This window comes from Pseudophryne corroboree, chromosome 7, assembly GCF_028390025.1.
Source record: "Pseudophryne corroboree isolate aPseCor3 chromosome 7, aPseCor3.hap2, whole genome shotgun sequence".
NCBI lineage: Eukaryota > Metazoa > Chordata > Amphibia > Anura > Myobatrachidae > Pseudophryne > Pseudophryne corroboree.
The window spans coordinates 442071542-442215720 of NC_086450.1; the positions used below are offsets into that span (position 1 = coordinate 442071542).

Below are 144179 nucleotides of genomic sequence, written 5' to 3' on the forward strand. Positions count from 1 at the left end.
CACAAACCTCAGAAAGACATACCAACCCTAGAGGTTCATATATCGAGGGAAGGGAAGGAAAACAGAGATATGAGGTCCCAGAAAGACAAAATAGGGAAAGGAAAAGGGAAGAAGGGGCTAAGCAGAGGAACAGAAGAGATGTTTCCCCCATAAATGGGAATTGGAGATTTAATAGGTGGGAATGCACACCCCCGAAATTACAGGGAACTTATGAGGAGAGAAGAGAACAGGTGAACACTTCTATTGAAAATAGACTCCCACAAATAGGAGAAAGGAGAAGGTCCCCACATTTTTTAGAACAGGCCAGAAAACTACGTTACCCCAAATAAACAAACGAGGATGTAGAGGGGGGCGGACTAAAAAGAGAAAGAGAAAAAACAGAAAGAGAAAAAAGAAACATCTCTTATCGAAAGATGAGACCACTCAGGATGATCAAGGGGGACGAGGAAAAGTAAAAATTTTCAACTTAAGTAGTCACCTACTGGGGGAACATGAAATATCAGTTCTAGAGAAAGGGCTTAATTATGCCCCTTCCATTCCCCTCAATCAATTCTCTATATTTATAGATTTAAATAAGTACATCAGGAAATTGACATTAAAACGTTTCTTTGAAAGCAAGGAGACAGTTATGGGTGAACAAGGGATGACAACAACTCCAAATACGCCCTTTAAGCCCAAATCACTGTTTAACCCAGTCCATATGAAAGGAAATCATTTAGATACCTTTTATGAAATGGTTTATGAGGATATTAAGAAACTACCATCAAAAAATACCAAAAATAATCTGACGTTCAAGGAGAGGAAAGCCTTAAAAACATTGCAGGAGAATGCCGAGTTGATTGTAAAACCGGCGGATAAAGGCGGAGGTATCGTCCTGATGGACAAATCATCCTATGAAGCCGAGATTTATAGACAACTGGAGGATGAAGTAACTTATACTAAACTTAAAACAGACCCAACGAACAAAATTGTAGAAAAATTAAAGGTTATGCTGGAACCACATAAAGGGATAAACACTATAGATGAGAGAGAATATAAATTTCTGATGAATGAAGAACCAGTCGTCCCGGTGGTCTATGTATTACCAAAAATCCACAAAGATCCACTGAGGCCACCGGGAAGACCAATTGTATCAGGAGTGAACTCAGTGACTGCAAACCTTTCTGAGTACATTGATTATTTTTTGCAGCCCCTGGTACTCAAAAACCGTTCCCACTTAAAAGATACGCTCGATTTTTTGAATAAAATTAACGAAGTACAGTGGGAAAATACTTGGATTATGGTGACAGCAGATGTAAAATCGCTGTACACAGTGATTAAACATGAAATTGGTATAAAGGCTGTTGAAGGAGTACTCCAGCTTAGTGACATAAAGGAGACTACACAAACACTAATATTGGAGGGTGTAGAGTTTATACTTTCTAACAATTATTTTGCTTTTAAAGACAGTTTTTATATTCAAAACGTCGGCACGGCCATGGGCACCAGGTTCGCTCCTAGCTATGCCAACCTTTTTATGGGGGCATGGGAAAATGAGTATATATGGGAAAATAACCCATTTGGAGCGAACCTGGTGTCCTGGTCGAGATATATAGACGACGTGTTTTTTATTTGGAGGGGAGGTCAGGAGCTTTTAGAGGAATTTTTTATCTATTTAAATTTGAATAGTGTTAACATCAATTTTTCATTTGAGAGCAATACTCAAACCATCAACTTTTTGGATGTGACCATCTATATAGAGGAAAATAAGATTTTAACAAAGGGTTACTCTAAAACCACTGACTCTCATGCCTATCTAAGGAATGAAAGTTGTCATCATCCCGATTGGCTCAGGAATATTCCTGGGGGACAACTGAGACGTCTGAGAAGAAATTGTACAGATGAGGGAATATATGAGAAACAAGCAACAGAAATGAGGGATAATTTTGTTGCATCCGGTTATCAAAAGGATGCAATTGATAAAGATTTGAAAAAAGTGAAAGATATTCCCCGAGACACTCTCTTAAGAAAGAATAGAAAAGAGACAAGTAACAATTTCGAATGGTCTTTCATTACAGATTTTAATTCCAACTATAAAAAGGTAGAGAGAATTTTACAAAGGCATTGGAAGATTTTATTAAATGATCCTATTGTGGGGAATTTATTACCAGCAAGGCCAAAATGTATATACAGAAAGGCCCCCAACATAAAGAACAGACTGGTGAGAAGTGCTTTGCCACCCACCAAATCAATTTCAACGATTAAGTCGAAAGGCTTTTTTCGGTGTGGGACCTGCATAGGGTGCCGTAACATTCAGGGGGATGGGAGAAATAAAACCACAGAGGTAACAATCAATAATTATAAATATGAGATTAGGGATTTCGTGACATGCAATACGAAGAATGTTATTTACGCCATAGAGTGTGGGTGTGGACTATTTTATATTGGCCGAACGTCCAGACCCCTAAAAATCCGAATAGGAGAACATCTTAGAAACATTCGGGGGGGTCTGGACACCCATGCACTGTCAGATCATTTTAAAAAAATTCATAATAAATGTACAACACAGATCAAAAGATTTGTAGGACTCCGGGCAGTAAAAGGTCACTGGAGAAGGAAGGATTTAGCAACTCAATTAGCACAGGCTGAGATGAGAGCTATTTTTGACCTAAAAACTCTACAACCTGGAGGCCTGAATATTGATTTCGAGTTAAAATGGTTTCTTTGATTGCATTTGGAATTATTATAATTGTTGTCACCCTCTAACTCTATGCTTTGCACTTTAAATTCCGGGTTTTATATGTCTGCACCAGTCACTTTCATATACGCAATGTGCACTTTATGTGGAAAATTGGTATCTAAGATTGTTTTAAATGTCCGTTTAAAATTACATTGAAACTAAGTGGAATCAATACTAATATCATATCCTCTTCCTTCCGGAGGTATTAAATGTTTGGACTGATTTACGTTAAGGAGTACCTGATGTATATAATGAACTGAAGAAGCCGTACGGAGGTTACCATGGTTACCAAACAGGAAATGACGTATCGGCACATGGAACAAACAGGAAACCGGCCGGACGGGCGCCGCAATGATTCATGGGACTTGTAGTTTGATTGATGTATAGGAATCAGCTGCGCCCGCCGGCCGGCGATTGGACAGGTTTAGTTTAAAATCAGGCTCCGGGACAGACGGACTTATCCTTTTCTGGACACACACCTTGAAAAAGACCCGATTGAGCGGGTAGAAACGCGTTGGTGGACGTGGGGTGACGGAGGCAGCTGACTGAACCAAGACCAGACGGGAGAACCATCTGCACATATGGTCTAAAGGAACCCGGGCTATCCAACAGACTTTTATGCTGTCAAGATTATTCTATGCGAATGACCTTGCATCCTGCCGGTAATTGTTCATTTTGCAGCCTCCAGAGGATTCCCCATTATTGCTGTTATTGCACTATTGCACTTGCACTTTCTGTGAATGATTGATGCTGGAAATTGAGTTTTTAAATGTATTTTTATTAAACTGTACTTCACCATATGGCATATCTTTTTTTAATTTCCTTACATGCACATGAGGAACAAATCCATTTACATTAACGTGGAGGAGGAAAGATATTGGTGAATGTATCCAGTTTTATTCATTTTACACCGTGTGTAGCGCATTGTGATTTTATTTTCTGTCACTTCTGTTGTATCAACCATAGGAGTTAAATCCTGGCTTTCGGCGACAGGCGTATCCGTTGGTGCATGTGAAGATGTGATCCCGACCACTTGTCCAGGAGATCCAGCTGGAAGAATCATGCATGGAATCTTCCATACTGTAGAGCCTCGTAGGAGGCCACCATCTTTCCCAGAAGGCGAAATGCATTGAGGAACCGATATCCGGGCTGGTTTCAGGACATGGTGAGGTGGACAGATCGTAATGTGAAGGTACGCATCCTCTATATCCAGGGATACCAGGAATTCCACCTCTTCCAGACCTGAGATCACCGCTCTCAGAGACTCCATCTTGAATTGGAACACCCTTAAGTAGGGGTTCAGTGACTTCAGGTTCAATATAGGCCTCACCGAACCGTCCGGTTTCGGTACCACAAACAGGTTTGAGTAATAACCCTTGTTTTTTAGGTGCGGTTTAACTGGAACAATGACATTTGTTTGTACCAACTTTTGAATGGCTTCCTGTAGGATAGCACTTTCTATCAGCGAAACTGGTAAGCCTGATTCGAAGAATCTGTGAGGTGGGAGTTCCTGAAACTCCAGTCTGTACCCCTGGGCAATAATATCTGTCACTCAGGGGTCCAGTCACGATGATGCCCAGACGTGACTGAAATCTTTTAGTCTCGCTCCCACCTGCCCGATCTTCAGGCTGGGAGGTCCACCATCATGCTGAAGATTTGGAGAAAGCAGAGCTTGGCTTCTGTTCCTGGGAATCTGTTGGTGTAAGTTTTCTGGATTTTTCCCGACCTCCTCTAAAGAAGGTGGGGGGGATTTGGATTATTAAAATTTTGAGGTCCGAAAGACTGCAGCGTAGGCGTAGGATAGGATTTCCTAACCGGTGCTGGTGGGGAGGGAAGAAATGTCGACTTACCCGCAGTCGCCGTGGAAATCCACGCATCTAGTGCGTCCCCAAATAGTGCCTGACCTGTGAAGTGCAGGTTCTCCACACTTTTCTTGGATTCTGCATCCGCAGTCCATTGGCATAGAGTCCTCTGCGCGCCGACACTGCCATGGAAGTTGCCCTTGCATTAAGCAGGCCAATATCCTTCATGGCCTCCACCATGAAACCTGCAGAATCCTTTATGTGACGTAAAAACAAGTCAATGTCACTCCTAGCCATAGTACCTAATTCCTCAAGTAATGTACATGACCACTTTACTATGGCTTTAGAAATCCACGCACAAGCAATAGTGGACCTTAAAGCCACGCCTGTAGCAGTGTATAGTGATTTGAGCATAGTCTCAATCTTGTGTCAGCCGGCTCCTTTAAGGCGGTTAAACCAGGGACAAGTAAAACCACCTTTTTTAGACAACCTAGATACGGAAGCGTCTACTATAGGTGGCTTTTCCCACTTTTTTCTGTCCTCTTCAGGGAAAGCAATGAGAATTCTTTTAGGGATCTGGAATTTTTTCTCTGAGTTTTCCCAGGATTTTTCAAACAAGGAGTTTAACTCCATAGAAACAGGGAAGGTAAGCGAGGAATTCTTATTTACTGTAAAATAAGATTACTCTTCTTGTCCAGGTACCTTCTCAGAAATATGCAAAACATCCCTAATTGCTTCAGTCATTAGCGAGGGATACAATCCCCCCACCCCCCTGCATATCCCCATCACCGTCCCCTGCATCAGAGTCAGTATCGGCATCAGCTTGCATTATCTGGGCAAGCGCAAGTTTTTGCGGGTATAGAGGTGGGTTTTTAGACGAAGTAGTGGGTGCTGAATACGTCAAGCCCTCCACAGACTCTCAAAAATTGCGTCTCCCTTTCCGTATGCGTCATCCTAGTTGAAATCTGGGATATCATTTCCCTTAAAGAATCCACCCATGGGGGTTCGGATTCAGAAGGCTGAGAAAGTATATTGCAGTCCTGAGTACATGGAATAGACTCCTCAGGAGAAGATAAACACTCTGCAGAACAGGACACAGAGTCCTTAGACATGGTAACGTGGGACTGCACACTTACACACACAGGAAAATGTCAGACACAGTTTCCCCCAGAGTACCTTCAGAGAGTCACAGAGTATAAGGAGCCAGCCATACAGCGCCCCTGTAGGGAATTATTAAGATAAAAGCCCGGCGCTGACTAACCTTAATAGAATAGTTAGTATTATTATCACACTCCCCCCCCCCCCCCCCCCTGTCTATAACACCCTGGTACCGCAGAGGTATAGCTGGAGTTATGTGGAGGGCAGCGCTCCCTGTCAGCATCTTGTTCCTTTGATCTGCAGGGAGAAAATGGCGCTGGTGAATGCTGGATCCGCTCTGAGAGGAAGCCCCCCCCCCTGTAATGGCGCGCGGCTTCCCGCACTTATGTTTATACTGGCCTGAGGATTTGTGTGTGTTAACAGTGGGATTAGCCCCTGTTAACTATGTGACCAGTTTAGGGTGTAATGCACTGGCTCAGGCACCCCTCAAGCGCTGCCTTCACGGAGCGCAGCCTTGTCAGCGCTGCACTCCAACCCTTGTGCCGCCATACCCGCCGGCGACCCGCTAACCGGGACGCCGGCGCTGTACTCACCACTCTTCTTTCTTCTGGCTCTGTTAGGGGGTGGCGGCCGTGCTGCGGGAGTGAGCGGTCACCTTGTGGTCTTGCGATCAGCACCCTCAGGAGCTGTCCTGTCAGCGGAGTAGAAAACCATTAACTCTTCAGAAAGTTGGTTCCTACTTCCCCCCTAAGTCCCACGAAGCAGGGATGCTGTTGCAACCTCCCTGTAAAACAACAAACTCTAAATTTTAATAAAAAATAAAACTAAGAAAACTCCTAGGAGCTCCCCTAGCTGTGACCGGCTCCTCCGGGCACATTTTCTAAACTGAGTCTGGTAGGAGGGGCATAGAGGGAGGGGCCAGCCCACACTATTAAACTCTTAAAGTGCCAGTGGCTCCTAATGGACCCACCTATACCTAATGGTACTAAATTGGACCCCAGCATCCTCTAGGACGTAAGAGAAAATGGGTTGAGAATGATATTTCGATATTCAATATGTTGACACCATACTGTAGACATTTTCAGAATGTAGGGCCTGTGAATGTCGCCAGTCAGAATGTGCACAAAACTGACACTAATGGCAGACTAGCCGTACCCCTAATAGCATGTGTCACCACTGTTGACTTTCTGAATGTCGACATGTTGGCTAGAACCCAATAAATATGCCTTTGCAACTAAGTGATTAAAGTGGATCAGACTTTCCCGAAAAAACTCAACAGTATTTATAAAATACCAAAGAAGCAATCTTGTGACTCCTGACTCTACTTCTACTGTTACATTTCTAAAGCTGCGATGCAAGATCCATCACCACCTGGTAGTGGTTAGCATAACCTAGATAAACAGCCACACCCGTCACGTTTAAGCAGTGCCGATGATTGAATGTTCTTGCACCGCGTTCCGTTAGGGACCTCTGCGCTCTTCAGGAAATACACTAGGAAGTACAATGAAAATAACCTACATACCACATTGCTATGCTTCCTAGTGAGAAAGGAGTAAAACCTGAAATACTAGGAGTTTCCATTGTGAGTAAACCTGAGCTTTGATTGAAGGAGCTAGAAGCCTGTCCTCCTGGTACAAGATAAATAGAAGCCATCACTGACTTCCCTCAGCACATAACACAACGGACACCTGCAACATGCCTCATCGTGCAAGGAGTGGACGCTATCCATTGGAAGCCAAAGCTGTTGGTGTTCTGCAACATGGGAAACTAAAGGTAATGTCATATAGAACCGTATAAACCATTACTCAACTTATTGTGGAATAACTTTACTAAAAAAATGATGTTGCTTATTTAGAATGACCGCTATATGCTGGCTATCCTGAAAAACAACTGTTGAAAACTCCAAAACTCACTGTAGCTTCTATTGGACATTTAATATATCAAGAACCGACCTTACTTAGCAATATTTGTATCCATAGACTGTACTGATTGTTTCCACAGTTCTAGATTTTGCTAAAATTAGTCTTTTTTTTCAAATGGCAGCAGCTGTCTGTTTGAGAGTCGTCAGCAGGCAATTTCAGGCAAAAGTAAAATTGCAGTACTTAACATAAAGATTTTAAATAGACAAAATAATGAGATAACCTCTAAGAATTATTATATATGCTATTTGGTATAAATATAGTATTACTTTTGCCAATGAAATATGTTACTGAGGAACACAAGTAGGCTGAATTTAAGCTACAGTATAAACCAAGACTTCTAGTGGCCAGTTATAAGACATGGAAAATCTGGCATGGGTGGGAGTATTTGTTGCATTGTTAGGAAGAGATTGTCAGTGTATTGGGCAAATTGTCAACATTTTTACATTTTTTTTTTCATTCTTTATTTTGACAGATTAACATTTTTTCCATACTGTGGTCCGATCACAATGAAATACTGATTTACCGGAAGTTTGAAGAATTCAAGAAGTTGGATGTGAGTGCGCAAGCTCAGAAATATAATAAGAGAAAATAAGTCTACAGTTTTATCATATAGATATCCGGACAGCTTTGTTGTGCGTAATTTAAAATTTGCATATTAAATACTGCCATATGTATTGTGAAAGTCTGTCACACACTAGTTACTGCCTTTTTAGCATCACTGAATGCAACAGTGATGTTTAGAATATTTCAGCTATCACAGAACTTTCTTTGCTAAAAGGCTACAGTATGTATATAGCACATAGCACTACCCTCATTCAAAGAGAACCACTTTGCAAAAGCTGATCATTCTTAAGTGAATGCTATGTATTAAATAAAAATGACTAATTCTGTCCAGGTGTACTACGATATCCCGGCGCCGGAATCCCGACAGTGGGGCGAGTGCAAAAGAGCCCTTGCGGGCTCGCTGCAGCCACGGTGGCGCGTTACGCTATTTATTCTCCCTCCAGGGGTGTCGTGGACACCCCAAGAGGGAGAATAGTTGTCGGTATCCCGGCGCCGGTATGCTGAGAGCCAGGTTCCCGACAACCGGGATATCGAATGCTTCCCATTCTGTTCAATGCTATACATATTAAGTGAATGCTGTATATGAAATAAAAATGACTAATTCTGTCCCGTGTTTATATCGCCTCGCAGAGAGAGCTGAGACGGAAGTTCCCTCTAGAGTCTGGGCTGTTCCGGAAATCAGACAATATGATCCCCAAACTGAGAGGTAAGGACCCCTCACTGCCAAATGGGAAAGTGTTATGCCTGAGGTAGGTAACCTGAGACACTCCGGCTGTTGTGGAACTACAAGTTCCAGCATGATAACTTAAATATCAACAATTTTTGAGAGCAACAGATTGCACATCACGGTGTCACACTATAAAAAAAAAGTCTTACCACCCTACATTAAGCAGTTTCATAATAGAACTAATGCATGTCTGAAAATTAGGGGATCTAAAAGATTCCGGGAGCAATTTGTGTGTCCCTACCGACAGGTTGCACACCCCAGGTCTGTAGGTTAGTTAGCCTGAGTCAGGATACGGATAGTAATGAATGATACCAGATATATCACAGAGCCTGACCTAACTGCTGGAATATATTATGGGGGAGTTTTATCAAACATTGGAGAGAGATAAAGTACCAACCAATCAGCTCCTAACTGTTATGTTACAGGCTGTGTTTGAAAAATGACAAGAGCTGCTTGGTTGGTAGTTTCTCTCTCTCTACCTCATCTCTCTCCATGCTTTGATAAAACTCCCCCTGTATGTGCCTGCTCACCCAGCAATTCCCAGTACATATTCTATCTAATCTATATATATATATATATATATATATATATATATATATATATATATATATATATATTACACCCACTAGCTTTATTTATACTATTTACAGGGCATTAATCTGTATTTATAATCGTAAAAATATAAATGTGACCATGTTAAAAATCATTAAATATATTTGTGCAGTAGGAAATATTATAACCACCTCAGCAGTCGGTTCTGCAGCCCTGTAATTACCAGACAGAGGATTTTGCCTCAAATGCCCATTTTTTTTTCTTCCTTTCATTAAGCAGAAAATGCCGGCTGTTGAGGTATTTAATTATGCACAGATAAAAAGTGTCATATTCTCTTCACGAATCATCTGAAACAGATTTTATTTCTACACAAACCACATTTTCCGTCAAAATCCTCAGTCTAGTAATTAGATGTTATAGAGATGATACTGGCAGGCCTGTGAGTTGGGGAAATGGAAGGGCACAGCTCTCCATCCTGCAATAATGGCACAGCGTTAGGAGCTGATCTAAGGAGAGTGTTAAGGGCCCTACACACTTAGCGATTACGATGGTCGATATGAACGATATCGCTCAAAAATGAACAATAAAATCGTTCATATCTTCCAGTGTGTATGCATGAACGATGCGCATTCCCGCAGTCGTTCTTCGCTGATCTATCCTCCTTTATACATGCAAGTCAATTTGGACAATATACTGTGGATGCATGTACTGTCATATCCTCCAAATTGGCCATCGATATCGTCTAGTGTGTAGGCAAACATCAGTGATGAAAATGGGAGATGTATCGAGCAAAGAGTGGAGAAGTGGATCAATAGTGAAATTGCCCTTTTCAACCAATCAGCTTTGAGGTAGCATTGAGCAAGTATGTTATAAACTGATATGTATACGCTGATTGCTCGCTGTGGGTAACTTTGCTTTTTTCACTGCTTGATACATCACCCCCACAGCATGTATTTGTGATTTTCTATATTATGTAAGGTCACTTATATTGTAGGTTTACAGGTGGGAAATGTTACCCTACCTATTGTCAGATATTTTAGATTATGTAAGGTCACTTATATTGTAGGTTTACAGGTGAGAAATGTTACCCTACCTATTGTCAGATATTTTAGCAATAGTTGTAATAGTCTGTGTTTTCTATGTAACATATCTATCATACTGACAAGTGGGTAACGTCATATTTCCAAATATTCTCCTTTCTAGTCACTTCCTCCATAGATGCAAAACCAGTTCCCCTGCTGCAATTACGGTCAGGGATATTATTCCCTGTACGGCCACACCTATAACTCATGTGACTCTCTTCCTCCTTGCAGACGTGCCGCTCTTCAGAATTAACCGCAATACCACCCGCTTCATGGAGAGACTGCGTCTACTGGAGAATTACTCCCAGGAGCTGCTGAACGCCGACGGCAAAATATCCCAATCGGACACGGTGACCCTATTCTTCACACCCATAAGCAGCGACCTCAATCCAAGCTTTCCCCAAAACAGGTCGGTCTTCAGTCGTACCCCTGAAAACCTCACTATGTAGGGGGACCTTCTAATTTAGCCTTCCCACTCCAGTTCTTAAGTACTACCAGCAGGTCATGTTTTCAGGATTTCACTAATCATACAAAGGTGATATCATACAAAGGTATATTATTTATATACCTAGCATTGGCTCTATTATAACTTGTGTAATATGCGGATTTACACGCTACTTCTTTGATGCCCATATGTCTTATTTATTACTTAACTGTTATGGTTACGCTTTCTTAAACTACCAAAAAAAATAATTTAGGTGAAATTCAGTTTAGTTTCACCTCTATTCACATGGGGTGTGGTATAGAAATTAGGCAGTCATTAGGTCGACAGTCAAAAGGTCAACACAAAAAAAATAATTGTGTTTTTTTTGTGTATAAACAAATTTGTTGAAATGCGTCCCCTTGCGGGCTTGCTCTGCTTGCCACAAGGTTACTAAAGGTAATAGTTTGTGATATGCATAGTAAAAGTTGTAAAAGCATGAAAAAACCCACCCAAAAAAATCTCAACCTTTTGAATGACCCCCAATGCCCCTAACGGTCCATGTTTTCAAGATATCCATGCCACAGCTAGTTAATTCAAATTGACTGAGGTACTAATTAAGTAATCTGTGGCAAACACAGATATACTTAAAACATGGACCATTAGGGCGACTTGAGGACCCACGTTTGGGAACTTCTGCCCTAGTGGGCAAATTGAAATAAAATTCTGTTTGCAGAAATTAAAAATAATGCTTTTATACACATAAAGATGATTATTGAGATTTTTTTTCTATATATATCTATATTTTTTATATATTTTTTTTATAAAGTGGAAAATGCGTTATGCTGCGTTCTAGTAACTGATCAAACTCTGGTTACAGCCTAATGATTATGCCATCGTACGTCAGGGAACAACAGAAGAGAGAAAAGCTAAGACAACTGCCCAAGGCACCAGCCACCGAACCTATAGTGTCTCAGATCTACGCGTGCATCGAGGACTACGAGACTAAAGACACCAAGAACCGCCCCTTCAAAATAAAACGCAACGAGCATCTGGGAGTGTTGATTAAGGAAAATTCAGGTGAGGAACTGTCTAACATTTCCACCCAATTACTGTAGCTTGTATACTATATGAAATGAGGTTACTCAGAACTTCTATTAATGCCCACAATTCCATTTCAGGTTGGTGGTTGGTGGAGAACGAAGAGAAACATGTAGCCTGGTTCCCAGCTCCTTTCCTCCGGGCTCTAGAGAGGAGTGATGACACAGACTCTGGAACGGACTCCGATGACGAGGGTAAGTATCAACCAATATACCTCGTATAGATGTGGGAGAGCTGCACCGCTCCCATCATGCATTGAGACGTACACAGCCAGTAAACAAGAAGCTCAGTCACAGTTTCCATGCGTATAATGACCTATCACCTCTTTCCCAGGTATCCGTTACTACACGGTAATGGCTTACGAAGCGCTGAGTTCGGATGAAGTCTCCATCACTAAAGGAGTCCTGATTGAGGTCATTGAGAAATCAAACAATGGATGGTGGCTGATCAGGTAAGAATGTTTAAGGAGAACATTAAAGTGGAACAAAACTTTAAAAAAAAAATGTAAAGGATTCTGTAGATTCTCTATGACAATAATATATAGTGTTAGTGAGAACAGTAGGGAAATGGGCAAATAAAAATGACATGTTTTGACACATTCCATTTCCTACTAGGTATAACGGAAAAACTGGATTTGTCCCAGCTATGTATTTAAAGCCATACCGGAACGTTCACCAACTTCAGCTTCTGCTGAATCCAGTAACGATATCTAATGCATCAAATCTATTTAAATCATCCAGCACAATGGATTTGAGAAGTTCAACAGGGGCATGGAGAGACGAAGAGGACCGATGTGCTCACAAAACTGGTGATAATGACAAGATTAATAATAATAATAAACTGAACAGAAAGAAGTCCAAGTCAATTTGTGGCTTGCCATCAACAAACCAATATGGCTTCCACACCGCTCTTCTTGAACTAAAGCCAAGGGAGGTTGTGGACAGCTCTGCAACAGAGTGGAAACCAAAGCTTCAAAAGAAAGAAGCCACTCTATCACCAGCTTTCACCTCTGATGTTCTACCACCCACGCAAAACCTGCCTATAGCACTTCCACGGAAGCAGTCAATAGATGGCTTAGACATGGATGAAAGTATTTCTGGCAGAACTCAGACACCCACTATATGCCCAAATCTCCATCTTACTTCAAACACCCCTCAGATTCCTAAACGGCCCAAGCAACATGAAATACTAAACAAGTGCACTACAGTGACCAGGAAAGCCCTGCAGAAGAAAGAGGAATCTGCTGTGCCAGTCTAGAACAGTAGAGCTCATTTTTTGTCAGCTGGACCTCCATGTGTTGGTGTTTCACTATTCTGAGACCCCAAAGAGACTATTCTCAATCACATGTATTGAGCGTCAGGATACCTCAAAATCAGATTCTGGAATCAGTGTCCCACCCCACAAGCAGTGAACTTCTGGGAGAGAGGACCACTGAGAAACTTACAATGAATTCATGTCCAATTTGTGATTTCTTTTTTTTACTATTTATCATATTGTATTATTTCATGAGCTGTATTTACCAAATGGTATTATTACATATGTGTTTGCCTCCTATATGATAGAAGATCAGAAGTAGGTAGGTCAGACTGGAAACTGTCCTACATTTTAATGTACAAAGACTGAGACGGCTGTTTTATACTGTGAAGTTTCAAAGCCGAAATGATTAAACATATAAAATATACACAAGTCCACTTATTGCAAGACATTAAACCGGTGGGTGCAGGATGCTAGCGAACTAAGCGTCCACCGTTGCGACGATTTTATGAGTGGTCTAAATAGCCGCTAGGGATAATGTGCCTCACTTCTCTGTAACGTGACTGGTTCCAAACTCATGGATACAGGGTTCAGCCTCTATTGTGAATGGGCTATAGCTACACTAATCTTTAAGATGTATTGCTCTGCCAGCTTCCATCTAGTACCAAATTTTAGGACCTTGTCATTCACTTATTTTCCTGAAAGGCCGTCCGTATAGTAATCTGGATACATGTTTATATTACATGGTGTCATTGAGAACTTTTTAAATGATTGCCACTTTAAAAATTGGGCAGACACACCGCTGACTGCCTCTCACAGAGTATTACATTTACCGCTATGGGTTATATACTACACCTAAGAGGGGTAGACTACAGGAACCTATACTTTCCTTAAGTCCATGAAGGAGACAGGCAATAGGAGTGAGGAATGATAACTCAGCGGAACGCAGGTGAGCTGCGGAATAGCGGAGAACCTACCGCCGATGCACAATTAGACTTGTTCAATGGAGGTTAATTCTTTAAGTTTTCATGTTAGCCATGGGACATTCAGACGCCCGATATTTATGGTTAATAACCTGATTCTGGTCAGCAGCATTTGGATCGATGTAGTAATGCAGAACTGTGTTCCTGAGAACAACAATATTTCTATTGTAATGTGATCATGTATTTTTGTCTTTTATGAAATGTTTATTTATTGCATGTAATTTTTACTGTAATTTCTGAAACTTTTTTTGAATGTTCTTGTGCAAACAGTATTTTGAATTATGATGTTACATCCGGATGAAATTTCCTGCTGCAATTTGATTGGATACTTTACATTTAAATAGCACAACAGTTCAGTGTCCACATGTCTTGATAATGGCTCCTATTTAGCCAGAACCGGTCGACCTACACCCGTGGCACTGTGAAGTTCCAATTTAATGGCAATGTTACACACTTCTTTTTTTTTTTCTCTTGCTAAGAAGTCGGACTTTGCTTACCTGATTTTAATACACTGGTTTTTAACTGAAACCTTATCAAATGGTTTTTTTTTGTTATGCGTGTTTGTTTTCATCCCAACTATGGATGTTTGTTGTACAATAAAAAATTTTGGGTACTTTGGACTATATCCATTTTTTAAGGTTTCACTGCATGGTTAATGATCCATGGATGTGGGAGAATACATGAACACAGTTGAAATATAAAAGATACCCAGATGCGTCTGCATTTACATTGAATACCGTGAATTCTTTCTTAAAGTGCCCATGTCTCCTGCGGAGCCCGTCTATTTCTCATGGTCCTTACGGAGTCCCCAGCATCCACTAGGACGTTAGAGAAAAAAGAAATTTGTTGACATAATAATTGTTTCAGCGTAAGGGGAAAGTTGGATTCCCCCCCCCCCACTAAACAATCCCGATATCAGAGGTAGGCAGACAATGACCACCTATTTCTTCACTTAAAGATCCCCCCCCCCTCATATTTGGATAACCAGCTCTGTTTTGGCAGTCTGGGCTGGTGGAACCATAAAGGGGTCCCTGCAACATGTGTGTACCTAGCACAGGATTGCATTCAGTCCCAGGCCAGTAGGCGCAGGGGCTGGCTTTCCCAGGGGCGTGGGGCCCGGCCACTCTTCCAGAGTATAACGTCCCTTAGTGCTAACAGCACCAGGACTCTTGTTCGTATATCCTGGGCTTTGAGTGCAGAGGTAACAATAGGTAAATAATAGGGGGAAGGGGCATTACCTTTGGCTAATTACAAGCCCCAGCAAATCCCGGGTGCCAAACATGGCTGACGGGGCAAGCTGGCACATGGAGAACTACAAGAAGGCAGCTGGAAGCGGCAGTTCAGCCAAGAAAAATGTAAACACATTGTTTCATTAACTTCATGTTAAATTGGAGCCCTCCTTGCATGGTAAAGGCAGCTTAGTAATATAACCAGTGAGAGACACCATGCCGTAATAATCCAGTGCCACCCGGAATGTATTTTACAAAGACCTCCCAAAGCTTCTCAGACCTAAACACACCAGAGATAATATCAGAAGCTCACAGATTGTACACCAAATCTTTGGCTACAGAGCACCAGTCCTGGGAACAAACTCTACGCCACATGGGCCACACATCTGACTGCACCCCAGCAGAGCAGGGTGCAGTATAGAAGATCTACAGTGTAGACAGGTAGACAGTCATTAGGTCAACCCCATATAGTCAACATGCATTAGGTTGACAGGGAAAAGGTAGACAGCAGGTAAGGTCAACAGGTACAAAAAGGTCAACAGGGTCAAAACAGAAATGGTCGACAAGTTTTTTTGTTTGTTTCATCATGTGTGGAAATCAGTGGAAATGGATACCCTTGCGGTTACTAATCTCATTCATGGTCCACGTGTAGAGGAAATCAAGCAAAACGTGTATAAAAACAAACAAAAAAACAAACTTGTATCGACCATTTGTGGCAAACATTGTCATGTCGGCCTTTGTACCTGTCGACCATATGGTGTTGACCTATCATTCGGATACCAGAGGAACAGTGAGGTTAAACTACAGTATATGGGCTATTAAGTCTTCAAACATGACAAGGGCCACACGCAACCTCCGTACAACCCAAGACAGCACATAATATTATTAAAACTAGTAATCCGCCAGTTTCTCTGTGAATCACTTACCGTGAGCTGCCATTGAGGATCAGGTATCTAGCTTTGGTGTCTCGGAAGGCTGCAGACATCTGGGACATAGGGCATCTTCTGCTTTATGCCGTGCCATCATAGCACTGGGAGCCATGCTAGGCAGTGGGGCTCGGCGAGTAGTGTAAAGATGATCCGACTCCTACTGCACATGATGGAGACGGGACAGCATTCAGGATTACAATTAAAACTGCTCTCCCATGGGTTCCAACGCATAAAACACACACACGTACGTGCGCGCGCACACACACACACACACACACACACAGAAGAAATGTTCTAAGATGTAAAAACATTAATTTATTACAGAGCTTTTGTACAACTGGAGTTCTTGGCTTTCAGGTGACCAGCGGCGCTGACTCTACGCAGTAATAATGAACTGATGAGATGCAGCAGTCAGTAAGAGCAGATAATTCATCCTATTAATGACCACCACCTGTATGAGGTGTAGAAGAGGAGATACACAAAGCTGTCATAGAACTAGGCAGGGCAGACACCCTCCTATGTTCTGTAACCCACTAACGTCTGGCACAAACAGTTTTTATCTGTTACAAAACCGCGATGTCCGTCTTTCTGCAAATGTCTGATAAGAAATGAAACAAGAGTTCCTGCGTAGAGTGTCAGGATTAATGGTCCACTACAGGGCCAGGCAGGTAAATAAGGACACCCCAAGTCCTGACGTTCCTCTGGGCACACAGTAAGCCACAAACGACTCGTCCTGAATGATACTCCCATGCGCAGTATGAAATGCAGGAGGAGGACAATGGGAAAGACCACTGGTGCCCAAAGACACCTCTGGGTAAACTGTGAGGGATGTCCTCATGCTTTGGTGTCTCCTTGGATGGTCAGATCAAGACTGAGAAAAGGGTCGGCCACCTTGTCCTTCTCCTCAGGTAAATCGGTTATTCTCATGTGCTGCCACATGAAGTCCACAAACATGGAGGCCTGTAGCAACCTCCCCATCCTCTGCATGTGTCGTTCTGGAAGGGAAATAAGAGGTGACATAAGGACCATGGCTGCAACATGGCCTATGCGCGTTTCGCAATCTGCCACTGGATCCTGCTAATCTCACCTGTGTAGGGTAGGAGTGCCTCCACGGTGCCTCGGATGCCGGCGTATTGGAGCAGGGTATCTGGAGGCTCACGTGTGAGGAGGATATTTAGCACACACTGAGCTTCATGGCAGTTGCGCGAGTTTGTGTTCCAGACGCTGCAGTATCTCAAGATGGACTCTGACGGCAACAAGGAACCGATCACTCAAAGGGTATTAAGCACTTACACAAAATATATCTAGATTGGCATTATCCAGCCAGAACGCTCTAGTAAGAATACAATAATAATGATCAGTATCTTATATTATGATAGACATTGTGACAGGATGTGGACACGTAACAGGCTTTGGCCCATTTGGTCAGCAGGCCTCAATAAAGCCCCATGCGCCATATAGCGTGTACAACTGTTCATTTACCTTTCTGGTCCTGGCGTAATCTCAGGATGTTTTTTTCCAGATCCTCTTTTCCTTGCGGCTCATGCAAGATGGCTGGAACATAGCAGAGTGTTAGCAGTGTGGTTTACCGGAGGATCCGCCACCACAAATCGTAATAGGAGTGTTCTTATAAATGTTTTATGTGAAGCATTTACAAGAAAATAAATTACAAAAATTAGGAAATATTTTTTCTGTAATTTCCAGTTTATCCCAGGTCCCAACGGCAAAAGGTCAAAGCTTCCTGATGAGCAGTGACGTGAACTGGGGAAATGTTATGTTGCTGCTAATTCAGAGGGATATATTTAGCTCTCAGCAGGTTTAAATGAAAGCAGCACTAATATTAAGTACAAAAAAACATGACGGACATGGGAGCAGTATGATTTTCCTGCGCATGGGATCCCGGAGCTTGTAATACAGACGCCGGGATCCAGTTTTATAAGAGGCCGACAGGGGTAAGGGGTGTTCCCCACTCTACAAAGCCCCCTAACTCTCTGTCCCTGCAGCCTAACCCCAACCTCCCCCTTGGGGGTATATTTACTAAGATGGGAGTTCTATTTAAGATGGGATGTTGCCTATAGCAACCAATCAGATTCCAGGTATTATCTTCTAGAAGGTGCTAGATAAATGAGAAGTACAATCTGATTGGTTGCTATGGGTAACATCCCATCTTAAATAGAACTCCCATCTTAGTAAATTTACCCCTTGGTGCCTAACCCCCAACCCCCCTCCGTTGGTGCCTAAACCTAAACCTAACCCCCCCCCCTCACTGCTGCCTAATCCTCCCCCCTGCAGCGTAACCCTAACCCTCCGATGCGGGGTGCCTAACCCTAACCTTCCCACAGCCTAATCCTCCCACTGCGGCCTAAACCTAACCTCCTTCCCCCCTGAGGCTAACCTGACTTGTGAGCCAGTCTCTCCTCTTTTGGGATCCCGGCTGTCGGTATTCTGGCGCCGGGATGCCGGTGTCGGCATTCAGAATAGGGTCGGTATTCCAGCGTCGGTATTCTGACTGCTTCCACCGGACAAAAAGGGGTTTAGAGCAGGGGCAGGGGTGGATACATTAGGAGAGGAGCAGGGGTGGATACATTAGGAGAGGAGCAGAGGTGGATTAAGGAGGAGAGGAACAAAAGGATAAAAGAAGAGAGGTGTGGAGGAGATAAAAAAGAAGAGGGATGCAAGCAGGGGGTAAGAGAAAGGGGGAGGCACATAGCAGAAGCACCCCAAAGATTCTTAGAAATTGGCTCTTCTGAGATGGAATGTGTGTTCTGGTTGGATTTCGGGAGTGTTGTGATGGAGGCAACACATGTGACCCTTTGTTTCCAGACAGGCCAAGCCTCCATTCCTGGCACTGATATTAAGAATGTGAGGTTAGGTTCCACTCTATTACTACAGAGTAGAGGCGATAAGAGTGCAATCTTAACTCATTAAGTAAATCTAGGCTGTTAATCATTTGGGGGACTCTGTATACAAATAAGAGAATAAAATGAAAGAAAACACAGATCTGAGACGACAGGTGCTGTATTCACTGAAACATGTCACATTACGCCACAAAGCTTGGTCACCTTTTATAACCGTGAGCACGGTATGAGGTTGGTCTAAGGCAATAGCCAGGCCCAGCGCCTTCAGGAACCTCTTCTCGTGCAGGAGGTTGGACAGCTCTTGTTGTCTAATGGATGAAACGCGTTAACAGAGTTGCGGTCAGGATTCCATGCATTGCAATCTGTAAAGCTGTACACATGGGAAAGCCGACACGTGGCACTACTCACTTCAAGATTTCATCCTCCTGCTTCGCCTGCGCCTCCGCCAACTCCGTCTCTGTGACGTCCTGTGAACAAACCAAACATCAGTTACAGAAGGAGGCTCAGTACACAAACCTCTGACATCGCAGTACTCAACCGTTCAAAGGTTTCTGAACAGTAAAACTGCAGATTTATACTATTTTATGATGTAACACGTGCCCGCCACGCAGTGCTGATAGAAATCTAAACAGTACAGCTTAAGGAAAAGCCTAATTGCAACATACAAGAATTGCACCATGAATGAAACTGGAGAAAAACTTTGCATCAGGAACAAACATTAACAACACGCGCTTTATCAGTTGTGATTCATCACTATGGTTACGCAAGCGTCAAGCACGTGTGCCAATTACTTCCTAGTGATGACAGAGAGGGAAGACAAGCGGACTGTGATGACGGGTACGCGTTTCACCACTATTGTCACAGTTCTTTGTGTATATGTACGCTGCCTTGTACGTGGAGGAAGGGGACAGATCCTAAGTGGTCAGGTAAACATGTGTATGCTAGGTGCACTGCTTTCTTCTGCGGTCTTAGAGAGCATGTAGTGCATTTCATTTATACACTGCAAGTAGATATATAGGGGCAGATGTATGAACCTGGGGAAGGCATAAGGAAGTGATAAACCAGTGATATGTGCAAGGTGATACACGCACCAGCCAATCAGCTCCTAACTGTTAATTTACATATTGGAGCTGATTGGCTGGTGCGTGTATCACCTTGCACATGTCACTGGTTTATCACTTCCTTATGCCTTCTCCAGGTTTTAAACATCTGCCCCACAGAGCTATATAGAATACGTCTGTCAGTAACCTACAGAATGAACATATGCAAGGCAGACATCACCCAGCAACGATGCACTCTCCAGCCAGGTATGAGATGCCCAGACAGCGTCACAGATCTCTCTACAGAAACTCTCACCTTCCATAGAACGATGCTGGAGTCTGCAGATCCTGTAACCAGGGCAGTGTCCAGCTGGTTGCTGTGCAGGCCCCACACTTTGTCCTCGTGGACGTCCAGTGTCTTGACGCACTCATTCGTTTTTATGGTCCAAAGCTTCAGCAGGCCATCGGAGCCACTAAGGACAGAACAGGTAAAATCTGTTTAATAACAGGCAGGTCAGGCCAGCGGGTGAACGTATGAGACAAGAGCGGTCTGTAGTCACCTCGTCAGCAGCTGCGTTCCTCGGCTCACGAATATGACCTTCAGAACCGAGGCATCATGTCCCTCAAATGTCTGTAGAGAGGAAAGGCAGACACTAAATAACTCCTGACGCGTTACTGTAGTGATGTTATTTTGTTGCCGTTTCTACTATACTTTTTCATTTTTGGGCATTCTAGCGTTCTGATTGGTTACGATACTTTACCAGACTGGAGTGAGAGAGTGTACCGAAGGCACCTGACGGAATGGGAGGAGCAGTAGCGGATCTTGCCACGGGCAAGCAGGACTTTTGCCCGGGGCGCCGCCTTCCGGAGGGCGCTGGCGCCATCCGGAGGGCGCCGCACCATGGCAAGATCCGCCACTGCTGTGCCCTCCGCTGCCCGCTGTGTCCCCCGGCTCTGCGGCTGTGGTCCCCTGTGAAGGGAACTAGACGCGTAGCGTCTAGTTTCCCTTCGCGGAGAGGACCTTTGTGAGCGGTGCGCGATGACGTCATCGCGAACCGCACACCAAAGGTTCTCTCCACGAAGGGAACTAGACGCTACGCGTCTAGTTTCCCTTCGTGGAGAGGACCTTTTGCTGTGCGGTGCGCGATGACGTCATCGCGCACCGCTCAGCATTTAAGTGGCGCTTCTACTGTACAGGGGGCGTAACTGACCACGCCCCCTGTATTAAGCCACGCCCAATTCCCTGCCCGGGGCGCCGAGGGCCCTCGAACCGGCCCTGGGGAGGAGCAACCAGACAACCCGGTTTCACGTTCACTACACGCCTCCATTCCCAACACTGTGTATTGCAGGTCATTCTCATTGTGACCCTGGTTCATCATTGTTGTATGACCATATCATGCAGCCCACCAAGAACCTTTGCAATCTGGTGGACAACTATGCAACAGATAGCACCTATCCTCCTGTATCAATGCCTATTTCCATGCCATAGATTGTAAGCTTGTGAGCAGGGCCCTCCTACCTCTATGACTGTTTGTTTTTACCCAGTAATTGTGTCCAGTTGTAAAGCGCAACGGAATTTGCTGCGCTATATAAGAAACTGTTAATAAATAAATAAAACTGTTCCGTATCACGGCATTCACTATTATTAAATCAGACCAGTTTTAACTGAAGGACTGAGGTTTCTTTTCTTTTTTAAATCACCTTGAGGCAGCTGAAGTCCTGTAGGCTCCACAGTTTGACGGACCCATCAGCAGACGACGTGGCTACAACTTGGTCCACCGGTGAAAACTGCACACACCATACGCCCCTCTTGTGACCCCTAAAGATGCCAATCAGGGAGAGATCGGAGGATGACCAAAGCTTGGCTGTTTTATCCTGAGACCCTGAGGCGATCAGCTTGTCATTAGGAGACACTGCAATGCTGTTGATATCCTGTGTAAAGAACAGAGGAGAATAGCGCCCCGCACAGGTCAGGCATGCAAAATACCATCTACAGCATAATAATCTGCAATATAACGTTATAAGAAACTTACTAAATAAACAAATATAAAATATTAAGGGACCCAATATAACATTAGGTGGCTTCTATACTGCTCTGTAGCTCAAAATGTAGGACGTGTTTGTACGTTTTCAGATCCAGCCTACAGGATAAGAGTCTGAGGGATAAATGTACTAAGGTGGGAGTTTTTTTATTTTTATAGAACTGGTGAGGTTGCCCATAGCAACCAGATTCTATCTATTATCTTCTAGAAGCAGCTAGATAAATGTTAAGTAGAATCTGATTGGTTGCTATGAGCAACATCATCAGTTCTAAAAAAAAACTACCCCCGACAGCTGGAAATGTCACATGTCAGATCTCTGCTATGAGTAGGAACAGTCATTAAGGGGAACATTTACTAATCAGTGATAAGTGCGGAGAAGTGAGCCAGTGGAGAAGTTGTCCATGGCAACCAATCAGCACTGAAGTAACATCTATAATTTGCATACTATAAAATAGGGATTTTTGTTTACTTACCGTAAAATCTCTTTCTCTGATTCCATCTGGGGGACGCTGCGCACTTACTAATGGGGTTAGAGTGTGTGGGATGGGAGTTTGGCACAGAACCTATAAAAAACTAACTCCTCCCCCCTCTAACCCCTCCCATCTCCTTCCTGCTCAGCAGATTACCTCAGTTAACGTTTAGCAAAGCCGGAAGAGACAGAACATAATATATATATATATAAATATACGGGAGGGATCGCAGCGTCCCCCAGATGGAATCAGAGAAAGAGATTTTACGGTAAGTAAACAAAAATCCCTATTTCTCTTTCATCCATCTGGGGGACGCTGCGCACTTACTAATGGGATTTCCCAAAGCAAGCTAATTAGAGGAGGGAGACACAGACGACATAGCCGTCTGCAAAATTTGATGCCCAACAAAGGCAGTCTCCAAACCAAAAGTTTGAAAAACGGAATAACTTCGTGAAGGTATGTACGGACGACCAGGTCGCCGCTCTACACAGCTGCTCGACGAATACACCACTGCGAACCGCCCAAGAGGCTCCAACAGGTCGAGTCGGATGAGCCCCTAAGGAATCAGGAACAGGCAACGCCTAAGAACCTAAGCCTGCTGAATAGCAGAATTAACCCAGCACATTACCGTGTTCTTATTGGCCAGTCAGCCACGCTTGGGCGCAGCAAACAAACCCAACAAGGTAAGATTTAAGGTTTAAACGCCAACCAATAAGGCCAAGTATCGACCCGCCCCGGACGAGCCCGGGACGACACAAGAAGCACAATGTGCTGAAGAAGAGGAAAAACCGATATAACTTGTGGTTTGTAAGTAAAACCACCCTAACTGTATAAACAAAAACACTGTAAGAGAAAAGAAACCGCAACTCAACCAGAGGCCGGAAAGGAGAAACAGGAGCCATTCTGGAAAGTAAATTCTAGAGCAGAACCCAGTCTGCTAAGATAAGAAGACAAAGTAGTTCTGACAACTGTGTTATAGAAAAGCTAAGAGGCGGAAAGTACTAAGAACTCCAGCTGAGTGACCGTTAAATACACATAAACGATGACAAACGTTCTGGCACTGTGATTGGTTAGAGAGCCAGAAACGTAGTAGGGCTTGATGACGTTGTTCTCCACAATCACGCCGTCACAGTCAGAATAGACAAAATCCCGGTGATGACGCAAAGGTTGAGAGTGGAGAGCTGGCCGGAAAGGCACCCTGTAAGGAGCCCTGGTCACCCTGGCCTATAGCACTGCAGAACAGAGGCAACAGGCAAATCCGAAGCGGATTACCGAAAGAGCCACTGGTCAAATGTGTTGAAGTACTCACTAGATTTTGCAAGAGGCAGAATAACTATGCTAGATGAAAGTGACAAGGAGCTGACACGGCGTCCACGAATTCCACAAGAGGATTTCCGGAGCGATCACAGTACAAATGAAGTCCTGAGGTCTATGTCAGCTAGTCATAGACACGCCAAAGCCAGAAATCCCGGATGATTTCACATACTTTAAGGAAGAACAGCCTGACGATCCAGGAAGTCCGCTTCCCAGTTGCCCATTCTGGAACTGGAGATGATAGATATTGCCGGAATCCAAAATTCCGCCCTCTGCATATGTTAGATACTGCTCCGATGGCTCTCCAGCTACAAGTGCCACAAAACAATTGATATAGGCCACAGTGGAAAGACCTTGTAGAAGACATTGAGCTGGAGTCAAGGCGTTGTGGATCGCCCGTATCGGAAGTGACATTTCCACTTCGGACATCAGTTTCATTGAAAACTCCAGAGTTGAAACCAAAAACCGTAATGTCTGAAACTTTTGACTGTGGTTATGACCCTCCATGTCGAGACAGAATGAAGTCCTATGAGTCAGATCTGGATTGTGTAGCCCAACGAAAAGATCGACCAATGAAAATATTTTCGTATTTTAATAGAGAAACTAAACTGCTGTTTATGTAAACTCAATCCTGCCTGAGATTAATAACATTGAATCTGAGATTGAAGAAACTAGGCAGAAGACCGGGGGGATGGAGCCACCTATAAAATCACCACTGTCCTGCAGAGTAAGTGTATGCTTGACCCCTGAGTCTATTCTGGTCAGTAAATCCTGCACTCCGCCAAGGTTTGAGATATCAGGTATCGAAAAGAATACCCATGAATAACATCATCTGCGAAGGAAGAAATCCAGAACCAAGGTCCGCTGTAGAAACAAACAGTGCACGAGAGAGGATTTTTTTTTTTTTTTTTTTTTTTTTTGCAACAACTGACCCAAAATTGTAGCGATGCCCAGATGACGGGCAAAGGATTGGACTGAATACTCCTGTGGCGGATAGCGAACAGACTGCAATGATTAGAGCCCGTCTAAGATGGGCACTAAAGATTCTTGCTTGGTACGTGTTCCCCAAGATTCAGAATATATGTTCGTGCTACAAATTCAGTACATCCAACGGACCAGTGGACTCTGAGAAAGTTGGTGCCCTCCCCCTTGGGAATCAGACTGTCCGACTCCGTGGTCCCTGCAGAGGGCACATCGGAAGTCCGTGTTCTAGGTCGACAAATGCCTCCCAAAAGAGTACACATTTTCCTGACATAGGTAATAAAAACAAAAACAAAAACCATTTCTCAGCTATTATACTCAGGATGAGAACCCACGACCTGTTATACCGCAGGCATACACCTTACTGATAGAGTTATTTGCTCCTGCTTTAATTTGGAAGCAGAATTTCATGATTCGCAACCAAAATGGATAGAAGGGTGTCATAGCCTGGGAAAAAATGCAACATTGAGTAGATAGGGAATAGAGCTTGAGAGACCAAACCCGTCAATGGATAATTTGAAAAGGATCAGCTGCCACAAGAATGAACAACTTGCATTATGCAACCGGTTTAAAGATTCATGGATAAGCCAGGAGAGGGCGTAGGAATATTCCTGTCAGAATGAATACCAATATAATAACGGTCTCACCGTTGTCAATCTGTGGTGACTGTCAAGGTCACATACTGTACTTTAGTAAAGACAGTCGCCCTAGGCTCTCCCATGATGGATGCGTCCACTAATAATTATTGGAACCTTCATTAGATCAGTGTCTTCATCAGCGAAAGGATAAAGAAATACTGTCTCTAATAATGAGACACCGAAACTGAACTGAAAACAGTATGTACGAGAGACAGACACATTTCCCTGGAAATATAAACTTTTGCATCAGGTGTGTAGTCAGACTTCCATCAACATTCTCTCACGGGAAGGAAGAGGTGGAAAACAAGAAATTCAGTAGATTATTTCTTATTTCTATCCTGAAGGATCCTCACTGACAGGATTTATCCTCAAAACGCCTCTGAAGTAAAGGAGCTATATTGTCTGTCAAAGACCAGGCTCGCTGCCCAGTATGAACTGATTAAGAAGCTTTGTCCAGCCATTTGGCAATTCATAAGTACATAGAGTACAAGAAATAGAAATAGTCTGTCCTGTTTTGAAAGGCGCACCGGTCCCGGAGGTACTGCAATACCGGATCAATGCGTGGAGTGGACAGAGCAATCCATTTTAAATATATTTAATACATGGGCCCCCAGATAGGGGGCGTATCAGATATTAAACTGATAAGAACAGATACTACACTTGATCTTAGCCAAAAGGCCAAGAAGTGATCTTTTTACCAAGACTAGCGCTAAGTAGTAAACAGAGTACCAGACCCATTACATTGACATAGTGTAAGGAAAAGTAGACTCAAAGAATACCGGTATTTGTGGACCGGTCCTGGAACCCCAATCCCTGCAAGTGCAGGGAATATATATATATAACTTCACACAGTTAGGGGCATACACTGAACTGGAGGGAGGCCGGTTCAGGGGCAATTTAAGGAAAATATTTCTTCACAGAAGGGGTAGTGGATAAGTGGAATAGCCTCCCATGAGAGGTGGTAGAGACTAAGACTGTAGAGCAATTTAAACCTGCTCGGTATATACATATACTTCTATGTAAACAAGCTCATGGACTCAGTGCTGTCAGGCAGCAATGCTAACCACTACTCCATCTGTATTATTTTGGATTGAGGTGTGCTTGGCCCACAGAGGCATAAACTGATCCCTGGAACCTCCCGGCTGCTCCGCAACTGGTGTCCTGGAGCATGGGGTACCTGTGTCCGTGCTACCTTTAGGAAGTCTGGAGCCACATTTGGAACATGTAATTTAATGTATATGGGAATCAAACCTGTCTACTCTATCTTACTAATACACAGCATTAGCCCACAAAGCTATCGGAGCTCCTGTGTAGTAAACTACTGAACTTGTCGTTCCTTTAGGAGATTTTCTGGTTTACAGACCATGGAATATACAATGCCACAACCAAAGCACATAATAATGTTCCTCATAACTCTGTGTGCTGTAGTCCAGCTCTACCGACTGAGCTATAACCGCTCCTTTTTATAACATGATGTTTGTAAACAGGTAAACCACTGTTGTCTATGTCAGAATAGCACAACACTAGTTAAGAAATGATTCCCGCCTGTGTAATAAACAGGGTGAGGTAAAAATAACTTTTTTACAGTGAGACTACCGAAATATAGGCAGACAAGAAATAAAATTGGGTGATGCAGATTTCTGATTTAACCCAATAACACCTGTATTTTCTGATCCCCGCCTGTATAATAACAGGGTGAGTCAGGTTTCTGTCAGATAATCTCCTCCTCTGTTGTGCAGTCCCTTTCAGACAGCGTTGATACAGAGGGAGTGGGTAGTAAAATGGCGCCCGCTGGTTGAGTCCGCCCCCACAGACAGTGATGGGCGGAACAGTAAAGACTAGCAATGCGGGAAGAGCTCGGCGGGAAGCCTCTACGCTCCAAAATCCCCTTTAGGAGAACAGACTGTAGCAGCCGTAAAACTTCAGTTAAAGCACAGACGCGACTACCGCTCCCCTTCCGCTGCAGTCCCGCCGCCGCCTGCCCTGAAGCGGCAATGGCAGGATCCGAAGTAGCGGGGAGCGACAACCAACCTCCTGTCAGCGGCGTGATCCTAGCCGCTCTCAGTATCCTGCTGCGCGCCACTGCAGTCTAAATGTAAATCGTAATAATGGGACACTGTTCAACACTGCCAGAGCAAGTTGCCTGTCCTACCTGATATAGTGCCTCCTCGGTGCTGTGTCCGGTAACAGAAAGCCCCAGAGACCTCTGGCATGGTGACTTTCTAGAGGCTGGGTGAGTGAGAAATAAGGCACACAGCCGCCTTCTATTAACTTAACCCCACTCACAATATGCTTGTCGCCTGTATACAGGGACTAAACATAAAATCAAAACAGATAGGAAACAAAAACCTATTAAAATCTAAGAGCAAAGGAAAACTGTGCCTGTCCTCCAAGGCACAAAACTAAAACTGAGGTAATCTGCTGAGCAGGAAGGAGATGGGAGGGGTTAGAGGGGGGAGGAGTTAGTTTTTTATAGGTTCTGTGCCAAACTCCCATCCCACACACTCTAACCCCATTAGTAAGTGCGCAGCGTCCCCCAGATGGATGAAAGAGAAATGATACAGAGCTACGGATTGGTTGATGGGGCAACTTCTCCACTGGCTCACCTCTCTCGCTCTTATCACTGCTTAGTAAATGTCCCCCTAAGAGAAATGAGAATAAACTGATCTGTGTACTGGGAGCTGCAGGATCTCTCTCACCTTATCATGACCCTTTTCTGTACAACCAGCAAACAGACTCTCTAGCCCAGAGGCCTGGCCTTTGGCTGGCTTGGAAACGGACTCAGGAAGCCTCCACAACTTCAATGTGAAATCTTGGCTGCCGCTCACTAAAAAGGACACCTTCAATCTGAGGAAACAGAGGATAGCAGATGAAAAATCCAATACAGACCTTTATCTGAAGACACCAGATGACTCCGTTAATCCGGGACACCTTATAAAGCCAATTGCAACTTGTCTGGCTAAGCAGCGATGCAGCGTACCCAGTGATTGCGCTGAGCCCCCCAAAAAGCGGGTCCCAGGGACCCCTCACTTTTAAAAATTGGTGTCCTACCGGTCCTTTTCTGGGTCCCATCGGAATGAAGGCTCTTATTAATCTTAGAGAAAAACGAATTCAGGCGCTAATAACTATTATATCGTAAGCCTAATCAACTGATTTTCACTATATTCTAAGCTGCAAACCCAGTCCAGCTGTGTCTGTGTTCACACAGCTAATCAATGGTGAAGCAAGTGTTCTCGTCCATATATGCACCTTGTAACACTGTAACGTAAACAGTCATCTTCTTTGTTTCTTATTAATCTTATTTGGACACTACAAAAGTGTTGCAAGGCAGGGGGGGATGGGGTGACAGTGCTGCTGGGCTGTGTAGCATGCAGGACACTGCACCAGAGCTGTAACTAGACATTTTGGTGTCCTTTGGCAGAAAGTGAATTGGTGTTCCACCTCCCAGATTAGAAAGAATAGGCAGTGCGCGCCGAAGGCGCGTCACAAAAATTTTGGGACATGGCTTCATGGGGAAGGGGCGTGACCACATAATAGTCACAATTCACATTACACCACACAGTAGTGCCGCTTATACACATTGCACCAGGTGGAGCACGTTATACACACTGCGCCAGGGAGAGCACGTTATACACACTGCGCCAGGCAGAGCACGTTATACACACTGCGCCAGGCAGAGCACGTTATACACACTGCGCCAGGCAGAGCACGTTATACACACTGCGCCAGGCAGAGCACGTTATACACACTGCGCCAGGCAGAGCACGTTATACACACTGCGCCAGGTAGAACACGTTATACACATTGCACCAGGTAGAGCACGTTATACACATTGCACCAGGTAGAGCATGTTATACATATTGCACCAGGTAGAGCATGTAATACACATTGCACCAGGTAGAGCATGTTATACACATTGCACCAGGTAGAGCACGTTATACATATTGCACCAGGTAGAGCACGTTATACACATTGCGCCAGGTAGAGCACGTTATACACATTGCGCCAGGTAGAGCACGTTATACACATTGCGCCAGGTAGAGCACGTTATACACATTGCGCCAGGTAGAGCATGTTATACACATTGCACCAGGTAGAGCACGTTATACATATTGCACCAGGTAGAGCATGTTATATACATTGCACCAGGTAGAGCACGTTATACATATTGCACCAGGTAGAGCATGTTATACACATTGCACCAGGTAGAGCACGTTATACATATTGCACCAGGTAGAGCATGTTATACACATTGCACCAGGTAGAGCATGTTATATACATTGCACCAGGTAGAGCACGTTATACATATTGCACCAGGTAGAGCATGTTATACACATTGCACCAGGTAGAGCACGTTATACATATTGCACCAGGTAGAGCATGTTATACACATTGCACCAGGTAGAGCACGTTATACATATTGCACCAGGTAGAGCACGTTATACACATTGCACCAGGTAGAGCACGTTATACACATTGCGCCAGGTAGAGCACGTTATACACATTGCACCAGGTAGAGCACGTTATACACATTGCACCAGGTAGAGCACGTTATACATATTGCACCAGGTAGAGCACGTTATACATATTGCACCAGGTAGAGCATGTTATACACATTGCACCAGGTAGAGCACGTTATACACATTGCACCAGGCAGAGCATGTTATACATATTGCACCAGGTAGAGCACGTTATACATATTGCACCAGGTAGAGCACGTAATACATATTGCACCAGGTAGAGCACGTTATACATATTGCACCAGGTAGAGCACGTTATACACAATGCGCCAGGTAGAGCACGTTATACACATTGCACCAGGTAGAGCACGTTATACACATTGCACCAGGTAGAGCACGTTATACACAATGCGCCAGGTAGAGTACTTATACACGTCATATTGAGAGGCATGCTGCTATGATGCCAAATCAGAGACCGTATAGTATAACCCACTACGACAAAGTGTCTCCCTTTGCAGATACAGCTCCAATCACCAGCCCCCCCTATCCCCCTGCGGGACCCCACAGCAGTGTTCAAAGGCTATAAGCCAGAATCCCAAGCAAGCCCATCTAATCACCCGCAGCGGATACAGGCAGGCAGCCACCGCATAGCTAGCCCCCCTCCCGCCAGGGATGCCAGATCGGCGTCCGTGATCGAGCAGGTAAAGCTGGGCTTAGTGAGAAGGGCTTCCCGCTGTGCCATCTGAGGCAGTGGCCACGCTGAAGCGCTTGCTTCGAAGGGTTCTAGCAAGCGGGGTGGCGTGGCCACCACCTCAGACGACACCGCGGAAGCCCCTCTCACTAAGCGCAGTTTTACCTGCTCGATCACGGACGCAGATCCCTGTACTCTGCCACATTGCGAGCACCCCCCAGACGCTGTGGCAACTTAGCCCAGCCACCACCCGCACACGCTTCACTCACCCGCCGCGAGCAGCAGCATGTACAAGAGAGGCACCATAGAGGAGGAGAAAGGCACCACCTCCTCTTTCTATCATTCAGCTGGGGTCAGCATCAATCAATCATGCAAATCCCCTTAGGGACTGGATGATGAGGAGCGCGTCCCTGGGGACCTACCCACTTTAGAAACTGGTCTACAAAATCGGGTAAAAGACACGCCATGGCGCGTTTTTGTGATCACTGGTACCCGCATTTTGCGTTTGTCCCTGGTTACTCAGCTGCCATTACTTGGCACAGATCACAGAGACAGGCGCACTTCCACACAGATACATAAGCAATGGGAAAGTCACGCCTGCATACAATCACACAGGGCCAGGCGCAGTATAGTACAAGCAATAAAAGACTTATAGGAGAACGTTTGGAAAGTTTGGGGATTACAGAAAAGATCATCCATTTTGTCCGGTATCCGGTCTCTAGGCCGACCACACTTAGGTTGACAGTAAGTAGGTCGAAACGGTTTCTAGGTCGACAGGGACTCTATGTCGACATATTCTAGGTCTACATGAGTTTTTTTACTATTTTTTTTGGGGGGGGGGGGGGACTTTTTCATACTTTACGATCCACGTGGACTACAATTGGGAATAGTAACCTGTGCAGAGCTCAGCATCTTGCCCGAACCATGCAAGGGGACACAGTGTACTAATTGGGGATGCCGGTCACTGTACGGAGGAAACAACACCAAAAAAAAGGGCAAAAACTCATGTTGACCTAGTACATATCGACCTAGAGTCCCTGTCGACCTAGAAACCATGTTGACCTACTTACTGTCGACCTAAGTGTGGTCGACCTTGCATACCACACCCATTTTGTCCCCCTGCACGTAACATGGGAATACATATGTAATACCAAGCGGGCGACTATTGCTTGTGGCCTCTACTAATGTACAGACAAACAATTTACAAGCTGCTTAGTCTACATTTAATTTATCACCGTAGATTATCTGCAGATTTCAAAGAGAAACGAGGAGGAGAACTTGCCTGGAACAGGAGATTGCCCCGACACCATTCGTGTGACCACCGCCCATGGCTACGCATTTCACCATGCCGGTGGATTTATTCATCCTCCACACTCTAACGGTTCGGTCCTATAAGAAGAGATACAGAGGTTTATATATGGATCTTGCTGGATCCCAAGAGGAGGTGCTGCAGGAAAAAGGTAAATAGCGACCAAAAATAGATGAATATCATTTGTGTGTCCCTCAGAAAACATGGCCAGCCTATGGCAGGAGAATATGATCCGTGAGTCTCTGCCATCAGAAAACATGGCCAGCCCATGGAAGGAGAATATCATATATGTGTCTCTGTCATCAGAAAACATGGCCAGCCCATGGCAGGAGAATATCATCTATGTGTCTCTGCCATCAGAAAACATGGCCAGCCCATGGCAGGAGAATATCATCTATGTGTCTCTGCCATCAGAAAACATGGCACAAACACATAAGGAGATTTTTTTCCTGCAAAATAGAAAAAGCAGCTTCCTATCTACCAAGATACAGGAAAGCATCTAACACCCTGGTGAGCAGATTGGACAGCTTGGAAAGACGTCCCAAGGAGCAAGTTGCAGTTACCATTTAATACAAGTAGAAGCAGGTACTGTAGCGGTCTTATAGTTTCCTTCAAACTCTTGGCCTCAGCTGTAGTCTATGTACAGTAATGGAAATGTGAGGCCAATAACAGCTGGGTGGCACTGACTTATATGCAGTTTAGAACTGTTGTGCTTAATAACATGACAGCAGCTGAGGTCCTTATAGTAAAGGTTGGCTTGTATATGTAGCTTGTAGAGTTGTAGGCATACCTTAGCACAGCTGACGAAGAGGAGGCCTTTCTTAAACACGTCCAGGGCCAGAACCGTCTCTAGAATGTGAGGAATAAGAGATTTTCATGGCAGGTCTATGTAAAGTTTTGTAGATCCCACATTGCAGAATGCTGCGATCACATAAAAAGGTATAGTGAAAGACAAACTGCACCCCCAGGTGGATCATTCCGGTACTGCACTAAAGCAATGTTTAGAACCAAAATCCAGTGTTGATTTGTACAGAAGAAGGGTTCATACTCCAGCTCTAAGGAGTCCCAAATAAATACATTGTTATATGGATAAATGGCTGACTCACAAAGCATTATTGATGAGGTGATCCCGTACCAACCAATCAGATTCTAGAAGTCATTTCTATAGTGTAGCTTAGACCATGAAAGCAATCATATGATTGGTTGCTATGAACTCCAGCTTTCCTCTGCACTGCACCTAAATGCCTTCCCAGTGTTTCCTGTAGCTTATATATAAGCGTTCCTTTCAGCTTTATTTATATATTTCAGTTGAGCTTAAACATCTGCTGTATTTAGCTCACAGAGGGAAGACGTCACATAGGTCAGACCTACCTGTATGTCCATATAAGATCTGGCAGTTGGATGTCGCCAACTCAAACACTTTCAGTTGTGGGCTGTTTGTGGCCACGACAACATGAGAATCACAGGGGCCCACGAATTTCACTTCCAAAACCTCGTCATTATACCCTGCAAACTGAGAGATGAGCCAATCAGTGACTGCCTTCTGAGCTGTATAACCGGCAGCCGTGCCTCTACTGGTCACAGACATCACTATCTGCATTCATGTACAAGTTTTGACAGGAATTATATTTTTATAATTGACTTAAATCTTTCTTGATAAGGGTACTTTAGAGTAAACCCTTCAACTACACACTGGAAACAGACATTTCATTGGCCAGAACAAAATTTCAAATGCATCCTCTACGTTCAGTGACATCACTGAGAGCGAAGACTATCAGTTCACTAGGAACCAATAATATCACTAAGGCTGCCACCAATCCATTCACAAGGGACCAGTGACATCACTGCGCGAGCAAGCCTATAAGACCACTAAAAACCAGAGACATCACAGAGAATGCAGCCTATCCTTTCAGCAGGAACCAGTGATCTCACTGAGCAGCCATCTATAAGCTCACTAGGAACCAGTGATCTCACTGAGCGGGCATTCTATAAGCTCACTAGGAACCAGTGACCTTACTGAGTAGGCAGTCTACAAGCTCACTAGGAAAACCAGAGTCCTCACTGATCGGTAAGTCTATAAGCTCACTAGGAACCAGTGACCTCACTGAGCGGGCATTCTATAAGCTCACTAGGAACCAGTGACCTTACTGAGCAGGCAGTCTACAAGCTCACTAGGAACCAGAGTCCTCACTGATCGGGAAGTCTATAAGCTCACTAGGAACCAGTTACCTCACTAAATGGGCTGTATTTAAGCTTACTAGGAACCAGTGACCTCACTTATCGGGAAGTCTATAAATTCACGAGGAACCAGTGACCTCACTAATTGGGAGGTCTATAAGCTCACTAGGAACCAGTGAGCTCACTAAGTGGGCCGTCTATAAGCTCACTAGGAACCAGTGACCTCACTGAGCGGGCATTCTATAAGCTCACTAGGAACCAGTGACCTCACAAGCTCACTAGGAACCAGTGAACTCAATAAGCGGGCCGTCTACAAGCTCACTAGGAACCAGTGACCTCACTGAGCGGGCAGTCTACAAGCTCACTAGGAAGCAGTGACCTCACTGAGCGGGCAGTCTACAAGCTCACTAGGAACCATTGACATCTCTGAGAAGACAGCCTATAAAAACTCACCAGGAACATCTCAAAAGCACTAAATACCCATGAATACTGGCCTGGCCTACTAAACGGTTGTCTCACATGTCCATTTCATTTAAATGTAGAAATCCTTAGCCTCATGCGTGGTGGAGCTACCTGCTTTTTCAGCTGTAGCTTGTGGAGATCATACATGACAATGTTGTGTTCCGCTGTCACTGTGACTATCTCCTGCAGATTAGGGAGAAGCAGGCAGTGTATCAGGCTGTGCTCGTCGCTCTCTTCCTCTGAGACCTTCTTACTGGTGTGAGGCAAGGTCTGGCTGAACACGCACTTTGAGGTGGCCGCGTCCCACACCTGTACTATGCCTGTGGACGAATAATGCACTTCACTCATTACCACGATTTTATATAATATACTGTTACTGCAACATTAGTGAAGAATAACATGTAATCACACATCTCAGGATATAAAATTTACAAAAAGCATAAATGCAGGAATAGCAGAAACGAAGCATAATACCATGTACAAGATGAAATGGAGGGGTACATAACATGCAAAGGCCATCATAAAAGGCAAGCAGACCAGGTGGGAACTCACGAGAGGTTCCTATCAAATGGGATCAATCTACATTAAAGGTCCCTGACCAGAAGAGCTTGCAATCCATTTATAGACTCATGCCTGAATAGCAATTACGACAGAAGTAAAATGGCAGCTTCCGGGGAAGAACCTCACCTTTACTACCAGCTGTGATGAAGAGAAGAGAGTTTGGGTTCTGCTCTCTGCCGATTAGATCAGGGTCCTCTGGGAGAAGGAGCACATCTTCCACACTCTGCCAGGAGAGAGCAGTAGAGGCTAAGCATTACATATACAGGAACTGTATATACATTGGCCTACCATACTATCCCTTTAAACCAGGACACTCATGAATTATACAGGTTCTTTGGCTGGCTGACTTTAAGCCTACATTTCACCTGGTTTCAATCAGCTACAGAACCTGGGTAATTCATGAGTGTCCCGGTTTAAAGGGATAGTATGGCACGCCTATATATACAGGACAGGAGAGTCTCTTACCTCGTACACCGGAACGGTTCTCTTAGAGGTCCTGGTCACCAGATCCCACACGGTGCAGATTTTGTCCCGTCCTGAGCTGAAAACCAGGGAAAATAGTGACTGCTCTGTCTGTAGCCTCATTTTCAGAGATCTCTAAGGAGCTACCTGGGACATCTGGACAGTGCTGCTAAATGCAACTGGTTTCTCTAGGACAGTTATTGGTGGCTTGTGTTCTGTTGGGACTTCTATCTCTGCAGCTGGTTGCCACCTGTTGCAAATCTCTCCATAGAACATCAGCATATTCATACATAGCCCATGTTGTACGGGTAGATAGTAAGTATTGACCCTGAGACTGTCAACTTTCTGTAAGCACTGATTTCACTAGCGATACTGCCTAATATGAAGTCATGTCAAGTGAAGTCGGGGAACCTGGGTACAGTTTCAGTGATTTAGGTGTACAGTGAGAACTCTACAACAAGTGAAAAGTTATAGTAGCTTCAGATAAGGTCCCACAGCATGGTATCCGTTCACATGGTCGACCATGTTATGGTCGACAGTCATTAGGTCGACCACTATTGGTCGACATTTACATGGTCGACATGGACACATGGTCGACGCGTGAAATGGTCGACACATGAAAGGTCGACATGGGTTTTTTTACTTTTTTTTCTTTTGGGGAACTTTTCCATACTTTACGATCCACATGGACTACGATTGGAACGGTAATCTGTGCCGAGCGAAGCGGTAGCGGAGCGAAGGCACCATGCCCGAAGCATGGCGAGCGAAGCGAGCCATGCGAGGGGACGTGGTGCACTAATTGGGGTTCCCAGTCACTTTACGCAAAAAACGACACCAAAAAAAGTTAAAAAAACTCACGTCGACCTTTTCATGTGTCGACCATTTTCATGTGTCGACCATGTGTGCATGTCGACCATGTCAATGTCGACCAATAGTGGTCGACCTAATGACTGTCGACCATAACATGGTCGACCATTCATACCGGAACCCCACAGCATACTGTAGGTCTTAAATTCTATCAAAGGATGGAAGCTTGGACATACTGCTGAATGTTTAACGATGTTTTTCATGATCGCTGAAGTTGTATTTTTGATCCTACTAACCCTTTAGTATAAATTTAGATGGGTCGTGTAAGAGCAATCATTAAAAAAAACAAAAAAAAACAAAAAAGGTACTCATTTAGGACGTAGGTTGACCTGAAAGCGGCACAACATAAGGACCGTATTCAATGCACCACAATGTCTGGCTGGGCTCCATGGTGGTAGAATACAGTAGCAAGCATCGTCAGTTTTCCTGCGCTCCTCCTATGGGCACAGCCTGGAGACTCCTTACCTGATCATAGTGTCTCCATCAGGGGAGAAACAGAGGGAGGTGACCGCGCTGTAGTGAGACTCCAGAATACACAGGCACTGGCTGGACTTCAAATCCCACATACGTATCTTATAATCCATGGAGGAGGAGAACAGCTGCAGACGGGACATGTCAGGATGGAAGTCAACCAAACTACAGGGAGAAGAGACAACCAGAAGCCCAAATGTCAGAACAGACTTTCCCTAAACAGCAAGTTATATATTTTCCATGTCATAGAATGGCAACCCCCGGCAGAGAATACGTACTGGACCACTCCGGACGACCCCTTCAGGTTATGGGTGCAGTACTGCTTGACGACATCCCAGATCTTTATGGTGCTATCACATCCTCCTACACAGACAAATGCAAATGTCTGAAATAACAGCATAGCTAAGATGCTCAGTTTTTGTTTTTCCCTTGTAATACACCACAAGAGAATTAGGAGAATGGTACAGTAACTTGAGCACTGGTCACATGATAATCGGGTGACTGAGGCTTCTTTTTGTCAGTACAGTGTTGATCCCAGTCTGCTGTGTCTCTCCCTCCCAGCACACATTCTCCAAGTTGCTGTTCCTTCCTGCTCCCAGCCAGTGGTGCAAGTAGAAATTTTTTCTTAGTGGTACAGATAGTAAAAATGCCCGTGGACACGTGTCATGAGGGGGCATGGTCACACAAAACTAGGGGAGTGGCTACATGACAATAGGGGCATGGCCACATTATGCCACACATCGTAATGCCCCATACACATTACGCCAAACAGCGTAATGCCCATTACACATTATGCCACACACCGTAATGCTTATTACGCATTATGCAACACACCGTAATCAGATCCCTCATTATACTAGAGGACACAGTACTCCAATATATAGTAGTCCTGATGGCAGCAACAAAATATTTCTCTAAAGGGCAAAACCATGTGCACTTCAGGTGGGGCAGATGTAACATGTGCAGAGAGTTAGATTTGGGTGGGGTGTGTTCAAACTGAAATCTAAATTGCAGTGTAAAAACAAAGCAGCCACTATTTACCCTGAACAGAAACAAAAATAACCCACCCAAATCAAACTCTCTCTGCACATATTACATCTGCCCCCCCCTGCAGTGCACATTGTTTTGCCCATTAGAGAATAATTTTGCTGCTGCGATCAGTTCTGAATTAGGCCCCAAATCAATGCAGTTTTCAGACTCACCGTTTCAGATTGTGATGAAATTCTGCCATGGGTGTAAAGAAAACCCCAAATCTTAGGCTGATATATTTAACGCTTTTGACGTTATATGCCTTTAAAGCTGCACTTTTTCACGAAAAATGTGCTGTTATCGTGTTTTTTATTTAATTACACTTGCAGGTCTCCTAATTGTGCTAGAGAGTTGGGCAAGGTCTCATTTTAAACCTATTTAAATGGGCTTTCATATGATATATAACACAGCAGTAGGTTTTGTCAAAGTCAGAAAAATATCTCTATGCACACTGCCATATTTGCACCTCATTCTGGTCCGCGCTGCGCATGCGTACGCTCTCCCGTACGTGCGCATACTCACAGTCGCGGGCACCCGCAGGCGCATGGTATGCGTATTTACGGTAGAGTTTATGTGATCGTAGCGTGCGACTCAATCGTTACATATTTTCAGTAATAATGTATTTTGTAGATCATGGTCCCTTTGATAGATTCTGAAAGTTTAGTTAACATAGCATGTTCCTGAACAGAGAGATCCCTCTTTGTATTGTACGAAGGGTCTAACAGGGGTCATACAGTGGTGTTTGGTACCCATCGGAAGAGTAATTAAATAGCAATATTCCGGTGTTGGTTTGGAGCAGATTAATCGCTCGTGCGAATAGTTATGGACATAAGAAGTTTATGTCCATTTACTATTATTTGTTCTTATTTAGTCATGCGGCGGGAAACTCAGTATCCCACCCACCTGAACAGTTGGAAACAGTCACAACCCACCTGTATGAATCAACCTATGACCTTTTGTTATAATGCGAAGTCGAATTCCTGTGTCCAATGAACAATAAGATTGTAGGGACCATTGAATTGCATTGTGTGTGGGGCATAAATAGGCAGGCCGACCATATCCAGGTCACTCTCTTCAACGGTTCTCATTGCTGATAATCGGGAGCTGGATATCGAGGCGCATGCGATCGTTTCCCCTTGTGCGTAAGTGTTTCTCCGCAGCTATATTGATCTTCTTGTTATTGTGGGCCAATCTCTCTCACTCTCTCTCTCTCTCTCTCCTTCCCTTTCTCTCTCATTTTCCTTTAAATTGAATTGTATTGTATTTCCTGTGTAGTTATCTGGTTAGGTAGTCTATGTTATATTGTAGTGTATGACTTGTATTGTGTTTAACTCTTTTGCAAGTATAGCATTCATAATATATATTTTAGGCGTTGGACCCTGAGTACGGTATCTGTGTGTTTCTTATAGTATTAAGTATTCTCAGAGCGTCGGTGACGCTCAAACAGCTTTTAAGGTAATAAGGTTATACTGTGTTGCATTTACTCTCTAACATTACACTAAGGTTTTACTGCACAATACACTGTTTATGGTTTAGATACAAAGGTTTAATATAGTGAGCGTCAGCTCCGCTGGTGATCTCCTCGTGGTCCCGAGCGTTCACTACGCTATAGCGAATCATTACTTTAGTTAACAGCCAATAACGTGCCTGCCTGTGATCTCTTGGCCGTGAGTGAACGTGACGCTTGAGCGTCTCGATCACGGCAAAGCGATTGTTACGCAACTAGCGTACCCTTACGGTACTTCATACATAAATAGCGTACAGTGTTCTTAGACCTCATAAAGGGTATTATATACGATAAATATTTAGCTTTATCAGTTTCAATTAAAAAAAATTTAAAGAAAAAGTTTCAAAGACAAAATTTAGATTTTCTCAAAAAGCCAATATTTTTTTTTTTTTTTTAAATCTCAAAAATTGTTCATACTGCTCTCATAAAGATGGTTTTGGTATAGAAGCAGAACGCCTTTTTTTACAGCAATTGCTTATGGCAACAGGCCTTACGATAGTGTAGGTGGCACAGTGAAGAGGTTTAGCATCCTGAGCAAGCCTGCAACGTCCATATGATAATCAGATTCTCACTCCACAAAAACATTTTGACTGGGCGGTGGAAAACATAAGGAATGCATTTTACTTTTTTCTTTGTTCTGAATTTGTGCGGCTGACCCATTGAAGAAGTAGAAAATCTTTTTTTGTGATTTTTCAAATGTATTCTTCATGAAGTTTGAGTTTCCTCTGGACGCAGTAGGCTGCCACTGTGTCGTGTTCCAGACAGTCTGAAATAACAGCATAGCTAAGATGCTCAGTTTTTGTTTTTCCCTTGTAATACACCGCAAGAGAATTAGGAGAATGGTACAGTAACTTGAGCACTGGTCACATGATAATCGGGTGACTGAGGCTTCTTTTTGTCAGTACAGTGTTGATCCCAGTCTGCTGTGTCTCTCCCTCCCAGCACACATTCTCCAAGTTGCTGTTCCTTCCTGCTCCCAGCCAGTGGTGCAAGTAGAATTTTTTTCTTAGTGGTACAGATAGTAAAAATGCCCGTGGTCACGTGTCATGAGGGGGCATGGTCACACAAAACTAGGGGAGTGGCTACATGACAATAGGGGCATGGCCACATTATGCCACACATCGTAATGCCCCTTACACATTATGCCAAACACCGTAATGCCCATTACACATTATGCCACACACCGTAATGCTTATTACGCATTATGCAACACACCGTAATGCCCATTACACATTATGCCACACACCGTAATGCTTATTACGCATTATGCAACACACCGTAATGCCCATTACACATTATGCCACACACCGTAATGCTTATTACGCATTATGCAACACACCGTAATGCCCATTACACATTATGCCACACACTGTAACACCCATTACACATTATGACACACACCGTAACACCCATTACACATTATGACACACACCGTAACACCCATTACACATTATGCCACACACTAATGCCCATTACACATTATGCCACACACTGTAATGCCCATTACACATTATGGACACACACCGTAATGCCTATAACATTGCCTATGCCTATTACATACTATACCACACACCGTAATGCCTATTACATATTATGCCACACACAGTTATGCCACTGACAACATTTTACAAAAATGCCCCTTATAAATGAAGCCCCAACGGTGGGCTGGTGGTAATGATTACCACCACCATATTTTTTAATGGTACTCCGTACCACCCCGTAGCACTCAGTCTGATATTCCTCTGTAATTAAAAACTTCGCTTTTTCAAATGTGACACAAATGCTCCAGGGACAGGTTAGGTTCGGGTGGGCTTAATTTAGTGACCTGTGGGATTTTCTTCACTATTTAAAGCCCACCCAAACCTATCCTGTCCCTGGACTACTTGTAGTGGTCCAGGAAAATGTAAAAGGCGGTTCTATTTAACACAACTGAAGTATCTTTCCACATGTAGTATCTTCCCACTTATGTTTATGCGCCTGCACAGAAGTAGGAGAGGTATATAGCATCTCTTCCCCATACACACCTGAAGAGGAACGTGCATTCCTCTAATGTACTGAACTGGATAAAATATTGTTTGTTGATTTTAAAATACAATTTTCATAAATCACTCAAAAATTAAGGCTCTTATAGCATGTGATCCCAAAATAAAACTTTGGGGATTTATTGACAACAGTATGAACAATTTTTGCCATTTTTGTAAAAAATGTAAAATATTGGCTTTTCTTGAGAAAATCAAAATTTTGTTTTTGACATTTTTTTTTATTTTTTGGAAACATACTGCTGTGTTATATATCATATGAAAGCCCCTAAAAAGATGTTTAAAATGAGAACCTAACCAACTCTCTAGCTCAATTTTGTGAGATGCAAGAGCAATGAAAAAAAAATTGTTAACAGCACATTTTTTGTGAAAACATTGCAGCTTTAAAGGCATATAACTTCAAAAGCGTTGAACATATCAGCCTAAGATTTGGGGTTTTTCTTTACATCCATGGCAACATTATACCAAATGTAATCGCAATCTGGAACGGTCAGTCAGAAAACTGTGCTGATTTGGTGTGTAATAACCATATAATATAGCATGCAAATAATCCCAACTCTCTTTAGGATGTTCAGAAGTGTGTATTGTGGCATACAATGGAAAATGACAATGTAAATGATAAACATGATATGTAGGCTATATATATATATATATATAAAACAGCTTAATAATAATTTACCAGTAGCCAGTAGGGTGGAAGTGGGGTCAAAGGTCATACTAGAGACTGGTGCAGTGTGGATGGCTCTCCACGTGCGAGAGCAGGTGCCCTCCTGCCACTGCCACTGCTTCAGGAGTAGGGTACGGCTGCTGGTTACCAGGATCTGCCGGATACAAAAGTAGAAGAAAAGGTTGGTGGAATTTAGATGGTGAGTACTGGAAGCGAGAGTAGGGGAGGGGGAAGGGGGGGGGGGGGGGGGGTTATGGACTAGGGGGCCACAAAAATGCCTTATAGAGCCATAGCAAGCCCGGCAGGGCAGCTCTGATCCAGATACTCTAAAATATTATTTCTGCACAAACTTATGTAAAGATGTAATGGAACCTAAGCTGATCCCATAGAGAACACTCTACTGAAACCTAAACCACAGCTCAATGTATAGATGCACAGTAATCAGCAGCCTGAATAAAATCTGACTTGCAACTTTTGGCTCCTGGATGCGATAACTCTGAATCCTGTGGACTGAAACTTTGGGATAAACCGGAATTTAAATGTGTTCTGGCTAAATCCTAAAGGTTTGGTATCACCAAACGTAAATAAAAATACTTATGGTTGACCTCAGGTGACCAAATTGACATACGCACCTCATCGTCTGGACTGAGTGCAAAAGACGTGATGTCTTCCTGATCATCCTAAGAATTAGGAACAGGTGTTAAGTATTGCAATACAACAAGGATTCCTATTTACATGTAGCATATATATGGGTTATTCCATGAAGTATAGGACACAACACATGAAAAGTAACTTTCACATAACCGCTAACATTATAGTGTGTGTGTGTGTGTTATATATATATATATATACACACACACACACACACACACACACTGCTAAAAGATCGTAGTATATTATGTGATAATTGATAATCAATGTATTTATCGCATATCGATTTCCTGGGTGGCATTCATGTGAGGTCACATGACCTCCACTGACATCCTGCCCCCTCACTATCCCGATGGTCAGCATGCTGACCAACAAGGACTATTTCCACTCGTGTGTGTCCACAACACCCATAGAGTGGGAATAGAACCCATGGCTACCGCAGGTCGCCACCGAGCCCGCAAGGGGCTTGCTGTACTCGCCCCTCCCCGCCGGGATCCCGGCGTCGGTATGCTGACCAGCGGTCTGACATACTACACCCCGATTTCCTGCGTGTGTAAACATTGAACATATATGGTAGTGGATGCAAAAACGGCTGATTTCCACTACTGTATACCTGAAATTATAATTTCATAGTTGCTGCCACATAAAGTACTTTTAATGCAAGCAGTTCATTATTAGTAACGGTCAAACTTTTGAGACTAAGGGGGACATTTACTAAGCAGTGATAAGAGCAGAGAAGTGAGCCAGTGGAGAAGTTGCCCACAGCAACCAATCAGCACTGAAGTAACAGCTATAATTTGCATACTATAAAACGATACAGAGCTGCTGATTGGTTGATGGGGAAATTTCTCCACTGGCTCACTTCTCCGTTCTTATCACTGCTTAGTAAAAGTGACCCTAAACGTCTTAATAACATACATTTTAACGTCAATCTGTGACTGTGGACAGAAATGTAACGCGAGTTATACCCGTATGTAACATGAGTCACATGTCAAAATTGTTTTTTTTAAAGTATAGTTTGGTTAACATTCAGTTTTTTGTTTGTGTATCAATCAGAATTTTATGGTCTTATAAGTGTATAGTATAACAATCACATTATAAAAGATAATTAAGAGAGCATGTTTTAATAAATAAGTCCCCTTAGTTCCTGTGTCCATTCTGTTGTAACATGAGTCACAACCATAAACAATAAAATTTAACTACTAAGAGAGTACACTTCTTTCTGCTTCTAAGCATTCATTATAACTACCTACCCCATATATTATGGTCATATTTTTAAAATGTTGAATTCCAGCTTCATTCTTGTGTGTGGTGCATTTAAACTTCTAAAAAATAACATGAACTGTAACGTGAGTCACATGGCATGACCCATATGTAATTTCTTTACCTGTTGTATCGTACGTGTAACGGCACCGGTAGCAATTTCCAGAACATTGAGCTTATTTCCGCAGGTACATATCAGGTGAGTCCCGTCTTTATTTATCTGACAGACAACAAAATAAACCATCCGTCAGAACAAGACGTGATCACCAAAGATGATATTTAAATCACCTGTTAATTCAGCAAATGCAAAAAAAAAAATGACTAGTTATAAATACCTGAACTTTTCCACCTTTGTAGAAAGCTTCAATTTTTCTGTCCACGACATAGCTGGGAGATAAAACAATGTACATTACAGTATACGCTGGCTGCTGTATGTGATGTAATACAATGTAAGTGCCGCTTTTCTAAAGCCCATTATTGACTTGTTTTGGTCTCATGTTTATATACAGGATGTTTTCTTCGTAATTGCCCATTTGTGAGCCGGATATATACAGAGATTGGCAAGTGATTAAATTTGGATTATTCACCAGTCACGGTTCTCCGTAGGCCAATTTAAGATGAAAATGTATTACCACCGAAGCACTGATCAGCCTGACACCCCTTCTTTGAAAGCCATCAATACCGGAATGTCTTGATAAATGCTGCAGTTATGGCGATTCAGGTATAGTATGATTTATTATAGCAATGGGGTAAACTGTTAGAGAACAGACCCAGAACAGAGCAGCAAAATGGTCATTTGGGTATAAGTAATATTGGCATTCAATATTAGTTGAAGGTTGAATTATGCTTCCAGTTGATTGTGGTCTAATATGAAGCGGCACATACATCAGTGATCCAAAAGAGGACATGTACTAAGCAGTGATAAAAGTGGAGAAGTGAGCCAGTGGAGAAGTTGCCCATGGCAACCAATCAGCATTGACGTAACATTTCTAATTTGTATACTATACAATTGTACGGGGCAGCTGATTGGAGAAGTTGCCCATGGGAACCACTTTTATCACTGCTTAGTACATGTCCCCCCAAGTGTCCAAATGGTTTGGCCAGTTTTGGAGACGGCAGAGGATCGGTTTAAGGACACAGTTCCAAATACTAATAAAAAGCGTCCAATTTCACGGACTTCTGGCGCAATCGGCCCAGTGTATCTCTACATGTAGTCACACTGTACAGCTGCAGGAAAGGTTGGAACATTGCGTCCCTTTAAATGTTCTCTCATGAGCAACAATCTTTTTCAGTGCGTTCTGTCCTTTTAACTACTGCGAGGTGTCTTGTAACTAACGGTGCAACAGATAAAACAGCACGTTCATGTTTTGCGTGTTTTATTCACGTGGAAGGTGCGTGTCTGTGCAACAAGTGTGTTTCACCAGCAATTAGCTCCCATCTGGTGACCACTGGCTACATAGGATACTACTACAACCACACATTATTTGTAGCACGATGAAAAGCCATTGATCCATTTTATTGTGTCCAACAATTCTGTGCATTAATATTTATTTATACACCACCAACATATTACATTGTGCTCCTATATCCGCCTGAAGGTCTTTTACCTTTTGGGACTGATTGACAGGCATTAAGAAGCAATGCTAGTATAACACACATGAACAGGTTTCACAATGAACATGAAGTGTCACACTTTTGTTTTTATTGCTGGCGTTGGCCCTAGTACTGTTGCATTCCTATCACTTCTTGTCCCATTCAATGCCTAGAACACAAACTAAGCGCATTGCGGTCAATGCAGATCCCTCCAATGTTTCCCCGAGAGCAAATAATATCTCTCCTTCACAATCGCACACCAAAACACACTGTTTCACTGGCGTTTCTGCTCACAATTTTTGAATCCGTCCATGCAGCTATTTGCCGTTATTTGGACAGCCCGTGTTGAAAATAAGGGGGTGGGAAGTAAATGAACCGGATCTCTCACTCATACCCCCATTTAGAGAGGTGACATGTATTCCGGAACCGCAGAGCTACATTCAGCAGCCCCCGAGGATATGACCAGGGGGTGACGCCACCTCACGCCAACGAGTTCCCTAAATCTGTGCGCCAATAGCAATGTAACTGATACACAGTGGTGACAGTCACTGTATAACCTGCAGGTCAGTGGTAGAATAAGCGATGCATCGCAACACAAGCCAATGGCACTGGGGAATGCAAAGATTTATTGAGCCATAATACATAACACTTTTAATGGAGCCAGGTTAAAATTATATATATATATATATATATATATATATATATATATATATATATTCATACACACATCATACTATCTATTCTGCATGTCCACAGGCTGGATTTAATCATCAACACAACCTGTGTAATTTATGTGTGTACCAGTTTAAAGGGGGAAAGTGAGTGAGTGTAAATGCCCAGCTGATGTGGCAGCACAAGTAGCAGCAAGCCAGAGAATGTCAGGGCATACTGGGACTTGTAGTCCAACGGCAGCGGGAGAGCCACATGTTGTACAGGGGGTTGCTGGCAACCTTACTTGGTCTTAAACTGTACAGCGGGGGCCGCCATACTCTATACCGTCCACCGGCCGCTGCGTCCCGGCATACAGTCTTTACACACGCGGAGGGAGACAGCCCATGTGTTCCGTACAGCCAGCTGCACCGTTGCGCTTCCGGCGCGGACATTTCACGTCACACTAAGGGCAAGGAATGGATGGCTCACGGCGCCATCTTGCTACACCCAGCCCTGTTGGACAGCGACTTTTCCCAAAAAAACTCACCCCAGTATAAGCAGCAGCAGCCTCATATACAGAGAGTATATTCCAATCACCTCTAAACCTACTCAGTGTATAGTTTATTCTGAAATTATCTCTCATACATAGTTGTCCATGAATGTGTGATGCCAACTGACCATGCTCTGAAAAACATATTAAAGCAATGGCCTTAAATCAGGATTAATTTTGAAATAGAATTTGATATATAATTTGTCGGGTTACGTAAATTGGTGTTAAGTTAACATTTTTGAAGTGTGAAACCCATTGGCACCATGGCGCGGCTTTTCTATCGGCTGCCAGCAATAGTAAGCTATGGCAAATGTGAAGCTAGCCATAGAAAGTCAGTGGCGGTGGAGAACACGGAGTGGCTGGCAGCTGAGTCTCATGGCTAGAGACAGACCGGTCTGGTATGCTCCTATGATGCCCCCTACAGTCTTCATTCGCCTGGTACCAGGAACGCCATAAGTGGGTGCTTCAGGCTCAGCTGTCCCGGGCCCCGACTCTCTAACAGAAGAGAAGGGCCCAGGCCACCGTCTGTCCGCTGCCACTGCCGTCGTTTGCCCGGCGCCCGCAGGCTATTGAAAATGTCCCTCTCAAGATGGCCGCCAGCGCCTCAGAGGAGACAGTTATTGAAGATACTAGAGGAGTCTCTAGTATCTTCAATAACTGTCTCCTCTGAGGCGGTGACTGTTTTGGGAGGAACATTTTAAATAGTTTTACTTGAAGCAGGCTATATAGAAAGATGTGATACCAAGTGGTGCAACTTTACACATAAACTTGTCATATAATTTCCTTTAGATGATCAACACTATAGATAAAAAGGAACACAAAAACATAGTGCAATCATGTTGGTAATAGAAGTGGATTTTATTGTTTACTGGTCCCAGTCACATAGAGGAACAGATAAAACTGCGTGTAGATATCAAATTCCTGGATATAAACGGTTCCGCTTCATAGATATGCTGTAAGCATGTTCATTCTCCATCAAGCACTTTAAAATATAGGCCCTCATTCCGAGTTGATCGGTCGCAAGGCGAATTTAGCAGAGTTACACACGCTAAGCCGCCGCCTACTGGGAGTGTATCTTAGCATCTTAAAATTGCGACCGATGTATTCGCAATATTGCGCTCACAAACTACTTAGCAGTTTTAGAGTAGCTCCAGACTTACTCTGCCTGTGCGATCAGTTCAGTGCTTGTCGTTCCTGGTTTGACGTCACAAACACACCCAGCGTTCGCCCAACCACTCCCCCGTTTCTCCGGCCACTCCTGCGTTTTTTCCGGAAACGGTAGCGTTTTCAGCCACACTCCCATAAAACGGCCTGTTTCCGCCCAGTAACACCCATTTCCTGTCAATCACATTACGATCGCCGGAGCGATGAAAAAGCCGTGAGTAAAAATACTATCTTCATAGCAAAGATACTTGGCGCAGTCGCAGTGCGAATATTGCGCATGCGCACTAAGCGGAATTTCACTGCGATGCGATGAAAAATACAGAGCGAACGACTCGGAATGAGGGCCATAAAGTACTAACGGTCGGCAAAGTCGCTGATAGCTCTTAATTGGAAGAACCCCTCCCCACCCTCCCTCCCGTCCCTTAAAACTAAAATTTGGCACATTGCCTCAATGGAAAAGATTACATACTATCTCCACGACCGGGGTCACATTTTTTAGCAGGTCTGGGCCCCCTGGCTCGCTGCTGAATGCAGATTGCCATTCCCCTCTTCCTGCTCCTAGCTTCCTCCGTAGACCCATGGGCACTGCCTACTATTTCCCCTTCCGGCCTATCTCCTTCTCTTTTCTTCTCTCTCTCTTTCTCCTCTTCCTTCCCTTCTTCTTGTCTGCTCTCGTCTCCTCCTTGACCCCCCTCTTCCTCTTTCTTCAGATCTTACTATTTCCAGGATTTGTACTATGCACAGATTGTATCGTGGTTCTCTCCCCCCCCCCTGTCCCCCTTTCCCCCTTTCCCACCTCCCCTCCCCCTCCCCGAATTCCACGTTTGAAGTTTACTGTTCTTTCTTCACTGAATAATCTTGTTGTTTACTTGAAAATCTGTGGTTTATACTGGACACTGGTTCTGATGGCCAACTGTCCCATGTCTCCATGTAATGTTTTCTTACTGTGCTTAACCACGTATAAATAAAGAATTCCAAAAAAAAAAAAATATATATATATATATATATATATATATATATATATATATAAAGTAATAATAGTGCAATACCGTCTGTATCTATAGTTTTAAATGAAATTTAATAAAACACACTCACAAACACTGATTTAAAAAAAAAAGCATATAGCATTGATGTGCTGAAGATCCCTCCGGAAAGGGAGATACTGCAAAACGTAATTCAGGAGTATAGTCACCACAAGTCCCGGTTACTCAGGTGTCCCCCAATTCACTTGCTGCAGCTTCCGGCTCCTGGGTCCTTAAACCAGCACAATCAGTCCCCTGCTTTAAGTCAAGAATGTTGTCAGTTAAGGACTCAAGAGAGACATTCGGATAGGGCAAAGAGCTTTGCGGCAATAAAGACTGTCCACTCACGTTACGCCGCTCGTGACGGAGTGCGTTAGTTGGCTAGCTGTGCGCTCAGAGGACTGTGCCAGAGGTGCATGGCGAAATAACCTATAACCTCTACATTCCCACTGTGCACCTATTTTAAAACGACCCTCAAAAAAACATAAACGCTTCAAGGTTTGTTAGACATCTGATTTGCTAAATTTATAATGCGACACAGACTTTGGTGGACCCAATGCAAAAGAAATAACCAATGTATTTATTAAAAAAATATTTACATCATCAGGTTATTCAAATTAAAAATAACTTTTCTGCAAATAATAATAATCATAATAACAATGTGGGTCATTCCGAGTTCGCTAGCTGTTTTCGTTCACAGCGCAGCGAACAGGTAAAAAAGCGGCACTTCTGCGCATGTGTATGCAGTGCAATGTGCACGCGCGCCATACTTTCACAACAGCCAATGCAGTTTCACACAAGGTCTAGCGACGCTTTTCAATCGCACTGCTGGCCGCAGAGTGATTGACAGGAAGTGGGTGTTTCTGGGAGGTAACTGACCGTTTTCGGGGAGTGTGTGTAAAAACGCAGGTGTGTCAGATACAAACGCGGGCGTGCCTGGGGAAACGCAGGCGTGGCTGGCCGAATGCAGGGGGCGTGTTCGTAACGTAAAAACAGGAACTAAACAGTCTGAAGTGATCGCAAGCTAGGAGCAGGTCTGGAGCTGCTCAGAAACTGCACAATCTTTTGTTGTAGCAGCGCTGCGATCCTTTCGTTCGCACTTCTGCTAAGCTAAAATACACTCCCAGAGGGCGTCGGCTTAGCATTTGCACGGCTGGTAAAAGCAGCTAGCGAGCGAACAACTCGGAATGAGGGCCAATGTGTGGTCATTTGCAATCTCAAAATATATTTGCACTCAGATAAATAAAAAGAGAATCACTGCAATTGATTAATAAATATAAACTGTAAACTTCCTAGCGATGAAGTCTCTTGGCACTGGCTGGCTGCTAGTTAAGTCGTGCAGCACTTTCTCTTTGTTATTCTACCTGGTCTGTACTAACGGAGGCAGGAACGCCATCTAAACCTTCACTGAGCAGCTGTATCTGTCGGCCCATCTGCGAGGAAAGACTCTCAATCCGTCTGGCTTTCTGGCGGAGCTTGTGCAGCTGTTTCCTGTAAGTCTCTCTAAATTCTATATAGCAGTTGTGCTCATCCCGGTTTGCAGGACTGAGCAAGGTTCCACATCCCATGTGGCACAATTCGCTCCAATACTCGCAGGTCTGGCTGTGGTCACACATGTTCTTCCGCAAGACCAGGGCCGGACAGCCGTCATTGGAACAAGCCACCAAGCCAAACGCACAGGTTTCACCATGTTCTACGCTCCTTGACAGAGGAAAGAGGGCCGGGCAGCCATTCTGCTCATTAGGACACTGTCAATGAAAGACATAGGTGTGTGTTAGCTAATGTACTATATTGAATCGTTTTATTACTAAGAAGCATTGTGTTTAGGCGGGGGTCGCAGGTTCCTCTTATCCAGCAAATGTTCAAAAGGTTCAGAGGCAGATTTAGATTTGTGGGGTCCACAGGGCAATAACCACATCACCATCGGGCCCCATAATGGCTATAGAGCATGCAGGGCCGGATCTAGACCTTGTGGCGCCCAGGGCGAAAAAATAGGGGCGTGGCTTCATGGAGAAGGGGCATGGTCAGTTATGCCTCCTGTAGCTGTGCCCTCAGTAGTTGTGCCCCCAGTACTGTGCCCCCTGTAGCTGTGCCTCCAGTAGTATTGCCCCCAGTACTGTGCCCCCTGTAGAGTTGTGCCCCCTAGTTGCACCGCTTACAAAAAAAAATAAAAAATTTAATACAATCCCCGCTTCTGCTTCCGGAACGCTGCTGCCCTCCGTCTCTGGCCACGGGCGCCACTCCTCGGATCTATGGGAGAGACGTCATGACGTCTCTCCCATAGCACCGCACAGACACTAGAGGTCAAGTATGACCTCTAACGTCTTATGTGCCGCTCTCACAATGCAGTGCGGTGCGCGATGACTTCATCGCGCACCGCACAGCACCGCATCTACACAGCACCAGGCGGCACCAGTAGCGAATCTTGCCACGGCGGCGGTGCCGCCCTGGGCAAAAATACTGGTTTCCCGTAGCAAGATCCGCTACTGAGAACATGCTATAGTGACAGTTCCACCACTGCCCTGCCTATTAACTACTTCTTAAAGATGGCGAATAGATAGATGAAAAAAATTATATCACCAGGTGGAGATACAGAGATCATAGATTTAAGAGGGATGCCGTCAATTTACCTACAATCAAAATCCCGACGGTCAAAATGCCAACAACCATTGACCGACGGTCAAAATCCCAACATGGTCAAAATACCGACATTCAAAATGCTGACAGGTCAAAAAGTCGACATGAGTTTTTCATGATTTTTTAATTGAAACCATCCCAGTGGACTTGGAGGGGGAATATAGCAGTGTGCCGAGGGCAGCGGGGCACTGCGCCCGAAGCATGGCAAGTGCAGCGAGGACGCGGTACACACGGGGACGCGGTACACTTATACGGCATCCATGTCGACATATGTCGACATACACAACAACAAAATAATAGACTTTTGGCCTGTCAACATTTTAAATGTCGGTATTTTAAATGTCGGCATTTTGACCTTGTCGGAATTTCATACTAAACCAATTTAAGACATGTATTTTACTTATTTTACAATGTATGGGGAAATTCATGTTTTGTACAATATATGCTGAATTACTGTATATGGTATGGATATAATTTATCACTAATGTTAAACAGTGCCCATGAACCAATTGTCTTTGACGTTGTGATAATTCCTATTTTACTATCACCTCTGCATTACTAATCAGATAACACTAAGGCTGAGTACACACTTGTCAGTGACATCGCGCAAGATCCCCCGGCAAACAACATAGGGGGTCATTCCGAGTTGATCGTAGCTGTGTTAAATTTAGCACAGCTACGATCAGGCACTCAGACATGCGGGGGGGACGCCTAGCACAGGGCTAGTCCGCCCCACATGTCAGCGCCCCCCCCCCCCCCCCCGCAGAAGTGCAAAAGCGCTTTTGAATTTCAGGAGTACCTCCAGGCCAGTGCAGCTCCTGCTGCTGGCCGGGAGAACCTCTTTGTTGCCCGGGTTGCAGCGGCTGCGTGTGACGTCACGCAGCCGCCACGGCCCGCCCCCCCCAATGGTCCAGCCACTCCTGCATTGGCCGGACCACGCCCCCTAAACACCCACCCGCCCAGCGACCGCATCTGCCTGTCAATCAGGCAGAGGCGATCGCTAGGCAACGACAGCCTTCGGCCGTCTAGCATGCGCCGACGCACTGCGGCACCGACGCATGCACAGTTCTGACCCGATCGCACCGCTGCAAACAAATGCAGCATGCGATCGGGTCGGAATGACCCCCATAGTTCATACACACTGAACGATAACGCTTGCGTCTTCCCAGTGACGGCATACACCCACATCTAGGTGCATGCCGTCTCTTACAATATCTTTAGATTTCAAGTTGAAAGGTAAAGATATTGCACCTCGTTAATGTCCCGCGGCAGCGGGCATCGTTAACGATATAGGGTATACACACTTGCCGATGTATACGATACAACATCCAATCCGCCGGTTCAGGCGATATATCGGGTGCACATCAGCAAGTGTGTACCCGGCCTAATAAATCCAGACTGACCTTCTAAGGGAGGCTATAAAATGTATGTTTACTGTATATGTTGTTGTTTTGTGATATTTTTCCCTAATGGAAGTAAAATAAATCTGTTACTTTCTCTATCTTCCCAAGAGGATCCCACTATAAGTCCTGTACAAAGTAACATAACATTTTCTTGGATAGATTAAGAAATGATAAACTCATTTCTAGTGATGAGCGGGTTCGGTTTCCGAGAAACCGAACCCCCCCGAACTTCACCCTTTTTACACGGGTCCGAGCCATACTCGGATTCTCCCGTATGGCTCGGTTAACCCGAGTGCGCCCGAACGTCATCATCCCGCTGTCGGATTCTCGCGAGATTCGGATTCTATACAAGCAGCCGCGCGTCGCCGCCATTTTCACACGTGCATTGAGATTGATAGGAAGAGGACGTGGCTGGCGTCCTCTCCGTTTATAATTGTAGAAGAGACAGTTGATTGCTTGTTTTATTACTAATTGTGGGGAGGATTGGGGAGAAGCTGTTAGGACTCGGAGTAGAGTGCAGAGTTTTGCTGATAGTGACCACCAGTTTTTTTTTATCCGTTCTCTGCCTGAAAAAAACGCTCCATACCATATCTGTGCTCAGTGTGCTGCATGATATATCTGTGCTGAGTGCTCACACTGCTTAATTGTGGGGACTGGGGAGCAGCTATAGCAGGAGTACAGTGCACAGTTTTGCTGACAGTGACCACCAGTATACGTTTGTCTGCCTGAAAAACACTCCTGTGGTGGCTTTTTTTTATACTAGTTTAGCAGTCTGCTGACAGTGTCCACCAGGTCCATTATACTGTATATAGCAGTACGGTAGGCCACTGCTGTACCTACCTCTGTGTCGTCAGTCACTCGTCATCCATTAATAATAATAAGTATACTATCCATCCATCTACATTGTATACCTGTGGTGGCTTTTTTTCTTTATACTAGTTTAGCAGTTTGCTGACAGTGTCCACCAGGTCCATTTATTATACTGTATATAGCAGTACGGTAGGCCACTGCTGTACCTACCTCTGTGTCGTCACTCGTCGTCCATAAGTATACTATCCATCCATCTACATTGTATACCTGTGGTGGCTTTTTTTCTTTATACTAGTAGTACTAGTTTAGCAGTCTGCTGACAGTGTCCACCAGGTCCATTATACTGTATATAGCAGTACGGTAGGCCACTGCTGTACCTACCTCTGTGTCGTCACTCGTCGTCCATAAGTATACTATCCATCCATCTACATTGTATACCTGTGGTGGCTTTTTTTTATATACTAGTAGTACTAGTTTAGCAGTCTGCTGACAGTGTCTACCAGGTCCATTATACTGTATATAGCAGTACGGTAGGCCACTGCTGTACCTACCTCTGTGTCGTCAGTCACTCGTCATCCATTAATAATAATAATAAGTATACTATCCATCCATTTACATTGTATACCTGTGGTGGCTTTTTTTCTTTATACTAGTTTAGCAGTTTGCTGACAGTGTCCACCAGGTCCATTTATTATACTGTATATAGCAGTACGGTAGGCCACTGCTGTACCTACCTCTGTGTCGTCACTCGTCATCCATAAGTATAATATCCATCCATCTACATTGTATACCTGTGGTGCCTTTTTTTCTTTTTACTAGTAGTACTAGTTTAGCAGTCTGCTGACAGTGTCCACCAGGTCCATTATACTGTATATAGCAGTACGGTAGGCCACTGCTGTACCTACCTCTGTGTCGTCACTCGTCGTCCATAAGTATACTACCATCCATCTACATTGTATACCTGTGGTGGCTTTTTTTTTATACTAGTAGTACTTGTTTAGCAGTCTGCTGACAGTGTCCACCAGGTCCATTATACTGTATATAGCAGTACGGTAGGCCACTGCTGTACCTACCTCTGTGTCGTCAGTCACTCGTCATCCATTAATAATAATAAGTATACTATCCATCCATCTACATTGTATACCTGTGGTGGCTTTTTTTCTTTATACTAGTTTAGCAGTTTGCTGACAGTGTCCACCAGGTCCATTTATTATACTGTATATAGCAGTATGGTAGGCCACTGCTGTACCTACCTCTGTGTCGTCACTCGTCGTCCATAAGTATACTATCCATCCATCTACATTGTATACCTGTGGTGCCTTTTAGTTGTGCGCATTAAAATATGGAGAACAAAAATGTGGAGGTTAAAAAAATAGGGAAAGATCAAGATCCACTTCCACCTCGTGCTGAAGCTGCTGCCACTAGTCATGGCCGAGATGATGAAATGCCATCAACGTCGTCCAAGGCCGATGCCCAATGTCATAGTACAGAGCATGTAAAATCCAAAACACAAAAAGATCAGTAAAATGACCCAAAAATCAAAATTAAAAGCGTCTGAGGAGAAACGTAAACTTGCCAATATGCCATTTATGACACGGAGTGGCAAGGAACGGCTGAAGCCCTGGCCTATGTTCATGGCTAGTGGTTCAGCTTCACATGAGGATGGAAGCACTCATCCTCTCGCTAGAAAAAAGAAAAGACTTAAGCTGGCAAAAGCACAGCAAAGAACTGTGCGTTCTTCGAAATCACAATTCCCCAAGGAGAGTCCAATTGTGTCGGTTGCGATGCCTGACCTTCCCAACACTGGACGGGAAGAGCTTGCGCCTTCCACCATTTGCACGCCCCCTGCAAGTGCTGGAAGAAGCACCCGCAGTCCAGTTCCTGATAGTCAAATTGAAGATGTCAGTGTTGAAGTACACCAGGATGAGGATATGGGTGTTGCTGGCGCTGGGGAGGAATATGACAAGGAGGATTCTGATGGTGAGGTGGTTTGTTTAAGTCAGGCACCCGGGGAGACGCCTGTTGTCCGTGGGAGGAATATGGCCATTGACATGCCTGGTCAAAATACAAAAAAAAATCAGCTCTTCGGTGTGGAATTATTTCAACACAAATGCGGACAACAGGTGTCAAGCCGTGTGTTGCCTTTGTCAAGCTGTAATAAGTAGGGGTAAGGACGTTAACCACCTCGGAACATCCTCCCTTATACGTCACCTGCAGCGCATTCATCATAAGTCAGTGACAAGTTCAAAAACTTTGGGCGACAGCGGAAGCAGTCCACTGACCAGTAAATCCCTTCCTCTTGTTACCAAGCTCCTGCAAACCACACCACCAACTCCCTCAGTGTCAATTTCCTCCTTACCCAGGAAAGCCAATAGTCCTGCAGGCCATGTCACTGGCAAGTCTGACGAGTCCTCTCCTGCCTGGGATTCCTCCGATGCATCCTTGAGTGTAACGCCTACTGCTGCTGGCGCTGCTGTTGTTGCTGCTGGGAGTCGATCGTCATCCCAGAGGGGAAGTCAGAAGACCACTTGTACTACTTCCAGTAAGCAATTGACTGTACAACAGTCCTTTGCGAGGAAGATGAAATATCACAGCAGTCATCCTGCTGCAAAGCGGATAACTGAGGCCTTGGCAGCTTGGGCGGTGAGAAACGTGGTTCCGGTATCCATCGTTAATTCAGAGCCAACTATAGACTTGATTGAGGTACTGTGTCCCCGGTACCAAATACCATCTAGGTTCCATTTCTCTAGGCAGGCGATACCGAAAATGTACACAGACCTCAGAAAAAGACTCACCAGTGTCCTAAAAAATGCAGTTGTACCCAATGTCCACTTAACCACGGACATGTGGACAAGTGGAGCAGGGCAGACTCAGGACTATATGACTGTGACAGCCCACTGGGTAGATGTATTGCCTCCCGCTGCAAGAACAGCAGCGGCGGCACCAGTAGCAGCATCTCGCAAACGCCAACTCGTTCCTAGGCAGGCTACGCTTTGCATCACCGCTTTCCAGAATACGCACACAGCTGAAAACCTCTTACGGCAACTGAGGAAGATCATCGCAGAATGGCTTACCCCAATTGGACTCTCCTGGGGATTTGTGACATCGGACAACAACAGCAATATTGTGCGTGCATTACATCTGGGCAAATTCCAGCACGTCCCATGTTTTGCACATACCTTGAATTTGGTTGTGCAGAATTATTTAAAAAACGACAGGGGCGTGCAAGAGATGGTATCGGTGGCCCGAAGAATTGCGGGCCACTTTCGGCGTTCAGGCACCGCGTACAGAAGACTAGAGCACCACTAAAAATACCTGAACCTGCCCTGCCATCATCTGAAGCAAGAGGTGGTAACGAGGTGGAATTCAACCCTCTATATGCTTCAGAGGATGGAGGAGCAGCAAAAGGCCATTCAAGCCTATACATCTGGCCACGATATAGGCAAAGGAGGTGGAATGCACCTGTCTCAAGCGCAGTGGAGAATGATTTCAACGTTGTGCAAGGTTCTGCAACCCTTTGAACTTGCCACATGTGAAGTCAGTTCAGACACTGCCAGCCTGAGTCAGGTCATTCCCCTCATCAGGCTTTTGCAAAAGAAGCTGGAGACATTGAAGGAGGAGCTAAAACAGAGCGATTCCGCTAGGCATGTGGGACTTGTGGATGGAGCCCTTCATTCGCTTAACCAGGATTCACGGGTGGTCAATCTGTTGAAATCAGAGCACTACATTTTGGCCACCGTGCTCGATCCTAGATTTAAAACCTACGTTGTATCTCTCTTTCCGGCAGACACAAGTCTGCAGGGGTTCAAAGACCTGCTGGTGAGAAAATTGTCAAGTCAAGCGGAACGTGACCCGTCAACAGCTCCTCCTTCACATTCTCCCGCAACTGGGGGTGCGAGGAAAAGGCTAAGAATTCCAAGCCCACCCGCTGGCGGTGATGCAGGGCAGTCTGGAGCGAGTGCTGACATCTGGTCCGGACTGAAGGACCTGGCAACGATTACTGACATGTCGTCTACTGTCACTGCATATGATTCTCTCACCATTGAAAGAATGGTGGAGGATTATATGAGTGACCGCATCCAAGTAGGCACGTCAGACAGTCCGTACGTATACTGGCAGGAAAAAGAGGCAATTTGGAGGCCCTTGCAGAAACTGGCTTTATTCTACCTAAGTTGCCCTCCCTCCAGTGTGTACTCCGAAAGAGTGTTTAGTGCAGCCGCTCACCTTGTCAGCAATCGGCGTACGAGGTTACTTCCAGAAAATGTGGAGAAGATGATGTTCATTAAAATGAATTATAATCAATTCCTCCGTGGAGACATTCACCAGCAGCAATTGCCTCCAGAAAGTACACGGGGACCTGAGATGGTGGATTCCAGTGGGGACGAATTAATAATCTGTGAGGAGGGGGATGTACACAGTGAAAGGGGTGATGAATCGGAGGATGAGGAGGAGGTGGACATCTTGCCTCTGTAGAGCCAGTTTGTGCAAGGAGAGATTGATTGCTTCTTTTTTGGTAGGGGCCCAAACCAACCAGTCATTTCAGTCACAGTCGTGTGGCAGACCCTGTCACTGAAATGATGGGTTCGTTAAAGTGTGCATGTCCTGTTTATACAACATAAGGGTGGGTGGGAGGGCCCAAGGACAATTCCATCTTGCACCTCTTTTTTCTTTCATTTTTCTTTGCATCATGTGCTGTTTGGGGAGTATTTTTTTGAAGGGCCATCCTGCGTGACACTGCAGTGCCACTCCTAGATGGGCCAGATGTTTGTGTCGGCCACTTGGGTCGCTTAACTTACGTCACACAGCTACCTCATTGCGCCTCTTTTTTTCTTTGCATCATGTGCTGTTTGGGGAGTATTTTTTTGAAGGGCCATCCTGCGTGACACTGCAGTGCCACTCCTAGATGGGCCAGGTGTTTGTGTCGGCCACTTGTGTCGCTTAACTTAGTCACACAGCGACCTTGGTGCGCCTCTTTTTTTCTTTGCATCATGTGCTGTTTGGGGAGTATTTTTTTGAAGTGCCATCCTGTCTGACACTGCAGTGCCACTCCTAGATGGGCCAGGTGTTTGTGTTGGCCACTTGGGTCGCTTAGCTTAGTCACACAGCTACCTCATTGCACCTCTTTTTTTCTTTGCATCATGTGCTGTTTGGGGACAATTTTTTTGAAGGGCCATCCTGTCTGACACTGCAGTGCCACTCCTAGATGGGCCAGGCGTTTGTGTCGGCCACTTGGGTCGCTTAGCTTAGCCATCCAGCGACCTCGGTGCAAATTTTAGGACTAAAAATAATATTGTGAGATGTGAGGTGTTCAGAATAGACTGAAAATGAGTGGAAATTATGGTTATTGAGGTTAATAATACTTTGGGATCAAAATGACCCCCAAATTCTATGATTTTAGCTGTTTTTGAGGGTTTTTTGAAAAAGACACCCGAATCCAAAACACACCCGAATCCGACAAAAAATTTTCGGTGAGGTTTTGCCAAAACGCGTCCGAATCCAAAACACGGCCGCGGAACCGAACCCAAAACCAAAACACAAAACCCGAAAAATTTGCGGTGCACATCACTACTCATTTCCAGAGAAATCAACACTGAAGCATGGCAATTAATCTGGTCATAGAGGTGTTAGCTAGCTCTGGACATGAAGAGGTTAAGAGAACGTGGCGGCTTCTAAGTGAAAAGGTACTTGCACAGGATCAGGTCTACTTTTTGATCAAAGTATAGTAAAGTTTAAATACATGTATTTATATGTATATTGTATACCCTGTGTTTATATCTCTTGCAGAATATTAATTAAGTTCTGGTTGTCAAAGAGAAAGTTGTCTTCAAGACACAAAAATGATTCTAAGTGCATTGTGTTCTAAGAGTTCCTGTACAGAGAGGAGCCATATTTAATATTCAGGGGGGTACAGAGGATTTCAGCACAGGGAGGTGGTAAAGGTGTGGCACAATAGGCTGCTTAGTAATGATTTATGTCATTGACGTGTCTGCCTGCCCTAGCTGCTCAATATTTCTTCCCTTGGTCATGGCTTTGGTGGATGGCCACAGCGGCCAAATGGAGGCTGGTAAAGACTGGGAATGTGTCATGTTTTCCTTTGTATAAAGACCCCTAAATTGAGATCCCTATGTTAAGATGGATTCTATATGTTCCTGGGCACCTCAGCCCCCGGGATCTCGTACTGATCCCATCACCATATGGGCAGAGTATCAGCATAAATCAGCAGCAGTAGTCAATGTGTGTCGCCTTAGATACAATATACCTATTGTGAAGGCATACAATAATTAAGTAGTACAGTAGGAACGGTGACAACGCAGGTGTGGTTGAGGTGCCCCAATCCTGCAGCGGCCTATAGGCAGAGGACTAGTGTGCCTTATCCTGAATCAGGCCTTGATCTCAGCTGGGTCTTCTCACCCAAGCTCTCCATTACCTTCACTTGCAGACGGTTGATTTTTCTCTTCAGTTTGTGCATTGGTACAAACAGCTTCCCCTTCACCTCCGTCCTACAGCACGGACAGGTCTGCTGCCTGAGGAGAGAGATCGCTTGTTACTGTTTATTTGTGTGCCCAACAAAACCTGTTTTCTCTGGACCAAGTTGTGGGTCTGCACATATTACTTATCGCCAGTTAAAAATAATTTATTACCCAATATTTACCCTCCTATAACAGAATCAAATGGAAGTGGAACCATGCCTGGGATCTCAAAAAAGAGGGGGGGTTGGAGGGTGTCCAGGCTTCCCTGGGCGCCCAATTTGAGAGGGCACCAAGTCGGCTGTAGCTTCCCTGATCCATCTGTAGATGATGTCCGCTTTGGTGATTGTGATCAATCTCCATGCCTGTGCTACTAGACCACAGGTTCTCAAACTCAGTCCTCAGGACCCCACATGGTTCATGTTTTGCAGGTCACCTGTACATTTTTAAAATGTGACAGTTGGTGATACACAGTGCAGCTGCTGGGCGACATGGAAAACGTGAACCGTGTGAGGTCCTGAGGACCGAGTTTGAGAACCACTGTACTAGACTAATCAGCAGGGGGCAGGCATAGAGGGAACAATAAATCTTTCCCCCCCCCCCATATCTGCACTGCACGCAAGACGTCGTGTGCGCAGAAGGACAATGGGGCAGATGTATTAAGCCCGGAGAAGTGATAAAGCAGTGATAAGTGCAAGGTGATAATGCACCAGCCAATCAGCTCCTGTCAATTTACATATTGGAGCTGATTGGCTGGTGCGTTATCACCTTGCACATATCACTGCTTTATCACTTCTCCAGGCTTAATACATCTGCCCCAGTTTGTGATGGGCGTGCCGCTGCTGCCTTAAGGAAGAGCAAGGAGACGATCCAGGTAAGTGGTGGTGGGAGGAATAACACAAACACAACAGACTGCTGCTGCAGACATACAGGGGGGAGAGACAGGCTGCTGCAGTGATAGAGGAAGGGGGGATGACACAGACTGCTGTAGAGACTGCCAAACAGGGCGCCAGATTACTGCCTTGCCTGGGTGACAAAAATCCTAGTTTCGGCCCTGAATACACGCGCACGGCTCTGTCCACTCAGGAGGGTAAGCATCTAATTTTTACTAGAAATTTCCTTCAATTAAGCAGATTGCTTACCAGAAGTTATTAATTTGTTATCACGTTAGCCTATGGTGATGGACAGAATCCTGACCATCAGAATGCCAGCAGCGGGATCCCGGCGGTGAAAATCCCTATTCTTTGGCTGACCCTAGTGCCACCTTAAACCCCCCACCTTCGCAGTCTAAGCCAAACCTCTCCCCTGCAGCCTAACCTTGAATACCCCCCACCCCCGCCGCGGACAGTCTAACCCTAACCCTCATACCACATGCCGTCAGGATCCTGCCGCAGTATTGTGAGCATTTGGGATACTGACCACAAGGTAATGTTTTGGGAATTGGTTCTGTCCATCACAACCAATCAGATCCTAGTTATTCAGTATGTTTTCGTTAGGTAGCTATGGGTAACCCCTCCACATTTCCTTATTTAGATGTTTCAGTAAATCTACCCTTAAGAGCATGTTTTCCTATGTAAAACACAGCAAGAATAGGGATCACTGTTATACATGAGGATCGTGGCACACAGTAATGGTACAGACAGAGCCATGAAGGGGTCAGGTAGGGCACGTTGGAGTCAGGCATGATGCTTAGACGAGTCAAAGGCGGACAGATTAGCCAAGAAAGTCATGTAGTGTGTGTATAATCTACATGGGTGAGGCAGCTGTGACGTGTAGTAGATGTTAGTAGTGGTGAGGAGATGCCAGAGGGATCCAAACTCAGACTTTCCACTAAGACCCATGGACCTCCCTCTACGCCACAAAATCGCTGCTGCCCAGCAGGTGGAAAACAGTATATTGATATAACAGAAACGTTTGCTTTGTAACCAGTGATGATATGCACACAAAATAGTTAGGGGTCTATTCATGAAGTAGTGAAGAGTGGAGAAGTGAGCCAGTGGAGAAGTTGCCCATGGCAACCAATCATTTTTGAGGTAACATTTATAAAGTGCATTCTATATAATTATATGTAGCAGCTGATTGGTTGCCATGGGCAACTTCTCCAGTGGCTCACTTCTCCAAACTTTTCACTGCTTCATGAATAGATCCCTCAATTACATACTCGTAGCTGGAGCAAGCGCTTGGCTCTACTGCTTGATCCTGTATAGCTGTGTGTGTCCGCAGCCACCATTCATCCCAGTAACTCACCTTTTCAGCCACTGTAAGATACACTTCCTGCAGAAGATGTGCCCGCAGGATACCATGACGGGGCACCTCAGTACACCATGGCATATCGAGCACAGGAGATCATCATCTGGATTCTCCGTAAAGATATCTAGATCATATCCACCGCCCTAAAACCACAGACAGGCAGTATTTATATCCGTAGCTTCCCTATTATACGGAGTTAAGATGAGAAGTTAGGGGTCTATTCATGAAGCAGTGCAAAGTGTGGAGAAGTTGGCCATGGCAACCAATCACCATTGAAGTAACATTTATAAATTTGCTTACTATGCAATTGTACGGAGGAGCTGATTGGTTGCCATGGGCAACTTCTCCACAGGCTCACTTCTCCACTCTTTCACTGCTTCATGAATAGACCTCTTAGTTGCTAAGGGGGAGATGTATCAAGCAGTGAAAAGAGTGGAGACGTGAACCAGTGGAGAAGTTGCCCATATAAACCAATCAGCATCTACCTATCACTTTATAGAATGTATAAAAGCTTCCTCAAAGCTGATTGGTTCTGCTTGTGATCGGCAGATTCTTTACTGGTCCACTCTTTTCACTACTTGATACATCATACCCTTAGGGGTCTATTTACTAAGCCTTGGGTGGAGATAAAGTGAACAGAGATAAAGTACCAACCAATCAGCTCCTGTCATTTTTCAAACCCAGCCTGTGACATGGCAGTTAGGGACTGGTTGGCTGGTACTTTATCTCCGTTCACTTTATCTCCATCCAAGGCTTAGTAAATAGATCCCTTAGTGAGACACTGTGATATCTGGAAAGGTAATACCTATCCCACAGTCATGTTGGGGGCTTCAACATATTACTACAGACAGATTTTCTGAGCTCTGGTCCTTAAATGCCCATTACAAGTTATGTTTTAGCACATTTCTCAATATGTGAACTAATTAGCCATCCAAATAATTAGTTGTCTTGGAAATCCTTAAAACATGACCTGTTACATAAATCCATACTAGTCAGTGTAACTCAGGGCTGGCCAAACCAGTCTTCGAGATCTACCAACAGTTCACATTTTCCAGACCACCTAGCTGGTGCACAGGTGTAGTCATTACTAATTAAGATGTGCTGCATTCATTCCTCACTGACAATTCTACAGATCTCCAGGAGGCCTGGAAAACATGAACTGTTGGTAGATCTCGAGGATCGGTTTGGCCAGCCCTGGTGTAACTTCTCAGTTAATATGTAGGACTCATCAAAGGAGGCATGACAAGGAACTTAAACATGTCCACCAATAGTGATCTCCTGTGTCATGGATCTACGTTCTGAGGCAGGCTTAGAGATCAGGCAAGGTGGCAGTTATTTATGGAGAATGAAGGAACTTAAATTCTTCTTTTATCCTTCATCTGCCTATTGGTGACACCTACCGGGCAAGTCACGTTACAATGGCTGGTGTTAGATGCTAGCATAGCTCCTTATTCAGGAGCAAGTCAGGCTCTAGTGCAAAATAAAGGAGAAATTTGCACCTTGGCAAATCCAGCAGCCGAATAATAGATCTACAGTGTCTAGGTAGACAGTAAATATTATTATGTCAACAGGTCGACACATCACCCCCCCCATTTTACCAACATTTGCTTGATTTACTATCCACGTGGACTACGATTGGGAATAGTAATGTGGCGACAGCAGCCAGCCACCTTGCCCGAAGAGTTATATGTTTGTACTGATGGTGGTTACATATTACCAAACATACAAGATTTGACTCAAAAACCATGTGTCTGCCGACCATTTTCATGTCGACCTTTTGTCTGTCTTCCTAGACGCTGTGGATCTTCCATGCAACACCCGGCAAAGCCACGTTGTACTGCAGGTGGGGCAATGTGCAGAGAGATTTATAGTTGGGAAGGGGCATTGGGGGTAATTCTGAGTTGATTGCAGCAGCAAGTTTGTTAGCAATTGGGCAAAACCATGTGCACTGCGGGGGGGGGGGGGGGCAGATATAACATTTGCAGAGAGAGTTAGACTTGGGTGGGTTATTTTGTTTCTGTGCAGGGTAAATACTGGCTGCTTTATTTTTACACTGCAATATAGATTTGTTTGAAAACACTCCACCCAAATCTAACTCTCTCTGCACATGTTATATCTGCCCCCTCCTGCAGTGCACATGGTTTTGCCCAGCTGCTAACAAATTTCCTGCTGCGATCAACTCAGAATTAGGCCCATTATTTGTTTTGTTTTTTTACATGCAAAAGCAGCAATTATGTACCCCTTGTATTGCACCATGGTTGTTCCAGGAACAAATTCCTCCTTTGCTTTGCTCTTACTTCTGTGAATAAGGGCCAGTGTTACATTTCTCAAATCTTCACCGGTTCCATTTAACTTTGGTCCTCATAGTCACCAATTCTTGTTCACATTTATTCAACCTGCTACTCCAATCTCGCAGCATCCAGCGGCAGAACTACCAGGCACGCTAGAAACATGGACCCTACAATATAAATAGCTGTTGATGTGGAGCGTGCAGGACACTTGTGTCCTAACACGCGCATCAAGCATTTACACATTTAGGCATGGTGGAATTCCTGTGGTTATGTCCCTAGTAAAGCCAGGCACTCACAGGCAGATCCTGCCCATCAACCCGAGTTCCAAGCAACAGGTTCAAGATTTATAGCTACATGCGTCATCGCTTGGAGAGTGATAAAATGGATGGAGAAAAAGTACCAGCCAACCAGCTCCTGTTATTTTTCAAACACAGTCTGTAATATGGCAGTTGGGAGTTGATTGGTTGGTACTTTTTCTCTCTCTCCAAGTGATGACGCATCTAGGCCTACTTGGATGCAAAGCAGGCATTCGGCTGAGCCACCGTTCCACCTCAGGAGTAGCTGTGGCCTGTTAGATCTGCTGGAAGATGTCTACAGTCATAGGCTGGTATGTACCATCTACAAACTAAGGTTACCAATGTGATTAATATGATTAGATTATCGTCAATCGCTTCCTTACCCCTCTTCCTACCATGGACCCCAAACAAACCAACTGGAGACACTCAAAGATGAGATGTTAGGAAAAATTAATGTGTTACACCAACACCACTGCCACTTGCCCATATACCTGTACATTGGCCCTCATTCCGAGTTGTTCGCTCGTTCTTTTCCTTCGCATCGGTGCGATTTTCCGCTAACTGCGCATGCGCAATGTTCGCACTGCGGCTGCGCCAAGTAAATTTGCTAAGAAGTTTGGTATTTTACTCACGGCATTACGAAGTTTTTTCTTCGTTCTGTTGATCGGAGTGTGATTGACAGGAAGTGGGTGTTTCTGGGCGGAAACTGAGCGTTTTATGGGAGTGTGTGAAAAAACGCTGCCGTTTCTGGGAAAAACGCGGGAGTGGCTGGAGAAACGGGGGAGTGTCTGGGCGAACGCTGGGTGTGTTTGTGACGTCAAACCAGGAACGAAACTGACTGAGCTGATCGCACTGGCAGAGTAAGTCTCGAGCTACTCACAAACTGCACAGAAAAATCTTTTTGCAATATTGCAAATACTTCGTTCGCAATTCTGCTAAGCTAAGATACACTCCCAGAGGGCGGCGGCTTAGCGTGTGCACTGCTGCGAAAAGCGGCTAGCGAGCGAACAATTTGGAATGAGGGCCATTGTGTTTTCTAGATTGTTTTATGAAACCCAGGTTTTATTATCCCTATTTTATATATACACCATTTATTTACCGAATAAAGCCATTTAAAAAAAAAAAATCAATACAAATATTCCAAAATGTAGCAGAGAAAATAGAAACAATCTTCTTTCATCTTTCTGTATTGTTGATTTCTTTAAATCGTGCATAGGAGGTTCATCTATGGCAGAGGTTCTCAAACTTGATCCTCGTGGGCCCACACAGTGCATGTTTTGCAGGTCTCCTCACAGAATCACAAGTGAAATCATTAGCTCCACCTGTGGACCTTTTAAAATGTGTCAGTGAGTAATTAATACACCTGTGCACCTGCTGGGTTACCTGCAAAACATGCACTGTGTGGGCCCCCGAGGACCGAGTTTGAGAACCTCTGATCTATGGTGCTGGGTCAGTAATTATTGCACGGGCTCCCATAGACAGACATCCAGAAAACATGACCTGTAAGGAGACCAGTAAACTGTACAGATACCAGCAACCGATAGGTTTACCTCCCAGGCTGTCTCGCATCACAATATCACATCCCACACAAAGCAAATAGCCCAGTGTCTGTGTGTGATCCAAAAACAAGCAAATTCAAGAGGCTTATGAGTCGGACATGTTGGGAGATATGAAAAGCAGGAACCTTCCACACCAATGCTGGGCAATAGCCTGAGAATAGTCACTTTCTTTGGTTCTAGAGTGAAAGCAACAGCTCCATCCTCCACCTTTCACATATATGTCATGGGATCTTCCAGAACTTGTCCACATCACAACTCCTCAGTAGTTGGGAGTCTAATCTCCTTATTTTTCCCAGATTCTTATATCTGGTGCAAGTGACCGAATCTACCTTCACGAGACCAGACTAACAAAACACGGATAGTGCAGCATTAACGTAACTGCTTTTATATGGAGAGGGTGTCTTACCCACGTTAGTGCTTGGTAGCTCAGCCAGACATGTAACGTAGACTGTATGCACATTGTATAGAGCCGGACATGCAGGCTCATAATGATGTAAGAAGTTTATTTTTTGATAGCATTGCTGGGAAATGTAAAGGTGCATACACACGGAGCGATATAGCCGAGCGATTTTGACTATATAGTCAAAATCGCTCACAAAGTAAGTGCATATCGCTCCGTGTGTACACAGGCAGCGATAGCCATGTGCGTCCCCGCCAGGTCGCTATCGCTGGGAAAAATAGTCAGTGCAGGCAAGTCAATTTTGGCTATGTCGCTGCAAAAGTTAGTTAAAATCGCTCATGTGTTTTGTCCCTAGCGATAGCGATCTATAGCCACCCCCCCGCCGCCCATTGTGTTACCTCGCGGAGGCTGAAGAGGGACAAGCCAGCAGCACAGCAAGCAGCGTTCAGGAGCTCCATACACTCGGGTAAGTATGCACACAGCTCCTCTCCTCAGCCTGGCTACTGGTTTGGGAGGGGAGGTGGGGAGAGGGGGGAGATGCCGCTCTGAGTCTGCAGTGTCAGGCCGGGGGAAGGGGGGGGGGGGGGAGATGGCGCTGAATGTGTCACTGTAGCCGGGCCGCGCACATTAGTGTCGTCAGGTCCGCGGAGTGTGTTCCCCCTCTGAGGCTGAAGTGCTGTGAGAGCCGCTGGCACAGCGTCATTGTACCGGCACTGCAGCTTAGATCATTACTCTGGCATCTGACTCACTCTGTGTCCGTGGAGCAGGACCAAGGTACATGAAGGGGGTTTATGATAGTGCTGTGCTGTCAGTCTATGGGGAAGGTGGGGAATGATGGTGCTGTCCTGTCTATGGAGGGGGCAGCTGTGCTGTCTATGGAGGGGGGGGTGTAGTCTATGGAGGGGGTGGGGTGGTAGCTGTGCTGTCTGTTTATGGGGGGGGGGGGTTGCTTGGGGGAATGATGGTGCTGTGGCTGTATATCTATAGAGCATACTTGCCTACCTGAAGGGCCCTACACACTGGCCGATTTTTTGAATGAGAACTCGTTCATATCTTTCAGTGTGGAGACTCCTGCGATGAACGATGCGCGGCCCCGCGCTCGTTCATCGCTGGTCTCCCGTCGGCTGTGCATGCAGGCCAATATGGACGATCTCGTCCATATTTGCCTGCGCTTCAATGCAGCCTCGTGACGGGGGGAGTGAAGAAACTTCACTCCCCCCCCCGCCGCCGGGTCGCTCGTCGGCCAGTGAGTAGGGCCCTTGACCCTCTCCATGTGGGAGAAAATGCTCTGTTCCTGGACTTTCCTGGTAATGTATGATTGCCATCACCTGTGGTGAAACATCTTTCTTATCAATTAACTAGCTCACCACAGGTGATGGCAATCATACATTACCAGGAAAGTCCAGGAACAGAGCATTTTCTCCCTCATGGAGAGGGTCAGGTAGGCAAGTATGCTATAGAGCAGGCATTCCCAACCACGGTCCTCAAGGCACACCAACAGTGCAGGTTTTAGTGATATCCAGGCTTCAGCACAGATGATTATATCAAAATAACTGAGGTACTAATTAAGTCACCTGTGTCCAAGCCTGGATATCACTAAAACCAGGACTGTTAGTGTGCCTTGAGGACCGTGGTTGGGAATGCCTGCTATAGAGGCTAGGGGGTTGCTGGGGGGGGCAATTATGTGCCCGTGCTGTCCGTATATGTAGGGGGGGTTGCTGGGGTATGGGTTGGCTGCACTGTCTGTATGTGGAGGGAGGGGGAAGGGGTGCCTGCGCTGTCTGTATGGGGAGGGAGGGTGGGGGTGGATGCGCTATCTGTATGTGGAGGGAGCGGGGGGGTGCCTGTGCTATTTGTATGTGGAGGGAGCCTGTGCTGTCTGTATGTGTGTGTGTGTGTGTGTGTGTGTGTGTGTGTGTGTGTGTGTGTGTGGGGGGGGGGGGGGGGGTGCCTGCGCTGTCTGTGTGTGGTGGGTGCCTACGCTGTGTATGGATGATGTAATATTAAACACTATGTGGAATGAACTTCACCGGATAATAGGTGAGGGTTTTTTTTTGTTTGTTTTTTACAGGTACCCCTATTGGATTCTACTGGACAAGTGGACGTGATTCTCGGCGTGGGATGTAGGTAAGTAATCTGTCTCTCATTTTTACAGGTACCCCTATTGGATTCTACTGGACAAGTGGACGTGATTCTCGGCGTGGGATGTAGGTAAGTAATCTGTCTCTCATTTTTACAGGTACCCTTATTGGATTCTACTGGACAAGTGGACGTGATTCTCGGCGTGGGATGTAGGTAAGTAATCTGTCTCTCATTTTTACAGGTACCCCTATTGGATTCTACTGGACAAGTGGACGTGATTCTCGGCGTGGGATGTAGGTAAGTAATCTGTCTCTCATTTTTACAGGTACCCTTATTGGATTCTACTGGACAAGTGGACGTGATTCTCGGCGTGGGATGTAGGTAAGTATGTGTGAGTGTGTAAGTGTGTTTAAATAAAGTTTTACTTTCACGGTGTGTGTTGTGTTTTTATTTGAGTATTTCTTTTGTTGTGGAACTACAGGTACCAGCGGGCCTGTTATTTCCCCGCATGCTGGTACTTGTGGTTCTCCAAGTACCAGCATGCGGGGGAGGCTTGCTGGGACTTGTGGTTCCACAGCAAAAGACAATATTCTTTCTCTGATGTCCTAAGTGGATGCTGGGACTACGTAAGGACCATGGGGAATAGCGGCTCCGCAGGAGACTGGGCACAACTATAAAGAAAGCTTTAGGTCTAACTGGTGTGCACTGGCTCCTCCCACTATGACCCTCCTCCAGACTTCAGTTAGAATCTTGTGCCCGGCTGAGCTGGATGCACACTAGGGGCTCTCCTGAGCTCCTAGAAAGAAAGTATATTTTAGTTTTTTTATTTTACAGTGAGATCTGCTGGCAACAGACTCACTGCAGCGAGGGACTAAGGGGAGAAGAAGCGAACCTACCTAACTGGTGGTAGCTTGGGCTTCTTAGGCTACTGGACACCAATAGCTCCAGAGGGATCGAACACAGGACCCGACCTCGAACGTTCGGTCCCGGAGCCGTGCCGCCGGCCCCCTTACAGAGCCAGAAGCAAGAAGTGTTCTGGAAAATCGGCGGCAGAAGACTTCTGTCTTCAACAAGGTAGCGCACAGCACTGCAGCTGTGCGCCATTGCTCCTCATGCACACCTCACACTCCGGTCACTGATGGGTGCAGGGCGCTGGGGGGGGGCGCCCTGAGGGCAATATAATACACCTTGGCTGGCAAATCTACACCATATATAGTCAGGAAGGCTATATAGGTGTAAAAATACCCCTGCCAGAATTCCAGAAAAAGCGGGAGAAGTCCGCCGGAAAAGGGGCGGGGCCATCTCCCTCAGCACACTGGCGCAATTTTTCCCTCACAGCTCCGCTGGAAGGACGCTCCCTGGCTCTCCCCTGCAGTGTCAAGCTACATAAGGGTAAAAAAGAGAGGGGGGGCACTAAATTTAGGCGCAGTATATATATATAATATATATATATATATATATAATATAAGCAGCTATAAGGGAAAATAAGAATTTACTCACCGGTAATTCTATTTCTCGTAGTCCGTAGTGGATGCTGGGAACTCCGTAAGGACCATGGGGAATAGCGGGCTCCGAAGGAGGCTGGGCACTCTAGAAAGATCTTAGACTACCTGGTGTGCACTGGCTCCTCCCACCATGACCCTCCTCCAAGCCTCAGTTAGGATACTGTGCCCGGACGAGCGTACACAATAAGGAAGGATTTTGAATCCCGGGTAAGACTCATACCAGCCACACCAACAACAGAGCCTCTCAACAGATGGCTCAACAATAACCCGATTTAGTTAACAGTAACTATGTACAAGTATTGCAGATAAACCGCACTTGGGATGGGCGCCCAGCATCCACTACGGACTACGAGAAATAGAATTACCGGTGAGTAAATTCTTATTTTCTCTGACCTCCTAGTGGATGCTGGGACTCCGTAAGGACCATGGGGATTATACCAAAGCTCCCAAACGGGCGGGAGGGTGCGGATGACTCTGCAACACCGAATGAGAGAACTCCAGGTCCTCCTCAGCCAGGGTATCAAATTTATAGAATTTTGCAAATGTGTTTGCCCCTGACCAAGTAGCAGCTCGGCAAAGTTGTAAAGCCGAGACCCCTCGGGCAGCCGCCCAAGATGAGCCCACCTTCCTTGTGGAATGGGCATTGACAGATTTTGGCTGTGGCAGGCCTGCCACAGAATGTGCAAGCTGAATTGTATTACAAATCCAACGAGCAATAGTCTGCTTAGAAGCAGGAGCACCCAGCTTGTTGGGTGCATATAGGATAAACAGCGAGTCAGATTTTCTGACTGTAGCCGTTCTGGAAACATATATTTTCAGTGCCCTGACAACGTCTAGCAACTTGGAGTCCTCCAAGTCCCTAGTAGCCGCAGGCACCACAATAGGCTGGTTCAGGTGAAACGCTGACACCACCTTTGGGAGAAATTGGGGACGAGTCCTCAATTCCGCCCTATCCATATGGAAAATCAGATAAGGGCTTTTACAGGACAAAGCCGCCAATTCTGATACTCGCCTGGCAGAAGCCAAGGCCAATAACATAACCACCTTCCACGTGAGATATTTCAGATCCACGGTTTTTAGTGGTTTAAACCAATGTGATTTTAAGAAACTCAACACCACGTTGAGATCCCAAGGTGCCACAGGGGGCACAAACGGGGGCTGAATATGCAGCACTCCTTTAACAAATGTCTGAACTTCAGGTACTGAAGCTAGTTCTTTTTGAAAGAAAATCGACAGAGCCGAGATCTGTACCTTAATGGAGCCCAGTTTTAGGCCCATATTTACTCCTGCTTGCAGGAAATGCAGAAATCGACCTAGTTGAAATTCCTCCGTTGGGGCCTTTTCGGCCTCACACCATGCAACATACTTCCGCCATATGCGGTGATAATTGGTTGCTGTGACCTCTTTCCTGGCTTTAATAAGCGTAGGAATGACTTCCTCCGGAATGCCCTTTTCCTTCAGGATCCGGCGTTCAACCGCCATGCCGTCAAACGCAGCCGCGGTAAGTCTTGGAACAGACGGGGCCCCTGCTGTAGCAGGTCTTGTCTGAGCGGCAGAGACCACGGGTCCTCTGAGATCATCTCTTGAAGTTCCGGGTACCACGCTCTTCTTGGCCAATCCGGAACCACGAGAATTGTGTTTACTCCTCGCTTTCTTATTATTCTCAATACCTTTGGTATGAGAGGTAGAGGAGGGAACACAAACTGACCGGTACACCCACGGTGTCACTAGAGCGTCCACAGCTATCGCCTGAGGGTCTCTTGACCTGGCGCCATACCTCTCTAGTTTTTTGTTTAGGCGGGACGCCATCATGTCCACCTGTGGACGACCCCATTGATTTACAATCATTTGGAAGACTTCTGGATGAAGTCCCCACTCTCCCGGGTGGAGGTCGTGCCTGCTGAGAAAGTCTGCTTCCCAGTTGTCCACTCCCGGGATGAACACTGCTGACAGTGCTAGTACATGATTCTCCGCCCATCGGAGAATTCTTGTGGCTTCTGCCATTGCCATCCTGCTTCTTGTGCCGCCCTGTCGATTCACATGGGCGACTGCCATGATGTTGTCTGACTGGATCAGCACCGGCTGGTGTAGGAGCAGGGATTTTGCTTGACTTAGGGCATTGTAAATGGCCCTTAGTTCCAGAATATTTATGTGAAGGGCAGTCTCCTGACTTGACCATAGTCCTTGGAAGTTTCTTCCCTTTGTGACTGCCCCCCAGCCTCGTAGGCTGGCATCCGTGGTCACCAGGACCCAGTCCTGTATGCCGAATCTGCGGCCCTCCAGAAGATGAGCACTCTGCAGCCACCACAGAAGAGACACCCTGGTTCTTGGGGACAGGGTTATCAAGCGATGCATCTGAAGATGCGATCCGGACCACTTGTCCAACAGGTCCCACTGAAAAATTCTGGCATGGAACCTGCCGAATGGAATTGCTTCGTAAGAAGCTACCATCTTTCCCAGGACCCGCGTGCAGTGATGCACCGATACCTGTTTTGGTTTTAGGAGGTCTCTGACTAGAGAAGACAACTCCCTGGCTTTCTCCTCCGGGAGAAACACTTTTTTCTGGACTGTGTCCAGAATCATTCCCAGGAACATTAGACGTGTCGTGGGGACCAGCTGTGACTTTGGGATATTCAGAGTCCAGCCGTGCTGGCGCAGCACTTCCTGAGATAGTGCTACTCCCACTAACAACTGTTCCTTGGATCGTGCCTTTATTAGGAGATCGTCCAAGTATGGGATAATTAAAACCTTGGTAAATACCCTCGGTGCCGTGGACAGTCCAAACGGCAGCGTCTGGAATTGGTAATGGCAATCCTGTACCACAAATCTGAGGTACTCCTGGTGAGGATGGTAAATGGGGACATGCAGGTAAGCATCCTTGATGTCCAGGGATACCATGTAATCGCCCTCGTCCAGGCTTGCAATAACCGCCCTGAGCGATTCCATCTTGAACTTGAATTTTTTTATGTATGTGTTCAAGGATTTCAAATTTAAAATGGGTCTCACCGAACCGTCCGGTTTCGGCACCACAAATAGTGTGGAATAGTAACCCCGGCCTTGTTGAAGTAGGGGTACCCTGATTATCACCTGCTGGGAATACAGCTTGTGAATCGCTGCTAGCACCGCCTCCCTGTCTGAGGGAGCAATCGGCAAGGCAGATTTTAGGAACCGGTGGGGTGGAGCCGCCTCGAATTCCAGCTTGTATCCCTGAGATACTATTTGAAGGATCCAGGGATCCACCTGTGAGCGAGCCCACTGATCGCTGAAACTCATGAGGCGGGCCCCCACCGTACCTGGCTCCGCCAGTGGAGCCCCACCGTCATGCGGCGGACTTGGAAGAGGAAGCGGGGGAGGACTTTTGTTCCTGGGAACCTGCTGTTTGCTGCAGCCTTTTTCCCCTACCTCTGCCTCTAGACAGAAAAGACCCTCCTTTTCCCCGCTTGTTTTTCTGGGTCCGAAAGGACTGAACCTGATAAAATGGCGCCTTCTTAGGCTGTGAGGGGACATGGGGTAAAAATGCTGACTTCCCAGACGTTGCTGTGGAAACTAGGTCGGAGAGACCATCCCCAAATAATTCCTCCCCTTTATAAGGCAAAACTTCCATGTGCCTTTTGGAATCTGCATCTCCAGTCCACTGGCGAGTCCATAAGCATCTCCTAGCAGAGATGGATAATGCACTTACTTTAGATGCCAGCCGGCAGATTTCCCTCTGTGCATCTCTCATGTATAAGACTGAGTCTTTGATATGGTCAATTGTTAGCAGAATCGTGTCTCTGTCTAATGTGTCAATATTTTCTGACAGTTTATCTGACCACGCAGCGGCAGCACTGCACATCCATGCTGACGCAATAGCTGGTCTAAGTATAATGCCTGAGTGTGTATATACAGACTTCAGGATCGCCTCCTGCTTTCTATCAGCAGGTTCCTTAAGGGCGGCCGTATCCTGGGACGGTAGTGCCACCTTTTTAGACAAACGTGTGAGCGCTTTATCCACCCTAGGGGGTGTTTCCCAACGTAACCTATCCTCTGGCGGGAAAGGGAACGCCATTAGTAATTTCTTAGGAATCACCAATTTCTTATCAGGGGAAGCCCACGCTTCTTCACACACTTCATTTAATTCATCTGACGGGGGAAAAACTACAGGTAGTTTTTTCTCCCCAAACATAATACCCTTTTTTGTGGTACCTGGATGTAAATCAGAAATATTTAACACCTCCTTCATTGCCTCAATCATGCAGTGAATGGCCTTAACGGGCATTAAATTTGACTCATCGTCGTCGACACTGGTGTCAGTATCCGTGTCGACATCTACTTGTGCCATCTGAGATAGCGGGCGTTTCAGAGCCCCTGATGACTTTTGAGACACCTGGACAGGCACGAGCTGAAGACTCGGCTGTCCCACAGTCGGCATGTCGTCAAATTTTTTATGTAAGGAGTCTATACGTGCACTCATTTCCTGCCATAAACTCATCCACTCAGGTGTCTGCCCCCCAGGGGGTGACATCCCTGCTAAAGGCATCTGCTCCCCCTCCACATCATTATCCTCCTCAAACATGTCGACACAGCCGTACCGACACACTCCACACACACAGGGAATGCTCAAACAGAGGATAGGACCCACAAAAAGCCCTTTGGGGGGACAGAGTAAGAGTATGCCAGCACACTATATATATATATACAGGGACTAACTGAGTTATGTCCCTAATAGCTGCTTTTCAATAAAATATATATACTGCCAAATTTTAATGCCCCCCCTCTCTTTTCCCTCTTACTGGTACTGTAGATTGCAGGGAAGAGCCAGGGAGCTTCCTTCCAGCAGGAGCTGTGAGGGAAAAATGGCGCCAGTGTGCTGAGGAGATAGGCTCCGCCCCTTTTTCGCGGCCTATTCTCCCGCTTTTTATGGAATTCTGGCAGGGGTATTTACCTCATATATAGCCCCTGGGGCTATATATTGAGGTATTTTAGCCAGCCAAGGTGTTTTTATTGCTGCCTCAGTGCGCCCCCCCCCCCAGCGCCCTGCACCCTCAGTGACCGGAGTGTGAAGTGTGTGAGAGGAGCAATGGCGCACAGCTGCAGTGCTGTGCGCTACCTTGGTGAAGACAGAGTCTTCATGCCGCCGATTTTCCGGACCATCTTCTTGCTTCTGGCTCTGTAAGGGGGACGGCGGCGCGGCTCCGGGACCGAACATCAAGGCTGGGCCTGCGGTCGATCCCTCTGGAGCTAATGGTGTCCAGTAGCCTAAGAAGCCCAATCCGGCTGCAAGCAGGCGAGTTCGCTTCTTCTCCCCTTAGTCCCTCGCTGCAGTGAGCCTGTTGCCAGCAGGTCTCACTGAAAATAAAAAAATCTAAGACTATTACTTTCTAAGAGCTCAGGAGAGCCCCTAGTGTGCATCCAACCTCGGCCGGGCACGAAATCTAACTGAGGCTTGGAGGAGGGTCATGGTGGGAGGAGCCAGTGCACACCAGGTAGTCTAAGATCTTTCTAGAGTGCCCAGCCTCCTTCGGAGCCCGCTATTCCCCATGGTCCTTACGGAGTTCCCAGCATCCACTAGGACGTCAGAGAAAAAAACACTCATTTATAGTGGGATCCCTGTGTTATATAGCGCTCTGGTGTGTGCTGGCATACTCTCTCTCTGTCTCCCCAAAGGGCTTTGTGGGGTCCTGTCCTCTGTCAGAGCATTCCCTGTGTGTATGCGGTGTGTCGGTACGGCTGTCGACATGTTTGATGAGGAGGCTTATGTGGAGGCGGAGCAGATGCCGATAAATGTGATGTCACCCCCTGCGGGGTCGACACCTGAGTGGATGGTTCTGTGGAAGGAATTACGCGACAGCGTCGACTCCTTGCATAAAAGGTTTGACGACATACCAAATATGGGACAGCCGGCTTCTCAGCCTGTGCCTGCCCAGGCGTCTCAAAAGCCATCAGGGGCTCTAAAACGCCCGCTACCTCAGATGGCAGACACAGATGTCGACACGGATACTGAATCCAGTGTCGACGACGATGAGACTAATGTATCTTCCAATAGGGCCACACGTTTTATGATTGAGGCAATGAAAAATGTGTTGCATATTTCTGATGTTACCCCGGGTACCACAAAAAAGGGTATTATGTTTGGAGAGAAAAAACTACCAGTTGTTTTTCCTCCATCTGAGGAATTAAATGAAGTGTGTGAAGAAGCGTGGGCTTCCCCCGATAAGAAACTGGTAATTTCTAAGAGGTTACTAATGGCGTACCCTTTCCCGCCAGAGGATAGGTCACGTTGGGAAACATTCCCTAGGGTGGATAAAGCACTCACACGCTTGTCAAAGAAGGTGGCACTACCGTCTCCGGATACGGCCGCCCTGAAGGAATCTGCTGATAGAAAGCAGGAGGCTATCCTGAAGTCTATATATACACACACAGGTGTTATACTGAGACCAGCTATTGCTTCAGCATGGATGTGCAGTGCTGCAGCTGCGTGGTCAGATTCCCTGTCGGAAAATATTGATACCCTAGACAGGGACACTATATTGCTAACCGTAGAGCATATTAAAGACGCACTCTTATACATGAGGGATGCACAGAGGGATATTTGCCGGCTGGCATCTAAAATAAGTGCAATGTCCATTTCTGCCAGGAGAGGGTTAAGGACTCGGCAGTGGACAGGAGATGCAGATTCTAAAAGGCACATGGAAGTTTTGCCTTATAAGGGTGAGGAGTTGTTCGGGGATGGTCTCTCGGACCTCGTTTCCACAGCAACAGCTGGGAAGTCTACATTTTTACCCCATGTTCCCTCACAGCCAAAGAAAGCACCGTATTATCAGGTACAGTCCTTTCGGCCCAATAAGGGCAAGCGGGTTAAAGGCGCGTCCTTTCTGCCCAGAGGTAGAGGGAAAAAGCTGCAGCATACAGCCAGTTCCCAGGAGCAAAAGTCCTCCCCCGCTTCCTCTAAGTCCACAGCATGACGCTGGGGCCCCGTCTCAAAAATTTCAGCGATCAGTGGGCTCGCTCACGGGTGGATCCCTGGATCTTTCAAGTAGTATCTCAGGGGTACAAGCTGGAATTCAAGACGTCTCCCCCCCGCCGTTTCCTCAAATCTGCCTTGCCAACAACTCCCTCAGGCAGGGAGGCAGTGTTAGAGGCAATACACAAGCTGTATTCCCAGCAGGTGATAGTAAAGGTGCCCCTACTTCAACAAGGACGGGGTTACTATTCCACAATGTTTGTGGTACCGAAACCGGACGGTTCGGTGAGACCCATTTTAAATTTGAAATCCTTGAACACGTATATAAAAAAATTCAAGTTCAAGATGGAATCGCTCAGGGCGGTTATTGCAAGCCTGGACGAGGGGGATTACATGGTATCACTGGACATCAAGGATGCTTACCTGCATGTCCCCATTTACCATCCTCACCAGGAGTACCTCAGATTTGTGGTACAGGATTGTCATTACCAATTCCAGACGTTGCCGTTCGGTCTATCCACGGCTCCGAGGGTCTTTACCAAGGTAATGGCCAAAATGATGATACTCCTTCGAAAGAAGGGAGTTTTAATTATCCCGTACTTGGACGATCTCCTGATAAAGGCGAGGTCCAGGGAGCAGTTGTTGGTCGGGGTAGCACTATCTCGAGAGGTGCTACAACAGCACGGCTGGATTCTAAATATTCCAAAGTCACAGCTGGTCCCTACGACACGTCTACTGTTCCTGGGGATGGTTCTGGGCACAGAACAGAAAAAAGTGTTTCTCCCGGAGGAGAAGGCCAAGGAGCTGTCATCTCTAGTCAGAGGCCTCCTAAAACCAAAACAGGTGTCGGTGCATCACTGCACGCGGATCCTGGGAAAGATGGTAGCTTCCTACGAAGCAATTCCATTCGGCAGGTTCCATGCAAGAACCTTTCAGTGGGACCTGTTGGACAAGTGGTCCGGATCGCATCTTCAGATGCATCGGCTGATAACCCTGTCTCCAAGGACCAGGGTGTCTCTGCTGTGGTGGCTGCAGAGTGCTCATCTTCAAGAGGGCCGCAGTTTCGGCATACAGGACTAGGTCCTGGTGACCACGGATGCCAGCCTTCGAGGCTGGGGGGCAGTCACACAGGGAAGAAACTTCCAAGGACTATGGTCAAGTCAGGAGACTTCCCTGCACATAAATATTCTGGAGCTGAGGGCCATTTACAATGCCCTAAGTCAGGCAAAACCCCTGCTTCAAAACCAGCCGGTACTGATCCAGTCAGACAACATCACGGCGGTCGCCCATGTAAACCGACAGGGCGGCACGAGAAGCAGGACGGCGATGGCAGAAGCCACAAGGATTCTCCGATGGGCGGAAAATCACGTGTTAGCACTGTCAGCAGTGTTCATTCCGGGAGTGGACAACTGGGAAGCAGACTTCCTCAGCAGGCACGACCTCCACCCGGGAGAGTGGGGACTTCATCCAGAAGTCTTCCAACTGATTGTAAACCGTTGGGAAAGGCCACAGGTGGACATGATGGCGTCCCGCCTAAACAAAAAGCTAGAAAGATATTGCGCCAAGAGACCCGCAGGCGATAGCTGTGGACGCTCTAGTGACACCGTGGGTGTACCGGTCGGTTTATGTGTTCCCTCCTCTTCCTCTCATACCAAAGGTAATGAGGATAATAAGGAGAAGAGGAGTAAGAACTATACTCATTGTTCAAGAGGAGTAAGAACTATACTCATTGTTCCTGATTGGCCAAGAAGAGCTTGGTACCCGAAACTTCAAGAAATGATGTCAGAGGACCCATGGCCTCTGCCGCTCAGACAGGACCTGCTGCAGCAAGGGCCCTGTCTGTTCCAAGACTTACCGCGGCTGCGTTTGACAGCATGGCGGTTGAACACCGGATCCTGAAGGAAAAGGGCATTCCGGAGGAAGTCATTCCTACGCTGATTAAAGCTAGGAAAGAAGTAACCACAAACCATGATCACCGCATATGGCGAAAATATGTTGCGTGGTGTAAGGCCAGGAAGGTCCCAACGGAGGCATTTCAGCTGGGCCGTTTCCTGCACTTCCTCAGCCCCCCTTTTGTGCCTCCAGTGGCACCTTGGGATCTCAACGTGGTGTTGGATTTCCTAAAGTCACATTGGTTTGAGCCACTTAAAACCGTGGAATTGAAATATCTCACGTGGAAAGTGGTCATGGTGTTGGCCTTGGCTTCGGCCAGGCGTGTATCAGAATTGGCGGCTTTGTCATGTAAAAGCCCTTATCTGATTTTCCATATGGATAGGGCAGAATTGAGGACTCGTCCCCAGTTTCTTCCTAAAGTGGTATCAGTTTTTCATCTGAACCAACCTATCGTGGTGCCTGCGGCTACTACAGACTTGGAGGCTTCCAAGTTGTTGGACATAGTCAGGGCCCTGAAAATCTATGTTTCCAGGACAGCTGGAGTCAGAAAGACTGACTCGCTATTTATCCTGTATGCGCCCAACAAGTTGGGTGCACCTGCTTCAAAGCAGACTATTGCTCGCTGGATCTGTAGTACGATTCAGCTTGCACATTCTGCGGCTGGACTGCCGCATCCTAAATCAGTGAAAGCCCATTCCACGAGGAAGGTGGGCTCTTCTTGGGCGGCTGGCCGAGGGGTCTCGGCTTTACAACTTTGCCGAGCAGCTACTTGGTCGGGGTCAAACACATTTGCTAAATTCTACAAGTTTGACACCCTGGCTGAGGAGGACCTAGAGTTTGCCCATTCGGTGCTGCAGAGTCATCCGCACTCTCCCGCCCGTTTGGGAGCTTTGGTATAATCCCCATGGTCCTTACGGAGTCCCAGCATCCACTTAGGACGTCAGAGAAAATAAGAATTTACTCACCGGTAATTCTATTTCTCGTAGTCCGTAGTGGATGCTGGGCGCCCATCCCAAGTGCAGATTGTCTGCAATACTTGTATATAGTTATTGTTTAACTAAAGGGTTATTGTTGAGCCATCTGTTGAGAGGCTCAGTTGTTGTCATACTGTTAACTGGGTATTGTATCACGAGTTATCCGGTGTGATTGGTGTGGCTGGTATGAGTCTTACCCGGGATTCTAAATCCTTCCTTATTGTGTCAGGTCTTCCGGTCACAGTATCCTAACTGAAGTCTGGAGGAGGGTCATAGTGGGAGGAGCCAGTGCACACCAGTTAGACCTAAAGCTTTCTTTATAGTTGTGCCCAGTCTCCTGCAGAGCCGCTATTCCCCATGGTCCTTACGGAGTCCCAGCATCCACTACGGACTACGAGAAATAGAATTACCGGTGAGTAAATTCTTATTTTATATGTCATTTTGAAAGGCTATCAGCCTCCCATCCACCGCCCACGGATGGGGGGGGGGGGGGGGGGGGACGGGACAGCCTCGGGCTTCACCCCTGGCCCTTGGGTGGCTGGAGGGGGGGACCCCTTGATTTAAGGGGTCCTCACTCCAGTGTACCCCGGCCAGGGGTGACTAGTTGGGGGAATAATGCCACGGCCGCAGGGACCAATATAAAAGTGTCCCCCGGCTGTGGCATTATCTCCCTGGCTAGTGGAGCCCGGTGCTGGTTTGAAAAATACGGGGGACCCCTATGTCTTTTGTCCCCCGTATTTTTTAAACCAGGACCGGACGCAGAGCCCGGTGCTGGTTGTCTAAATATGGGGGAACCCTACTCATTTTTTTCCTCTGTATTTTAACAACCAGGACTGGCTCAAAGAGCCCGAGGCTGGTTTTACATAGGAGGGGGGACCCCACGCAATTTTTTTTATTTTTTACTTTTAGCTATTTAAATACCAGCCACCCTGTAAAATCATCCTATATATAACACTCCCCCACTCATCCCCTTATTTAAATGAGATAGTCAAAATCTCCCATAGCCAAAATCTCTTGCATAGTTAGACAAAATCTCTGGTAAAGTTAGTCAAAATCTCCTACTGCCAGTTCAAGGGAAATCTCTCAGTCAAAATCTCCCCGTGTGTATGCACCTATAGGGGGATATTCAATTATCCGCAAATTCGCTGCAATTTTGCGCCCGAAAATTTTTCGCGGCAATCGGCCGAAAATTGCCGCAAAAACGCTCCGTTTTTCCATTTTCCGCAAATTCGCGGCAATTTTGCGCCCGGAAATTTTTCGCGGTAATCGGCCGAATATTGCCGCGAAAACGCTCCATTTTTCGACCTATTCAATTCCGACCGGGTTTCACGTGAAAATTCTTGCAGTGAAAAGTGCAGGTGAAAATGGAGAAATCAGCCTGTACCCCAAAAAATGCTAAACTAACATAGGAAAACAGAAGAGAAGTGTGTTAGAGATCATATTAGAGAGTTTTTGGGGACTTAAATTGTGTGAAATGGCGGTTATATGCATTTTTTTTTAAATGCAAAAAAATGATAGAAAGCAAGTTTTTTTGAGCAAAATAAATGCTCTCATTAAATTTGGGGTACATGAAAATGGGTATAAGTATATATTTGGGTCATTTTAGGGTACTTTAAAAAAAAGTGGAAACAGATTACTCCCATCTGCAAGCCTAAAAAACACCTGTCCCACTCATAAAGCACCCCAATATACCTGTCCCATACCTTGAACCCCAATTTCCATCACTTTTTACTTTTTCACCCCGAAAATGACATGTCATTATTGGCCAATTAAAAATAATTAAAAACTTCAACGTGCCTAATTAGCCATAAAGGGGGGTGTCCCAGGAGTTCTGTACCATATCCAAAAATTTTTACCTTAAAATAGTGACTTTTCCCAACTTTTCACCTGCTTCAGAGAAGGTGAAGTGAAATTAGTGAAAACATGATCACCGATACATTTTCCAGGATAATTGAATAGGCTGTAATTGCATTTCACGTGAAAAGTCCGGTTTTTCACCCGAAAACCGGACTTTTCACGTGAAAAGTCCGTTATCACTGCTAATTGAATATGGCCGTTAGTCTTTTAGATCAGTGATTCTCAACCGCAATCCTCAAGTACCCCCAACAGTTCATGTTTTCCAGGTCTCCTCACATGATTGCGAGTGAAATAATTTGCTCCACCTGTGGGTCTTTTAAAATGTGTCAGTAATGACTACACCTGTGCACCAGCTAGGTGACCTGGAAAACCTGAACTGCTGGGGGTACTTGAGGACCGCGGTTGGGAACCATCGCTTTAGATGACTAGTGCAATGAATTGCTGTTACCCATAGTAACATGCTATTAGCAGTGTTGTGATACTAAATGAAAGCCAACATGAGGGGCTGCTGTGCAGATCATTACTGTTAAAGACCTGTGATGTCTATTCGTTAGAAAACCCTTCTACCCGACCCTCATTGCATGTATCAGTGCAACACACACAACCATACCTCATAACCTGGATCTGTTGGACACGGTGCTTTCCCTTAACTCTAATTTACCTACAGTCTCTCTAGGACAGCACAGACCCTGTACTAGGGGTTGCCATCAATGACAATCAGCTAGAACCATCTATGGTGAAGCAATGATTTGCACCACACAATGGCCACCGCTGAAAGTTGCTGGCTGGGCCATGGACCAATAAAAAAAACTGGGGGCAGGGTTTAGTGGGTATTAGGGGTGGAGCTATGTTCCACATCCTCGCACCTTGTAAAAATAAATAAATGTTTGTTTATACTGTGCCATCGATGGGAGGGAAACCATCTGGTTCTCTCCCATAGACAGCAAAAGCATTCAACATCGGCTATAAACAATCGCTGATTAGGAATCATCAATGATCGAAGGCCATCGCTACCCCGTACAGCATCATCTGCATCAAGGGCTCCTTCACACAAGTTTCTTATGCCTGAAAATAAGAATTTACTTACCGATAATTCTATTTCTCGGAGTCCGTAGTGGATGCTGGGGTTCCTGAAAGGACCATGGGGAATAGCGGCTCCGCAGGAGACAGGGCACAAAAGTAAAGCTTTTACAGGTCAGGTGGTGTGCACTGGCTCCTCCCCCCATGACCCTCCTCCAGACTCCAGTTAGGTACTGTGCCCGGACGAGCGTACACAATAAGGGAGGATTTTGAATCCCGGGTAAGACTCATACCAGCCACACCAATCACACCGTACAACTTGTGATCTAAACCCAGTTAACAGTATGATAACAGAGGAGCCTCTGAAAGATGGCTTCCTAAACAATAACCCGAATTAGTTAACAATAACTATGTACAAGTATTGCAGATAATCCGCACTTGGGATGGGCGCCCAGCATCCACTACGGACTCCGAGAAATAGAATTATCGGTAAGTAAATTCTTATTTTCTCTATCGTCCTAAGTGGATGCTGGGGTTCCTGAAAGGACCATGGGGAATAGCGGCTCCGCAGGAGACAGGGCACAAAAGTAAAGCTTTTACAGGTCAGGTGGTGTGCACTGGCTCCTCCCCCCATGACCCTCCTCCAGACTCCAGTTAGATTTTTGTGCCCGGCCGAGAAGGGTGCAATTCTAGGTGGCTCTCATAAAGAGCTGCTTAGAGAGTTTAGCTTAGGTTTTTTATTTTACAGTGATTCCTGCTGGCAACAGGATCACTGCAACGAGGGACAGAGGGGAGAAGAAGTGAACTCACCTGCGTGCAGGATGGATTGGCTTCTTGGCTACTGGACATGAAGCTCCAGAGGGACGATCACAGGTACAGCCTGGATGGTCACCGGAGCCACGCCGCCGGCCCCCTCACAGATGCTGAAGCAAGAAGAGGTCCAGAATCGGCGGCTGAAGACTCCTGCAGTCTTCTTAAGGTAGCGCACAGCACTGCAGCTGTGCGCCATTTTCCTCTCAGCACACTTCACACGGCAGTCACTGAGGGTGCAGGGCGCTGGGGGGGGGGGGCGCCCTGGGAGGCAAATGAAAACCTTTAAAAAGGCTAAAAATACCTCACATATAGCCCCAGAGGCTATATGGAGATATTTACCCCTGCCTAAATGTACTAAATAGCGGGAGACGAGCCCGCCGAAAAAGGGGCGGGGCCTATCTCCTCAGCACACGGCGCCATTTTCTGTCACAGCTCCGCTGGTCAGGAAGGCTCCCAGGTCTCTCCCCTGCACTGCACTACAGAAACAGGGTATAACAGAGAGGGGGGGCAAAATAAATGGCAATATATTAATATAAAAGCAGCTATAAGGGAGCACTTAATCATAAGGCTATCCCTGTCATATATAGCGCTTTTTGGTGTGTGCTGGCAGACTCTCCCTCTGTCTCCCCAAAGGGCTAGTGGGTCCTGTCTTCGTATAGAGCAAATAACTTGGGAGCACCTACAAAAGGGAACAGCACAGCAATCAGATCTGCCAATCTACCTATAGTATAGCCTGTTTGGTCCTCCCCTCACTGCAATTAGCCCAATAAGCAGCAGTCACTACCCAGGTTCCAAGTCAGGCTTTATAGCAAATCTTCATTTGTGTAATGTAACGTTAGACGGTTATTACTTTAATGTGGCAACAGTTTAAGTGATATACAGCATCAATTCCTGGTGGTGTAGAGTCCTTCTTTCACTCTGGCCAGAAAGCAAGTCACTAAGCAGTTTAGATAAGTTAACTGTATTATAGCTATTAAAGTGCAATAACTTACCCCAATATGGTGTGACCCAGCACAAGTTCTATTTGGTTCAGACAAATGTTTCTTCGACACAAGACCCCCTATGTAACCTGCACTTTATATAGCAGCATTAGGGCTAAAACACTACCCGGCTTTTGCCGGCTGGGAAAAAGCCGGACGGCTTTTTCCCGTGTCGGCATTGTAGTTAACAGTGTGAGGGGTAGGGTCCCTTCACACTGCACGGCCCCAGCTGCCGTGTTGCAGACGGAACAATCCACTGGAAGGGCCGGCTGCCGGGACGTATTTGCAACCAGTAAACCATGTGTGTGAAGGGGAGCTTTCACACAACGGTTTTTTCTCAAGCCGTGTGATGATGCGCATGCGCACAGCATTACACACGGCTCAAAGCCATCCTGTGTGACAGACTGCCGGTTTCTCCCGGATGACAAAAAGCCGGACAAAGTTTGTCCGGCTTTTTGCCATGCGGGGAAAACCGGCTAGTGTGTTACAGCCCTCAGAGGTCACATTTCCCCCCCTTCCAGTACTGTATCACACATACACAAGTTACCCCAGTAATACTCCAGCATAAGGTTTCCCCATCTCTAGTCTCTGCATCAGACACTGTAGAACCCAACAAAACCCAGGCTCCTCCACGCCATACGTTACACAGTAGCAGCATAGAGCTTACCATCGCCTCCCGTCCTGCAGCCATCTGCCGCTCAGCTCTTTCTAGATCCATGTCACATTCATGGTACAGATCATGTGCGGACAGCTTACCCACTCTCCCACGCTTTCAGCTGGTCAGCAGCTATGCTAAACACTGGCGTCCCACACAAAGCCTGGCTTGTGCTGGATACACAGGTCATTCAGTAAAGACTTGTGTGTTGTAAATGGTTATTGAGTCAATTACACACTGGATACTGGGCAGGAGGGACATATGTCCCCAATGTAGACTTAAGATGGTTACACATGGCACAATGTGTCACTGACTACCACATCGTGCCCGACATCAGCAAGTGTGTAAGCAACAAACGGCGGCTGGGGGTGGGAGCAGGGGCCGCATAGCTAACGACAGCCCTCTATCTTCTTGCACGTTCTAAAGATCTGGGGCTGTTGCTAGCGTCCCTCAGGTGCACATGACCATCGTTCATACACCGAACGATATATCTTAAAACATAGAATTTGACGGCAGATAAGAACCACTTGGCCCATCTAGTCTGCCCCTTTTTTTAATCATATCTCAAAACTTATTTGATCCTTATTTCTTTGTAAATATAGCCTTATGTCTATCCCATGCATGTTTAAATTGCTCTACTGTTTTAGCCTCTACCATCTCTGATGGGAGGCTATTCCACTTGTCCACTACCCTTTCTGTGAAGTAATTTTTCCTTAAATTTCCCCTAAACCTCCCCCCTCAGGTCTCAGTGCATGTCCTCGTGTCCTATTGCTTCTCTTTCCGTTTGATCGGGAACACCCACACCATGACTAATCGTTCCGCGTGTACTCACCTTTACACACCTCTCTGCAAGCCATAAGGTAAGCAGAACCATTATCACAGTACAGATTATGTTTACAATAAATAACCACAACAGCTTTGAATATTACATATAACTTTATTGATAACAAATACACTTAATCTTTCACACCATATAAACATATTACACAACACTGAACACTCAGGAGAATTGATCTTTCATAAAAGAACGCAAGTTCCAAAATATCAATGTTTAATTCACCAGGCCATCAGCTTACATCCTACCCGCCAGAGACTTGTGCTCCAGCTGGTGTCTTCACAGATCACCCATGTTTATTGGAAGGCCGATCACCTGCTGATGGGAGCAAATAAACTAAACCCCCCCCCCCTCCCCCACGCACACCCTCCCCCTGCCAGAGATTTGCTATGGTTATGGCCAAAACAAAGATGGAGAAAGGACCTTTGACATCAGGGGAGGAGCCACACCCTAACAAAGGTACACACCCTCGAAGGCTCACCACACTTTGGGCTCGGTGGCTTGCTCCGCTCGCCACCGGGTTACTAAAGGGAGTAGTAGTTGGTGTGGATAGCAAGAGAAATTATCCCGCTGACCTAGCTCCTCCCCCTGACGTCAAAGGTCCTTTCTCCAACTTGGTTATAGCATCTACCATTTGGCTATGCCCCCTTAGAACCCAGGGGTGTAGTACGGTATGCCGGCGCTCGGGCTCCCGGCGACCAGCATACTGGCACCGGGAGCCCGACCACCGGCATACCGACAGCGTGGCGAGCGCAAAGGAGACCCTTGCGGGCTCCGCTGCACTCGCCACGCTGCGGGCACGGTGGCGCGCCACATTAGTTTATTCTCCCTCCAGGGGGGTCGTGGACCCCCACGAGGGAGAATAGTTGTCGGTATGCCGGGTGTCAGGATTCCGGCGCCAGTATACTGTGCGCCGGGATCCCGACATTCGGCATACAGAAGACCACCCGAACCCAGGGCTACGTACATCGGGCCCTGGAGAGTTAAAGTACCAAGCAACCAGCTCCTGTCATTTTTCAAACCCAGCCTGTGACATGGCAGTTAGGAGCCGACTGGCTGGTCCTTTATCACCATGCTATTTCACTCTTCAAGGCTTCGTACATCTGCGCCGCCGCCCCCCCCCCCCCAGTCATCTATCAATGACCATGCTTCGAGTAAAGAGGGGGCATCGCTTATGGGCGCTGCACACCGGCGATGTGCTGCCAAACCCGGCAGGAGGGTGGCGGGTGAAGTTTCTCCCCCCCCCCCCCCCCCCTGGCCCCATAGCCCTGCATGCTAATATGAACGAGATTATCCATATTGGCATGTATAAGTGACCCGGCACCATCGATGAGAGCGCGGGGGCCGCATCGTTCATCATTGGTGCCTACACACTGAATAATATGAAAGTTCACGTTCATATCATTCACTTGGATCTTAAGTGTGTAGGGCCTATTAGTTACTGTAAATAGAGGCTATATTTAATCAGAGGACATACATACTATACACACTGCAAGCGACAGGCCAAAACTAACCCGACTGGACAGCGGAGCCACAGTACCGGGCATCTGTAAGAGCCTTTACACAAGTTACAATCCATTTCCACACTTCTCAAGATGCATGTGTAGCAAGTCCATTATCCAGGAGAGTCACCATATAATGCCTAAAATAAAGAATAGACATTGTCAGATCTATTGCACTCTGGCAGCAGACAAGACAGACAAGTCCTGCAGCTGAAATGTAGGAACACGGGTCTCATTACGCACACACAAGGATTATGGGTAATGAGCTTAATGCTCCTCTTCCATATAGGCACAGGTATCTTACCCAAGGCTACTGGACATGCCAGAGGTAATTTTCAGTCTGTGCCAGAAGTATAATAAGAAACATTAAAAAAAGGGGACATTCAGGCAAATGGATCAACAGCAGTCAGATCAGTTACTGGAGCAGCACCTGGGGCTGCAGAAGCCTATAAATCTAGTGCTGCAACAGGAACAGAGCCTAGTAACAAAGGGAGCCACGCATGCATGGTCCCTGCCAATCATGTAGTATGCAGAAAGTCCGCCCTGGGCAGCACCATACTATACACCATGCAGCAGCTAGGGGGCAATAGACCCAGCTAGGCCACCACCCTAACTGCAGCCCTGCCTGTGCGCAAGGACAATACAGCCATGGTTAGGTCTAAAACCAAGTTGGGGGAAGGGACCGCTGACGTCATGGAGAGGAGCCATGCCCAAACCAGGTACCCGAAATGAACCCTTGCGGTCTCGCTTCACTCGCCATGCTTCGGGCACGGTGGCGAGCGGGTTACTAAAGGGAGTAGTTGGCGACGTGGATAGTAGAACTATCCCGGTGGCCTAGCTCCTTCCCTGGTTTAATGGCTCCTCCCCCTGACAGAGGTGCTTTCTCCAACTTGATTCTAGCATCTACCATACAGCCATGGCCAAAGTTTTAAAAATTACAGAAGTATTGGTTTTTACAAAGTTTACTGCTTCAGTGGTTTTAGCCCTTTTTGTCAGATGTTACTATGGTATACTGAAGTAAAATTACAGGCATTTTATAAGTGTCAAAGACTTTTATTGACAATTACATTAGGTTTAGGGCAAAGTCAATATTTGCAGTGTAGAGTGTTGACCCTTCTTTTTCAAGACCTCTGCAATTTGCCCTGGCATGCCGTCAATCAACTTCTGGGTCACAGTCTGACTGATGGCCGGCCATTCTTGCCTAATCAATGCTTGGAGTTTCTCAGAATTTGTTGGGGTTTTGTTTGTCCACCCGCCTCATAAGGATTGACCACAAGTTCTCTATGGGATTAAGATCTGGAGAGAGTTTCCTGGCCAAGGACCCAGAATTTCAAGGTTTTGTTCCGAGCCACTTAGTTATCACTTTAGCCTTATGGCAAGGTGCTCCATCATGCTCGAAATGACATTCTTAGTCACTGTTCGTAGATGGTTGGGAGAAGTTTCTCTTTTTGTGCAAAGCAAGGATGTACGGGTGTAATGGTTAGCATTACTGCCTCACAGCACTGAGGTCATGAGTTCGATTCCTACCATGGCCCTAACTGTGGAGTTTGTATATTCTCCCTGTACTTGCGTGGGTTTCCTCTGGGTACTCCCGTTTCCTCCCACAATCCAAAAATATACTGGTAGGTTAATTGGCTCCCAACAAAAATTAACCCTAGTGTGTACACGCGACAGGGAATCTAGATTGTAAGCTCCACTAGGGCAGGGACTGATGTGAATTGGGCAAATATTCACTGTAAAGCGCTGTGGAATATGTGTGCACTACATAAATAACTGCACATGTTTTATTGCAGGTAACCATGGTTAACAGAGGAAGAGCAATGATTTCAAACACTACCCTCTTATTTTAAAGCTTCCACTGTTACTCTAGATCAAAACTTAATCAGCATGACAGTGACCTCCAGCCGTGTCCTCTTTGGGGGTAGGGATGGACATTGGAACACGATGGTTTGAAACCATCAATGTTTTGCATCCAATGTTAGCATTCTCACCATTCAAAGGCAGCAGATTAACATCCAATATTAAAATACAGCCAAATTCAGCAGTTTAACATCAGGAACGGTCATGAATTTAATTTGCACATGTCCTATAAATGCTTCTTTTACCCATCAAGTTCTTTTGATGCAATGGTTAGTTACCATCACATAAAAGTTTTGAGGACTGAAGCCGCTGGGCTTCCAATGTTCATCCCTATTTTGGGGCAGGGCTAAAATGCAGTGGAAATGTTTTTGGGAATAAAGTTTATGGCATGGCAAAGAGGGACTTTGCAATTAATTGCAATTCACGACATTGTGGAGTATATACAGATTGCCATCACAGAAACTGAGGCCGCAGACTTATGAAAACCAATACTTTTGGCCATGGGGTAACAGGTACAGGTAGGCCGGAAAGGCCAGAACTACAGTATAGAGGTCAGACAAGGACAGCACCACGCGCCTGCCTGCAGCGCTCCCTGATCATTGCTCTGCAGAGTAAGCGCGCTCTGCACGTGTAGCGCAAATATAAGCCGCAAAGCATACCCGCAATACATACAGCACCATCCCCTCCTGCGAACGCCGCACACCCGGCCACCCACATACACCCCTCCCAGAGACACAACTCACCCAGCCACAGAAAGAGACGACTCACGAGAAAGAGGCGGAAGCGAGGCATCCGCAGAGCATTATATGGGAGGCGGGCCCGGGAACGCGCATAGCGCATACTGTACTCATTGCACAGCGACCGCTGCATATGCATGTTCCCGGGCGCTCCTCTCGCGATAACTGCCCGAGTATATAAGCGCCGCTCCCGCCCGGGCCCGGTCTCTGATCACTAGTGAGTGTGAACACGTAAGTGGCGGGGATTTGGGGGGAGAATCCACGGGCATCCGTGCTGGGGGTCTGACCTGAAGGCTGCTAGAGGGGCCGGTGTCAGCGGCCGGGATCCCTGGGAGTCTGTCCTGTCGGTATTTGTGTGAGGGGAGTGACGCCCGTCCTCGGGTGTGAGGTGCGGCCTATCTGCCCCCTGAGCCCGGGGATATAGTATCTCCATCTTGGTACATCCGGGGCCCCTGTAGCTACTGCTACAAAGACAGTGTCCCGACTTTACAGGCTGCTCCCTACGCTGCAGCCAGGCCCTATGTGCTGCAGCGTAGGGAGGCTGGTTACATATCCTGGTACCTGCGGCCAGCAATGGCTGGCATCTAGCTAGGTGTGTATGTGTATATATATATGTGTGTGTGTATATATGTATATATGTGTGTATATATATATATATATATATATATATATATATATATATATGCTTCTGCTGCACTGTGTGGGTAGTATGTGTGGTTAGTGTGTAGTTATTCTATTAGGAGGCTGTATAATATGACATCTAAGACAAATAGGAATATTTTCTAATGTATTGCTTTCTTTCCTTTTAGCAAATGGCGGACGACGCCGGTGGAAATAGGGGTGGCTTTCGCGGGGGCTTCGGCAGTGGGGGTCGAGGCCGTGGACGTGGTAGAGGCAGGGGCCGTGGAAGAGGCCGTGGGGCCCGAGGGAAGGCTGACGATAAGGAAGTGAGTATATCGGGGTCCTGTTCTTGCTGCAGCCTTTCAGTCCTAACCATGTGTTGCTGCTGTTGATATAAGACTAGTATTGCTTAGACATTGTGGGGGACATTTACTAAGCAGTGATAAGAGCGGAGAAGTTGCCCCATCAACCAATCAGCACTGACGTAACATCTATAATTTGCACACTATAAAATGATACAGAGCTGTTTGGTTGATGGGGAAATATCTCCACAAGCTCACTTCTCCGCTCTTCTCACTGCTTAGTAAATGTCCCCCTATAGAGGGGTATATGCAATTAGCGAGCGGCAATTTTTTGGCCGTTTTTTAATTCGACACAATTCGACCGTCTAATTTCGGCAAGTGGGTGCCGAAATTGACCATATTCAATGAAAAACGGATTCGACAGTCCCGCTGACGAAAAATGGCCGATTTGACGGATTTTGTTCCGATTTTTAAAAAACGGGGGGAAAAATTGCGTGGGGTCCCCCCTCCAAAGCATAACCAGCCTCGGGCTCTTCGAGCCGGTCCTGGTTCTAAAAATCCGGGGGGAAAAATGTCATTGGATCCCCCGTATTTTTAAAACCAGCACCGGGCTCTGGTGCTGGTGCAAAAAATACGGGGCACAAAGTGTAGGGGTCCCCCATATTTTTTACACCAGCATCGGGCTCCACTAGCTGGACAGATAATGCCACAGCCGGGGGTCACTTTTATACAGCGCCCTGCGGGCGTGGCATTAAATATCCAACTAGGCACCCCTGGCCGGGGTATCCTGGGGGAGTGGGGACCCCTTCAATCAAGGGGTCCCCCCAGCCACCCAGGGGTGAAGCCCGAGGCTGTGTCACCCCATCCAAGGGCTGCGGATGGGGGGCTGATAGCCTTTGGAAAAATGAAAGCATATTGTTTTTTCCAGTAGTACTACAAGTCCCAGCAAGCCTCCCCCGCAAGCTGGTACTTGGAGAACCACAAGTACCAGCATGCGGGAGAAAAACGGGCCAGCTGGTACCTGTAGTTCTACTGGGGAAAAAATACCCAAATAAAAACAGGAGACACACACCGTGAAAGTAACTTTATTTCATACATGCCGACACATACTTACCTATGTTGACCCGCCGACTGCCACGCCCCCCTCGTCACTGAAGAATCCGGGGTACCTGTGAAAAAAATTATACTCCCCTCAATCCAGTGTCCAGGTTATAATCCACGTACTTGGCAAAAAAAAAACGAACACCTGAACCAAACGGACTGAAAGGGGTCCCATGTTTACACATGGGACCCCTTTCCACGAATGCCGGGACCCCACGTGACTGCTGTCACAGAAGGTCCCTTCCCTTCAGCCAATCACGACACGCTACTTCGTGGCACTCACCTGATTGGCTGTATGCGCGTCTGCATCGCACAGCTCCCTCAATTAGTTTCAATGGTGGGAACTTTGCGGGTAGCGGTGGGGTTACCCGCGGTCAGCCGCTGACCGCGGGTGACCTCACCGGTGACGCAAAGTTCCCACCATTGAATATAATGGAGAGGCTTTGCGATGCGCTGTCTGAGAGCAGACGCACATACAGCCAATCAGCAGAGTGCCAGGACGTTGCGCTCGCTGATTGGCTGAAGAGACCTTTCTGTGACAGCAGTCACGGGGGGGTCTCTGCATTCGTGGAAAGGGGTCCCATGTGTAAACTTGGGACCCCTTTCAGTCCGTTTGGTCTGGGTTGTTTTGCCAAGTACGTGGATTATAACCTGGACACTGGATCAGGTGAGTATAATTTTATTCACAGGTACACGTGGATTCTACTTGGACAAGTGGGCCGAACGTCGTGTGAACATAGTATGTGTGTCGGCAGGTGTGAAATAAAGTTGTACTTTCAAGGTGTGAGTGTCCTGTTTTTATTTGGGTATTTTTTTTCCAGTAGAACTACAGGTACCAGCGGGCCTGTTTTTCTCCCACATGCTGGTACTTGTGGTTCTCCAAGTACCAGCTTGCGGGGGAGGCTTGCTGGGACTTGTAGTACTACTGAAAAAAACCAATTTTCTTTCATTTTTCCAAAGGCTATCAGCCCCCCATCCGCAGCCCTTGGGGGGGGGGGACACCCCTTGATTGAAGGGGTCCCCACTCCCCCAGGGTACCCTGGCCAGTGGTTACTAGTTGGATATTTAATGCCACGGCCGCAGGGCGCTGTATAAAAGTGACGCCCGATGCTGGTGTAAAAAATACGGGGGACCCCTACTCTTTTTGTCCCCCGTAGTTTTTGCACCAGGCGCAGAGCCCGGTGCTGGTTTTAAAAATACGGGGGATCCCCTGTCATCCCCCCCCCCCCCCGGATTTTTAGAACAGGACCGGCTTGAAGAGCCTGAGGCTGGTTATGCTTTGGAGGGGGGACCCCACGCCATTTTTTTTCTGGATTTTACCATTCCATTTAAAAAAAATATATATATATTTTTAAAAATATATAAATAATACTTGTGCCTCCAAAATAGACAAACCAAGTACCTAATCTCTTCTAATATAAATAGATATGCTATTACCAATAAAAAAAAAACATGTTTTAAATTTATTTTTTTTAGATTCCCCCACCAAAGTGTGGCGGATTGAAAATGACGAATTTACTGTCTAAAAGCACTGTTGTCGAATTTCCAAACTTCAATTGAATATACTTTTGTCGAATTGCTGCATTTGTACCATTGCAGAAATGTCGAATTTGACAAATGTTGAATTTTGAAAGTCCGTTTTTTTGACTGAAAGTACTGAATTGCATTGTCTAATTTTTATTTTTTTTTTTTTTTTTTTTTTTTTGCTAAAGTCCAGTTTTTCGACAATTTCGGGAATTCGACCGCAATTGCATATACCCCATAGTGTGTAGATATTCAGCCGGTGGCATTTATAGTGTATTTGTTACATCGTTAGATACAATTGATTGGTGTTTTTGGTCATGTTACCTGTAATAGGCTGAGAACCTGCATTTCTCCCTCCCCTGCTATGGGTGACTGTCACCACTGATATAGTTGACGTGTGTAAGAGCTTTGTGACTCTAACATGAATATATTCTTACACAGTGGGTTCCAGTCACCAAGCTCGGCCGCTTGGTCAAAGACATGAAGATCAAGTCCCTGGAAGAGATCTACCTCTTCTCCCTCCCCATTAAGGTGAGCCTGGCTTCCCTCCGCACATGGCGGGCCGGAACTTGTGGTCCCTGCGGGACGGAATCACTATCTGCAGTGTTGTATGCAGGCAGATCCTGGGAACTTGTGGGGGCAAGGACTTTCTCAGCAATGTATGGGACTGTGGATGTTGCTGAGAATTATGCCGGGTACATCAGAACAATGTTTCTGGGTGATCTGATGGGGTTGGCATAGCATACTACCTTCTGATTGGCCGCACAGCACGACGGGAAAGCATAATCGTGGGTACACACTGAACAATCTAGCCTATGTGTCGGCGCAATTTGGCCAGAAACATTCTGCTGGTAGTTTCAGTGTCTACCCACCCTTAGACTACTATAAAATTGCCGCGTTCCTTCATGCCCCTTGTGGCTTGAGGGAAAACCTGCCATGATGGTTGCAGCAAGCTGCCAGGGAACAGTCTGCGCTGGCATAGTCATAGCATAGAAATGTTCGTTTATTTCAAATGTTCCAAAAGAATGTGCTGCCTTAATCAAGTGGCATATTTACCAGTATAGTGACTTTCCCCATTCAGTCATGGCAAGAAGGAACCATACAAGTTTAGCATTGATCAGATGGATTGCCAGCACATAGGCTGATAGGAGCCCCTCCTTGCAGAGTTAGCTGTAGCTGATGGCTTACCCTATTGCTTCTGGGTACTGGCCTATAGTCAGCTCAGTGCTCATGTGGGCCGTTGGGGCAGATATATTAAGCCTGGAGAAGTGATAAGTGTAAGGTGATAATGCACCAGCTAATCAGCTCCAATATGTAAATTGACAGGAGCCAATTTGCTGGTGTTGCCTCCTTCCACTTATCACTGCTTTATCACTTCTCCGGGCTTAATACATCTGCCCCATTATGTGCCAACACCCTCAGATCAGGGTCTAGCCCCAGAAAGCTATGCGTTCCGGTTCTTGGTAAGTGTCACATTTACATACTGTGCGGATAGGTTTTGTGGGCATCTGCCAAAAATGTATTTCTTTATCATCCACTAGGGGTCACTGGAGTACTCTTGGGATATGGACGGGCGTAGCCGAACAAAGGCACTGAATATTTAAATTTAGGACTCTCCCCCCCTCCATATCCCCAAGTACCTCAGTGTACTTTGCCAGTGTTTTTTCGGTGCTCACAGATGAACATCGGCTTGTGGCAATGGCCACTTTTCAGAAGATTTTTATTTTTAATTTTTACACTTCCCGTCCCAGTTTCTGGAAAAACTTGGGTCCGGGATGGTGCCGCTGCAAGGCAGCGTATGGCGTGTCGGTCCTCACAAAGAGCACCCTCACAGCCACAGGCGCTACAAGGCAGCGCATGGCGTGTCGGTCCTCACAAAGAGCACCCTCACAGCCACAGGCAGCCACTGTCTCCTGCAAACTGAACGGAGCTTACAGGAAGAAGCTCCGTCACAGCCAGGATGAGACAAAGAGCTGGAAGAAACTACATCTGCAAGGAGCTTACACCAGAAGCCCCGTCACAGATGAGAAGCTGGAGGCTGTAACGGAGTTTACACAGATCACAGCCAGGATGAAAACGGCACAAGGTAGGGGTGTCAGGGCGGTCAGCTCACGCTGCCGCCCTGCTGTGTGTGAAAGTGTTAACTGTACCCGCCGCTAAGCACCGCTGAAGGGGTCCTGCTAAACTATGCACAGAGCGGCCGCACGTCACTCAGACGCCGGCCGCTCTCACTGTGCTGATGACCGGAGAGACTCCGTGTGCTGAATACGCGCAGAGCGGCCGCACGTCACTCAGACGCCGGCCGCTCTCACTGCGCTAATGCCCGGCACCACTACACGCCGCACAGAGACTGCCGAGACTTTAACACTGCCGAGACTTTCCTGTATGCTAAAGAGCGGCCGCACGTCACTCACGGACGCCGGCCGCTCTTTCAATGACACACTGCACGCTGCTGGCCGGACACAGAAGACTGTGTACTACGCCGCCCGCTCGTCCGGACGGCTCCCCGGCGCTATATACAGCGCTCTTCTGCTATCGCTCTCCTGCTCTCCCTGCACCTCGAACCCCGTACGCTGCAGGTACCATGGGGAGACAGGGGGGGGGAGGGTGAGTAATGCCCATAGCAGCAGCAAAGGCTGCATGGGTTTAAAATAAGCAGCGCAGCGTTTTAAACAGAATCAGAAGCTATATTATCAGTATAAAACTGTAGATATAAGATCAGTGGGAACTGTGATTATATGTTCAGCACATTTTATATATCTAATATATAATGAAGCTTGTTGCTGCCAGACTGTGTCTAATATCAGTATGAAACTGTGATTATATGTTAAGCAGTTTATATATATATAATATATATATGAGGCTTTGGTTGGCAATAGGCTATCAGTGGCATAATCTATTGCAGGTTTAACCATGTTTTCTGTTAATTTCTATAAGACATTCACTGCAGGCAGTGTTCATATTAATGAAGGCTAACTAAATACATGTATTTTACTGTATCCTACACCTGTGTTATCACTGTATAATCTGTATAATAGGCTATTAAGTCTATATTAAAAATGCAGCAGGTAACCTGTACTGTGATTTTATGTGAAAACATGGCATGACGGCCATTTTAATCATTGCTGTTTTTCCAGTTATAATTCCAGAACATTCCGGCAATACACCTCTACTCCACAAGGAGGCGCAGGGGTGTTAGTGGGAATTTTTAGTTTAGGATAATTCTAGAACATTCCTGCCCTACATCTTTAAGCCACCAGAAGGCGCAGGGGTGTTAGTAGGAATTTGGTTCGGGTTTCATGCCCATGTGAAATGCTTTTCACATAAGGAACACTTTAGTTCCTAATAAATATGCTGTTCAGCAATAACATATATATATAGATATATATGCCATATAATAAATTTATTAAGTCGTGCAAGTGTCTGTCTGTTGCCTATTAAGATGTCTGTCTACATAGCGAATAAGGCTCTAGTGCAGACTAAAAATGTTAACATTGGCAATTCAAATTAAAACAGCGGTAATCGGAGTCTCGGAATAACTCCGCCAGCGCTAACAAAAGACAATCTTTCCAAAGGGACAATTTTCCTTTGGGTACCAGAGGGTTTATTTCACTGGTCTTATAATTTAATGCACGATTCTATGTCAAATCTCACACCGATAACTACGAGTGAGAAGGGTACATTAGTCCAGCACTCAGATAGTGCGGGGTTTTGGACAACCATACAGACGCGATCCGCCATTGGTATATGCGTTTCTGTCAAACATTATAAAAACCCCTAGATTCTATGTATGAAACCATGTCGATCACGGTTAAATAAGCTGCACAGTATATCTGTAAAGCTTCTGCTAACGCCGGTTATTTTCATTGTCGTTAGTTAAGCGCTAAAAGGCCAGAGCTTGTTTGCTCCTAAATATACTTGTAACGGCATTTTATCCCTTTTAGGATATTCTGACATTAGCGCATACAGTATACTTGTAACGGCGTTTTATTCCTGTATAAGAAACAGTCACGCCTTGTAACGACAAGACGTTACAGTCAACAAGCCAGTGGTTTGATGACCTCTTTTACAATTGTGGAAGTGCGTCTTTTCATGTTACCTTTGCGAGGTTTCATGACTTCAACTCATATATGTCTCAGCTATTTACAGCTTGGAGTACAAAACTGCTTCTGTCGAACGGTTTGGCAGGTTGTCATTTAGTCTTTGCTGGTTTATAAACCAGGCAATAGTACGCCAACAGAGTCAAAGTTACTTATTTCCCTCTGTTTGAGCAAAATCAAACAGCTCCGTTGCAATATCAATCAGCAAGTCATTTACTACAGTTAGAAAATGGCTTTTCTGCAGTGAGTTTTTTGCTTTTTCGAGCCACAAAATTGTATAATTGCATTTGATCTTCACAATGCGTATTTACCCAGTCCGGTTTCTTCATCACAGGTTATAGCGTTTGCAAATCGCCACAACCATTACCCATTTCCATTCTACCGTTGCTTATCGCTTCCGGTATTTACCAAAGTGATGTTGCAATGATAGCTCATCTCACATAAGAACTATGTATCAACAAAGTCCTCTATCTTGCGCTACTAAGATATACTGCGGTAGCAGATTAAGTTCGAAAACAATCACATCTAAGTCTGTCTAAACGATATCAATTCCGAAGTAAGATTATAAATACGGTAAATCAAATACTTTTACCTACTACACCAGCAACAACAAAAGTACACGCACACTAGCGGTATATTGCTGTATTCACTTATTAAGAATAAAGATGTGTTTTCAGTTAGTTCGCCACCCTTCACTCGCGTTTCCCACAAAGGGACAAGGGTGCGTATACTCTGGAATGCAAGGATGCGTATAATCTGGACAACAGTCACAGAGTCAGGATTTGTATTTAAATTCAACGCAAAGGTTCTAAAACACGACACATTGCTGTCGATAAATGTACTAGAACTCTGTGCATTTTACAATGCAATAGATAAATGTCCTAGAACTCTGTGCATTTTACAATGCATTAAATGATTCGCTTTCAGTCGAACCAGAGATAGACTCTGGTTTCTCTTCAGAACGAATAAATCTTTCGCTTTTTACTAAAGATTTCTGTGGAGAGAAACAACCGTGAGTTTCATGTAATTTTGTTTTTCAGGCCTGGCTCACGCTGCCCTTAAGCAGTCAAACAAAGCAACGGCAGTTGCATACTCAACAACCAGTGAGAACCAAGAAGCCGCATGACAATGCGGCAGGTAACTCAAATCTTCAATGGCTCAGAACGCCATTATGTGAAAATGTCAAGACATCAATCCGTGAGTGGACATCTGTTAGACACACGATCTCACCCGTCAGGGTTTGGATCTTGAAAACTGGACATTAAATCCACAGGTGTTTCGTATGTGAGTCCACACAAGGAGGTTACCCTCAAGTATATCAGTATGTGTACATCACATTCATGGGGTCATTCAGCATCGTGTGTCTAGCTACACCATTTTCCGCTTCTCTCTTCGTTGCCAAAACGGATCAGAAGACAGTTCGTCACAGTCATACTGGTGGGATCTCATGGGTTTCAGAGAAGTTGCTTCTCGAATTTTCAAGGAATACTTGCACACGATCTGGGCCCGCTCATAATACGTCCAACCTGTTACATCAGGAAACGTTCTTTTACCCATAGTTACCTATGTACCTATTATCTATGTACCGCAGCTGCGGTTGACAGGGTGAGGGTTCAGACCGCCCTCTTAAAAAAAATAGAGCGTTACTGTATCGGTTATACCAACCATGTTACGAAATAGTAAGCCGCTTAAGGCAGCTCATTATTAAAAAGATTTCGTGTGCTTACATAGGTTGTAAACCTCGGAAGTTTCCAACATCATCCTTCAAGTAACCGTATTCTGTTAAACGGAATGGGATGGAAAACTGCGGTCATCTGCACTAAGAGTGCAGGTATCTGTGTGGTAAACTTATTTTCAAAGCGTTTGCTCTATTTGCGTCTGTAAACATCTTTCTACAAGGTGTCACCAAAGTTCAGACTCTATTTATCCCACCTACAGCGCTAGGCGATTTGAGGTTGGGTTCAGATTTATGACAGTTTTCATATTTTGGAACCTTTTCAACAAAAGGGAATTAAGTTTTCATATTTTGGAACCCTTTCAAAAAATGGGGATTAAGTTTCTCACTTTGGAAAACATTTTTCTTCTAGCCTTGGCTTCGGCAATAGTGCTTCGACAAGGGGTTTGTTTTCAGATTTGGTTGCCTTGTATTACAAGCCACCGTATTTGAGTTTTCTCATGACAAAGCAGATCTTCGGACGAAATCCGCTTTCGTATTCTTCACATCAATATACCAATAGTGGTTCCTGTGTGGACACCACATTCTAAAATTCTGAATGTGGTACACGCGTTACGCGTTTATATATGTACCGAACGACTACAGTACGTGATATGAATACGTTGTTTGTTCTATATGATACTGCAAACTGGAGTTAGCCAGTTTCTCAGCAGACATTATCCAGTTGGATAATAATGACTACAAGTCAGGCTTACTTTAAGGCTAAGTTACAATCGCCTACGTCAGTAATAGTTCATCCCACAGGTTCTGTGGGAATGTCAGACCCAGCGGGTCGTGGAGCGTCTACGACGCGGCTACATAGCCTTCAGTGCACCACGTTTGTGCACTTTTACACGTTATGAATGGTGGCGCCGTCAGCATATAGCTTTGGCTGCCTACTGTTACAAGTATCAAACAGCTCTCCCGCCCACGAGGGAAGCTTTGGTACGTCCCAAGAGTACTCCAGTGACCCCTAGTGGATGATAAAGAAAATAGGATTTTGGTACTTACCAGGTAAATCCTTTTCTTTGAATCCATAGGGGGCACTGGACGCCCACCCAGAGCAGTTTTACCTGGGTTGTTTTAAGCTCAAGGGAGCTTACTGAACAAATTTTACTTGTGTGGTATTAAGCTCAAAGAAGCTTATGGTAACACATTTTCACCGATTGGCTCAAATTATAAAGTTCTATCGGTTAAGGTGTCAACTGTTTAGTTGACAATAAGGTGGTGTTAAGCTCAAAGGAGCTTATGGTAACACATTTTCACCGATTGGCTCAAATTATAAAGTTCTATCGGTTAAGGTGTCAACTGTTTAGTTGACAATAAGGTTACAGGTCAACTTTGTGGTTGTCTGTTATAGGGATTCTCCATTGTCAATCTCTCTATATCCTGTTCGCTCAGTAAAAAACACTGGCAAAGTACACTGAGGTACTTGGGGATATGGAGGGGGGGGAGAGTCCTAAATTTAAATATTCAGTGCCTTTGTTCGGCTACGCCCGTCCATATCCCAAGAGTACTCCAGTGCCCCCTATGGATTCAAAGAAAAGGATTTACCTGGTAAGTACCAAAATCCTATTTTCTGGGGGGTTCCTGCAATGTGATCTTAAAGTCAAATCCCTGCTTTTGACACCAAGGTGTTAGCTATATGGTATACTAAATGGCCGTCTGTGCTACTCGGCCATCACCCCACCTCCCAGTCTTAAAGTTCTGCTTTTCATTTGTCATGATCTGTGTTCAGAGATGAGATGTACTAAATCCTTTTGGGTGATTTAAATGAACATATAGGGGGGTGGTTTCAATTGTTTGAAAAGTCAGTTGGGTGTCTGGTTTTTTTTTTTTTCCCCCCTATGTAATATACAGGAAAAACAGACACCCAACCGACTTTTCAAACAATTGAATTCCACCCATGAAGTTTAAGATGTGCTGTAACCCAGTGACAGGAAAACAGATTCATTCTAGTGGCAGCCCCCTAACTTTCATATGTTCACACGTTACGCTTAATCTATCATTAGCTACACTTGTTGCTCATCACTGTTATAATCCATGCTTAACCACTTGCCTGGTGTGGTCACATCAGATATGACCACGCCAGGTTGGCCTTTATCTGAAATGGTCGCATCGGGTGTGACCTTCCCCCTTACCTTGTTTTTTACCGGCGTCGGCTGCTGGGAAAATTCGGAGTGGTTTTCGAAAAAAATTGCCAGTTTAGCAATCACTCACCAGCTTGCCTACAAGAATTCTGGGACCTGAGTTCTTCAGAGTGAGCAAAGTGTGGCTTACCTTTACCATAGACCTGAGTGAGTATTTTTCTATGTATTTAATACTGGACTTTGTATTGTAGGAGTCTGAGATCATCGACTTCTTTCTGGGTTCTACTCTGAAGGACGAGGTCCTGAAGATCATGCCTGTGCAGAAGCAGACCCGTGCTGGACAGCGAACCAGGTTCAAGGTTGGTTTGGTGTTGCCAGCTTTAGTTCTGTTCCTGCTGAAGACTTGAAAGGCAGCCCAGTTTCTCATTTGTTTTACTCTCTGGTCATTAGGCTTTTGTGGCCATTGGAGACTACAACGGGCACGTTGGTCTTGGTGTGAAGTGCTCCAAAGAGGTTGCCACTGCCATCCGTGGGGCAATTATCTTGGCTAAGCTCTCAATCGTACCTGTTCGTAGAGGCTACTGGGGTAACAAAATCGGCAAGCCACACACTGTGCCTTGCAAGGTAAGTTTCATGGAGCTTTTAGTCCATTTTTCTTTGGGTTCCACAGGGAGACAGTGTAGCTGGTGAAGGACGGGCACCAAACGTTAAAGCTTTAGGTACAAAAACACTGAGCAATTGGTTTATTCCATCAAGGGGCCTAATTATGTACACAAGGGAATATATATGCTAGGCCTGGCTCTATCCCCTGTGCAAGCTATTCTTTTTGCCTGTAGTCTTTTAGAAGATGAATTGCTTATAGTGGAGAATGAAGATGAATCTGCTATTAAGGAGTCTATTCAATTACTGTGGAAATTCCTGACTTGTTGGAAAAATTAGTTTCTGACTTTTTTTATGTCGAATCTGTATGCGACCTATTCGCGTCAAGTGCCGTTTTTCCAACAATTCGGAAATTCTGACTCGGAAAACACGTGGATTGGCGGTTCAGCCGCGGATCCATGTATTTTGTCGAATTTGCAGGCGTTGCTGACAGGTTTTTGGCCTGTTTTCGACAATGCTGATCCGACTTTAGAAAAAAAAAAATTCGGATTGGCATTGTCTGAAACGGGCTAATGTCAAACGCCCGCAAATTGAATAGTGCAGTTTCTGCTGACACCAATTGAATACACCCTTAAGCTGTATATATGGGTGATCACTATACTGTCAACACATAATATTGCAGTGTGATTTCCCAATATGCACCCCCATTCTTAATAATTTTTACTTTAACATGTTGGCAAACAGAACGGAGACTGTGTATAACCTGTCGTGTGTCTGCTGCTGTCTTCCCACTGTGTTAAGTCCCATGTCCCTAAAAGGATTCTGGGGCAGATGTATTAACCTGGAGAAGGCATAAGGAAGTGATAAAGCAGCGATAAGTGTAAGGTGATAAATGCACCAGCCAATCAGCTCCAATATGCAAATTGACAGAAGCTGATTGTCTGGTGCGTTTAACACCTTGCACTTATCACTGCTTTATCACTTCCTTATGCCATCTACAGGTTAATACATCTGCCCCTTTGAGTGGTAGGATAGACCAGCATTACTAGTGTTGTCCTAGACACCAGGTTATGGTCTAGAATGCGGTTTAGTAAGGGGTATGAAGGAAACTGGTTTTTTCTAATGGCAAAAAAACCCCAGGTTTTGTGTAGAACACCTTGCATGGTCTCTCAGCTCTGATCATTACATGTGTAAAGTGGTGTAATTGTCGTTACAAGAGAGGCATAGTAACGAGCTCCTTATGCACGGCAGGCTGACCTCTGCAAATGGTCTTCCTGTTCCTGTCTGAAGCTCCACATACAGGCTGAGGCCTTGGACCCTGGATGTGGTATTGCCAAGTTTTCCTTAGTGCACTTTGGTTCCTTGGCCCCTAGGTGGCAGTGTTTCTATTTTCTGTGGGAGACTTACAACGTAATGGGTGCTGCAAGCTTGTTATTATCCTTTATTTATATGGCACCACAAAGGTTCCGCAACGCCCAATTACAGAGTACATAAACAAATAATCAAACCGTAAAACAGCAACTTACAGTTGATGACAGTATAGGACAAGTACAGGGTAAATAAACGGTTACATCAGCAGATGACACTGGAATAAGTATCAGGTGGCAGAAGACTGCTGGATGTGGAACAGTTGAAGTTTATTAGAGTAAGACCAAGGATAAGCACATGAGGGAAGAGGGCCCTGCTCGTGAGAGCTTACATTCTAAAGGGGAGGGGTAGACAGACAGGGGTGACACAGATGGGGTACATAGGGAGTGCAGAACAGAGGGTTAGGATGAGATTTGGCTGGGTTTGGTGAAGAAGTGGGTCTTGAGAGCCCGGTTTAAGTTTTGTAGAGAGGTGGAGAGTCTGAGGGGGAGAGGTAGGGAATTCCAAAGAAGTGGTGCAGCACGTGAAAAATCTTGGAGGTAGGAGTGGGAGGAAGTAATCTGTAGGCAGGAGAGTCGGCGTGCATTAGCAGAGCGAAGAGGACGGGTGGGAGTGTAAAGGGAGATAAGGTCAGAGATGTAGGTGGGAGAGGAGTGGGTGAGGGCTTTGTAAGCGAGTGTGAGAAGCTTGAAATGGATTCTGAAAGGGAAGAGGAGCCAGTGAAGGTCTAGTAAGAGAGGAGAGGTGGATGTAGTGCGTTTGGTGAGGAAGATGAGCCGGGCAGCAGCATTGAGGATAGATTGGAGTGGAGAGGTATTTGTCAGGAATGCCAGTCAGGAGCAGATTACAGTAGTCCAGTCTGGAGATGACCAGTGAGTGGATAAGAGTCTTGGTAGCATCCTGGGTCAGAAAGGGTCTGATCCTGGAAATATTTTTTAGATGAAAATGGCAGGTTTGTGAGAGGTGCTGAATGTGTGGTTTGAAGGAGAGGGAGGAGTCGAGGATTACTCCAAGACAGCGCACTTGGGGGCTAGAGGAGATAGTAGTGCCATCAATAGATAATGAGATTGTAGGAGGTGAGGTTATGCGGGAAGGAGGGAAGATGATCAGCTCTGTCTTAGACATGTTAAGTTTAAGAAAGCGCTGGGACATCCAGGAAGAGGTAGCAGAGAGACAGTTGGAGATATGAGTGAGGGGAGAGGTCTGGAGAGGAAAGATAGATTTGGGTGTCATTCAGCATAGAGATATTGGAAACCAAAAGAACTAATGAGCTTACCTAGTGAGGACGTATAGAAAGAGAAGAGGACCAAGGACAGAACCTTGGGGTACCCCTACAGTTAGTGGAAGTGAGGGGGAGCTGGAGTCATGAGAGGAGACAGAGAAAGAACGGTCAGAAAGGTAGGAGGACAGCCAAGAGGGCAGTGTCACGCAGACAATGTAGTGAATTATTTGCAGGAGAGGATGGTCCAGTGTCAAAAGCAGCAGAGTGATCAAGTAGAATAAGTATAGAGTAGTGTCCCTTAGATTTAGCAGCATGGAGGTCATTGCATACTTTTGTAAGGGCAGTTTCAGTGGAGTGGAGAGGACGGAAGCCAGACTGGAATGGGCCAAGCAGTGAGTGTGAGGAAAGGAAGTAAGGCGGTTGTAGACAATACGCTCAAGGAGTTTGGAGGCAAAAGGGAGGAGCTTGTGTATGTATAGTCCATTACATGGGTGTTCCTTGTATGCAGTACTGAGCTGGGTAACTAGGAATGTATCATTTTAGCCTAAAATGTAAAATAGAACTCTAACTGTGTGTGTCCTACTTCTTATAGGTAACTGGTCGTTGTGGTTCTGTCCTGGTGCGTCTCATCCCTGCACCCAGAGGTACTGGTATTGTGTCTGCTCCTGTTCCCAAGAAGCTGCTGATGATGGCTGGTATTGATGACTGCTACACGTCAGCCAGAGGCTGCACGGCTACCCTGGGTAACTTTGGTAAGTGCTCTTGGAATATAGTGCAGCAGTTTGTACTCACGGATGATTTTACCAAAGATGAGGACTTGTACTTGAGATATAGGTATTGCTTACATGACTAATAACAGATGTGACCGTATACATTGATGGAATGTATGTCAGTGGAAGCGTATATTTGTCTATCGTTCTCTGGAGGGATGCGCAGTGGGGGGAGAGTAGACCACCAATTAAATGTATTTTCTCTAACGTCCTAAGTGGATGCTGGGGACTCCGTAAGGACCATGGGGAATAGCGGCTCCGCAGGAGACTGGGCACATCTAAAGAAAGCTTTAGGACTATCTGGTGTGCACTGGCTCCTCCCCCTATGACCCTCCTCCAAGCCCCAGTTAGATCTCTGTGCCCGAACGAGAAGGGTGCACACTAGGGGCTCTCCTGAGCTTCTTAGTGAAAGTTTTAGATTAGGTTTTTTATTTTCAGTGAGACCTGCTGGCAACAGGCTCACTGCATCGAGGGACTAAGGGGAGAAGAAGCGAACTCACCTGCGTGCAGAGTGGATTGGGCTTCTTAGGCTAGTGGACATTAGCTCCAGAGGGACGATCACAGGCCCAGCTTGGATGGGTCCCAGAGCCGCGCCGCCGGCCCCCTTACAGAGCCAGAAGGCAGAAGAGGTCTGGAAAATCGGCGGCAGAAGACGTCCTGTCTTCAACAAGGTAGCGCACAGCACTGCAGCTGTGCGCCATTGCTCTCAGCACACTTCACACTCCGGTCACTGAGGGTGCAGGGCGCTGTGGGGGGGCGCCCTGAGATGCAATAAAAACACCTTGGATGGCAAAAAAAATGCATCACATATAGCTCCTGGGCTATATGGATGCATTTAACCCCTGCCAGAATCCATAAAAAAAGCAGGAGAAAAGTCTGCGGAAAAAGGGGCGGAGCCTATCTCCTCAGCACACTGGTGCCATTTTCCCTCACAGCTCCGTTGGAGGGAAGCTCCCTGTCTCTCCCCTGCAGTCACTACACTACAGAAAGGGTTAAAAAAAGAGGGGGGCACTAATTAGGCGCAGTATTAACTATACAGCAGCTATAAGGGGAAAAACACTTATATAAGGTTATCCCTGTATATATATAGCGCTCTGGTGTGTGCTGGCAAACTCTCCCTCTGTCTCCCCAAAGGGCTAGTGGGGTCCTGTCCTCTATCAGAGCATTCCCTGTGTGTGCTGTATGTCGGTGCTTTTGTGTCGACATGTATGAGGAGAAAAATGATGTGGAGACGGAGCAGATTGCCTGTAATAGTGATGTCACCCCCTAGGGGGTCGACACCTGAGTGGATGAACTGTTGGAAGGAATTACGTGACAGTGTCAGCTCTGTATAAAAGACAGTGGTTGACATGAGACAGCCGGCTACTCAGCTTGTGCCTGTCCAGACGTCTCATAGGCCGTCAGGGGCTCTAAAGCGCCCGTTACCTCAGATGGCAGATATAGACGCCGACACGGATACTGACTCCAGTGTCGACGGTGAAGAGACGAATGTGACTTCCAGTAGGGCCACACGTTACATGATTGAGGCAATGAAAAATGTTTTACACATTTCTGATAATACGAGTACCACCAAAAAAGGGGTATTATGTTCGGTGAGGAAAAACTACCTGTAGTTTTCCTGAATCTGAGAAATTAAATGAGGTGTGTGATGATGCGTGGGTTTCCCCCGATAACGGATAAATTCTAAAATGTTATTGGCATTATATCCTTTCCTGCCAGAGGTTAGGGTGCGTTGGGAAACACCCCCTAGGGGGGATAAAGCGCTCACACGCTTGTAAGGGCTCTACCTTCGCCTGAGATGGCCGCCCTTAAGGATCCTGCTGATAGAAAGCAGGAGGGTATCCTAAAAGGTATTTACACACATACTGGTGTTATACTGCGACCAGCAATCGCCTCAGCCTGGATGTGCAGTGCTGGGTTGGCGTGGTCGGATTCCCTGACTGAAAATATTGATACCCTAGATAGGGACAGTATATTTTTGCCTATAGAGCATTTAAAAGATGCATTTTTATATATGCGTGATGCACAGCGGAATATTTGTCGACTGGCATCAAGTCTAAGCGCGTTGTCCATTTCTACCAGTAGAGGGTTATGGACACGTCAGTGGTCAGGTGATGCGTATTCCAAACGGCATTTGGAAGTATTGCTTTATTAAGGGAGGAGTTATTTGGGGTCGGTCTTTCAGACCTGGTGGCCACGGCAACCGCTGGGAATTCCACGTTTGTACCCCAGGTCGCCTCTCAACATGAGAAGACGCCGTATTATCAGGCGCAGTCTTTTCGTGGACAAGCGGGCAAAAGGTTCCTCATTTCTGCCCCGTGACAGAGGGAGAGGAAAAAGGCTGCAGAAATCAGCCAGTTCCCAGGAACAGAAACCCTCTCCCGCCTCTGCCAAGCCCTCAGTATACGCTGGGGCTTTACAAGCAGAATCAGGCACGGTGGGGGGCCCGTCTCAATGAATTTCAGCGCGCAGTGGGCTCACTCGCAAGTAGACCCCTGGATCCTTCAGGTGATATCTCAGGGGTACAAATTAGAATTCGAGACGTCTCCCCCTCGCCGTTTCCTAAAGTCGGCTTTACCGATGTCTCCTTCTGACAGGGAGACAGTTTTGGAAGCCATTCACAAGCTGTATTCCCAGCAGGTGATAATCAAGATACCCCTCCTGCAACAGGGAACGGGGTATTATTCCACACTGTTGTGGTACCGAAGCCGGACGGCTCGGTGAGACCGATTCTAAATCTAAAATCTTTGAACACTTACGTACAGAGGTTCAAATTCAAGATTGAGTCACTCAGAGCAGTGATTGCGAACCTGGAAGAAGGGGACTACATGATGTCTCGGGACATCAAGGATGCTTACCTTCATGTCAAAATTTACCCTTCTCACCAAGGGTACCTCAGGTTTATGGTACAGAACTGTCACTATCAGTTCAGACGCTGCCGTATGGATGGTACACGGCACCCCGGGTCTTTACCAAGGTAATGGCCGAAATGATGATATTCCTTCGAAGGAAGTGAATTTTAGTTATCCCTTCCTTGGACAATTCCCTGATAAGGGTAAGATCCAGGGAACAGTTGGAGGTCGGTTTAGCACTATCTCAGGTAGTGTTGCGGCAGCACGATTGGATTCTCAATATTCCAAAATCGCACCTGGTTCCGACGACGTGTCTTCTGTTCCTAGGGATGATCCTGGACACAGTCCAGAAAAAGGTGTTTCTCCCGGAGGAGAAAGCCAGGGAGTTATCCGAGCTAGTCAGGAACCTCCTAAAACCGAGCCAAGTCTCAGTGCATCAATGCACAAGGGTTCTGGGTAAAATGGTGGCTTCCTACGAAGCAATCCCATTCGGCAGATTCCACGCAAGAACTTTCCAGTGGGACCTGCTGGACAAATGGTCCGGATCGCATCTTCAGATGCATCAGCGGATAACCCTGTCACCAAGGACAAGGGTGTCCCTCCTGTGGTGGTTGCAGAGTGCTCATCTTCTAGAGGGCCGCAGATTAGGCATTCAGGACTGGGTCCTGGTGACCACGGATGCCAGCCTGCGAGGCTGGGGAGCAGTCACACAGGGAAGGAATATCCAGGGCTTATGGTCAAGCCTGGAGACATCACTTCACATAAATATCCTGAAGCTAAGGGACATTTACAATGCTCTAAGCTTAGCAAGACGTCTGCTTCAAGGTCAGCCGGTGTTGATCCAGTCGGACAACATCACGGCAGTCACCCACGTAAACACAGGGTGGCACAAGAAGCAGGAGGGCAATGGCAGAAGCTGCAAGGATTCTTCGCTGGGCGGAAAATCATGTGATAGCACTGTCAGCAGTATTCATTCCGGGAGTGGACAACTGGGAAGCAGACTTCCTCAGCACGACCTCCACCCGGGAGAGTGGGGACTTCACCCAGAAGTCTTCCACATGATTAAAAACTCGACAGGTATTGCGCCAGGTCCAGGGACCCTCAGGCAATAAGCTGTAGACGCTCTGGTAACACCGTGGGTGTACCAGTCAGGGTATGTGTTCCCTCCTCTGCCTCTCATACCCAAGGTACTGAGATTGATAAGATGGAGAGGAGTAAGCACTATATTCGTGGTTCCGGATTGGCCAAGAAGGACTTGGTAACCGGAACTTCAAGAGATGCTCACGGAGGATCCGTGGCCTCTACCTCTAAGAAGGGACCTGCTCCAGCAAGGACCCTGTCTGTTCCAAGACTTACCGCGGCTGCGTTTGACGGCATGGCGGTTGAACGCCGGATCCTGAAGGAAAAAAGGCATTCCGGATGAAGTCATCCCTATCCTGATCAAAGCCAGGAAGGATGTAACCGCAAAAACATTATCACCGCAATTGGCGAAAATATGTTGCGTGGTGCGAGGCCAGTAAGGCCCGACGGAGGAAATTCAACTGGGTCGATTCCTACATTTCCTGCAAACAGGAGTGTCTATGGGCCTGAAATTGGGGTCCATTAAGGTTCAAATTTCGGCCCTGTCAATTTTCTTCCAAAAAGAACTAGCTTCAGTCCCTGAAGTTCAGACGTTTGTAAAAGGGGTACTGCATATACAGCCTCCTTTTGTGCCTCCAGTGGCACTTTGGGATCTCAATGTAGTTTTGGGTTCCAAAAGTCACATTGGTTTGAACCACTTAAATCTGTGGAGTTAAAATATCTCACATGGAAAGTGGTCATGCTGTTGGCCCTGGCCTGGGCCAGGCGCGTGTCAGAATTGGCGGCTTTATCCTGAAAAAGCCTTATCTGATTTTCCATTCGGACAGGGCGGAATTGAGGACTCGTCCTCAGTTTCTCCCCAAGGTGGTTTCAGCGTCTCACCTGAACCAACCTATTGTGGTGCCTGCGGCTACTAGGGACTTGGAGGACTCCAAGTTGCTAGACGTTGTCAGTGCCCTGAAAATATATGTTTCCAGGACGGCTGGAGTCAGGAAATCTGACTCGCTGTTTATCCTGTATGCACCCAACAAGCTGGGTGCTCCTGCTTCTAAGCAGACTATTGCTCGTTGGATTTGTAGTACAATTCAGCTTGCACATTCTGTGGCAGGCCTGCCACGGCCAAAAATCTGTAAATGCCCACTCCACAAGGAAGGTGGGCTCATCTTGGGCGGCTGCCCGAGGGGTCTCGGCTTTACAACTTTGCCGAGCAGCTACTTGGTCAGGAGCAAATACGTTTGTAAAATTCTACAAAATTGATATCCTGGCTGAGGAGGACCTGGAGTTCTCTCATTTGGTGCTGCAGAGTCATCTGCGCACTCCCGCCCGTTTGGGAGCTTTGGTATAATCCCCATGGTCCTTACGGAGTCCCCAGCATCCACTTAGGACGTTAGAGAAAATAAGAATTTACTTACCGATAATTCTATTTCTCATAGTCTGTAGTGGATGCTGGGCGCCCATCCCAAGTGCGGATTGTCTGCAATACTTGTACATAGTTATTGTTACAAAAATCGGGTTATTATTGTTGTGAGCCATCTTTCAGAGGCTCCTCTGTTATCATGCTGTTAACTGGGTTCAGATCACAAGTTGTACGGTGTGATTGGTGTAGCTGGTATGAGTCTTACCCGGGATTCAAAATCCTTCCTTATTGTGTACGCTCGTCCGGGCACAGTACCTAACTGAGGCTTGGAGGAGGGTCATAGGGGGAGGAGCCAGTGCACACCAGGTAGTCCTAAAGCTTTCTTTAGATGTGCCCAGTCTCCTGCGGAGCCGCTATTCCCCATGGTCCTTACGGAGTCCCCAGCATCCACTACGGACTATGAGAAATAGAATTATCGGTAAGTAAATTCTTATTATCATAATGTGGACAGTTGCTTTTTAATGGAAGCGTAGGGAGTAAAGATGTCACTAGTAATGACCATTATGTGTTACATGCCAATCTCCCTGCTCTGCTCAGCCTCACGTGTGTCTATGGTGTGACTGTCGTTATAAGGGAGAAAAAGTAACTGAGCTAAATATGCACGGCAGAGTGGCGGCACAGTGGCTGCGCTGTTCCTGAATGAGGCTCTATATAACATGTTACACTCCACATGCTGCAGGTTTATTGTAAGCTGTAAAATAACCAGCTTCGTGTATTTTCTGCAGCTAAAGCCACTTTTGATGCCATCTCCAAGACCTACAGCTACCTAACTCCTGACCTCTGGAAGGAAACCGTATTCACCAAGTCTCCATACCAGGTAAATCTACGGTTACCTCTGGTCCAGCGGAACTCGTGGTCTCTGCTTCACTGTTTAATCATGTGTTAATATTCCATCTCTCTCCTCTCCCCAGGAGTACACGGACCATCTGGCAAAGACTCACACCAGGGTGTCTGTGCAGAGGACCCAGGCTGCCGCTGTTCCTGCCACCTCCTAAGTGTTGTCATCAGAAAATGAAAGGAATAAAACTAACTTGATTTGTTGTGGAGGTTTTATTTTTCTCTTATGGTGTAAGGAGAACATTCACTTCCAGTGACATCTCTGCAGATGCTGACATACTCCAGTGTTCTAGTTCTGCCTTGCCACAAGGGGGCATAATAGTGGTCTTGGGTGCATAGAGGAGCCAGTCTATGTAGCTGTTTTAGTTTGGGGCAGATTACTGTCCATATCAGCCCTGTAGTGTCCCCCTATTGTGCAGGTTCTCCGGGGGCATCAGTGTTTAGTGTGGGATTTAAACTTGTGTTGAGTGTCCCTGTACTGTTGAGTGACTGATTTTTCAATGTGTTGCTCTGCAAAGTTTACACTCCAAAAAATCTTTCATTCAAGGTCCATGGCCTCCACAGAAACCTTCTTGGCTAGGTAGTATTTGGGAACTGGAAAAACTATAAAGAGGAGTTGAAGATTAATAGATGCCAGCTCCTTGGTTGGGCTTTGTACATATACATATAATGGCACAGCAGCTTAGTGGCAACCAGTACTAGCTCCACTGGTGGTAAAATCTGTGGGATAAAGTGGATGTGAGGTCACGCTGAAACTGCTACTGCAGACACTAAGGTCGCTAGCTGCAATGTGGAATTCCCTCACTAGTGTTCTACCAGAACTAGTCTGGCCAGCGTGGTGCTGTATTTGCTAGGGAAATTGCATAGCCCTGTGCTGATAGAACTAGGTCTCTTCACAAGCACCCTTCTCCTCTTGTGTGTGGAGTAATTAAGATGTAGGAATTTTCTGGCAGACTATAGATCCACAAGCACTTTTCCCTAATTTGATGGCTACCAGGGCAAGATGGCACTTATGCAACCACAGTACTGAGACTGCACTACAGGTAGTGGTCATTTTATTCAATCTCTATTAGTGTTCATCAGTGCACCAGGTATTGCCATCAGTGGTGTATGAGGCACAAGATTCTAGTGCATAGACAGGCTACAGCAGAGGTGGTCAAAAGGTAGATTGCCATCTACTGGTAGCTCGTGGAGCATCCGCTGGTAGGTCGTGACAGATTTAACAGAAAATAACTAAGGAGCTGCCGCTTCTCAGTTCCCAGGGCTGCAGTGCGTGGGTGATGTAATGTCACCCATGATGTGAGGAGCCTGGGTGCTAGTTTGAGCCAGATGGTGGTGGCAACGACGGAAGCAGCCAGCAGGAGGCCATGCAGCGTGAAATCGGGAGCAGTGACTGTGGGGAGAGGGAGGACTGAGCTAGGCAGCGTGACAACTTGTCAGGTAGGTTATGCAAAGCGGGGGTTTCTTCACAAGGAGAGATGATCTGCAAAGGGGGGGATCTGCAGAGGATGGTATCTTCACGTGGTAAAGGGGTTTTCTCTGACGTCCTAGTGGATGCTGGGACTCTGTCAGGACCATGGGGATTAGCGGCTCTGCAGGAGACAGGGCACAAAAATAAAAGCTTTAGGATCAGGTGGTGTGCACTGGCTCCTCCCCCTATGACCCTCCTCCAAGCCTCAGTTAGGTTTTTGTGCCCGTCCGAGCAGGGTGCAATCTAGGTGGCTCTCCTAAAGAGCTGCTTAGAAAAAGTTATTAGGTTTTTTATTTTACAGTGAGTCCTGCTGGCAACAGGCTCACTGCAACGAGGGACTTAGGGGAGAAGAAGCGAACTCACCTGCGTGCAGGATGGATTGGCTTCTTAGGCTACTGGACACCATTAGCTCCAGAGGGATCGAACACAGGCCCAGCCATGGAGTCCGGTCCCGGAGCCGCGCCGCCGACCCCCTTGCAGATGCTGAAAAGTGAAGAGGTCCAGAAACCGGCGGCAGAAGACTTTTCAGTCTTCATGAGGTAGCGCACAGCACTGCAGCTGTGCGCCATTGTTGTCAGCACACTTCACACCAGCGGTCACTGAGGGTGCAGGGCGCTGGGGGGGGGGGGGGGGGGGCGCCCTGGGCAGCAATGATAATACCTTGTTCTGGCTAACAATACATCACATATAGCCCCTGGGGCTATATGGATGTATTTAACCCCTGCCAGGTCTCACAAACATCGGGAGAAGAGCCCGCCGAAATAGGGGGCGGGGCCTATCTCCTCAGCACACAGCGCCATTTTCCTGCACAGCTCCGCTGCGAGGAAGGCTCCCAGGACTCTCCCCTGCACTGCACTACAGAAACGGTAAAAAAACAGAGAGGGGGGGCACTTTTTTGGCGATATTGATATATTAAGCTGCTATAAAGGAAACACTTCTGTAGGGTTGTTCCTATATATTTATAGCGCTCTGGTGTGTGCTGGCAAACTCTCCCTCTGTCTCCCCAAAGGGCTAGTGGGGTCCTGTCTTCGATAAGAGCATTCCCTGTGTGTCGGTACGTGTGTGTCGACATGTATGAGGACGATGTTGGTGTGGAGGCGGAGCAATTGCCGGTAATGGTGATGTCACCCCCTAGGGCAGTGTTTTTCAACAGGTGTGCCGCGGCACACTAGTGTGCCGCGAGGGATTGCCGGGTGTGCCGCCATCGCCCGCCCGTGATGCCCGCCGCTGCCCACCAGAGACCCGCCGCCACCAGCCAGAGGTGCCCTCCGCCGCCATTAGAGACCCGCCGGTGCCCTACCCGCCGCCAGCCAGGGTTGCCCTCCACAGCCATTAGAGACCTGCCGCTGCTGCCGGCCCCAGATGACTTCCGCCGCCCTTACTATCCATAGCACGGGTAGCACAGCGCTACACTTCCGTGAGAGCAGGTCTGTTTTCACGGAAGTGCAGCGCTATGCTACCCAGGCCGTCACATTCATGTCTGCCCGCCCACTGCTGCTCCTCGCTCTGTGCTGCCTGCTTTCACTTCTCCCCACTGAGAGGGAAATATTTCAGGTTCCCTTTGTACAGGTACTGTGTTTCTGTATATCAAAATATATATATATATATATATAAATCGGTGTAATTACCGTGGGTGGGGGCAGGCAGGCAATGTGTGGAATTACGGGCGGGGGGGCAGGTGTGTTGCATTACTATAGGGGGCAGGTGTGTCGTGTGTGCCATTACTGGGGGGCAGGTGTGTGTCATTATTATGGGGGCAGGTGTGTATAAGTACTATGGGGGCAGGTGTGTATAATTACTATGGGGGCAGGTGTGTATAATTACTATGGGGGCAGGTGTGTATAATTAATATGGGGGCAGGTGTGTGGCATTACTATAAATCTTTTATTACAGTGGGAGCTAATGTGTGGTATTACTGTTGGGGCAAATGTGTGGCACTACTGGGGGGGGGGGGGGGGCAATGTGTTCAATTACTGCGGGGACCAATGTGTGTGTTTTATCCCCGTGTGGGCCAATGTGTGGGGTTTTTTTGTGTTTTTTTTTTTTGTGGGGGGGGGGGGGGAGTGTTACTGGTGGTGTGCCTTGGCAATTTTAAGATCTTGGCTGGTGTGCCGCAACTTGAAAAAGGTTGAAAATCACTGCCCTAGGGAGTCGACACCGGAATGGATGGCTTTGTTTATGGAATTACGTGATAATGTCAGCACGTTACAAAAATCAGTTGACGACATGAGACGGCCGGCAAACCAGTTAGTACCTGTCCAGGCGTCTCAGACACCGTCAGGGGCTGTAAAACGCCCTTTACCTCAGTCGGTCGACACGGACACCGAATCTAGTGTCGACGGTGAAGAAACAAACGTATTTTCCAGTAGGGCCACACGTTATATGATCACGGCAATGAAGGAGGCTTTGCATATCTCTGATACTGCAAGTATCACAAAAAGGGGTATTATGTGGGGTCTGAAAAAACTACCTGTAGTTTTTCCTGAATCAGAGGAATTGAATGAAGTGTGTGATGAAGCGTGGGTTAACCCCGATAGAAAACTGCTAATTTCAAAGAAGTTATTGGCATTATATCCTTTCCCGCCAGAGGTTAGGGCGCGCTGGGAAACACCCCCTAGGGTGGATAAGGCACTCACACGCTTATCAAAACAAGTGGCGTTACCGTCTCCTGAAACGGCCGCCCTCAAGGATCCAGCTGATAGGAGGCTGGAAACTACCCTGAAAAGTATATACACTCATACTGGTGTTATACTGCGACCAGCCATCGCCTCTGCATGGATGTGCAGTGCTGGGGTGGTTTGGTCGGATTCCCTGACTGAAAATATTGATACCCTGGATAGGGACAGTATTTTATTTACTATAGAGCAATTAAAGGATGCTTTTCTTTATATGCGAGATGCTCAGAGGGATATTTGCACTCTGGCATCGAGAGTAAGTGCGATGTCCATATCTGCCAGAAGAAGTTTATGGACGCGACAGTGGTCAGGTGATGCAGATTCCAAACGGCATATGGAAGTATTGCCGTATAAAGGGGAGGAATTATTTGGGGTCGGTCTATCGGATTTGGTGGCCACGGCAACAGCCGGGAAATCCACCTTTTTACCTCAGGTCCCCCCCCAACAGAAAAAGACACCGTCTTTTCAGCCGCAGTCCTTTCGTTCCTATAAGAACAAGAGGGCAAAAGGACAGTCATATCTGCCCCGAGGCAAAGGAAAGGGTAAGAGAGTGCACCAAGCAGCTCCCTCCCAGGAGCAGAAGCCCTCCCCGGCTTCTGCAAAGCCCTCAGCATGACGTTGGGGCTTTACAAGCGGACTCAGGGGCGGTGGGGGGTCGACTCAAGAATTTCAGCGCACAGTGGGCTCACTCACAGGTGGACCCCTGGATCCTGCAGGTAGTATCTCAGGGTTACAGGTTGGAATTCGAGAAGTCTCCCCCTCGCCGGTTCCTAAAGTCTGCTCTGCCAACGTCTCCCTCAGACAGGGCGACGGTATTGGAAGCCATTCACAAGCTGTATTCTCAGCAGGTGATAGTCAAGGTACCCCTCCTACAACAGGGAAAGGGGTATTATTCCACACTATTTGTGGTACCGAAGCCGGACGGCTCGGTAAGACCTATTCTAAATCTGAAATCTTTGAACCTGTACATACAAAAATTCAAGTTCAAGATGGAGTCACTGAGAGCAGTGATAGCGAATCTGGAAGAAGGGGACTTTATGGTGTCCCTGGACATCAAGGATGCTTACCTGCATGTCCCAATTTGCCCTTCACATCAAGGGTACCTCAGGTTCGTGGTGCAAAACTGTCATTATCAATTTCAGACGCTGCCGTTTGGATTGTCCACGGCACCTCGGGTCTTTACCAAGGTAATGGCCGAAATGATGTTTCTTCTGCGAAGAAAAGGCGTATTAATTATCCCTTACTTGGACGATCTCCTGATAAGGGCAAGGTCCAGAGAACAGCTGGGGGACGTAGTAGCACTAACCCAAGTAGTGCTGCAACAGCACGGGTGGATTCTGAATTTTTCAAAATCTCAATTGACCCCGACGACACGTCTGCTGTTCCTGGGAATGATTCTGGACACGGTTCAGAAAAAGGTGTTTCTTCCGGAGGAGAAAGCCAGGGAGTTATCCGAACTTGTCAGGAACCTCCTAAAACCAGGAAAAGTGTCTGTGCATCAATGCACAAGAGTCCTGGGAAAAATGGTGGCTTCTTACGAAGCGATTCCATTCGGCAGATTCCACGCACGAACTTTTCAGTGGGATCTGCTGGACAAATGGTCCGGATCGCATCTGCAGATGCATCAGCGGATAACTTTGTCTCCACGGACAAGGGTGTCTCTTCTGTGGTGGTTGCAGAGTGCTCATCTGTTAGAGGGCCGCAGATTCGGCATACAGGACTGGGTCCTGGTGACCACGGATGCCAGTCTGTGCGGCTGGGGAGCGGTCACACAGGGAAGAAACTTCCAGGGAGTGTGGTCAAGCCTGGAGATGTCTCTTCACATAAATATACTGGAGCTAAGAGCGATTTACAATGCTCTAAGCCTGGCAAAACCCCTGCTTCAGGGTCAGCCGGTGTTGATCCAGTTGGACAACATCACGGCAGTCGCCCACGTAAACAGACAGGGCGGCACAAGAAGCAGGAGGGCAATGGCAGAAGCTGCAAGGATTCTTCGCTGGGCGGAAGATCATGTGATAGCACTGTCAGCAGTGTTCATTCGGGAGTGGACAACTGGGAAGCGGACTTCCTCAGCAGACACGATCTACACCCGGGAGAGTGGGGACTTCATCCAGAAGTCTTCCACATGATTGTGAACCGTTGGGAATAACCAAAGGTGGATATGATGGCGTCCCGCCTCAACAAAAAACTAGACAGGTATTGCGCCAGGTCAAGAGACCCTCAGGCAATAGCTGTGGACGCTCTGGTAACACCGTGGGTGTTCCAGTCAGTGTATGTGTTTCCTCCTCTGCCTCTCATACCAAAAGTACTGAGAATTATACGGCAAAGGGGAGTAAGAACGATACTCGTGGCTCCGGATTGGCCAAGAAGAACTTGGTACCCGGAACTTCAGGAGATGCTCACGGAAGATCCGTGGCCTCTACCTCTAAGACGGGACCTGCTTCAGCAGGGACCGTGTCTATTCCAAGACTTACCGCGGCTGCGTTTGACGGCATGGCGGTTGAACGCCGAATTCTAAGGGAAAAAGGCATTCCGGAAGAGGTCATCCCTACCCTGGTAAAAGCCAGGAAGGAGGTGACTGCACAACATTATCACCGCATTTGGAGAAAATATGTTGCGTGGTGTGAGGCCAGGAAGGCCCCGACGGAGGAATTTCAACTGGGTCGATTCCTACATTTCCTGCAAACAGGATTGTCTATGGGCCTCAAATTAGGGTCCATTAAGGTTCAAATTTCGGCCCTGTCGATTTTCTTCCAGAAAGAATTGGCTTCAGTTCCTGAAGTCCAGACTTTTGTAAAAGGAGTACTATATATACAGCCCCCGGTTGTGCCCCCAGTGGCTCCGTTGGATCTTAATGTAGTTTTGGATTTTCTCAAATCCCATTGGTTTGAGCCACTCAAATCGGTGGATTTGAAATATCTTACATGGAAAGTAACCATGCTACTGGCCCTGGCTTCAGCCAGGAGAGTGTCAGAATTGGCGGCTTTATCGTATAAAAGCCCATATCTGATTTTCCATTCGGACAGGGCAGAACTGCGGACGCGTCCTCAGTTTCTGCCTAAGGTGGTTTCAGCGTTTCACCTGAGCCAGCCTATTGTGGTGCCTGCGGCTACTAGCGATTTGGAGGATTCCAAGTTGCTGGACGTTGTCAGGGCATTGAAAATATATATTTCAAGGACGGCTGGAGTCAGAAAATCTGACTCGCTGTTTATACTGTATGCACCCAACAAGCTGGGTGCTCCTGCTTCTAAGCAGACGATTGCTCGTTGGATTGGTAGCACAATTCAACTTGCACATTCTGTGGCAGGCCTGCCACAGCCAAAATCTATCAAGGCCCATTCCACAAGGAAGGTGGGCTCATCTTGGGCGGCTGCCCGAGGGGTCTCGGCATTACAACTCTGCCGAGCAGCTACGCGGTCGGGGGAGAACACGTTTGTAAAATTCTACAAATTTGATACCCTGGCTAAAGAGGACCTGGAGTTCTCTCATTCGGTGCTGCAGAGTCATCCGCACTCTCCCGCCCGTTTGGGAGCTTTGGTATAATCCCCATGGTCCTGACGGAGTCCCAGCATCCACTAGGACGTCAGAGAAAATAAGATTTTACTTACCGATAAATCTATTTCTCGTAGTCCGTAGTGGATGCTGGGCGCCCATCCCAAGTGCGGATTGTCTGCAATACTTGTACATAGTTATTGTTACAAAAAAATCGGGTTGTTATTGTTGTGAGCCGTCTGTTCAGAGGCTCCTACGTTTGTCATACTGTTAACTGGGTTCAGATCACAAGTTGTACGGTGTGATTGGTGTGGCTGGTATGAGTCTTACCCGGGATTCAAAATCCTTCCTTATTGTGTACGCTCGTCCGGGCACAGTATCCTAACTGAGGCTTGGAGGAGGGTCATAGGGGGAGGAGCCAGTGCACACCACCTAGTCCTAAAGCTTTTATTTTTGTGCCCTGTCTCCTGCGGAGCCGCTAATCCCCATGGTCCTGACGGAGTCCCAGCATCCACTATGGACTACGAGAAATAGATTTATCGGTAAGTAAAATCTTATTTTCTCTGATGTCCTAGTGGATGCTGGGAACTCCGTAAGGACCATGGGGAATAGCGGGCTCCGAAGGAGGCTGGGCACTCTAGAAAGATTTATGACTACCTGGTGTGCACTGGTTCCTCCCACTATGACCCTCCTCCAAGCCTCAGTTAGATTTTGTGCCCGGCCGAGGTTGGATGCACACTAGGGGCTCTCCTGAGCCCTTAGAAAGAAAGTATAGTTTAGGTTCTTTATTTTCTCTTTCATCCACTAGGGGTCACTGGAGTACTCTTGGGATATGGACGGCTTAGCAGAAACAAAGGCACTGAATATTTAAATTTAGAACTCTCCACCCCTCCATATCCCAGAGTACCTCAGTGTACGACCTCAGTGTTTTTTCTGTGCTCAAAGCACTAACAACGGCTTGTGGGAGTTCCCACACTTTGTGGAAGATTTTTATTAATTTTTACTTTTTACTATAGCACATCCCTTCCCAGTTTCTTGAAAAACATGGGTCCGGGATAGTGCTGCTGCTGCACGGACAGCGCATGGCGTGTCGGTCCTCACAAAGAGTACCCTCACAGCCACTGGCCTGCAACAGCTGGACGGAACTTACATAAAGAAGCCCCGTCACAGCCATGAAAAAGTGATCAAAGAGCTGGACGGAGCTTACAGAAAGAAGCCCCGTCACAGCCATGAAGAAGGGATCAAGCAGCTGGACGGAGCTTACACATAGAAGCCCCGTCGCAGCTACGACCGGAGAGCTCTGAGCTTAGAAGCCGTCGCAGACTTCCTACATAAGGTATGCTGGGGAAAACGGGGCGGTCAGCGCAGGCGGCCGCCCCGCTGTGTGGGGTCCGTTAGATGTGCCCGTTTACAGCACTCCGTCTGCCGCTTTGTTCTCCCAACCTAGGCGCTCCGTCTAAAACGACCAGGGCGCCGTCAGAGCTGTATAGGATGCAGCGCCCAGAGGGGAGACCCGCCGCAGCTTGGCTAGCGACAGCGGCCCGGCAACCGTCCTCCGCTACTTTGCAATGTCTCTCGCCTCCCTGCAGTGAGCGTCCCGGCTCACCGCTAACACTACAGGGAGTACAGACAGGGGGAGGGACGGACACCCGCCGCACAGACAACAGCGGTGCTCTCACAGACCCGGTAGCAACGCCGCGCTCCGGCCAGCCGATCTCTGCTGCTCGGGGCTATGGTCCTCCGCCTCCCTGCAATAAGCTTCCCAGCTCCCCGCTGAGACACAGCGCTACAGGGAGTACAGGGAAGGGGGAGGGAGTGGGGGAATCTGGCAGATTACTGCGTGGCTGCAGCTGCCAGATGCTACAAGTGTAATAGGCTGTTTAGCCTATATATATTTATCTATAGAAGTTATTAATATTAACAGATATCTATAGAAGATATTAAAGGCAGAGCTTATATTAAATGTCACCTGCCTGTGATTGTATTGTAGCCTGCATGTGATTATCAACTGGCTGTGATTATCAGTGTATACTAGACTGTGATTATCAGGGGCAGCAGGTATTGTAATTTCTCCTATAAGTTACAATGTAAGAATGGCATGGGGGCCATTTTTATTCATGTTTCCTGTTTCTGCCATAATTCCAGAACATTCCTACACTACATCTCTTCGCCACCGGAGGCGCAGGGGTGTTAGTGGGAAATTTGGTTCAGGTTTCACATAGGGCCATGTAAACTGTATTTAGCCATAAATATATTTAGCCATAAATATATATATATATATATATATATATATATATATATATATTACGCACTTTAAGTACACATTTTACTAATTAGTGCAAGTGTCTGTCCTTTGGCTATTGTGGTGTCTGTCTGTATAAGGAGTAAGCCTCCAACACAGACTAAATAGAAGGTTTACTATAATGTCTGTACATAAACAAATTCTGTTGGTTTGTACGTTTCCACTCCGGAAGCCGGGTCAGTCCCAGATCCTATGTTAAGCATAATTCCGCTCGACAGGAGCGGTAAAATCGGAGTCTCAAAAGTTACTCCGCCTGCTCTAACAAAGGATTCTCAGTCTTTCCAAAGGTCCAAGTACCTACGACTGAGAAGGGTACATTAGACCAGCAGTCAGATAGTGCGGGGTTTTGACAACCATACATTGCTAATAACAGTGAGTCAGTGTCTCAAATTTTACAGACATTATGTAGACTAACATCTAATCCGTCAATTTTCATAAACAACAGATTTTCAATGAGTTATTATTTAAAATATCTGACTAACAGTTAACTCTATTTACCCGTTTCCACATCTAAATGGGACAATCCGTCATTGGTGAATTCGTCTGTGACAAACATTATAAACAGGATACATTTGGGTCACTAGACGCTCTATGTATGGAAACAATGACGATCACTGTTAATAAAAAGCTGCAGAGTATCTCTGTAAAGCTTCTGCTGACACGATTCTCGCTTTTCATCGTCGCTAGTGTCACCAAAACAAGGCCAGAAGTTGTTTGGTCCTAAATTTGATATTCAAACAAAAATACTTTGGCCGACGTTTAATAATCCCTTTAGACTTCAGTCTTTTCAAGGCTGTGGTACAAAAACAGTCACGACTTGTAACGCCAGGGTGCTAAAGTCAACAAGCCAGTGGCTTAACGGCCTCTCAGGCCATCTATAATTTCCAATTGTGGAAGCGCCCCTTTACACGTGACATTTGCCGGTTTCCAAACATCCACTCATGGATGTATCCGCTATTTACATCTGCTGGTTTCACCTGTTTTTATTTCCACACCTGGTACACCAACAGAGTCAGGGTTACTTATTCCCCTCTGTTTGGGGTACCGAAGCCGGAGGGCCCCGTCGCAGTCTCAATCAGCAAGTCACTTACTACAGTTGGAAATGGATTTACTCCAGTTAGTATTTGCATATTTCAAGCCACAAGATTGCATGCTTGCGCTTGATCTTTACAATGCGTATTTACCCATTCCGGTTTGGTCACCGCATCACAGGTTCTTGCGTTTTGCAATACGCCACAACCATTAACCATTTCAGGTTCTACCGTTTGGCCTCTTGTCAACGCCTCGGGTATTCACCAAAGTGATGTTGGTGACAATAGCTCATTTCAGAGCCCTAGCGGTGACAATCGTTCCATACTTAGACGATCTGCTCATAAGAACTCTGTTTCAACAAAAGTTCCTCTTACTTGGGCTACTAACGTACACCACGGTGGCAGGTCGAGTTCAAAAACAATTGCATCTAATTCCGTCTGAACGACTTCAATTCCTAGGTAAGATTATAAATACGGTAAATTAAAGAGATTTACCTACTACACCAGAAATAAAATATACCATCTAGTACAATTAGTGCAAAAGCCACGCACACTAGGGGTACATTGGTGTATTCGCCTTTTAGGAACAATGATGTGTTTTCAAAGCGTTTTAGTTCGCCGGGTTTCAGGGCGAGGGTGTATATACTCTGGACGAGAGTCTCAGAGGTTGAGGAGTTGTAGTTAAAAATATCAGCGACAGGGGTTCTAAAACGCATCACGACAGATTGCTGTCTATAAATGTCCTGGAACTCCGTGCAATTTACAATGCACTACATGCTTCGCTTTCAGTCTGTCCAAGTGCAGTCAGACAACGCAACGGGAGTTGCATACACAACAACCAGGGAGGACCAAAAAGCCGCATGGCAATGCGGCAGGTAGCTCGAATCCTCAATTGCCCAGAACACCATTAGGTGATGTTGTTTACGACGGGAGTGGTCATCTGTTAGACAGATGATCTCACCCGTCGGGATTTTTATCCATAAAACTGGGCATTAAATCCAGAGGTGTTTCATATGTGAATCCACACTTGGGGTTACCCTCAGGTATACATGATGGCATCTCGCCACAATTACAAACGCTCAGTATGTGTACAGAACGACAGATCACAAGGGCAGTGGCGGTGGAGGTTCTCACATTCGTGTGGTCATACAGCCTCGTGTATCTGGCTTCACCATTTTCCGCTGCTCTCTCTCCGTTGCTAAAACGGATCATAAGACAGTTCGTCACAGTCATACTAGTGATATCTCATGGGTTTCGGAGAGCTTGCTTCTCTAATCATACTCGCACACGATCTTGGCCCCTCATAATACGTCCAACCTGTTACAACAGGGACCGTTCTTTTACCCCTATTTACCTATGTACCGCGGTTGACGGGGTGGGGGGTTCAGACCGCCCTCTTAAGAAAAGATATAGGGCATTACAGTATCGGTTATACCAACCATGTTACGAGCTAGAAAGCCGCTTACGGCAGCTCATTATTACACAATTGGGTGTGCCTATATATGTGGGTGTGAAGCTCAGAAGTTTCCGACATCATCTTTCAAGTTACCCGTATTCTGTTATTTACAGACGGGGTGGGATGGAGAACTGCGTTTATCTGCACTGAGGGTGCAGGTATTTATGTGGTCAATTTATTTTCACAGACGTTTGAATCTATTGCGTCGGTACACACCTTTTTTACAAGGTGTCATCAAAGTGCAGCCTCCATTTATCCCACCTACAGCGCCATGCGCCTTGAAGCTGGGTTCAGATTTCTTACAGTTTTCATATTTTGAACCCTTACAACAAATGGGGATTAAGTTTCTCACTTGGAAAACGTTTTTCTTCTAGCCGTAGCTTCGGCAAGGGTTTTGTTTTCATATTTGGGTGCCTTGTATTCCAAGCCACCGTATTTGAGTTTTCTCATAACAAAGCAGAACTTCGGACCAATTCCGATTTCTTATTCTTCACATCAATAAACCAATAGTGGTTCCTGTGTTGACAGCACATTCTAGAATTCTGAATGTGGTACACGCATTACGCGTCTATATGTCCCGAACGTCTACAGTACGTAATACGTTGTTTGTTATCTATGATGCTGCCAACTGGGGTTAGCCAGTTTCTCAGCAGACATTATCCAGTTGGATAAAAATCACTACAAGTCAGGCTTACTTTAAGGCTAAGTTACAGTCGCCTATGTCAGTAATAGCTCATCCCATAGGTTCTGTGGGAATGTCATGACCAGCTGGTCGTGGAGCGTCTACGACGCGGCTACATAGCCTTCAGTGCACACGTTTGTGCGCGTTTACACGTTATGAAACGGTTGCGGCATCAGCATCTAGCTTTGGCCGTCTACTGTTACAGGTGTCAAACAGCTCTCCCGCCCACGAGGGAAGCTTTGGTACGTCCCAAGAGTACTCCAGTGACCCCTAGTGGATGAAAAAGAAAATAGGATTTTGGTACTTACCAGGTAAATCCTTTTCTTTGAATCCATAGGGGGCACTGGACGCCCACCCAGAGCAGTTTTACCTGGGTTGTTTTAAGCTCAGATGAGCTTATGGTAACACATTTTACCGGGGTTGTATTAAGCTCAGAGGAGCTTATGGTAACAAATTATCACCGATTGGTTCAAATTATAAAGGTCTATCGGTTATGGTGTCAACTGTTTAGTTGACAGTAACATTATGGGTCAACTTTGTTGTTGTCCGTTATATTATAGGAATTCTCCATTGTCAACCTCTCTATAGTTCTTGTTCGCTCAGTAAAAAACACTGAGGTCGTACACTGAGGTACTCTGGGATATGGAGGGGTGGAGAGTTCTAAATTTAAATATTCAGTGCCTTTGTTTCTGCTAAGCCGTCCATATCCCAAGAGTACTCCAGTGCCCCCTATGGATTCAAAGAAAAGGATTTACCTGGTAAGTACCAAAATCCTATTTTCAGTGAGACCTGCTGGCAACAGGCTCACTGCAGCGAGGGACTAAGGGGAGAAGAAGCGAACTCGCCTGCTTGCAGCCGGATTGGGCTTCTTAGGCTACTGGACACCATTAGCTCCAGAGGGATCGACCGCAGGCCCAGTCCTTGGTGTTTGGTCCCGGAGCCGCGCCGCCGTCCCCCTTACAGAGCCAGAAGCAAGAAGAGGTCCGGAAAAACGGCGGCAGAAGACATCAGTCTTCACCAAGGTAGCGCACAGCACTGCAGCTGTGCGCCATTGCTCCTCACACACACTTCACACTCCGGTCACTGAGGGTGCAGGGCGCTGGGGGGGGGCGCCCTGAGAAGCAATAATAACACCTTGGCTGGCTAAAACTCCACAATATATAGTCCCAGAGGCTATATATGTGGAAAATACCCCTGCCAGAATATGGAAAAAAGCGGGAGAATAGTCTGCGGAAAAGGGGCGGAGCTATCTCCTGCAGCACACTGGCGCCATTTCTCCTTCACAGATCTGCTGGAAGGAAGCTTCCTGGCTCTCCCCTGCAGTCTACACTACAGAACAGGGTAAAAACAGAGAGGGGGGGCACTAAATTTAGGCGCAGTATATATATTATATAGAAAAAGCAGCTATAGGGGACATAACTCAGTCCCTGCATTATATAGCGCTCTGGTGTGTGCTGGCATACTCTCACTCTGTCCCCCCAAAGGGCTTTTGTGGGTCCTGTCCTCATTCGGAGCATTCCTTGTGTGTGTGCGGTGTGTCGGTACGGCTGTGTCAACATGTTTGATGAGGATAATGATGTGGAGGCGGAGCAGATGCCTTTAGAAGGGATGTCACCCCCTGCGGGGCAGACACCTGAGTGGATGGGCTTATGGAAAGTAATGAGTGCACGTATAGACTCCCTATATAAGAAAATCGACGACATGCCAAATGTGGGACAGCCGACTTCTCAGCGCGTGCCTGCCCAGGCGTCGCATGGGTCGTCAGGGGCTCTAAAACGACCGCTACCTCAAGCAGACCCAGATGTCGACACTGATACTGTCACCAGTGTCGACGACGATGAGTCTAACCTGATGCCCACTAAGGCCATTCACTGCATGATTGAGGCAATGAAAGAGATGTTACACATTTCTGATATAACTACAGGTACCACTAAAAAGGGTATTATGTTTGGAGAGAAAAAACTACCGTAGTTTTTCCCCCATCAGATGAATTAAATGAAGTGTGTGAAGAAGCGTGGGCTTTCCCTGATAAAAAATTGGTAATTCCTAAGAAGGTACTAATGGCGTTCCCTTTCCCGCCAGAGGATAGGTCACGTTGGGAAACACCCCCTAGAGTGGATAAAGCGCTCACACGTTTGTCTAAAAAGGTGGCACTACCGTCTCCGGATACGGCCGCCCTCAAGGAACCTGCTGATAGAAAGCAGGAGGCGATCCTGAAGTCTGTATATACACACTCAGGCATTATACTTAGGCCAGCTATTGCGTCAGCTTGGATGTGCAGTGCTGCCGCTGCGTGGTCAGATAAACTGTCAGAAAATATTGACACATTAGACAGAGACACGATCCTGTTAACCATAGACCATATAAAAGACTCAGTCTTATATATGAGAGATGCACAAAGGGAAATCTGCCGACTGGCATCTAAAGTAAGTGCATTGTCCATTTCTGCTAGGAGAGGCTTATGGACTCGCCAGTGGACAGGAGATGCGGATTCAAAAAAGCACATGGAAGTGTTACCATATAAGGGTGAGGAATTATTTGGGGATGGTCTCTCGGACCTAGTTTCCACAGCAACGTCTGGGAAGTCAGCATTTTACCCCATGTCCCCTCACAGCCTAAGAAGGCGCCGTTTTATCAGGTTCAGTCCTTTCGGACCCAGAAAAACAGGCGTGGAAAAGGCGGGTCTTTTCTGTGCAGAGGTAGGGGAAAAAGGCTGCAACAAACAGCAGGTTCCCAGGAGCAAAAGTCCTCCCCCGCTTCTTCCAAGTCCGCCGCATGACGGTGGGGCTCCACAGGCGGAGCCAGGTACGGTGGGGGGGTCGCCTCAAAAATTTCAGCGATCAGTGGGTTCGCTCACAGGTGGATCCCTGGATCCTGCAAATAGTATCTCAGGGGTACAAGCTGGAATTCGAGGCGTCCCCACCCCACCGGTTCCTAAAATCTGCCTTGCCGATTGCTCCCTCAGACAGGGAGGCGGTGCTAGCGGCAATTCACAAGCTGTATTCCCAGCAGGTGATAATCAAGGTGCCCCTACTTCAACAAGGCCGGGGTTATTATTCCACACTATTTGTGGTACCGAAACCGGACGGTTCGGTGAGACCCATTCTAAATTTGAAATCCTTGAACACGTACATAAAGAAATTCAAGTTCAAGATGGAATCGCTCAGGGCGGTTATTGCAAGCCTGGACGAGGGGGATTACATGGTATCCCTGGACATCAAGGATGCTTACTTGCATGTCCCCATTTACCATCCTCACCAGGAGTACCTCAGATTTGTGGTACAGGATTGCCATTACCAATTCCAGACGCTGCCGTTTGGACTGTCCACGGCACCGAGGGTATTTACCAAGGTTATGGCGAAAATGATGATACTCCTTCGAAGAAAGGGAGTTTTAATTATCCCGTACTTGGACGATCTCCTAATAAAAGCGAGGTCCAAGGAACAGTTGTTGGTGGGAGTAGCACTATCTCAGGAGGTGCTGCACCAGCACGGCTGGATTCTGAATATCCCAAAGTCACAGCTGGTTCCGACGACACGGCTACTGTTCCTGGGTATGATTCTGGATACAGTCCAGAAGAAAGTGTTTCTCCCGGAGGAGAAAGCCAGGGAGTTGTCATCTCTAGTCAGAGACCTCCTGAAACCAAAACAGGTATCAGTGCATCGCTGCACACGGGTCCTGGGAAAGATGGTGGCTTCTTACGAAGCAATTCCCTTCGGCAGGTTCCATGCCAGAATCTTTCAGTGGGACCTGTTGGACCAGTGGTCCGGATCGCATCTTCAGATGCATCGCTTAATAACCCTGTCTCCAAGAACCAGGGTGTCTCTACTGTGGTGGCTGCAGAGTGCCCATCTTCTAGAGGGCCGCAGGTTCGGAATACAGGACTGGGTCCTGGTGACCACAGATGCCAGCCTTCGAGGCTGGGGGGCAGTCATACAGGGAAGAAACTTCCAAGGACTATGGTCGAGTCAGGAGACTTCCCTTCACATAAATATTCTGGAACTAAGGGCCATCTACAATGCCCTAAGTCGAGCAAAAGACCTGCTCCTACACCAGCCGGTGCTGATCCAGTCAGACAACATCACGGCAGTCGCCCATGTAAATCGACAGGGCGGCACAAGAAGCAGTATGGCGATGGCAGAAGCCACAAGAATTCTCCGATGGGCGGAGAATCATGTACTAGCACTGTCAGCAGTGTTCATTCCGGGAGTGGACAACTGGGAAGCAGACTTCCTCAGCAGACACGACCTCCACCCGGGAGAGTGGGGACTTCACCCAGAAGTCTTCCAGATGCTGGTAAACCGTTGGGAAAAACCACAGGTGGACATGATGGCGTCCCGTCTCAACAAAAAGTTAAAAAGATATTGCGCCAGGTCAAGGGACCCTCAGGCGATAGCTGTGGACGCTCTAGTGACACCGTGGGTGTACCAGTCGGTTTATGTGTTCCCTCCTCTGCCTCTCATTCCAAAGGTATTGAGAATAATAAGAAAGCGAGGAGTAAACACAATTCTCGTGGTTCCGGATTGGCCAAGACGAGCGTGGTACCCGGAACTTCAAGAGATGCTCTCAGAGGACCCGTGGCCTCTACCGCTCAGACAGGACCTGATACAGCAGGGGCCCTGTCTGTTCCAAGACTTACCGCGGCTGTGTTTGACGGCATGGCGGTTGAACACCGGATCCTAAAGGAAAAGGGTATTCCGGAAGAAGTCATTCCTACGCTTATTAAGGCCAGGAAAGATGTTACGGCAACGCATTATCACCGCATATGGCGAAAATATGTTGCATGGTGCGAGGCCAATAAGGCCCCAACAGAGGAATTTCAACTAGGTCGATTTCTGCATTTCCTGCAAGCAGGAGTGGATATGGGCCTAAAACTAGGCTCCATTAAAGTACAGATCTCGGCTCTGTCGATTTTTTTTCAAAAAGAACTAGCTTCAGTACCTGAAGTTCAGACTTTTGTAAAAGGAGTGCTGCATATTCAGCCCCCGTTTGTGCCTCCTGTGGCACCTTGGGATCTCAACGTGATGTTGAGTTTCTTAAAATCACATTGGTTTGAGCCACTAAAAACCGTGGATCTGAAATATCTCACGTGGAAAGTGGTCATGTTATTAGCCTTGGCTTCAGCCAGGCGAGTGTCAGAATTGGCGGCTTTATCATGTAAAAGCCCTTATCTGATTTTCCATATGGATAGGGCAGAGTTGAGGACTCGTCCCCAATTTCTCCCTAAGGTGGTGTCAGCGTTTCACCTGAACCAGCCTATTGTGGTGCCGGCGGCTACTAGTGAATTGGAGGACTCCAAGTTGCTAGACGTTGTCAGGGCCCTGAAAATATATGTTTCCAGGACGGCTGGAGTCAGAAAATCTGACTCGCTGTTTATCCTGTATGCACCCAACAAGCTGGGTGCTCCTGCTTCTAAGCAGTCTATTGCTCGCTGGATTTGTAGTACAATTCAGCTTGCACATTCTGTGGCAGGCATACCACAGCCAAAATCTGTAAATGCCCATTCCACAAGGAAGGTGGGCTCATCTTGGGCGGCTGCCCGAGGGGTCTCGGCTTTACAACTTTGCCGAGCAGCTACTTGGTCAGGGGCAAACACGTTTGCAAAATTCTACAAATTTGATACCCTGGCTGAGGAGGACCTGGAGTTCTCTCATTCGGTGCTACAGAGTCATCCGCACTCTCCCGCCCGTTTGGGAGCTTTGGTATAATCCCCATGGTCCTTACGGAGTTCCCAGCATCCACTAGGACATCAGAGAAAATAAGAATTTACTCACCGGTAATTCTATTTCTCGTAGTCCGTAGTGGATGCTTGGCGCCCATCCCAAGTGCGGATTGTCTGCAATACTTGTAAATAGTTATGGTTAACTAAAGGGTTATTGTTGAGCCATCTGTTGAGAGGCTCAGTTGTTTTCATACTGTCAAACTGGATATAGTATCACGAGTTGTACGGTGTGATTGGTGTGGCTGGTAAGAGTCTTACCCGGGATTCTAAATCCTTCCTTATTATGTCTGCTCGTCCGGGCACAGTGTCCTAACTGAGGCTTGGAGGAGGGTCATAGTGGGAGGAGCAAGTGCACACCAGGTAGTCATAAATCTTTCTAGAGTGCCCAGCCTCCTTCGGAGCCCGCTATTCCCCATGGTCCTTACGGAGTTCCCAGCATCCACTACGGACTACGTGAAATAGAATTACCGGTGAGAAAATTCTTATTTTCTTTTTCATCCACTAGGGGTCACTGGAGTACTCTTGGGATATGGACGGCTTAGCAGGAACAAAGGCACTGAATATTTAAATTTAGAACTCTCCACCCCTCCATATCCCCGAGTACCTCAGTGTACTACCTTAGTGTTTTTTCTGTGCTCACAGCACTAACAAGGCTTGTGTGGAGTTCCCACACTTTGTTGAAGATTTTATTAATTTCTCATTTTTACTTTTTACAATAGCACATCCCTTCCCAGTTTCTGGAAAAACATGGGTCCGGGATAGTGCCGCTGCACGGGCAGCGCATGGCGTGTCGGTCCTCACAAAGAGCACCCTCACAGCCACAGGCAGCCCACTGCTCCTGCAACAGCTGGACGGAGCTAACACATAGAAGCCCCGTCTCAGCCATGACCTGGAGAGCTGAACGGAGCTTACAAATAGAAGCCCCGTCTCAGCCATGACCGGAAGATTACAGAGCCGTCGCAGCCTCCCTACAACAAGGTAGGCTGGGGAAACGGGGCGGTCAGCGCAGGCTGCCACCCCGCTGTGTGGGTCAGTGTTGTAATGCCGCCGTCCGGCCGCTCCGTCCAGGACGCTCCGTCAATGCTGTACAGCGCTGAGAGGGTGAGAACCGGCTCCGGGCAGCCGACCTCCGCTGCTCAGCAAGAGTTGTCCCTCGCCTCCCTGCAAAGCCTTTCCGGCGCTCCCTGCTGAGACACAGCGCTACAGGGGGGGGGGGGGGTGTAATCTGGCTGATTACAGCGGCAAGGGTATGTAAAGGGCTGCCATACCTATATAAAAGGCAGAGTTAATGTATGATAGGCTATTGAGCCTATATTAATTTCTCTATCGTCCTAGTGGATGCTGGGGTTCCTGAAAGGACCATGGGGAATAGCGGCTCCGCAGGAGACAGGGCACAAAAAGTAAAGCTTTTTCAGATCAGGTGGTGTGCACTGGCTCCTCCCCCTATGACCCTCCTCCAGACTCCAGTTAGATTTTTGTGCCCGGCCGAGAAGGGTGCAATCTAGGTGGCTCTCCTAAAGAGCTGCTTAGAAAAAGTTTAGCTAGGTTTTTTATTTTACAGTGATTCCTGCTGGCAACAGGATCACTGCAGCGAGGGACTGAGGGGAGAAGGAGTCAACTCACCTGCGTGCAGGATGGATTGGCTTCTTGGCTACTGGACATCAAGCTCCAGAGGGACGATCACAGGTACAGCCTGGATGGTCACCGGAGCCGCGCCGCCGGCCCCCTTGCAGATGCTGAAGTCAGAAGAGGTCCAGAATCGGCGGCTGAAGACTCCTGCAGTCTTCTAAAGGTAGCGCACAGCACTGCAGCTGTGCGCCATTTTCCTCTCAGCACACTTCACACGGCAGTCACTGAGGGTGCAGGGCGCTGGGAGGGGGGCGCCCTGGGAGGCAAATGAATACCTATAAAGGCTAAAAATACCTCACATATAGCCCCTAGAGGCTATATGGAGATATTTAACCCCTGCCTGATTTTTCTAAATAGCGGGAGACGAGCCCGCCAGAAAAGGGGCGGGGCCTATCTCCTCAGCACACGGCGCCATTTCCTCTCACAGCTCCGCTGGTCAGGACGGCTCCCAAGTCTCTCCCCTGCACTGCACTACAGAAACAGGGTAAAACAGAGAGGGGGGGGCAAATTTATGGCGATATTTTGATATAACAAAGCAGCTATAAGGGAGCACTTATTATAAGGCTATCCCTGATATATATATAGCGCTTTTGGTGTGTGCTGGCAAACTCTCCCTCTGTCTCCCCAAAAGGGCTAGTGGGTCCTGTCTTCGTTGGGAGCATTCCCTGTGTGTCTGCTGTGTGTCGGTACGTGTGTGTCGACATGTATGAGGACGATATTGGTGTGGAGGCGGAGCAATTGCCAAATATGAGGATGTCACCCCCTAGGGAGTCGACACCAGAATGGATGCCTTTATTTATGGAACTACGGGATAGTGTCAACACGCTAAAGCAGTCGTTTGACGACATGAGGCGGCCGGACAATCAATTAGTGCCTGTCCAGGCGACTCAAACACCGTCAGGGGCTGTGAAACGCCCTTTGCCTCAGTCGGTCGACACAGACCCAGACGCAGGCACTGACTCCAGTGGTGACGGTGACGATTCAACCGTATTTTCCAGTAGGGCCACACGTTATATGATTTTGGCAATGAAGGAGGCGTTACATTTAGCTGATACTACAGGTACCACTAAACAGGGTATTATGTGGGGTATGAAAAAACTACCTATAGTTTTTCCTGAATCAGAAGAATTAAATGACGTGTGTAATGAAGCGTGGGTTGCCCCTGATAAAAAGCTGATAATTTCAAAGAAATTATTGGCATTATACCCTTTCCCGCCAGAGGTTAGGGAGCGCTGGGAAACACCTCCTAGGGTGGACAAGGCGCTAACACGCTTATCTAAACAAGTGGCGTTACCCTCTCCTGAGACGGCCGCACTTAAAGATCCATCAGATAGGAGGATGGAAAATATCCAAAAAAGTATATACACACATGCAGGTGTTATACTACGACCAGCTGTAGCGACTGCCTGGATGGGCAGTGCTGGGGTAGTTTGGTCAGAGTCCCTGATTGAAAATATTGATACCCTGGACAGGGACAATATTTTACTGTCGTTAGAACAAATAAAGGATGCATTTCTTTATATGCGTGATGCACAGAGGGATATCTGCACACTGGCATCACGGGTAAGTGCTATGTCCATTTCGGCCAGAAGAGCTTTATGGACGCGACAGTGGACAGGCGATGCGGATTCAAAACGGCATATGGAAGTTTTGCCGTATAAAGGGGAGGAGTTATTTGGAGTCGGTCTATCAGATTTGGTGGCCACGGCTACAGCCGGGAAATCCACCTTTCTACCTCAAGTCACTCCCCAACAGAAAAAGGCACCGACTTTTCAACCGCAGCCCTTTCGTTCCTTTAAAAATAAGAGAGCAAAGGGCTATTCATATCTGCCACGAGGCAGAGGTCGAGGGAAGAGACAGCAACACGCAGCTCCTTCCCAGGAACAGAAGCCCTCCCCGGCTTCTACAAAAGCCTCAGCATGACGCTGGGGCTTCTCAAGCGGACTCGGGGACGGTGGGCGGTCGTCTCAAAAATTACAGCGCGCAGTGGGCTCACTCGCAGGTAGATCCCTGGATCCTGCAGATAATATCTCAAGGGTACAGGTTGGAATTAGAGACAGATCCACCTCGCCGTTTCCTGAAGTCTGCTTTACCAACGTCCCCCTCCGAAAGGGAGACGGTTTTGGAAGCCATTCACAAGCTGTACTCTCAGCAGGTGATAGTCAAGGTACCTCTTCTGCAACAAGGGAAGGGGTATTATTCCACTCTTTTTGTGGTACCGAAGCCGGATGGCTCGGTAAGGCCTATTCTAAATCTGAAGTCCTTGAACCTGTACATAAAGAAGTTCAAGTTCAAGATGGAGTCACTCAGAGCAGTGATAGCGAACCTGGAAGAGGGGGACTTTATGGTATCCTTGGACATCAAGGATGCGTATCTCCACGTTCCAATTTACCCCTCACACCAGGGGTACCTCAGGTTCGTTGTACAAAACTGTCACTATCAGTTTCAGACGCTGCCGTTCGGATTGTCCACGGCACCTCGGATCTTTACAAAGGTAATGGCCGAGATGATGATTCTTCTTCGAAGAAAAGGCATATTAATTATCCCATACTTGGACGATCTCCTAATAAGGGCGAGGTCCAGAGAACAGCTAGAGATGGGATTAGCACTGTCTCAAGAAGTGCTAAAACAGCACGGGTGGATTCTGAATATTCCAAAATCCCAGTTAATGCCGACAACTCGTCTGCTGTTCCTAGGGATGATTCTGGACACGGTTCAGAAAAAGGTTTTTCTCCCGGAGGAAAAAGCCAAGGAGTTATCCGACCTTGTCAGGAACCTCCTAAAACCAGGAAAGGTGTCTGTACATCAATGCACAAGAGTCCTGGGAAAAATGGTGGCTTCTTACGAAGCAATTCCATTCGGCAGATTCCACGCAAGAATTTTCCAAAGGGATCTGTTGGACAAATGGTCAGGGTCGCATCTTCAGATGCACCTACGGATAACCCTGTCTCCAAGGACAAGGGTGTCTCTTCTGTGGTGGTTGCAGAGTCCTCATCTATTGGAGGGCCGCAGATTCGGCATACAGGATTGGATCCTGGTGACCACGGACGCCAGCCTGAGAGGCTGGGGAGCAGTCACACAAGGAAGAAACTTCCAGGGAGTATGGACGAGCCTGGAAACGTCTCTTCACATAAACATTCTGGAACTAAGAGCAATATACAATGCTCTAAGCCAGGCAGAACCTCTGCTTCAGGGAAAACCGGTGTTGATCCAGTCGGATCTGTGAACAGACAGGGCGGCACAAGAAGCAGGAGTGCAATGGCAGAAGCTGCAAGGATTCTTCGCTGGGCAGAGAATCATGTGATAGCACTGTCAGCAGTGTTCATCCCGGGAGTGGACAACTGGGAAGCAGACTTCCTCAGCAGACACGATCTTCACCCGGGAGAGTGGGGACTTCATCCAGAAGTCTTCCACATGCTGGTAACCCGTTGGGAAAGACCAATGGTGGACATGATGGCGTCTCGCCTCAACAAAAAACTGGACAGGTATTGCGCCAGGTCAAGAGATCCGCAGGCAATAGCTGTGGACGCGCTGGTAACGCCTTGGGTGTACCAGTCGGTGTATGTGTTTCCTCCTCTGCCTCTCATACCAAAAGTATTGAGAATTATACGGCAAAGAGGCGTAAGAACGATACTAGTGGTTCCGGATTGGCCAAGAAGGACTTGGTACCCGGAACTTCAAGAGATGATCACGGAAGATCCGTGGCCTCTACCTCTAAGGAGGGACTTGCTTCAGCAGGGTCCCTGTCTGTTTCAAGACTTACCGCGGCTGCGTTTGACGGCATGGCGGTTGAACGCCGGATCCTAAAGGAAAAAGGCATGCCGGAAGAAGTCATTCCTACTTTGATTAAAGCAAGGAAGGAAGTAACCGTGCAACATTATCACCGAATTTGGCGAAAATATGTTGCGTGGTGCGAAGATCGGAGTGCTCCGACGGAGGAATTTCAACTGGGTCGATTCCTACATTTCCTGCAATCAGGATTGTCTATGGGTCTCAAATTGGGATCTATTAAGGTTCAAATTTCGGCCCTGTCGATTTTCTTTCAAAAAGAATTGGCTTCAGTCCCTGAAGTCCAGACCTTTGTTAAGGGAGTGCTGCATATACAGCCTCCTGTGGTGCCTCCAGTGGCACCGTGGGATCTCAATGTGGTTTTGGACTTTCTAAAATCTCATTGGTTTGAACCACTAAATAAGGTGGATTTGAAATATCTCACTTGGAAAGTGACCATGCTTCTAGCCCTGGCTTCTGCCAGGAGAGTATCAGAATTGGCAGCTTTATCTTACAAAAGCCCATATCTGATTTTCCATTCGGACAGGGCAGAACTGCGGACTCGTCCGCATTTTCTCCCTAAGGTGGTGTCAGCATTTCATCTGAACCAGCCTATTGTAGTGCCTGCGGCTACAAGTGACTTGGAGGACTCCAAGTTACTGGACGTTGTCAGAGCATTAAAAATATATATTGCAAGGACAGCTGGAGTCAGAAAATCTGACTCGTTGTTTATATTGTATGCACCCAACAAGATGGGTGCTCCTGCGTCTAAGCAGACGATTGCTCGTTGGATCTGTAGCACAATCCAACTTGCACATTCTGTGGCAGGCCTGCCACAGCCTAAATCTGTAAAGGCCCACTCCACAAGGAAGGTGGGCTCATCTTGGGCGGCTGCCCGAGGGGTCTCGGCATTACAACTTTGCCGAGCAGCTACGTGGTCAGGGGAGAACACGTTTGTAAAATTTTACAAATTTGATACTCTGGCTAAGGAGGACCTGGAGTTCTCTCATTCGGTGCTGCAGAGTCATCCGCACTCTCCCGCCCGTTTGGGAGCTTTGGTATAATCCCCATGGTCCTTTCAGGAACCCCAGCATCCACTAGGACGATAGAGAAAATAAGATTTTACTTACCGATAAATCTATTTCTCGGAGTCCGTAGTGGATGCTGGGCGCCCATCCCAAGTGCGGATTATCTGCATAAATTGTACATAGTTATTGTTAACTAATTCGGGTTATTGTTGAAGGAAGCCATCTTTCAGAGGCTCCGCTGTTATCATACTGTTACCTGGGTTTAGATCACAGGTTGTACGGTGTGATTGGTGTGGCTGGTATGAGTCTTACCCGGGATTCAAAATTCTCCCTTATTGTGTACGCTCGTCCGGGCACAGTACCTAACTGGAGTCTGGAGGAGGGTCATAGGGGGAGGAGCCAGTGCACACCACCTGATCTGAAAAAGCTTTACTTTTTGTGCCCTGTCTCCTGCGGAGCCGCTATTCCCCATGGTCCTTTCAGGAACCCCAGCATCCACTACGGACTCCGAGAAATAGATTTATCGGTAAGTAAAATCTTATTATTGGATGTATTGTAGCCTGTGATTTTCACTGGGTGATAGACTATTGAGCCTATATTAATACTACAGCATGTATGGTGGCCTGCCTGTGATGATCACTGTATAATAGGCTATTGAGCCTATATTAACACTGGAGGCATGTATTATAAAACTGCCTGTGATTTTCACTGTATAATAGGCTATTGAGCCTATATTAACACTAGAGCATGTATTGTACCCTGCTTGTGATTATCACTGTATAATAGGCTATTGAGCCTATATTAACACTGAAGCAATTGTAACTTGTCCTGTGATTATCAGTGTCAGCATGGCATGGGGGCCATTTTAACCATGCTTCCTGTTTCTTCCAGTTTGTAATTCCAGAACATTCCTGCCCTACATCTCTACGCCACCGGAGGCGCAGGGGTGTTAGTGGGAATTTTGGTTCAGGTTTCACATAGGCTGCCCATGTGAACTGCATTTCGGCCATAAGTAGATAGATATATATTACACACCTTAAGATAATAATTTTACTGAGTCGTGCAAGTGTCTGTCCTTTGGCTATTGTGTTGTCTGTCTGCATAAGGAGTAAGGCTCCAGCACAGACTAAAAAGGATTTTTGGTTAAACCGAGCGCTTGTGTGTATTGCTAACTGGTGTTGTGTGAAGAAAACTTAAATAAATGTAATAAGGAAAAAAAAAAAAAAAAAAAAAAAAATGTAAAAATAAAAAATAAAATAAAATTAAAAATTAAAACGATAGGGGAGGGAGGAGGGGTAAAGTGCAATGTTTACAGCTCCTTTCAGAGTGATTGGTTGGGAGCTTGAAGACACTTATCAAAGGGCAAAGTCTTTTAGGGTGTAACTGTCCCTGACTTACCCTAATAGTGCGTGTGAGCGTTGCTGGAGGTTCCTGTATGTGGTGGCAGAGATCAGGTTGGTGGGCGGGCTGGCCTCACTCCTGGTGAGCTGTAACTGCCTTTCTTCTTCCTCCTCCTGCTGGCCGCGCTTTTGCCGCTGCTCCGTCTTTTCCGCCGCGACCGGAAGTTCGGGTCCTTCCGGTATTGCGACCCGAACTTCCGGGTATTTTTTTACATTATTTTTTATTTTATTTTCCTTATTACATTTATTTAAGTTTTCTTCACACAACACCAGTTAGCAATACACACAAGCACTCGGTTTAACCAAAAATCCAGAAAGCACCAACAAACAACATGAGCAGCACTTTCATTCACAGCGCAGCAAACTATACCAAGTTTTAACAGACTAAAAAGGCTTTTAAACAATGTCTGGACATAAATCTACCACATGTTCACTATGTTTTGTAAGTTTTCAGGAAGCCGGTTCATTCCCAGATCCTATGTTAAGCATTGGCAATTCAAATTGACTCTGCTCGACAGGAGCGGTAAGATCAGAGTCTCAAAAGTTACTCCGCCAGCTATTACGGAGGGTGTTAATTTAACTGATCTTATAATTTACACATTTATTCTATGTGGCAGACCTGACAATTCTATGTCAAATCTCACAGCGCTAAATACAAGTGAGGAGGGCACATTGCTAATGACCAGTGAGTCAGTCTCTGAAATTTACAGAGAATAAGGAGCCTCTAACATCTAATCCGTCGTATTTACTAAACGACAGATCTTCAATGGGTTTCTTACTTAGGATATCTCACTAAGATTTAAGGCTATTTACCCGTGTCCACACAGTGACATCTAAATTGGAGAATCCACCATTGGTGAATTCGTCTGTGCCAAACCTTATAAAGACCCAAGATACATTTGGGTCACTGGGGCGCTCTGTGTATGGAAACAATGACGATCACTTCATACTTATTGTTAATGAGAAGCTGCTGAGTATCTCGGTACAGCGTCTGCTGCCGCCTGTTACCTTGCTTCTCGTTTTTCATCGTCGCTAGTTTCAGCACTACAAGGCCAGAAGTTGTTTGGTCCTAAATTTGACAAAATGCCTCCTCCGATATCAGAAATACTCTGGTCCGGCGTTTAAAGCTTTTAGACTTCAGTCTTTTCAAGGCGGTGGTACAAAAACAGTCGCGCCTTGTAACGCCAGGGCGCTAAAGTCACAACAAGCCAGTGGCTTGACGGGCTCTCAGCCCATCTCGAATTTCCGATTGTGGAAGCGCGCCTTTACACGTTACATTTGCCGGGTTTCCAGCCATCCACTCATGGATGTATCCGCTATTTAGGGTTAAAAGACAAGACTGCCTCTGTCGGACGAAATAAGGCGTTTTGGCACGTTGCCATTCAGTCTCTGCTGGTTTCAGCAGTTTTTATTTCCAGGTCTGGTACACCAACAAAGTCAGGGTTATTATTCCCGTCTGTTTGTGGTACCGAAGCCGGAGGGCTCCGTCGCAGTCTCAATCAGCAAGTCACTTACTACAGATTGAAAATAAGAATTTACTTACCGATAATTCTATTTCTCATAGTCCGTAGTGGATGCTGGGGACTCCGTAAGGACCATGGGGAATAGCGGCTCCGCAGGAGACTGGGCACATCTAAAGAAAGCTTTAGGACTATCTGGTGTGCACTGGCTCCTCCCCCTATGACCCTCCTCCAAGCCTCAGTTAGGATACTGTGCCCGGACGAGCGTACACAATAAGGAAGGATTTTGAATCCCGGGTAAGACTCATACCAGCCACACCAATAACACCGTACAACTTGTGATCTGAACCCAGTTAACAGCATGATAACAGAGGAGCCTCTAGAAAAGATGGCTCACTACAGCAATAACCCGATTTTTTGGTAACAATAACTATGTACCAGTATTGCAGACAATCCGCACTTGGGATGGGCGCCCAGCATCCACTACGGACTATGAGAAATAGAATTATCGGTAAGTAAATTCTTATTTTCTCTAATGTCCTAAGTGGATGCTGGGGACTCCGTAAGGACCATGGGGATTATACCAAAGCTCCCAAACGGGCGGGAGAGTGCGGATGACTCTGCAGCACCAAATGAGAGAACTCCAGGTCCTCCTCAGCCAGGATATCAATTTTGTAGAATTTTACAAACGTATTTGCTCCTGACCAAGTAGCTGCTCGGCAAAGTTGTAAAGCCGAGACCCCTCGGGCAGCCGCCCAAGATGAGCCCACCTTCCTTGTGGAGTGGGCATTTACAGATTTTTGGCTGTGGCAGGCCTGCCACAGAATGTGCAAGCTGAATTGTACTACAAATCCAACGAGCAATAGTCTGCTTAGAAGCAGGAGCACCCAGCTTGTTGGGTGCAAACAGGATAAACAGCGAGTCAGATTTCCTGACTCCAGCCGTCCTGGAAACATATATTTTCAGGGCCCTGACAACGTCTAGCAACTTGGAGTCCTCCAAGTCCCTAGTAGCCGCAGGCACCACAATTAGGTTGGTTCAGGTGAAACGCTGAAAACACCTTAGGGAGAAAATGAGGACGAGTCCTCAATTCCGCCCTGTCCGAATGGAAAATCAGATAAGGGCTTTTTCAGGATAAAGCCGCCAATACTGACACGCGCCTGGCCCAGGCCAGGGCCAACAGCATGACCACTTTCCATGTGAGATATTTTAACTCCACAGATTTAAGTGGTTCAAACCAATGTGACTTTTGGAACCCAAAACTACAGTGAGATCCCAAAGTGCCACTGGAGGCACAAAAGGAGGCTGTATATGCAGTACCCCTTTTACAAACGTCTGAACTTCAGGGACTGAAGCTAGTTCTTTTTGGAAGAAAATTGACAGGGCCGAAATTTGAACCTTAATGGACCCCAATTTCAGGCCCATAGACACTCCTGTTTGCAGGAAATGTAGGAATCGACCCAGTTGAATTTCCTCCGTCGGGCCTACTGGCCTCGCACCACGCAACATATTTTCGCCAAATGCGGTGATAATGTTTTTCGGTTACATCCTTCCTGGCTTTGATCAGGATAGGGATGACTTCATCCGGAATGCCGTTTTTCCTTCAGGATCCGGCGTTCAACCGCCATGCCGTCAAACGCAGCCGCGGTAAGTCTTGGAACAGACAGGGTCCTTGCTGGAGCAGGTCCCTTCTTAGAGGTAGAGGCCACGGATCCTCCGTGAGCATCTCTTGAAGTTCCGGTTACCAAGTCCTTCTTGGCCAATCCGGAGCCACGAATATAGTGCTTACTCCTCTCCATCTTATCAATCTCAGTACCTTGGGTATGAGAGGCAGAGGAGGGAACACATACACTGACTGGTACACCCACGGTGTTACCAGAGCGTCTACAGCTATTGCCTGAGGGTCCCTTGACCTGGCGCAATACCTGTCGAGTTTTTCCCAACGGTTTATAAACAAGTGGAAGACTTCTGGGTGAAGTCCCCACTCTCCCGGGTGGAGGTCGTGCTGAGGAAGTCTGCTTCCCAGTTGTCCACTCCCGGAATGAATACTGCTGACAGTGCTATCACATGATTTTCCGCCCAGCGAAGAATCCTTGCAGCTTCTGCCATTGCCCTCCTGCTTCTTGTGCCACCCTGTCTGTTTACGTGGGTGACTGCCGTGATGTTGTCCGACTGGATCAACACCGGCTGACCTTGAAGCAGAGGTCTTGCTAAGCTTAGAGCATTGTAAATGTCCCTTAGCTTCAGGATATTTTTGTGAAGTGATGTCTCCAGGCTTGACCATAAGCACTGGATATTCCTTCCCTGTGTGACTGCTCCGCAGCCTCGCAGGCTGGCATCCGTGGTCACCAGGACCCAGTCCTGAATGCCGAATCTGCGGCCCTCTAGAAGATGAGCACTCTGCAACCACCACAGGAGGGACACCCTTGTCCTTGGTGACAGGGTTATCCGCTGATGCATCTGAAGATGCGACCCGGACCATTTGTCCAGCAGGTCCCACTGGAAAGTTCTTGCCTGGAATCTGCCGAATGGGATTGCTTCGTAGGAAGCCACCATTTTACCCAGAACCCTTGTGCATTGATGCACTGAGACTTGGCTCGGTTTTAGGAGGTTCCTGACTAGCTCGGATAACTCCCTGGCTTTCTCCTCCGGGAGAAACACCTTTTTCTGGACTGTGTCCAGGATCATCCCTAGGAACAGAAGATAAGTCGTCGGAACCAGCTGCGATTTTGGAATATTGAGAATCCAATCGTGCTGCCGCAACACTACCTGAGATAGTGCTACACCGACCTCCAACTGTTCCCTGGATCTTACCCTTATCAGGGAATTGTCCAAGTAAGGGATAACTAAAATTCCCTTCCTTCGAAGGAATATCATTATTTCGGCCATTACCTTGGTAAAGACCCGGGGTGCCGTGGACCATCCATACGGCAGCGTCTGAACTGATAGTGACAGTTCTGTACCATAAACCTGAGGTACCCTTGGTGAGAAGGGTAAATTTTGACATGAAGGTAAGCATCCCTGATGTCCCGAGACATCATGTAGTCCCCTTCTTCCAGGTTCGCAATCACTGCTCTGAGTGACTCAATCTTGAATTTGAACCTCTGTATGTAAGTGTTCAAAGATTTTAGATTTAGAATCGGTCTCACCGAGCCGTCCGGCTTCGGTACCACAACAGTGTGGAATAATACCCCGTTCCCTGTTGCAGGAGGGGTATCTTGATTATCACCTGCTGGGAATACAGCTTGTAAATGGCTTCCAAAACTGTCTCCCTGTCAGAAGGAGACATCGGTAAAGCCGACTTTAGGAAACGGCGAGGGGGAGACGTCTCGAATTCTAATTTGTACCCCTGAGATATCACCTGAAGGATCCA

At 46.5% G+C, this 144179-nt stretch overlaps 3 protein-coding genes, 2 non-coding genes and 2 pseudogenes across 6 annotated transcripts; 3 read left to right on the forward strand and 4 right to left on the reverse strand.

Annotated features, from left to right (window-relative positions):
* Window positions 1-16675: 16675 nt before the first annotated feature.
* On the reverse strand, window positions 16676-47093 carry TBL3 (transducin beta like 3). Its single transcript, XM_063934923.1, has 22 exons — window positions 46892-47093; window positions 44679-44730; window positions 44468-44563; window positions 43062-43109; window positions 42442-42583; window positions 37466-37550; window positions 37182-37352; window positions 35853-35928; window positions 35514-35610; window positions 34938-35146; window positions 33558-33699; window positions 32977-33035; window positions 32160-32266; window positions 28426-28573; window positions 21983-22213; window positions 20842-20912; window positions 20598-20754; window positions 19650-19708; window positions 19446-19549; window positions 17866-17937; window positions 17471-17629; window positions 16676-17378 (listed from the first exon to the last, which is right to left on the reverse strand). The coding sequence occupies exons 1-22, from the start codon at window positions 46921-46923 to the stop codon at window positions 17218-17220; spliced, it is 2478 nt and encodes an 825-aa protein (XP_063790993.1). The 5' UTR covers window positions 46924-47093; the 3' UTR covers window positions 16676-17217.
* LOC134946666 (U2 spliceosomal RNA) lies at window positions 26243-26416 on the reverse strand (annotated as a pseudogene).
* Window positions 47094-49362: 2269 nt separating the features above from the next.
* RNF151 (ring finger protein 151) lies at window positions 49363-91180 on the reverse strand. Of its 2 annotated transcripts, XM_063934926.1 has the most exons (5): window positions 91099-91180; window positions 88508-88635; window positions 62888-63033; window positions 60601-60697; window positions 49363-51071 (listed from the first exon to the last, which is right to left on the reverse strand). In XM_063934926.1, exons 2-5 carry the CDS (start codon window positions 88538-88540, stop codon window positions 50679-50681), a joined length of 669 nt encoding a protein of 222 aa, XP_063790996.1. In that variant the 5' UTR covers window positions 88541-88635; window positions 91099-91180; the 3' UTR covers window positions 49363-50678. The 2 variants fall into 2 exon arrangements, with proteins under 2 accessions (XP_063790996.1, XP_063790995.1); XM_063934925.1 differs by lacking the exons at window positions 88508-88635; window positions 91099-91180 and adding an exon at window positions 67835-67968.
* LOC134946984 (small nucleolar RNA ACA64) lies at window positions 88709-88839 on the reverse strand. Its single transcript, XR_010182519.1, has one exon. It is a non-coding gene; the product is annotated as a small nucleolar RNA ACA64 (small nucleolar RNA).
* Window positions 91181-91233: 53 nt separating the features above from the next.
* On the forward strand, window positions 91234-112893 carry RPS2 (ribosomal protein S2). Its single transcript, XM_063934924.1, has 8 exons — window positions 91234-91323; window positions 91902-92039; window positions 95082-95171; window positions 102796-102903; window positions 102995-103168; window positions 106327-106486; window positions 112579-112670; window positions 112765-112893. Exons 2-8 carry the CDS (start codon window positions 91905-91907, stop codon window positions 112846-112848), a joined length of 843 nt encoding a protein of 280 aa, XP_063790994.1. The 5' UTR covers window positions 91234-91323; window positions 91902-91904; the 3' UTR covers window positions 112849-112893.
* On the forward strand, window positions 99681-99788 carry LOC134946888 (U5 spliceosomal RNA; annotated as a pseudogene).
* On the forward strand, window positions 104308-104444 carry LOC134946961 (small nucleolar RNA SNORA64/SNORA10 family). Its single transcript, XR_010182501.1, has one exon. It is a non-coding gene; the product is annotated as a small nucleolar RNA SNORA64/SNORA10 family (small nucleolar RNA).
* Window positions 112894-144179: the final 31286 nt, after the last annotated feature.

What these genes read in the sequence shown, in the direction of transcription:
- TBL3 (XM_063934923.1), bottom strand. Translation starts at nt 46,923, where the DNA reads ATGGCGGCCCCCGCTGTACAGTTTAAGACCAA. An exon ending in TTCCACCCTACTGGCTACTG is followed by an intron (nt 37,551 to 42,441) that starts GTAAATTATTAT and finishes TTGTCTGTGTAG; the next exon opens with GAGGATGTGATAGCACCATA. An exon ending in CGTGCTCACGGTTATAAAAG is followed by an intron (nt 17,938 to 19,445) that starts GTGACCAAGCTT and finishes GCTATGTTCCAG; the next exon opens with CCATCTTGCATGAGCCGCAA.
- RNF151 (XM_063934925.1), bottom strand. Translation starts at nt 67,894, where the DNA reads ATGGAGCTCCTGAACGCTGCTTGCTGTGCTGCTGGCTTGTCCCTCTTC. An exon ending in CCCTCTTCAGCCTCCGCGAG is followed by an intron (nt 63,034 to 67,834) that starts GTAACACAATGG and finishes CTGTGGTTTTAG; the next exon opens with GGCGGTGGATATGATCTAGA. An exon ending in ATCTTACAGTGGCTGAAAAG is followed by an intron (nt 60,698 to 62,887) that starts GTGAGTTACTGG and finishes CTCTCTCCTCAG; the next exon opens with GCAGCAGACCTGTCCGTGCT.
- RPS2 (XM_063934924.1), top strand. Translation starts at nt 91,905, where the DNA reads ATGGCGGACGACGCCGGTGGAAATAGGGGTGGCTTTCGCGGGGGCTTC. An exon ending in TCTTCTCCCTCCCCATTAAG is followed by an intron (nt 95,172 to 102,795) that starts GTGAGCCTGGCT and finishes TTTGTATTGTAG; the next exon opens with GAGTCTGAGATCATCGACTT. An exon ending in CACACACTGTGCCTTGCAAG is followed by an intron (nt 103,169 to 106,326) that starts GTAAGTTTCATG and finishes TACTTCTTATAG; the next exon opens with GTAACTGGTCGTTGTGGTTC.